Source organism: Urocampus carinirostris, chromosome 3 (genome assembly GCF_059441175.1).
Source record: "Urocampus carinirostris isolate Australia breed hairy pipefish chromosome 3, RoL_Ucar_1.0, whole genome shotgun sequence".
NCBI classification, from domain to species: domain Eukaryota; kingdom Metazoa; phylum Chordata; class Actinopteri; order Syngnathiformes; family Syngnathidae; genus Urocampus; species Urocampus carinirostris.
In genome coordinates, this window is record NC_142351.1 from 10,284,596 (window position 1) to 10,428,265 (window position 143,670).

The 143,670-nt window shown below is 40.2% G+C and overlaps 4 protein-coding genes, 1 long non-coding RNA gene and 1 pseudogene across 11 annotated transcripts in view; 2 read left to right on the forward strand and 4 right to left on the reverse strand.

Annotated features, from left to right (window-relative positions):
- Positions 1 to 18,364, reverse strand: part of dip2ba (DIP2 acetate--CoA ligase B (putative)a) — a 65,895-nt gene extending 47,531 nt beyond the window's left edge. Inside the window, exons 1-2 of the mRNA XM_088330606.1 lie at positions 18,090 to 18,364; positions 23 to 85 (exon numbers count right to left, since the gene is read on the reverse strand). Of these exons, the coding sequence (XP_088186732.1) occupies positions 23 to 85; positions 18,090 to 18,174 (148 nt within the window). The 5' untranslated portion in view covers positions 18,175 to 18,364. The remainder of the gene's footprint in view (positions 1 to 22; positions 86 to 18,089) is intronic.
- A 13,831-nt stretch (positions 18,365 to 32,195) lies between these two features.
- atf7a (activating transcription factor 7a) lies at positions 32,196 to 88,563 on the reverse strand. Of its 4 annotated transcripts, XM_088330608.1 has the most exons (13): positions 83,947 to 83,987; positions 83,364 to 83,419; positions 63,885 to 63,956; positions 51,318 to 51,411; positions 49,442 to 49,557; positions 46,406 to 46,570; positions 46,187 to 46,335; positions 44,877 to 44,970; positions 44,686 to 44,805; positions 43,540 to 43,689; positions 39,765 to 39,953; positions 37,788 to 37,893; positions 32,196 to 36,823 (listed from the first exon to the last, which is right to left on the reverse strand). In XM_088330608.1, exons 3-13 carry the CDS (start codon positions 63,930 to 63,932, stop codon positions 36,591 to 36,593), a joined length of 1,464 nt encoding a protein of 487 aa, XP_088186734.1. In that variant the 5' UTR covers positions 63,933 to 63,956; positions 83,364 to 83,419; positions 83,947 to 83,987; the 3' UTR covers positions 32,196 to 36,590. The 4 variants fall into 4 exon arrangements, with proteins under 4 accessions (XP_088186734.1, XP_088186736.1, XP_088186735.1 ...); XM_088330610.1 differs by lacking the exons at positions 83,364 to 83,419; positions 83,947 to 83,987 and adding an exon at positions 88,382 to 88,563; XM_088330609.1 differs by lacking the exon at positions 83,364 to 83,419 and having other exon boundaries at positions 83,947 to 83,993.
- Positions 52,105 to 52,781, forward strand: LOC148368627 (small ribosomal subunit protein eS6 pseudogene; annotated as a pseudogene).
- Positions 59,138 to 82,586, forward strand: LOC148368628 (uncharacterized). Of its 2 annotated transcripts, none has more exons than XR_015849946.1 (4): positions 59,138 to 59,379; positions 63,778 to 63,916; positions 63,999 to 64,066; positions 82,204 to 82,586. It is a non-coding gene; the product is annotated as an uncharacterized LOC148368628 (long non-coding RNA). The 2 variants fall into 2 exon arrangements; XR_015849947.1 differs by having other exon boundaries at positions 59,138 to 59,277.
- Positions 88,564 to 100,524: 11,961 nt separating the features above from the next.
- Positions 100,525 to 107,980, reverse strand: asb8 (ankyrin repeat and SOCS box containing 8). Of its 2 annotated transcripts, none has more exons than XM_088330612.1 (4): positions 107,874 to 107,980; positions 104,612 to 104,778; positions 103,301 to 103,405; positions 100,525 to 101,362 (listed from the first exon to the last, which is right to left on the reverse strand). In XM_088330612.1, the coding sequence occupies exons 2-4, from the start codon at positions 104,738 to 104,740 to the stop codon at positions 100,727 to 100,729; spliced, it is 870 nt and encodes a 289-aa protein (XP_088186738.1). In that variant the 5' UTR covers positions 104,741 to 104,778; positions 107,874 to 107,980; the 3' UTR covers positions 100,525 to 100,726. The 2 variants fall into 2 exon arrangements, with proteins under 2 accessions (XP_088186738.1, XP_088186739.1); XM_088330613.1 differs by lacking the exon at positions 107,874 to 107,980 and adding an exon at positions 104,913 to 105,032.
- A 3,623-nt stretch (positions 107,981 to 111,603) lies between these two features.
- On the reverse strand, positions 111,604 to 141,820 carry larp4aa (La ribonucleoprotein 4Aa). Of its 2 annotated transcripts, XM_088330616.1 has the most exons (17): positions 141,277 to 141,820; positions 138,023 to 138,140; positions 133,405 to 133,560; positions 131,775 to 131,856; positions 131,554 to 131,690; positions 131,371 to 131,474; positions 128,756 to 128,866; positions 127,000 to 127,053; positions 126,710 to 126,919; positions 125,081 to 125,181; positions 124,918 to 124,959; positions 119,976 to 120,200; positions 119,843 to 119,897; positions 119,601 to 119,759; positions 116,972 to 117,099; positions 116,691 to 116,904; positions 111,604 to 113,377 (listed from the first exon to the last, which is right to left on the reverse strand). In XM_088330616.1, the coding sequence occupies exons 1-17, from the start codon at positions 141,391 to 141,393 to the stop codon at positions 113,000 to 113,002; spliced, it is 2,391 nt and encodes a 796-aa protein (XP_088186742.1). In that variant the 5' UTR covers positions 141,394 to 141,820; the 3' UTR covers positions 111,604 to 112,999. The 2 variants fall into 2 exon arrangements, with proteins under 2 accessions (XP_088186742.1, XP_088186743.1); XM_088330617.1 differs by lacking the exon at positions 124,918 to 124,959.
- Between the last annotated feature and the right edge of the window lie 1,850 nt (positions 141,821 to 143,670).

Genomic DNA, 143,670 nt, shown 5'->3' on the forward strand with positions numbered 1-143,670 from the left:
AAGATTCGGGTGGAGACCTTACTGGGCAAATAGGAGGCCAGAAGCTTGGCTCTCTTCTTCTCAAACCCTTTCTGTGTGATGTCACCTGGAAGAAACACAGCAACAGCAAACTGTTATTTTTTTGCAAGATTCCCTGGAGTTGCTTGTATGCAGAACACACACAAAATAAGAAAACAAATTGGTAGAATCACAGATACAAAGATAAGATTACCAATTCAATTCTATTTTGAAAATTGATATTTGGGATTCATTCAAGCTGTGGAATAATTGTCCCTACACAAAAGATCAAGGTACCAAAGGCACAGACGCCCAAACTAATAATAACAGTTATAATCCTCTTTACACTAATTCTACTGAACAAACAAGCCGAGGGTTTTGAACAATCACTGTTTAACAGAGAAGATAATAATATTGTTGGTAAGAATAATAATGCAGGGAGCTTGCAGTAACCTCTTCCAATGATATATCCAGGGATCAGAATGGAGATTTTCATTTTTAGCTGAAATAGCCAGCGTCCAGGAATAAACCAGGGCTGAGTAAGGCCGGCCACCTACAAAACTCAATTCCAATGAAGTTGGGAAAGTGTGTTAATTGCAAATAAAAATTGATCCAAGTAAATTGCAAATTCTTTTCAACCCATATTTAAATGAATGCACAGCAAAGACAACATATTTATTGTCTTCACTCATAAACTTTATTGTTTTGGGAGAAAATCATCAACTCTGTAATTTGATGACAGCAACACGTGCCAAAATAGTTGGGACAGGTGTCAATAACTACTCAGAAAGTGGATGAATGGAAATCAACCAACTATTTGCAGGTGAACAGATGAATTAGCAACAGGTGAGAGTTGTTACTGGGTATAAAAAAGGGAGACCCGAACAAGCTAAGTCATTCACATGCAAGGATGGGGCGAGGTTCACCTCTTTGTGAACAACTGCGTGAGCAAATTGTTGAACAGTTTAAAAACAACATTCCTCAAAGTACAATTGCAAGGAATTTAGGGATATCATCATCTACAGTCCATAATATTGTGAAAAGGTTCAGGGAATCTGGAGAAATCACTGTGCGTAAACGGCATGGCCGTAAACCATTATTGAATGCCCGTGACCTCCGAGCCCTCAAGCGGTACTGCATTAAGAACCGACATCAATGTGTAAAGGACATCACCACATGGGCTCAGGAACACTTTGGAAAACCACTGTCAGTCAATACAGTTCGACGCTATATCCGTAAGTGTGGGTTAAAACTTTATGTTGCAAAGCGTAAGCCATTCATCAACAACATCCAGAAACGCCGCAGGGTTCTCTGGGCCCGAGCCCATCTAAAATGGACTGATACAAAGTGGAAAAGTGTTCTGTGGTCTGATGAGTCAGTTTTCCAAATTGTGTTTGGAAATTGTGGACGTCGTGTCCTCCGGTCCAAAGAAGAACAGAACCACCCAGACTGTTATGCACGCAAAGTGCAAAAGCCAGCATCTGTGATGGTATGGGGGTGCATGAGTGGCCAAGGAATGGGTAACCTGCACATCTGTGAAGGCACCATTAATGCAGAAAAGTACATTCAGGTTTTGGAACAAAGTATGTTGCCATCCAAACAGAATCTTTACCATGGGCGCCCTTGCTTCTTCCAGCAGGATAATGCCAAGCCACACACTGCACGTCTCACGACAGCGTGGCTTCGTAGTAAGAGGGTGCGGGTGCTTGACTGGCCTGCCTGCAGTCCTGACCTGTCTCCCATTGAAAATGTGTGGCGCATTATAAAGCGCAGAATAAGACAAAGGAGACCCCGGACTGTTGAACAGCTGAAGCTGTACATAAAGCAAGAATGGGAAAGGATTCCACTATCAACGATTCAACAACTAGTCTCCTCACTTCCTAAACGTTTATTGAGTGTTATTAAAAGGAAAGGTGATGTAACACAATGGTGAAGAAGCCCCTTTCCCAACTACTTTGGCACTTGTTGCAATTATAAAATTCTAAGTTTATCATTATTTGCTTATGGAAATAAAGTTTATGAGTTTGAACATGGATAATCTTGTCTTTGTGGTGTATTCATTTAAATATGGGTTAGAAAAGGTTTGCAAGTCATTCTATTCTAATTTTACTGACATTTTAAACTTTTTCCCAACTTCAATGGAATTGACTTTTGTAATTTCCTCAATTTATTGGTGCAAATCATTCAATTGGAAGATAGTTGAGAGTCATCTGCATAGCAATGGAAACTGATATTATACTTGCAAATAGTATCACCTAACAGAATTAAATAATTGCTGAAAAGAAGGGGACTAAGTGAAGAGCCATGCAGAACGCCAAAGGTAATACTAAAGCGCTCAAAAATTTTATCACTATCTGAGAGGGGATCTGAACCATGAGAGGACAGTTCTGAAGAGACCGAGCTCTTTTACCAGCCCATATGTAAGATATGATGGTGAAATGTAGATTTTAAATCCGGGGATGGTGTAGTAATAGTATGTAGTCCGAACAGCCCTTTGAGACTATAGGGCTATACAAAAAAACATGACTTGACACAGTCAGCCCCGAGTTTGGGTTAGAGTTCTCGCCCTGTTAGAGCCATTCATGACACTGAGTTTGTGCCAGGAGAGGGGGAGGTTGACGATCATTAGCAAACAGAGCAGGGCCTGTCGTGGAGACTCGCCCGCACGGACTAATGGTTTACAACTTTTGCCAAAACAAAAGGAAAACTTCATGTTTGAAGGGGAAGCATGTGGTTCTGGCACAACAACAGTACTGACACTGTAAGTATGTGTTGGTCGTCATCTTGGAAGTGCCATCGAGGTGCAGTGTGAACATCATTAATTGTTTTCCTTGAACTACAATAGGTGGAATTGCATGTGCTCACAAAGCCAGTGAGCAATGTGGGACACGCCCAAAAGTTTTACAAAGAGAAGAATCTTTGAATTATTATTATTATCCCTAAGTGAGAAAATTGCACCGCATCCCAGCCGAAATCAACTCCAAAGAAAGCCCCGAGTATAGAAACTGGTAACATTCTTGTTTCAAGAAAACAACCAAATGTACAAATTGGCAACCAAAACATGCACAAATGGTTCGCGTTTTTTAATGCGGCGTCATCGGCTCAGAAGGTAGAGTGCTCATCTTGGGATCAAGAGGTCGCAGGTTGGATTCCTGGTTCCTCCGTGTTATATGTCGAAGTGTCCTTGGACAAGACACTGAATCCCTAATGCCCCCTGATAGCAGGATGTTGCCTTGCATGGCTGAGTTAGTGTGTAAAAGGGAATAAGTGTAAAGCACATTGTAAAGCGCTTTGAGAGGTCTTCATTGAAGTCAGACCATTTTACATTGACTAGTGGAAACAAATCGGGGAAAAAAAATGATCTTGTCAACAAACGGGTTAGAGGCAGTTATGGACTGCAAAAAAAAAGCATACGTTTTGGCGCTGTCCCCTGGTGTTGAGTAAAAGAGGCTTCAAAGTACTGTATCCTATGCAAAAGATCCCCATCCCTTCTGCTATTACAATAATGGTAGTGTTTTTCTGGTATTTTTTTAGTGTCAAAAAAGGTAAAATGAGTTTATCTGTTCAGCATGTCCAAAGAATTTGAGTGGGTACCGCATCAATAATAACTTATCACATTATTAACTATTTACAACAATATGATGCGACTTCCAAACATTTGCATATGGCGTCATACTGTATGCACATATCAAAAGACTTGCCCTAAATGTCCAACCATCTGCCTCCATCTCAGGCCTTGACCCAATAATTACTACAGAAAAAACAGTTCCTTGGATTTTGACTGAGGAGAACCAGCAGCCACAGTTATAGAAAGAAAGCAAACTCACAGCAGACTGAAATAGAGATGATCTGATTAGTTCAGATAAAATGGTCTAAATGGGTTTAAAAAAACAAAATAAAGATCTGTATTACAAATAAAGACGGAATACTTTAAAACATGAGGTGGAACTTTGAACTATATGCTCTAACTCAAAAGTGAAGCTTTAATAATGTTTCATGTCATCCAAGGGCCCGGTCACACAGCCGTTTGCGGCAGAATCACGGCCAGAAATTTCTGCCTGTGAGGCGGACGCTATTGGACGTTTTGAGACCGCCATATAGACGAGATACAGCAGTGCTTTACTCGCGGTCGGAAATTCACACGCGTTAGCCGCGCGAAAAAGTTTTGAGCTGCTCAAAACTTTGAGCACGTGTTAACCGCGGGCGGCACACGAGGTAATGACGCGGAAATGACGCGGAACGACGTGCTCTGGCCGCGGCCAGGGCGTGGTTACACATGGGTAGGACGGGAAATTTCAGCGGGTAATCGTGGGTGGAGCACGGTAATAGCATGTTCTGCGCCTGTATCGCGGTGTTATTACGTGAAATTAGCGTGTTACGCGTGTGACGGTCAAACGCCTTTCTCCGCGTATATACAGCGCGAATTGCCGAGCACACGTCAGTTGTGCTCGAGACGTCAAGGGGGTGAACATGGATCCCCGTCACCGTAGTGACCTCGTCTTAATCCATTTTTATTTCTTGACATTTCTTTTCATTTCATAACAAGATAATAAAATAAAAATGAAAAACGATTACAATGATAACATATTGGCTTCTTCGGTGCCATAGCTTGAAATCTTGATCTTCACGGGACTGTGTCTTGAGCAGTTATGATTTCTACAGCCCGGTGTTATGCCGAGAAATGCATCCCTGCCGAGATTTGCATCCCCTCGCTACTACAACCACTTTTACCTCGTTTTATCTCACTTTTATATCACTTTTAGGGAATGTAATGCCGAACATATAACCAAAACCACTTCGTCTTGCATTTGTTGGGAATGTAATACAACTTAAACCATTCCGTCTGGGGCGGGGGGTATTTGCGTAGGAGTCGGATTTGGGCACAACACCGGCTCGGGAGCTTTTATACCCGTGGTCCACACGAGAAAATGACGTGGAAATGACGCGATGAGGTAGGGGAACAGTCGCCGGCGTCTGTTTTGCGGGCATACCACCGATGAACAGCGGGTTGGCCAATTTTGCGCATTTTCCATCGCGGGCAACCACGGGCAAAAAAAAACGCAAACGGCTGTGTGACCGGGCCCTTAGATAGGCATCTCATTGAAATATGACATCAAGATTTGTCCAAATTATGACAACTTTTATTAGTTTATTGTACATTAGAGCAGTGTTTTTCAACCACTGTGCCACGGCACACTAGTGGATTGTCGGGTGTTCCATGGGAAATTATCCTATTTGTGTGCCTGTCTGGTCTAGCGCCTGGCAGAGTAATCATGTAGTACTTTTCCATAAAATAAACACGAGCAGGTATCCAATTACAGTGGAACCTCGGTTTTCGAACGCCTCTCAGTTCGGACAAATCGGTGTTCGAACAAAAATTTCGAGAAATTCTTGCTTCGCTGTTCGGTCAAAAAAAACGGAGTTCGAACGCCGGTACGCTAGGGTGCGATGCTGAGCGGCGCACGGGTGTTTTAGCCCCTAATTATGCCTCCAAAGAAGGTCGATGCAAACAGGACAGGTGAAAAAAGACAAGTTGTTCGTCCAACTATTGCCTTTAAGAAAGACATAATAGCTAAATATGAAAGAGGTGTACGAATTTCCGATCTTGCTAGTGAATACAGCATGGCTAAATCTACTATCAGTACGATAGTAAAGAATAAGGAGGCTGTGAAATCGAGTGATGCGGCTAAGGAAGTTAGCGCTATAAGCAAACAACTGCCGCAAGTTTTGGAAGAGGTTGAAAAACTTTTGATGATTTTTCTCTCCTCACCGTCCACCACAAAGGTAAGAAATCCTATTCATAATCCTTTAATTTCTACACGTTCATGTTAGCGTAATCTTTCGTACGGAAGATTACGATAACGCGAACGTACAATTAGCCTGGTTTAGCTTCATGTTTACGTTCATGTTAAACATTCAGGGTGTTGTAACGGATTAAAACGATTTTACATTACTTTTAATGGCAAAAACGATTTTCGGTGATCGACCAAATCGGTTTTCGAACAGGGTTCTGGAACGGATTATGGTCGAGAACCGAGGTTCCACTCTACCTTGTTCTTAAAGACACGCAAATTAGTACTGAGAGCTGTGGAAGAAGAGCTTCGTGTGAGTCTTTCTTCAATTCCTGCAAGGATATCAGCTCTGCGTTCATCCAAACTGGCCAAGATTTCGCACTGAGTGAATATAAATGTGAAAGATTATAAAATACTAATTCTTTCTGTTTATTTGATTCCAATTTAAGACGTTATAATATAACGTCATTCTTCAATGTTAAAATATAAGCTTTTTTTCCACATTTCAGCTGGTGGTGTAGCAAAGGATTTTTCTCAATGAAAGAACTGCGCCTCAGCTCAAATAAGGTTGAAAAATACTGCATTAGAGGCATTTTGCAACTTTAATACTCATCGTGACTTGTTATTCTGCATTAGGAAGAGGTTATCTGCTCGTCTGAATGTTTCAGTGTGACATGCTTTGCTCCATGGATACGTTAAACTGAATTGAAAGTAAAAATAGTCGCTGAAGAAAGATCTCCTGACACTGCATATTACTGTGTTTTACACACTATAAGGCAGACCAGACTATAAGGTGCATCCCAAGAAAATATTCCATTTGTGATAGTTTTTTTTCATATATGGGGGGGAGGGGATTTTTAAGGGTTATTGTTCTATCTTCGTTATTCATTTTCCATCATCCATTATCGGTCAGTTCATAATACGCTACAAAGCCTAGGAGCCGGGACATTTACTCTCAGCCAAAAGGCCAAGCTAAGGTCCTAGCCCTAAAGCCTAAGGCACAGAGAATTAAAACTTCAGTAAGAGTCACTAGACCACAAGGCATACAGCATTAGGTTTTATCTCATCTTTACACTATTTTTAGTCATGATATCAATTTGTTGAAGTTTATTGGACCAGTCCGTGAGAATATCCTAATACATTAAACCAGTTGGTGGTAAAGAAAAGGTTGGGATCCCAATCAGCCTGGTGATTAGATTTTGCTGCTCTTACCATTGCTATCCCCAATGCCACCATTAATGAATTCACTATTGATATTTGTTACTAGATTAATATATAATTGTCGTTGGAATAGAACATGTTAGTGTCATCTGCAAATATGACTAACTATAATTGGAAACATTAAATACATCGTTAATAGATAAATTAAAAAGGTTTGGGCCCAGGACAGAACCCTGTGGTACTCCACATCAGATGTCCAAGTATCCAGATATCAACTCTATTTTCAAAACCCAGCAGCAGCTAAAAGAAGACACACAGAATCATCCTGAAAGACATGGCTCCTTTCCCTTGCGCACTACAGCTAGTACTCACTTCAATACACCTGTTCCCCTCACGATTGTATAAAATAAATATACCTCACCTTGTTTAATCAGGGTTCGTACACCTTTTTTATGGCCAAGCACTGTTTGAAAATGTTCAAAGCCTATGTTTCAACTTTTCTGGTACAATAAAAAGAAATCTGGTCTGAATAATGTATTTTGCAGATCAATTAATGTATCTGCAATTTAGTTAATCTTGTGTGTGCATTTATCAAGACGTAGGATTTTTAGATCCAAAGTAAATTGTGAATATATGTGTGGATCTGAAAAATATGTTTGAAAAATGATGTTAATGTGTAGCTGACATTTTCAATAGCAGGAAGTTCTTCCCGATACAATTTGCTACGAGGAAACGCTACCTTCATTTTTTCCACGGCCCAATAGATGTTCATGTTAATACACGTTTCATAGTCCCCTGTTCATGTGTACCATGCAACTGTCCTCTAGGGGGCGATGACGCTTCTTACGAGAATGCCATACAAACAAAAAGCAGCTGCCGTCAATCGCGAAAGAAGAAATGCAATGGCAAAGCGAAGCTGCCAGAGAGCAGTAACATTTCCAAGTAGACTTGTTGTGAAACATGACGACAATTTCAAGCATTTACAAGCACGTCACCCAAAATTCAAGCACTTTTTAAATCCTTAAAAACACAATATTAAAATTCGAGGATTTTAAACAATAAAAAGTTATTGAATGGAATCAAAGAAGTAGCAGTTCAACCGAAAAACAAAAGGCCTTCAGACCGATTGTCATCCACAAAGACAATAACAGTAACTTGAGTAGAGCTGCACAAGGAGGATGTTCAGTCAGTCGGACAGAAACATCAAAAGAGCTCCATGTACAGAATCCAACAAACGGAAGGGACTATGCTCAGCTCTGAGTGTCCGTTTTAATCACAAGTAGACTGAAACATTTCAGAGCATTTGTGCATTGTAGCTTTGATCATGAGAGGGAAGGACATACATTTGGCTTTAAAGGAATTAATGAGAGGGGCTATTGATTTGAAAATTCTTGTCCTAAGAGCTTAATAATATGTGACCTGTGTCATGTCGGATTAAAAATTAAAATTTTCTTGTATCTATTTTTTTTTAACTTACCTTTAAAATGATGGATTGGAGAAAAAAATGGAGATAGAGTCTAGGGCTGCACGATTTTGGATGAAAAACATGGTAATTGTCAAGACCAGAACGGAGACAGGACCTTCTTGCTTTGCATTTCTCACAAGTTTTATTGGAAGAAAGAGAAAGGGTTGCGCCCACCATCCGGTGATTGCTAAACGCAGGAAGCAGGTCGCTCTGATACTCATATTGCGCTCCGAACGCGGAAGTGGATCTTCCGTGGCGAGCGATGGCGGAGTCGGGGACGGAAAAAACGGGTCAGTAGGAGACTAAAAATGTGGTCGGGTCGGAAGTGAGTCATAAGCAGGAATAGAAGGGGAGACGTGGTCGGGGACAAAAAGAGGTCGAAAGCCGAGGAACAGACGGGAGCAAAAACGGGACAGGTAGGAGTCAGGGTCGAAAAAGGCTTGTCTAGTGTTAACTGAGGTTCGCAGACGGACTGACAAAAGGGGAGAGACAGGACTGGGTACAAGTACTGATCGGGAGGCAATCAGAGTCTGAGGCAGTTGGCGCCAAAGGAGCAGGAACAGCTGGGTCACATCAGTCATTATGACAGTAATGGCGATTTTTAGAACGTGTAGTGCAATTTTGATCTAAAAAATTTTTTTAGGACAACTAAATTATAGTGACATGCAAACGTACCTCCAGATGACGTCATTACCGACTGGGAGTATACAACTATATTTACAAAAACATTATTTGCATATGTTTTCTATCGTTATTGGAGGCCTTCTTTCAGAGTAAAGAAGCGATTTCACGCTTGCATCGCGTAACTGCGACTTCAGCAAGGTCTCCGCGATGATTAAAATACAAGGGTGACAAATGTCTCGGTTCCCCGCAAGTTGTTCCTCCAGGTCATGCGTTTCATGGGTATTGGATCTGGCTTGGTGAGATACAGCCTCTTAAGAGAGTCGTTAGCCTAGCCTTCTAGGCCATACCTGCAGCCTCGCTATTGCTTTCTTTCCCGATGCCACCTCAGTCACTTCCTAGACCCGATAACAATCCACAGAGCACCCGATGGTGATCAGCATTTCTTTGCGCTCTTCTAAGAGTCAGATTTAAATACTGAATTTTCTTTTCAGTGTCAAAAGACGCTAAAAGCTAACGGTCATTCCCCTGTTTGTTTGGCTTGCGTTGACATAAGCCTGCAAACCCGGCTGATTGACTGACAGCATATATGAGCCTATGACGATCGCGAACACACTGCATGAGAACTTTGCCTTGCCTTCATTGGCTAGTGTCGATAAACAATTTTCCTGATTGGCCGGAGCCGCTAAAACCCAAACTGTGACTATTCTGGTTTGCCAAACACTCCATCACTCACAAACATGGAACTATAAATCCTTGAAAAGTGTCTCATGATTACACCATTGCACAGTAATACGATTCTTCTAATCAGTCCATGTAAGGAATATAGAATGGTGGTCAGACATAAATCAGTGTTCTCATCTGCCCGCGTCCCTGCATCATTTTTGCTAGGGACGCATAGTGTCGAATCAACGTACGTCCCCGGGACGCAACTTTTTTGACACAAAATTGTCATTATTACCCGATTATTTTTTTAACAAAGATTTGCCGCACTCCAAACTTTTCGTCAGTCAGATCCCCCATTGTTGTTTTGGTCGCCGATTTCGGCCAACGAGATCTTGTTGCTTCGAGATTACGTCATTGTTGTGGTGCTTGTCGTCCAGTTAAGGTGAAAATCAACACAAAATTGGTAATTTCTTCAGTGTCAGTAATAAGTCAAAACATAATGCAGAAATTCCGGCACAAAAAACGGTGGAGAAATTCTTCAGAAGATCGCGAAAGCAAGGAAAACACGTGCGCTGAAGCGAACGATTCGACGAAAGAAAATAAAAGAATACTCCTAGCAAGAAAAGGACTTTTCTGCCAAAATGGACTAAATTATATTCCTGGTTACGCTATGAGGAGGATGGAGGCTACATGTTCTGTGATGCGTGTACCCAGCGAGACAAAAAAACTGGATCGCATAAATCATTTTGCAAAACAAACTTTCAGAAAAGCACATTGGATCGGCACAACGACAATGAAAACCACAAATTAGCTATGGAAATTCTGTTGCTGCAGGAAGAGAGAGGCAAGTATGAATGGATAAGACATCAAAAAGAAGACTTGGCCATGCTTTCAACTGCTAAAGATAGTTAAGTGGATGGCAGTATTTTCAGTATTTTGTATAGTGTGCAATATTGTGAACTGAAAAAATCTGATAACTGCTTTGTATTACCAATTAACTGTGATGATTAAAACTGAATGAAAATATAGATTTATATAATTATTTCCGCAATATTATTTTGTATAATTTACAATATTGTTGTGAACTGAAAAATCTTGAAGAGATAACTGATTTGTATTAACAATAAACTGTGATGATTAAAACTGAATGAATATATAGATTTTTATTATACATTTGTCACTGATTTACAATTTCAACCTCGATAAAACTAAATTTTGGGGACCCATAGATCTCTGCTGGGACCCATAGATTTTTGAGTATGCGGGACCCATCACTTTTCAGAGGTAAAATGAACATTGATAAATCATATGTGTATTTTTTAATCAACTTTCACCCTGCCCTTGTTTTGTCAAGAATAGCCGTTCTTCCTTCCACATTGGAAATAAGTCATTGAACAAAAGCAGCGTCAAGGTGAATTATATCAAAACACAAGAGCTTCTGGCCATACAGACTTCAAGCAGCTAAATGCTGGTCTTTGTTACTATGGTCACAGGAGGGCTCACAAGAGAAATGGTTTGCTTGCAAGAGGCAATTTGGCAGGCCTCCGTTTTTATCCAAGCAACAAAGGAAAAAACATTTCCCCTCAAAGGTCTCCACAGGTCTTATGAAGTTAACCCTTCTGTGACTAGGTTTGCAACTGGGTTGAGGATTTGGATTTTTGAGTACTGTATTTTCCGCACTATAAGGCGCACCTAAAAGCCTTTATTTTTTTCAAAAGCTGACCATGCGCCTTATAATACAGTGCGCCTTATATATGGATCAATATTAAGTTGCAAAGTCTTGCAACTAAGGCAAGCAGCCGCCGACTAGATTTTCCCCCGAAGGGGAAGTAGTCCGCGGTGTATGCTGGGATTTATATACCGGCGTTTCATTTCCTAACCAATGTGTCAATCATCATTTGAATCAGTCACTATTGGCCAAAGTTATTCGGAGGTCAAGGGGCGGATCCTTTTTATCATTTACAGGCTGGCATAGGCTTAAACGGCAAAACAAAGCCTGCAATTGGCCGAAAAATATGTGTCAATCATCATTTGAATCGATCACTATTGGCTAAAGTTATTCGGAGGTCAAGGGGCGGATCCTTTTTATCATTTACAGGCTGGCATAGGCTTAAACGGCAAAACAAAGCCTGCAATTGGCCGAAAAATATGTGTCAATCATCATTTGAATCGATCACTATTGGCTAATGTTATTCGGAGGTCAAGGGGCGGATCCTTTTTATCATTTACAGGCTGGCATAGGCTTAAACGGCAAAACAAAGCCTGCAATTGGCCGAAAAAGATGAATGTGTATAGCACGTGGTTGACGGCATACAGAAAGCATTTCTTTACTATTCTGTATTTGTAAATATTTTATTCTCCTGGATTTACTACACTCACACAACGACTTCGGTGTGCTACTCCGGCTATTTATTATCCCTGTTCCTTGTTTCAGACTGAACTCGATGTTTCTGTGATAAGCGGTGCAGATAATGGATGGAATGGAGTGTCTATTTTTAAATTAAACTCAATTCCAAGTGTTTATTGTCATATGCACTGTATAGTTGCGAGCGAAAAAGAAAATAGAAACTAAGGAATGGTTGGCATTTCTTGAATCCCAAGACTTTAACCTACCGAATGATGGAACGATGCATTTGAGTGACATCGTACGGACACCGCATCCGCACGTGATCTTGACACGTATTTGCGTCTTTGCAAGCTTTGGGAATGTTAAGGGGGTAATAAGTTTGACTGAACTATCTGACTGTTTTGTCGACGTTCCCATTGTAGCGCCTTATAATCCGGTGCGTCTTATGTATGTCAAAAATAGGACCCAAAACTATTTTTTCGGGGTGCGCCCTTTAACCCGGTGCGCCTTATAGTGCGGAAAATAGGGTAATTCGAATGAATCATTCACATGACGAGTGACAAACGAACGACCCCGATTACATGCCATTTAGAAATACAGTCAACTCTAGTTTTATGTCATGGTTGCGTTCCAGAAATGTTCACGAATATTCAAAACCTGTGCTGTAGAAACTATTGTTTATTTATTTATACAATGACACTAAAGAACAAACCCAATTGACAGTGTTTGTTTAACAAATACATGTACTGTACTTTCTGTACTGTCAAAATAGAATTTCAATAATTATCTTGAGGCTTTATTGAACAACTGTATTAACTTAAAAGTGGGGTGCGGGATTTGAAAACGGTTATTCTGTGGTGCCATCTCTTAGCTTAGGATTATTGTGTTGCCCCTATGGCAAGTGTTTTTTAAGTGACTGTGTTTAAAATATAATACAAGGCTAAAAACTGATGCAAGTGGATTAACCCCTTGACGTTCCAGTTAAATGTGCCTAAAATCCTAATCTAAAACGAAGTAAGATGAATGTCGTTTTTAAACCATTTGGAGAATATGGACAGTTTTGGTCTCTTTTGAAAGGTAACACTTTGAGGTTTTGTCCCCAACTGAAATAATCACTGCAAGTACTACTAATATTTAGTAAACGGAGTTGGAACACAAAGAAATAGAAGGTATTTCTTCTCGCCTGAATTTTGTTTTGCAATTAATGCCTGGAATTAGGTGTAGCATGGGCATCTAAGTTGGAAAACAGGTGAGACATTAGCTTGAAGCCTTAACTGGTCCTTGGTCAAATATGATCACAATCTGAAAAACTAAACATAGTATTTTACACGTTTTTCTAAGGGTTGGTTTAGGCGTTTTAAAAAGTGGCCATTTGGAGACGACCAGTTTACAACACCAAAACCTTTCCAAATGTGTTTTCTATCTATCTACCCTGGTCAGAAACCCACTCAGGCATAGACTTAATGAGTTGCGGAGGGCGCAGGCTAAAAGAGAAGGGCCCCACGCACTATCCACGCAGAGAAGCCGAGCCATAATAAAAATTGCTAAAAGAGCCAAGTATTGACCCCACGACAAGAGTCCAAGTACTTGCTCAGTATCAATAATCGCGATACTTGGATTGATCCACCCTCCCCTATTGTGTGTCCTTGTAAATTGTGCCCTACTGCTCATACTATACGTTCTTATCTCAATAGAAAACAGCAAACAATGACAAGCTCCATGATGAGAAAGAAACAACATGCACACCACAGCAAGCAGCAGTCATCACTGAGAGCATCCTCAACATGATCACATTTTTTGCATTGCTGTGCAAAGTTCTCAAGAAGGAAGAGTGAGCGAGCAAAGGTGATAATGATTCTTTTTTCCCACTTTTTAAAAAGAAAGTATACATTTGCAGGTGTATAGCATATATTTGTATGTATTTTGTGATTTGACAGATTTTTTTTTCAATTGTTTAGTATTGAAGAATGTTCTGTGCACTATTTTCTTCTTTGTCCACAAAATTTCAATATTTGAATGAATAAGCCAAAATTAACAATGTGGTTTTTTTAATCCGATTCATCAACAAAAAAAAAAACAATCGTCAGATTAAATCAATTCTTAAAATAATCGCAAGTTGCAGCCCTAAATAGGTTAACCCGCTTTTTGTTCTGTCATTGTACTCAAGGATCTGAACTTCGCTCTTTTTTTGGTCCCAACCACATATGATGGGGAGTTAAATAATCAAATTAAAATAAACAAAACTGAAAATATATACCTTGTGACTTTGTCAGTACCAGTACGGAAACAGGACCCAATTACGTAACGTTTGCCACAAGTTTTATTGAAAGAAAGAGGAAGGGCTGCGCCCAACATCCGGTGTTCGCTGGAGGAAAGTCGCTCTCACACTCGGACTGTGATCCGAACAAGCAAGTGGATCTTTCGTAGCGAGCAATGGCGGTGTCAGGGACTGGAAAACTGGCCGGTAGCCGGGACTGGGAGAGCAAGGCGTGGTCGGGGTCGGAAACGAGTCGTAAGCCAGAACGGGAGAGTAGACGTAGTCAGGAATAAAATTCGTTCATAAACCGGGAGGGGAGAGCAGACGTGGTCGGGATCAAAACAGATCGTAGCCGGAGACAAAGGGGAGCAAAAACAGGACAGGTGGGAGTCAGGGTCGAAAAAGGCTTGCCTTGTATACACAGAGGTTCGCAGACGGACTGACAACAGGGGACTGACAGGACTGGGTTTAACTAGGGGCAGGGAACCAATCAGAGCCCGCAGCGGTTGGCGCCAAATGAGCGGGCACAGGTGATTCACATCGGCAATCATGACGGACTTATTTTGTTTTTTTAATTGTTGCTGCTAAATGTCGTTCCACTATTGTTACAATGCACTCAACTGATTTAAAATAGCCATATACGAAAATAAATTAAAAATATTAACAAAGCGTGTACTAAGCATTGATGATTATTTATTGAAGTAGTTAATTAAGACTAATATAGGTGGCGCTCTGCAACACAATTTTACTTGAAAATATTTAAGGTAGAAATGTTTCAACTTATTAGATCATATTTAGGAATAATGTGAGCTAGAATATTAAAAAAAAACTGTCATGTTGATAATAACTGATTAACAGCAATAGTCAAGTCATGTTTATCTGTGGCGCCCTTAACCACAAAGAGTCTCAAAGGGCTGCACAGACCACAGATTATTGCAAACCACAGACTGTTATTACACCATATCCTGATCTAAAACCTACATGACGCAAGGAAAAACTCAAAAACATCAAGTCAAGTCAGATAGTGTTTATTTGTTTGGCCCTTAATCACAAGGCGTCTCAAAGGGCTGCACAGACTACAGACTGTTATTACACCATCCCCTGATCTAAAATCTACATGAGGTCAAGGAAAAACTCAAAAACCTCAAGACAAGCCATGTTTATTTGTGACGCCATTAATCACAAGGAGTCTCAAAGGGCTTCACAGACGACATATTATAGCAAACCACAGGCTCTTAATACACCATCCCCTGATCTAAAACCTACATGAGGGCAAGGAAAAACTCAAAAACCTCAACATGAGGAAAATGAAGAAACCTTGATAAGGGACCACATATGAGGAAATCCCCCTTCCAGGATGACTAGGCTGCAATGGACGTTGCAAAACAAAAACAAATAAACATGATTTCACTTCTTTTTGATTGCATTATCATTAGAACTTAGACGAGTTTTATAAGCATTATGGTTTTTTTGCCTGTTTATCTAACAGTCTTATTTTTCTCTTTAAAGTATTTATGCAGTGTTTACCCTGGAGCGCCCTGTCTAATCTCGTTGCATACAATCTTTTATAATGCAGGTTTGATTACCGGCTCCTCAGAGTTAAATATCGAAGTGTCCTTGGGCAGGACACTGAACCCCTATTGCCCTCGATATGCAGGTGCCTTGCATGGCTGATGTGAGTGTGTGTGAATGGGTAAGTGTGAAGCACATTGTAAAGCGCATTGGGAGGTTTTCACTTGCGTTTACATAGAATGTTGACCATTTAACAATGGCAATAAATACTATTCGATTCAATGACAGAAGATTCCAGCAAGTATAACTGTCATACACTGAGGGCATGACATCAAACCTCCTGTGTGGAGTTTGCATGTTCTCCCTGTGCTTGTGTGGGTTTCCTCCGGGCGTCCGGTTTCAGGTTTTCCAATAACATGTATGTCAGGTTTATTGGCCAAATTGTCCCTGGGTGTGAATGAGCCAGTGGTTGTGTGTCTGTCTCTGTGTGCCCTGCGACTGGCTGGCAACCGGTTCAGGGTGTCCCCTGCCCACTGCCCGAAGATAGCTGGGATGGGCTCCAGCACCCCCGCGACCCTACTGAGGATAAGCGGTGCAGATAATAGATGGATGTATACAGTATTTCTATAGCCCTTCACAAGGAGTCTCAAAGGGATGCACAGACCATTGGGGTGGCATTTGCATTAGCTCAGAAGGTAGGGCGCTCGTCTTGGGACCAAGAGGTCGCAGGTTCAATTCCCAGCTGCTACGTCTTATATGTCGAAGTGTCCTTGGGCAAGACACTGAATGCCCCCAATAAGCAGGTAGGCGCCTTGCATGGCTGACTCCCTATTGGTGCGCGAGTGTGTGTGAATGGGTAAGTGTGAAGCACATTGTAAAACGCTTTGAGATGTCTTCACTGACTTGAAAAGTGCTATATAAATGCAAACCATTTACCAGTGTAAAACTTATAACATAAAACAATACATGGCTATTTATATTCATGACCAAAGCATCATAAAAACATGCTTGGACAAAAAAACTTTACGGAATTGTTTTCCAATATACTGCTAGGTACAATAAGCGACACTAAATTCACTGCAGTTGGAGAAATAACTCATTTCATTACTCATAGAATTATTTGCGTTATTTATTTTGTAAATAAAACAAACGTAGTCCGTCTCGCTGAACGTAAATGGTACTCATGTCTATGTTTACTGCTCACCTTGCACAATGTTGACTAGATTTTTGCACTATGATGACTATTTTTTGCACCAAATGCATATGTTGACCATTTTTTGCACTATGTTGACTATTTTTGCACCATATGCATATTGCACAAACCCTTACGATACAAAACTGTATGTAACATCCTATATGCCGACATTTCTTGGGTACATTGTGTAAATTATAACTATAACCTTATCCTCCTTGTTTTATAACCTTATCTTCTTGGGTTTTTTGCCTCACTGTGAATGTGTGAAACTGGAGTGTCATGCCCAATTTCGTTGTCACAATATGTTAACCCATTTTGTAACAATGACAATAAAGGTGGCAGCACGGCGGCGCAGTGGTTAGCGCATGTGCGGCACAGTTCATGTCTTGGGAACCTCCTGCGTGGGTTCAAATCCAGCTCCAGACTTCCTGTGCGGAGTATGTATGTTCTCCCCGTGCTTGCGTGGGTTTCCTCCGGGCACTCCGGTTTACTCCCACGTTCCAAAAACATGCATTTCAGGTGAATTGGCCGGTCCAAATTGTCCCTAGGTGTGAATGAGCGAGTGAGTTGTCTGTCCCTGTGTGCCCTGTGATTGACTGGCAACCAGTTCAGGGTGTCCCCTGCCCACTGCCCGATGATTGCTGGGATGGGCTCCAGCACCCCCGCGACCCTACTGAGGATAAGCGGTGTAGCTGATAAAATGAGACAATAAAGGTATATTCTATTCTATTCTGTGAGTAAATATGTGCCGTGTTGTTTAGGTTTATTGTCGCTTAATAAAGGGAATTGCCATCAGTAAAAAGGGAAGCAAATTGTTGAGGTTGACAGGAAGAGTGAAAAGACCATGATAAAAAATATATATATTCATGTACTTTAGTAATTAATCCAGCAAAATAAATCGGATTGTAAAACTCATGGTGCACTGCAGTCGCGTCTCAAGACCTACCTAGCAAAATTCAGCTGACAATAAGCTAGGTGACGCTGCGCGACAGTAACTCCAGTTAAAACGTTTCCGGTTAAAACTTTTTCAAAACATGAATATGATTTAGAACTGCTTATTTTGGACCTCCATTTACCTTCGGAGAGCTCCAGGTCCAACTCCGCCAATTGGTCTCGAACCTCCCTCGGCAGGGCGGATAGATCCACGCCGCCGTCTGCCATGACCTCGCCGAAAAGCAGGCCAAATGATGGGATGCGGGCTTGATTCGGGAAAAGCCACTAGGAGAGAAACAAACAGTCCCAGCTCGTTTTTAATAAACAAAAGTAGCATCCGAGGAACGGTGGGCGTCCATTTGTGCCGCTGTCCACTCCGCCATGTTGGGGGGAACTCAGCCGCAGGGCAGCAGCAGCAGCAGACTCCAATGTCACGTGACTACCTTTACTTCCTCGCACCTCCTTTTCGATTTCCTCCATTTCCTCTTTTTCTTCTTCTTCGATCTTCTTCCTCTAAAATAATGTGTTAGCGCCATCTATCATTCGACTAGGCTTTTGTTTTGAAATGATCTGCATTTATATAGCGTTTTTCAAGTCAATGACTTCCCAAAGCGCTTTACAATGTGCTCCACATTTCCCAATAGCGGCCTTGTATTGCAGCCATGTAAGACGCTAACCTGCTTATTGGGGGTATTAGGGGTTCAGTGTCTTACCCCAGGACACTTCGACATGTAACACAGACGAGCCGGGATTCGAACTGGGATCCCTTGATCCCAAGACGAGCGCTCTACCTCCTGAGCTACTGCCGCCTTGGTTGGAGCATGGGCGTAACCAGCCCAAATTCAACCCAAGCACCCCCCAAATTATAGCATCTTAAGGTCAAGTCGTGTTTATTTGTTCGGCCCTTAATCAAAAAGAGTCTCAAAGGGCTGCACAGACCACAGATTATTGCAAACCACAGACTATTATGACACCATCCCCTGATCTAAAACCTACATGAGGGCAAAAAATAAGCATATTATCAACATAAAATATAGGTTATTCATATGCTAAAGAGTAGAAGTGTGTTTTAAGCTTAGATTTAAACATTTCCACTGAGGTTGCAGATCGAATCTCAGGGGGAGAAGCAATCCTCAGCACCGGGGCCCGGATTTCTTCTTGGCTCTTGGGATCACGAGTAAACCAGCATTTTTAGAGCAAGTGCTCCAGAACGGAACATAGGAAATTAAATCTGAAAGATATGAGGGAGCAAGTCCATGCATGAGTTTGTATACTACCAACAGAACCTTGAAATCACATCTTAAGCTATCAGGGAGCCAATGCAATTTAGCTAAAATCGGGGTAATTTGATCAAACTTTCTTGTCTTAGTTAAAAGCTTCGCTGAAGCATTTTGTACCAGCTGCAGGCTCTTGACTTTGGACTTCGGGAGACCGGAGAGTAGTGCACCACAGTAATCGAGACGGGAAGTAACAAACGTGTGAATTATAATCCCCGCATCTGACTGAGACAGCATAGGACGAATTTTAGCAATGTTGCAAAGATGGAAAAAAGCTGTTCTCGTAATATTCTCAACGTGTGTTTGAAGGGACAGATCAGGGTCAAATATGACACCTACATTTTTAACTGAGTCACTCTGTGTGAGTTGACATTTGTCAATGTTCACAGCAGTTTTTGAGAACAAGTCACGACATTAAGATGGACCAATAACTAGCATTTCTGTCTTTTCTGAGTTAAGGCGCAAGAAGTTGACCGACATCTATTCTTTTATCTCAGTGAGGCAGGCCTCCAAAATTTCCACAGTTTAGTGTGGCAGATTCCTCCATCGGAAGATATAGTTGAGTGTATTCCGCATAGTAATGGAAACTAATATTATATTTGCAAATAATATCACCTAATGGAAGCATGTAAATGATGAAAAGAAGGGGGCCAAGGACTGAACCCTGCGGAACACCTTCTCCTTAATAAAGGACAGGATTGGCTTATGCCACACAGATGTGAAGCAGTTATAAAAAAAACTGTGGTCATGCAACAAAAATATTAGGTATGCTAAATCCTACCTTTTTTGGGATATAGTTTAGAGTTTGTGCAATCAACAGCAGACACTGCTTTTTTCCCAGCACTCCCCTTTCAACTATATGCCCATAACATATGCCTTTGGAGCTTACCTATTATGAATGCTGGGTATTGTTTGTTTTCTGAGAAACTACCGGTGATTTGTTTGGCATCTAACAATAAAAAATATATTAAAACCTGAGAAATGATAGTTAGTCACATTGCACTGCTGTTATTTCAAACAGCACTGTATATTTCCACACCTATTTATTGTTGTTTTGACCAAAATATTAATTTGTAAAGGAGAAATTGCAAGTGTGTGCACTGAAATGTATAACTTTAAATTTGATTCCTTTTTCGAATGATTCATTTGTTTCTCCAGTTCTCTGTGAATATTCTTATGATAAGACCTAGAGATCCTCAACAATCACAGCAATTCACAAAATTAATCAGATTTAAGTTAGTTTATTTTCTTTTTTGTATGTGTTTGTCTTACTGTCGGTCACCCCTCTCGAGGGATATGACCAGGGTAGATAGATATATTGTCATGATTATTAACTCAGATCACCTGGGGCAATCATGTGGCGCCTGGGTGGGCGCCTTCTGATTGGCTGGCACTTCTCTCTTAAGCGCGCTGCGTCCAGAGAGCAGTGTCAGAGTGTACATTTGTAACTCTGTGTGTTTCTCCTGATATCCCGTTCATCTAAGACAGGGGTGTCAACCTCATTTGAACTCGGGGGCCACACGATAGAACAAACATTCTGTCGGGGGCCGGACTAGTAGATTAAAGAGAAAGAAAAAGAGATAAAGAAATAAGAGAAAGAGGGAGGGAAAAGGAGAGAGGGCGGGACAAAGAAAGAAAGAGAGAGGGAGAGAGCGTGAGAAACAAAAGATAAAAAGTCGTGAGCAAGGGGGAAAAGAAAGGGAGAGGAAGAAAGAAATCCAAAGACAAATAAAAAGACAGAAGGAGAGAAAAGAGAAAAGAAAGTGCGAAGGGTATGAAGAGAGAAAGAGGAAACAGAGAAAAGGAAAAAAGTAAGTTAAAAAAGCAAATGAATAGCAAAAAAAGTTAAAAATACACAGAGAGAAAGAGACAAAGAGGAACAAAAGAAGAGAAAAAGAGAGACACAGAGAGTGAAAGAGACAGAGAGTGGGAGAAAACGGGTGGAAAAGAGAGAGAGAGAGAAATAAATACAAGTACAGTGTCTTTGTGAGAGACACCTGGCTTTGGTTACATCAAGTTGACATATTTCAACCTGAAGCTTGTTTTTCTCTTGCGCTTCTCTGAGTGTTGTCTCGCGGGCCGGATTCAATCCCTTAGCGGGCCTGATCTGGCCCGCGGGCCGCCTGTTTGACACCTGTGATCTAAGAACTCTGCTTACCCGTTTCCGCCTGCCTCCGATCCGACCTGTTTCCGTCCCACGCTTCGATCTCCTCTCCAGCCCCGGTAAACACGACCTGCCTGACTTCCGCACTACGATTCCGGACTCGTTCCGAAGTTATCTCCCCGGCGCCGCTGCTGACGTCTGACGGCCATCACGTCTCCAGCAAGCCCTGAACACTGAAGACTTAAACGAATGCTCTGGGGTCCACTGGTCTGTTCTGGTTTCCTGATATATATATAGAAGTTAGCGCCAAACCTGTACATATGCTTCATCTTAAACCTGCTTTGAATCCATCTGCGAATACGGAATGTCGGAATGAAAATGAATAAAAAGAGATCAGAGATTAGCGTTGGCCAGATATTTGAGCCGAATGGCATTTCATACATCGATATGATTTGTTTAGAACTTTTTAAAATTGATAAAAATAATCAACCGCACAATAGACATACAGGGGCTTGCGAAACTATTTGGCCCCCTTGAACTTTGCGACCTTTTCCCACATGTCAGACTTCAAATATAAAGATATAAAAACACATGCTTGGACAAAAAAACTTCAATATTATTGCACAGTGCTCCTTGGGAAATCTTTGTATCCAAATCCAGCTTTAAACATCTCCACAACAGTATCTCTGACCTGCCTGGTGTGTTCCCCGTTCTTCATGCTCTTTAAACGGACCTCTGAGACGATCACAGTGCAGGTGCATTTATACGGAGACTTGATTACACACAGGTGGATTCCGTTTGTCATTGTTAGTCATTTAGATCAACATTGAATCATTCAGAGATCCTCACTGAACTGCTGGACAGAGTTTGCTGCACTGAAAGTAAAGGGGCTGAATCATTTCACACACTCACTTTTTGTTTTTTTATTTATTAAAAAAGTTTTAAATATCCAATAAAGTCTGTCCCACTTCATGATTTTGTCCCACTTATTGTTGATGCGTCACAAAAAATGACAGTTTTATATCTTTATGCTCGAAGTCTGAAATGTGGCAAAAAGTCACAAAGTTCAAGGGGGCCAAATTGTTTCGCAAGCCACTGTAGGTCTTTTTTGTATTAGGCATAGATAGATAGATAGATCGATAGATAGATACTTTATCCATCCCCGTAGGGAAATTCACACTTCCAGCAGTCTACCCTGTTGTTTATTAACAGATTAACATGATGCCCTAGGGGTGCTTGTAGCGGAGTGGATAACGTCACGCTAGTCCAAAAGTTCGACATCCCTGCGGCAGATGGAAAACTTTTCTTTGTGAAAATCCAGGGATACACCACCTCGTGTTAGCAAGTCCGCCTCCTCTCCGATTCCCCCCGGCTTTCGTGTCTCTGTTTAGCGGCGTTGAAGCCAGATTGCTCCGGGTGGCTACACGTTAGCGTCCGGAATGCTAAACGTGAGCCACGTTTCCGCAAAACACAGCAACTGCGCTCCCTGTGCGCTTCGATGTTTTCCACCAGCACTCGATCTTATTTGTTCGCATTTACCATGATTACGGATGGTACCGAAGACTTATAACGCCGCTAGCCGCTTCGCTAGCTCCGGCTCTTCTTCCACGATAGGCCCCTTCATAATAATAATAATAATAATAATTTCCTTGTATTGTCATTCTGTGTAACAATGTACACAGAACGAAATGTCGATTGCACCTGACCCGTTGTAGCGAGCCGATGCAGCCGCAGCCAACAGAGGGCGCCGCCGACCACTTTTTAAGTCTTAGGAATGACTCGGCCGGGGCGCGAACCACCGACCTCCCAGTCTCAAAGCGGGCGCCTTACCATCTATCACGCCGGCACGAGAATTCTTCAGGGCAAGGAGTTGAAATTCCTTGAATACACGCATTTTTTGTGCGCTAAAACCCATGTCCATAGGATAGAAGTAATCCATAGTGTAGTTGTCAAAACGGGGAGAAAAAACACCGAAAATAGGAGCAGACAATAAAACAACAGGGCAGCTGCTGGAAAAGGCAGCCGCTCGTGGCAGCGCCGCTTTGATGAAATACTTGCATGCATGCATCAAAACGAAAATTTTGGTCCGAAACTACTGCGTGGGTGAAAACCAAAAATGAAACAATGAACAAAGAATCAAATAGGTATTTACTAAAAACGGTAAGATATCAAATGGCAATTAAGTGATTGTCACATCACTAGACACGGATTTTAATGTTTCATTTTCATAAATCCAAAAAACGCCTTAAGTGCTTCTAAAATCTTGTCAGACAACAAACACAAGCGAGTTCATTGTACAATGCTGTGAAAAGTAATTGCCCCCTTCCTGATATCTTGTGTTTTTTGCATATTTATCACAAAGGTTCAAGATCATCAAACCAATTTTAATATTAACAACCCAAAGGAATACAAAATGCAGTTTTAAAACGTTGATCCCATTTTTTAAGGCATAAAAAACATCCAAACCTATCTTGCACTATAAGGAAAAGTACTGCAACCCAATAGCCAGTTGGGTTATCTTTGGAAGCGATAACAGAAATCCAACATTTACGATAATTGGTAGTCATTCACTACACTATGGGGGATTTTTGACCCACTCTTCTTTGCAAAATGGTTTTAAATCTGCCATATTGGGGGGTTTTATGGTATGAAACTGCCCATTGAAGGTCACACCACAGAATCTCAATTGGATTTGAATCTGGACATGGCCACTCCAGGACCTTCATTTTGTTTTTTGAGCCATTCGGAGGTGGACTTGCTCGTGTGTTCTGATTGTTCTGGCCGGACGTTCTCCATCAGGACCTTTTGGTAAACACCAGAATTTATTATTCCGTCAACCACAGCATGTTGTCCTGCTCCTGAGGCATGCGTGTGATCTCTTACTATGTTAAGCTTGCGCGAGGTATTGCAAGCACAATTTCCGATTTTCGCCCAAATAAAACTTCTGAATTCTAAAATAAAATCACATTACACTCAAAAGCAAAATACAAATACCGTAAAATTCGAAATATAAACCGCAACTTTTTTCCTAGGCTTTCTTTGTTGCTTATGCAACAACGCGGCTACGGCCGCCAGGGGGCACCCCAAGCAGTGAAGCTAAGAGTGAGACAGGTGGAATATATTTGTCGAGGAAGACGCAAGTTTATAATGTAACTTTGCGCTTTGTGCATGAACCAAACTAGCATGAACAGACCTTCATCATGGAAAAGGTGTCGATAATCGAAAGGGGAGGGCTAACTACCATATTAGGAGTCCATTTTCGACCTATATTAGAGATTACAAGAAGCAGCGTCCAACGAAGAAGACATACTTTTAGGCAGATTTCTTTTTATCTGTCAGCATTATGGTGTGTTTAGAAATAAATATTTTACACGGTTGGATTCTATGGATTGTCCTTGATGTAATGAAGCCATTTTTGCGGACATTCAAAGAAGTTGAAGACGGGCCAGGGGACCTACCGTAATACTAAGTGACACAGGCTTTACAGTTTTCGGGTATCTTGTTTCAGACAGATCGTGATGTTTCATGATGGTCTTCATATCTTGAATCCCAAGAGTTTAAGCTTTCCAAGGATGTGTGGCTTGACATATTTCAGTGACTGGTGACATCGTACAGACACGCATTTGTTTATCAAAAGTCGTTAAAGGACCGTATATTATTCTTTCAGTGTGCCGTCTTTCTATGTAAATATCTCATGTTGCAATGTTGGCACCTGCAGCTTATAGTCAGGTGCGGCTTATGTATGTATAAAACGTTCTTTCCTTTAAAAGTGTATCGGGTGCGGCTGTAATCACCTTATAGTCAGAATTTTACAGTAAATTATATTAGGGTAAGTGTGAAGAACAATGTAAAGTGCTTTGGGAAGTCTTCATTGACTTGAAAAGCGCTATATAAATGCAGACCATTTACCATTAATAAATAAATAAAAAGCTTTTGTTAATCGCCTTTTTCCAAGGGTGGCGTTACAGAATTGACACTGCTGGTGTCAGGATGACCGATTTGGATCACCTGTGCCCGCTGGTTTGACGCCAACCGCTGCGGGTTATCAGATTTGTTCCCTGTCCTTCTTAAGCCCAGTCCTTTAACTTGCCTGTTGTCAGTCCATCAGCGAACCTGTTTCTACAAGGCAAGCATTTTGACTGACTCCAGTCGGTCCCGCTTTTTGCACCTGTTTTTCCACCTGTCTGTTCCTGATTTCCCTGTTCGTCTCCGGCTACGACCTGTTTTTGACCCCGACCACGTTTGCTCTCCCGTCCCGGCTTACGACCCGTTTTTGATCCCGACCACGTTTTGGCTCTCCTGTCCCGGCTATCGACCTGTTTTTTCCGTCCTCGACACCGCCATCTCCCGCGTTCTCACGATCCAATTGTGTGAGCGGCTTGCTTCCCGCGTCCAGCGAACACCAGATCGTGGGCGCTGCCCTTCCTCTTTCTATCAATAAACTTGTGGTTAACGCTACGCATTTGGGTTCTGGTTCTGGTCGTGACAGTTGGTGGGCTGACCAAAGTATTAACCGTATATTTTCACGTATTTTGTTTTTCTTTTCAGGGATGTTGCAACAAAATCACATCAAAAAGAAAATAATATCCAATTCCTTACTTTAAATTCAAACAGATGTGAGGACCTTAAGTGTTGTTCGTAGTAAATCGACACTTCTTGTGATTTGTACACCAGGTAATCGTGATTAGGGGCGGCAGTAGCTCAGGAGGTAAAGCTCGTCTTGGGATCAAGGGATCCCAGTTCGAATCCCGGCTCGTCCGTGTTACACGTCGAAGTGTCCTTGGGCAAGACACTGAACCCCTAATACCCCCAATAAGCAGGTTAGCGCCTTACATGGTTGCTATTGGGAAATGTGGAGCACATTGTAAAGCGCTTTGGGAAGTCATTGACTTGAAAAGCGCTATAGAAATGCAGATCATTAATGAAAAAAAATAGATCATTGAATAGCTCTGCGATTGGCTGTCAACCAGTTCAGGGTGTCCCCTGCCCACTGCCCAAAGATGGCTGGAATGGGCTCCAGCACCCCCGCGACCCTAGTGAGGATAAGCGGTGCGGCTAATGAGATGAGATCATTGAATAAGTGAATAAAATGGCGTTGAAAATACCAAGACGACTTAGAAAACATGTTTATTTCTCAGTTTGTTGAAATTCAATTTAGGCACTACCTCACGATCATAAACGTACGGTTTTGTCATCAAAACCGTACGTTTATGATCACCTCAATTGTGCACTGTGTTGGTAGGATTCCATTTGTACATGCATGAAAATGTCAATATATTTGTATGACACACATATTTACAGTACAAAGACACATCATCCGATCATCCGTCTGCCATAGGAGTGTTAAAATAATCTGTATGATGTTGATCAAATAATAAACAAATTGTTCCTTTCACTACATTGAATACATTGAATATAGTGGAAGCTAAAGCTCTTGTTGCTGATAGGGAATGAGTGGAGAGGTGTTGTAAAGGGATAGTGGCATGTTTGGATGTGTTGGGCAAGAGATGGGCAGGGCACCTGTATGATGCAGGAGGGGTAAACCAGTGAAAGCTGTCGGGCCCTGCTGTTGAACAGAAGAGTGTGTTGTGTCACCCTGACCCAAGTGAAATGGCCGCTTTCTTGTGTCCTGTTTCATCTGCAGGGACAAAAACATGACCGACTTGGGTGCTTAACTTGTTTGGGTTTTTGGGGGATTGGGTTGGCCTTGGTCCCAAAAATTTTGTGTGTTTTTTTGCTACTTTTCCCCTTTTTTATTTTCTTAGTTATTGTATGTGTTTGTCCCCTCTCGAGGGATATGACCATGGTAGATAGATAGACTACATTAACTAAATGGTAAGTGCATAATCAAGGGTTTGCACATGTTTTTTTAATGGCTAAATTCAAGCACTTTTTAAGGGCTTTCAAAAACAATTTTCCAATTCCTGCAGGACAGTACCATTAAAAGAAAAACAAATCTTGTGTGAATCATGTATAATGCGGGGCTTAAAAAATGTCTGTGATTTTCATATGTACCATTTGTAATCTTGCATGTAAGACATGCGTTGAAAGACATGATTTTTAGATCTTGAATCACAAATGGGTTTTAAAAAAACGTCTCCCCCTTGAGATTTTGGGTAGAAATGACAGTAACATGTAGCTCAGATTTTCGGTTTTGCATGACCAGTGTCTGAAACTCGTGACAAAAAGTTACCGGATACCTGCCCAGCCACAAAATTGCCTGCCCCATTTTTCACATCTTGATTGAATAATTGCGAATAAACCAAATGTTGCAAAGAATTAAGGTTTGATAATCAGAATATATAACACTTTAAAATTAAGTTTATTATAAATCTACTTATATAACATTCATTGCATGTATATGACATTGCTGTTTTCCGTCTGCCATCAGTTTATCCCAATATTTCCTCATCTTCATTCATAAAATGTTTGCGTTGCATCGTCTGCTACAAGCCACGTGTACTCCTCTTTACGCGATGCTTTTAATGTACGTTTACGTTTTGTAGCGTCATCAATTTTGTTCTTCTTTTGAATCCCTTCTGGGGCTGAGGTTTTGGCTTGATTCCTGACTACTTTTCCATTTTTCTTGTGTTCTCTTTGCGTCTACTTTGGAAAATGATATACAAATGCACGATCTGATAACGCTCAGGAAAGTCCGGAAGCATGACATTATTCAATGGAGGCTTCCGATTGGCTGCCGAGTATGCAAATTGCCAAACTAACCGAAATTTCAAAATTTCAAAACCAAACGAATATTTCGAAATCAGAATAAAGCAAACGTTTCATTAAAAAAAAAAAAAAAAAAAATCGAAGCACCTCCCATATATTTATTTATTTTTTCTTGTCAGCCACCTGGGCGGAGACATTTTGTAAGTTGTACGTCCGACGTAAAAGATGCACGCCCTGGGCGTCCGGGCAGACGTTATTTCAGACACTGGCATGACCCATAATTGATTTGCACTAATACACATTTCATAGTGCCCTTTTCAAGGTTTTCTTGGGCACTACCTTTAGGGGGCGATGAAGCATCATTAAACAATGCCATACAAACGAATGTCAGCTGCCGTTAATCACAAGGGAAGAAATACCCTGGGAAAGGGAAGCCATCAGAGAGCACCGTCGGCCTCTTTCTTGTTGAGAAACATGGCGACAATTCCAAGCATTTACGAGCACAAGATGATTTTAAGCACCCGTACGAACCCTGGTATAAGCAAAAAGACTATCACTATTGGCAGTAATAATTTAGGGGGCGACAAATTATTTCAGCTGATTCTGAACTAAACTGTTTATTAAGCCATCAAGTGTGAACGTTATTTCCCCCTTGATGTTTACAGGTACAAGAAAAAGAATGATTTGTGTTTAAAATATTTTTATAACAAAATATTGTTGAGATAATAACAGGCGTGAAGAACGGCGACAAAAAGTTATAGTGCATATGAACATTTTTGTACAGTTCCAGAAAAATCTTTGGATGTGTGTGTAGAAAGCGCTATATAAAATCTTTATTTCTAAATCTATGAGCATCATGGGTAGAACAACAAATCTGCATATCCTGTAGCCCGATTTCAAAAGGAGGACAATAGCATTTTACTCCATCGATTTAGTTTGGATGAGAATATGAAAAGGCACTGATGAATTTAAAGGCCAACCGATTGGACATTAAGTGCATTTGAAGAAAGTGATTTGTCTTTCAATAATTGTAAAATTTGAGGTTACTGTCTGAAGTATTAAAACGGCTTCCTTTGTTTTTGTGTCAAACCTTGAATTTTTTTCTGTATTTATTATATAACATTATATATATATATATATATATATATATATATATATATATATATATATATATAAAATATACTGGATATATAATATATATATAATATATAAGGAGTTTAGATATGACCAACATCTTTCACAGGCAGTCAGGTAGGTTACCCTAGATGTGAAAAAGCTGACTCATGACTTTTGATTTTATTTTGACTCCATATATTTTCCCAGAAATACATTCTACTCTCCTTGGCCAGAACAACACTGAATATCAACACAATCTTTTACAGGCAGTCAGGTAGGTTACCCTAGATGTGAAAATGCCCTGAAAAAGCTGACTCATGACTTGGTTTTGTTGACTCCATATATTTTCCCAGAAAGACATTCTACTCTCCTAGGCCAGAAGAACATTGGATATCAACACAATCTTTTACAGGCAGTCAGGTAGGTTACCCTAGATGTGAAAATGCCCTGAAAAAGCTGACTCATGACTTGGTTTTGTTGACTCCATATATTTTACCAAAAAGACATTTTACTCTCCTAGGCCAAAACAACATTGAATATCAACATGATCTTTTACAGGCAGTTAGGTAGGTTACCCTAGATGTGAAAATGCCCTGAAAAAGCTGTCTCATGACTTGGTTTTGTTGACTCCATATCTTTTCCCAGAAAGACATTCTACTCTCCTAGGGCAGAAGAACATTGGATATCAACAACACAATCTTTTTCAGGCAGTCAGGTAGGTTATCCTAGATGTGAAAATGCCTTGAAAAAGCTGACTCATGACTTGGTTTTGTTGACTCCATATATTTTCCCAGAAAGACATTCTACTCTCCTAGGCCAGAAGAACATTGGATATCAACACAATCTTTTACAGGCAGTCAGGTAGGTTACCCTAGATGTGAAAATGCCCTGAAAAAGCTGACTCATGACTTGGTTTTGTTGACTCCATATATTTTACCAAAAAGACATTTTACTCTCCCAGGCCAGAACAACATTGAATATCAACACGATCTTTTACAGGCAGTCAGGTAGGTTGCCCTAGATGTGAAAATGCCCTGAAAATACTGACTCATGACTTGGTTTTGTTGACTCCATATATTTTCCCAGAAAGAGATTCTACTCTCCTAGGCCAGAAGAACATTGGATATCAACACAATCTTTTTCAGGCAGTCAGGTAGGTTATCCTAGATGTGAAAATGCCTTGAAAAAGCTGACTCATGGCTTGGTTTTGTTGACTCCATATATTTTCCCAGAAAGCCATTCTACTCTCCTAGGCCAAAACAAAATTGAATATCAACACAATCTTTTACAGGCAGTTAGGTAGGTTACCCTAAATGTGAAAATGCCCCTAAAAAGCTGACTCGGGACTTTTGCTTTTATTGACTCCATATATTTTCCTAGAAAGACATTCTACTCTCCTAGCCCAGTACAACATTGAATATCAACACCATATTTTACAGGCAGTCAGGTAGGTTACCAAAGATGTGAAAATGCAAAAAAGAAACTGACATTTTTGGTTTTGCTGACTCAGCAGCTTTTGGCCAAGGTTCAAAATCTGTCTCAACAAATCAGGTAGGTCACTCTAGAAATGAAAACGCCAAAACCATAACTGACTCAGCACTTCTGGTTTTCCTGACCAATGAGTTTTCCCAGAAAGACATTCCCCTCTTCCAGAACAGAACAGCATTCAATTTCAACACAATGTCTTGCAGACAGTTAGAAGGGTTGACCTATATGTGAAAAAATGCCAAACAAGGAAACTCAGAATTGTTTTTCCAGAAAGACATTCCACTGTCACAGACTAGAACAGCATTGAATATCAACACCATCTTTTACAGGAAGGTAGATTAGTTCAGACCACGTTTTTGCTCTCCTGTCCCGGCTACTGACCCACTTTTCCGTTCCCGACACAGCCATCGCTCGTCACGTAAGTCCCACTTCCGCGTTCAGAGCGACCTGCTTCCTGCGATCACCGGATCGTGGGTGCAACCTTATCTTTTTTTCCAATAAAACGAGAGAAACGTAACGCAAGAGGGTCCTGTCTCCGTTCTGGTCCTGACAATCTTTGTTTTAAAATAAATTAGTTTCATTAAATGGGTTTTGAAATCATCTCCGTTAAAGCAATACAATACATAATATTCCTGTTTTAAGCACTAAATATGATATTGAGTTTTGTAGTTTTACTGTAGTGGTATTTTTTTTAGTATTGTTGTAGATAGATGGATAGATACTTTATTCATCCCCGCAGGGAAATTCACAAATTGTTTTAGTATTTTGTAGTATTTCTCCAGTTTTATTTCAATGCTAGTATTATTTGTAGTGTTTAAGCAATTTTTTAGCATAACTGTAGTCGTTTTGTAAAATTACTGCAGTTGTATTCTTGGTAGTATTTTTGATGAGATGTTTCTGTAGTGGGGCAGCACGGCAGCGCAGTGGTTAGCGCTTGTGCGGCACAGTTCATGTCATGGGAACCTGTCATGGGTTCAAATCCAGCTCCAGACTTCCTGTGCGGAGTTTGTATGTTCTCCCTGTGCTTGCGTGGGTTTCCTCCGGGCACTCCGGTTTCCTCCCACATTCCAAAGACTTGCATTTCAGGGGAATTGGCCGGTCCAAATTGTCCCTAGGTGTGACTGAGCGAATGAGTTGTCTGTCCCTGTGTGCCCTGCGATTGGCTGGCAACCAGTTCAGGGTGTCCCCTGCCCACTGCCCGGAGATGGCTGGGATGGGCTCCAGCCCCCCCGCAACCCTAATGAGGATAAGCGGTACGGCTAATGAGATGTTTCTGTAGTAAGATTTTTGTGTTATTGTCGTGGTATTTTTGTAGTATTTCTGCAGAAGTATTGAAGTATTTTCATAGGAGTATTTTATAGAATTTTTACAGTTGTATTTTGTAGTATCTACATAGTAGTATTTGTGTAGTATTTCATAGGAGTATTTCTGTAGTATAATAATAATAATAATAATAATAATAATTTCCTTTGTATTGTCATTCTTTGTAACAATGTACACAGAACGAAATGTCGATACACCTGACCCGTTGTAGCGAGTCGATGCAGCCGCAGCCAACAGAGGGCGCCGCCATTATACCAATTAGGTATGTACTATTTCTGTTGCCGTATTATTACCGTGGTGGTATTTTTGTAGAACAGTATTGGTACTTTTTCTGCAGAAGTATTTAAGTATTTCCATAGGAGTATTTTATAGTATTTTTACAGTAGTATTTTGTAGTATCTCCATAGTGGTATTTGTGTAGTATTTCATAGGAGCATTTCTGTAGTACTATTTCTGTTGTCGTATTATTATTGTGGTGGTATTTTTGTAGAACAGTATTTGTATTTTTTCTGCAGAAGTATTTAAGTATTTTCATAGGAGTATTTTATAGTATTTTTACAGTCGTGTTTTGTAGTATCTCCATAGTAGTATTTGTGTACTATTTCATAGGAGTATTTCTGTAGTACTACTTCTGTTGTCGTGTTATTACTGTAGTGGAATTTTTGTAGAACAGTATTGGTACTTTTTCCTTTTAAAATAAAATAATATATTAGGTCCCTGTTTTTAAGAACTACATTTATGATTTAGTTTTGGAGTATTACTACTATTACTAGTATCACTACTTTGTAGTATTTGTGTAGTACATAGTATTGGGCGACAATGGGGACGATGTTGGTACAAAAACATTTTTTTATTAGTAGTACTTAATCTACGATTATATCATTTGTCGTCATTATATTTTGACCATTTTCGTTTGGTGGGCCGGGTGAAAAAGCCTCGGGGCCCGCATGTGGCCCTCAATGGCTTTAAGCCTTGTGAAAGAATTGTCACAAAGGCAACTAGATCAGGGGTTTCCAAAATGGGGCCTGTGGGCACCAAGTCGCCCCCTAAGGACAGCTGAGTAGCCCGCTGACCAATTCTGAAAGTACACCAGCACTACATCATTGTAATTTTTTTAAGTAGAATGAATTTTTTTTTTAGTGGTTGACTGAGTCTATTTAACCCCACATCCAATAATTAACCTGGTATTTACATTGTAACAACATAGTAATAACAACATAAGCTATTATTTTAGAAATGGGTATCAAACTGGTAACCCTTTGCGCTAATTGGTAACAAAAAGCTTCAAAAGGTTTAGAGGTCCCTGATCTAGAAGAAAGAAACACCCACTAAAAGTAATTTTGCTCAATGAAACAATGGGTGAGTTCAATTTTCCTCCCAACTTATTAAACATCGAGAGATGATACCATAAATAAAAAGCTGGACATTTTAAAAGAGGGGTGCGTCGTTTGAGGTGTCCTTAAGAAGTTTAAAATAAAATATTTTCTGTATTAAGTATGTTTTAACAATGCCCAACTGAGTTCAAAGAGCCTTTATCCTTTTTTCCCACGGCACCTATCTTCTTTTATCTTACTTTTTGCCCTTAGTGTTTCGGGGGGGGGGGGGGGGAGAGGGATTTCACGCGCATGCTTGTGGTTTTCTATAATTCTAGGATGAAAGTGGTGAAAGTAAGAAAAGGACTGTTTCATGTACAGTCAAAATGCCAACCTAAGCGAGCTTGACAGTGGCGGCGATGGAGATTTCAGCCAGAAGATGGCATCAACAAGTAGAATGTTTTGAAGCTATGGACACTATCTTTAACTTTTGTGTTTAATCCATCTTGGGATCCGAAACCGTAGATCTAACACTAAAGAAAAACAAAACTATTTTAATGTTTTTGTTGAGGACTATATCATATGTTGCTATTGTTTTTTAGGTGTATTTGATTTGTCTCTGCAGCAAAAATGTGCAACCATGCTGTGTTACAGTGCAACTTAAGTCCAACACATTGAAATAGAAGCCTTCTTAAAAAGAAAAAAAAAATGAAAACGTCTCCTATCTCATTATCTCAGAGCTCATGCAAATTTTGAAATAACAATAGCTGCACATAAGAGCAATAAAGCAACAAGAGAATTATCATATATGAGGAGTAAGCAAAGCGCAATGGTTTCTCAAGGGGTAAGCCTTTAAAGTTGGCATCAGTGGGTTAAGAAGAACTGCGATTAATATTTAGGAGTCATTTACAAAAGCCATTATGCATGTTTAGTATGTGCATTCCTAAGAGTTGAGGCACTCTTATTGGATGAAAACGTTAAAAAAACAGCTTCGCTTCCATCAAGTACCTAATGCTTTTTGGCACAATGGGAAAGAGAAGTAGAATGAAATTGAACATATTCAGTCAAAAAGGGCTTTTTGCACGTGTAAATTAAATAGCAGACGTGGATATTATGCAAAAATCAGATCCGGGTTTTCAAAAGCGGGGGCCAATTGCAGTGTCACTGTTAAGAAGTTATGCTGGACTAGTATTTTTGACCCATCGCTTAGTTTTAGCCTGTTTAATAAGTTAAAATTCCATTCAGCAATCCATTTTCTTGAGTGATTATTATCACTAAGGTCAAATTTTAAAAAAACAGCCGTTTTCTGCCATTTTCTTTTTACAAATTTGGACCCTAACTGGTCACTACTAAAGTGATGTACAGGGTGTTCCAAAAAATGTATACGGTACATATTTTAGCAGCGTGTAGCTCAGTTACCTGCACAGCCGAGGTCCAGGGTTTATTTCCAGATACCACCGCAGCCTCCCCAAGCAGAGTTTGCATATTCACCATGTGCCTGCGTGGGTTTCCTGACTTCCAGACTTGACTTTATGGAAAGGATTTTAATTCTAAAATGTTATTAGAAGTATGAAAACTCGGTAGAAATGCAAATATAATTTAGGAGGGAGTTTAACAAATAAGCACCTACACGAGTTACCGTCGATTGAATTGGAGACGAGTTTGAAGCTGATGGAACTGTTCAGGACGTCCATAAGAAGCGTTCCAGAAGACCACGTACTATATATTGACAAATCCCACAAAAATGATTACTGAAAACGTTTGAAAAAAGTCCAAGAAAGCCTATCCGTCCATCATCTGTCATGAAACGTCAATGGAGACGTCACAGTCCAAGATTAGTCCATGCTCTTCTGCGCTCCGGCCATTCCTACCCAGGATGGCCAGGGTGTCGAGCTTGCCAGGGATTGTTGCCCCCGCCTCCGGGCAACCGACTAAATCCTGGGTTTCGAGGGGAATATGGCTACTAAGCTAAACCTTAAAATGATTAAGGGGAGGCACCACCATAGGTAGGGCCAGAAGCCTCAGCCCTGAATTTCTAACAGGGAGGAGAGCAAGCTGGGGGCCGCTTGGATCTCAAGGATGGGTCCCCCTTACGCTACCACACTACCTGTTGACCACTTATACCACTTAGCATGTCTAACCAATAGGGATTCATTAACCCACAGGGTGTCGTGAGTCTTTGAAACACCCTTTAAGTGCTCTCACAAATTCGCTGCAAACCTTCTCACATATTTCTCCCTTAACAGGTCATGCCAGGTTTAGGGCCCCACGACCAAGGCTTATAAAACTCAATCTCAAACTTAGATAACATTAGGCAAGGGTCCGTCGTGATTCAGGATCCCAGTATCACAAACGCGACATCAGGCAGACTTTAGGCTCTGGCATTCCCTCCGACAAAAAGGCCAAGACTGGGATTTATTAGCAGTGAGAGCTCCCCGGTCTCCTCATCCTCAGGGTTGATTGTGCCCCTTGTGGGTCGCTCAACTTCAATATCCAACATCTAATAGCCAATCACGAGAGAACGAAACCTTGATAGTCGAGTCTGGCAAAAATCTCTTGGTTAAATAAGTTCAGTCCATAAAGAAAGGATTCATAATTGAGGTATCAGATGCTAAAATGTGTATCCATTGTTTGGGAACCCTGTATTGTGAAGAACAAAGAACATATAGAATTTTTCCAAGGATGTTAGCTGCACTTTTCAACAAATGGGGATACATTTTAATTAGTCTATACTAACCCTAAATTTTACGGTCAACGCTGTTTACTTCCGTGTCGTGGGTAACATTTTGCGGCTTGAACAGGTATTCAGCAAATGAAACGCAGATATATGGCTGAACCTGAACCTACAATTAATCCGATATGGACTACTCCAAACCTAATGCAGAGCTCTCAGTCTTCACATAGTACTTTTGATAAAAGATCAACAGACAAACTAAAACGGGTCATACCAGGGGCAAAAGGTCCAAATATAAAGTCCTTTGTTCAGTAAAAGTTCGGCCCCACGAGAGCGAGACTCCAATGCAGCCACAGCCAAATTGAGTTGACACATCGACGTTCTGTGTAAATCCAGCCCAACAGGCCTGAGTGTTATCCGCGATGTTAAGTGTGACAGGTGCATGTCAACCGTTGAGTGCAGGCGTGACTACACAAGGAGCTAGAGTTCAACCCCTGTTGTCTATGGCAAAGTGAACAGGAAGCCCTCTCAATGTTCCAGTCCGTTTCCAGAAGGCTGCCACTGAGTTCCAGGCCACAATGCTATGGCTTGACAGAAAAAGGGTTCGAAGGGGCCGGGAAGACGCAGATTTTCTTCCTCCGACAGATACGAGGGGGGAGTCCGTGTAGAGACATGGCTCATCATCTGGCGGCAGACTGCGACTGTGCAGCCATGATGATGTGGGAGGTTCCGCTCTCTAAGCTTTGCTGCTGACCCAATCCGGCCAGTACGGACATGGCCATCGCTTCGGCGGCCGCCCTGGAGCTGAGGCCGTTGTGGCCCGTGGAAGGGCTGGGGGCCAACGAGCTGTGCTGAATCACCGGCGCGGGGGATCCCGTCGGCTCTGGGTTATCTTTCATGCTCTCTTCCACAGCTGAAGAAACAAAATTGGAATTCAGTTATTGGAAAATCACTAAATCATGTAATGTGACGCTTCTGTTTTTAGTTGGGATGTCCTGTGAGTGTAAAGATCCCTAGCTACTTTGCGCTTCGGTTATTGCTGGTTCACCGCTTTGCGAATTTTGAATTGAATTATATTAATTCTCATTGATATCGACATATCATACATTGTGTTGTGCAGCAAATAGCACACAGCACATGCTATCACGGAGGAATGTTGTACGTGTAAAAAATTAAAAATACATTTTTTTCACAAAACAGCTATGATGTAGTTATTTTTTGTGTTCACAATGTCATAAAAACAGTATTCTAATCTCTGACACACAAGTCCTGGTAAGTGTATTCTGTGTATGATATTGGACACCTGTAAAGGAGATTGCATAGGATGCCAGTTTGATATCTAGATATAACATACCTCACTGTTGTACATTATTTTGACTATTTTGCATTATTTACAACATTGTCATAGTAGACCAATCAGTGTCTTTGATCTCTACACCCTTTAGCACGAATCTGCTTTTTGTAACCTAGAAGGCTTAATATAAAGGGCTCAGAGGATGGCCTTTAGAACGGGTGGGAATTTCTCATCTGAGGTTTAGGCTCAACTGTTATTCTTGCAGGTTCAAAATCCATAGATGTCTTTTGTGCTTATTATGAGTGTCTACAAAACTATTTACGTATTCGGTCAAAATACTTAAAATAGGTTGGCACTCAGAGGTTCTAATTCCTATTATTTCATTATTGTAACGATTCAGATTATTATCACTGCTTTCATTAGTTCGTCATTATTATCCTCATTACTTTCTGCAGTTTTTTTTTTAATCTCTATTGCCCAAAGACGCTCACAGCTACACAATCCTCTAAGAACTAGATGCTGTATTGTATATTTCCTTTTTCATGGCATGATCTTTTTGTTTTTGTTTTTCCACAAGGCTCACCCAAGTAGGTGGATTTCTTCTGCAAGGTAGTGATGGGACAGTCTTTGTGTGCCAGCAACAGCTGCTTCAAATGTGCCACTTCGTTTCGCAACAGAGACACTTCGTTCTGGAAAAGCACAATAATTTAGCACACAGTTGTGAAACAAATGACACGGAGAACCTGGCGAGAAGTTTTAAAACACAGGGGTGCCCAAAACGTCTATCGCGATCTACCAGTATATCACGACGACAGTGTGCGTAGATTGTAAGTCAATGTAGGACTCGCCGTTGGTTTGTTTGGAATGAGTGTTAACGAAGTGATCTCCGCCCAGTCAAAACATGATGCATCGCGCTCCTCCCGAGAACAATATGGCTGCCGCGTGACTACAGCTATGAAGAAATGCGAGAGCAGACTGGCAACAGCTCCGTCCACTTCCAGGGGAAACGTCTCACAGTACACGGAAGTGCACGCTAGGGCTAAGCAATTAACAGAGATACAATCGATATATGACGACAGTGCAATTGTGTAATCCCAAGACACTGCTATTCCCTGTTTGTTAGTGGTGGAGTGTTTGTCCAACCAGAATATTTACACTTCGGGTTTTAAAGACACCGGCCAATCAGAGGCAAGTTTCAACGGCACTAACTAATAAACGCGAGGCAAAGTTTGCAAGCAGTACGCTATGCCACACATCCACGTGTGAGCCTCCTGTAAGCAGACAGCAGTCAAAACAAAGCTCCCCATAAGAGGACGCTGTTTTCTTAAGGTTAGAGCATGTCAATATGATTAACCCTCGTGTTGTCTTTTATTTTACTTTTTTAAACATTAAATGAAAATGTGAATGAAAACAACATTTTAATTTTATACTGTGGGGACCAATGTAGGAAAAGTAATTAAAATTTAAATTAAAAAATTCATTCAAGGGGATTTTTCTGGGTCATTTTTATTCGAGGACCACAAGAGGTTTAGGTACACTCACAAAAAAAAAAAAAACTAGCACAGAAAATGCACTTATCTTTTAAAATCGACAGCCGCATCAAAATTGCAATACTAGTCTGGAAAATTGCAATTAGCTTTTTTCCAAAATCGTGCAGCCCCAGTGCACGCTCCTCTTGATTGACATTTAAGGGAGGCGGTTGGACATCTGACCATTTCTGACACATGGGTCACCATGCAGGCGCATACCGCGTTCATATTTTTCAAAAAAACTCAGACACCGATTTTCCTTTTGAAAAGCGAGCTGAGAAAGAGAAAAGTAAAGGAACTCAAATCACAGTTTTCGGGACAGCGGTCAGTTTTCTCACAGCTGACCACAAAAGCAAAGGCAGCTAACCATGAGTCAATTCGGAATGGAAGCACTGTTTTCAACAGAACTTTTCTGGAGTGGAGGATGAGATTTTTAGACTACAAGCTGACATTGAGCTAAAGTTTAGAGCTCATGGACAGTTCTGGGACTTACGGAGGAGAAGTACCCAAACATGAGAAAAAATATGTTACCTACTTGTCTGTATTATTTGGCTCCACTTGTTGATGTGGGTCAGCCTTTTCCCATATAAAAAATAGTAAGTCCATAGTGTTTCAGCATGACTAATGGTCATTTGCAAATGTGCTTGAGGCTGGCTATCATCAGCTACTGTTAACTCACCGCTCCCTGGCTTATTCTATTCAGTGCAACTCATCACAATAAAGTAATGGAAAAAAAAGTATATTATGGGCTCAAGCAGTAATGCAAGATACATCAACATATACGGTACAAATACCCAATAGGCTCTATTTATGAATAGTAGATTTTGCATTTTTACTTTAGGTACAGTAGATCATTTTGACGTGGCCATTATATTCTATAGGCAACTCACATGTGGAAAAAGTGTGGGCACCCCTGCAGTGGAGATTAACAATTAATAAAAAAATGGAATAATTGACACCAGAAGTTAGGGTACCAACTAAAGACGTCTCATGAGACAGCCAAGTATATATTACTTCCTGCTCAGACATACCGACAAAGAGACGTTCATGCTGCTGAGCTCTTCTGCCTTTCTTTCCAAAGAGTTGACCCACAGTTTCCGTTTCTGCCTGCAGCGAGAGGCCGCCGCCCGATTCCTTTCCAGGAAACGTTGCCTTCGCTCGTCCGGATCGTCTTCTGCTGTCCGTCGCCGACGCCCACCTGTGGGCTGTGCAGGCGATACCTTCAGACGAGTGGGCAGGAGGACAAAGGGTTGGCAAAGGAGACAGCAGGAGAGGGAAGCTTCATTGAAGGTTCTGTTATTTCAGTACATCAGCCCTGTGTCTCACTCAACAAAGACTTGTTAGATACAGTGCAGTGAAAAGTATTTGGCCGCTTCCTGAATTCTTTGGTTTTTGGATATATATCACTCACAAAGGTTTCAGATCAAAAAAACGACGCTAATATCACACAGAGACAACCCATGGAAATAGAAAATACAGTTTGGAAATTTTTATTTCATTCATTTAGAGATCTAGGCTCATGTTTAACTGTGACTACACACAGTTCTGGGAAAGCTGAATTCAATTCCACAGGTCACACCCAAAATTGATTGCCACATTCTTTGTTGAATCAATGAATCACTTAAATCTGAAAAAAGTGAAGTAGGCTAAAAAATCTTGAGAACACACTTGACATGCCACAATCCAAAGAAATTCCAGATGAAATTAGAAAAAAGTGATTAAAATGTATCAGTCCGGAAAAAGGCACAAAGTTCCAAGGCTGTAGGTCTCCAGTGAACCACTGTCGGATCCATTAACCAAAACTGGGAACAGTGGCAAACCCTCCCAGGACTGGTCCAACAACTATGATTACTCCAAGAGTGTAAAAACGGCTCATCCAGGAGGTTAGAAAAAAACCTTGAAGAACATCCAAGGAACTGCAGGTCTCGCTTGCCTCAGTTAAGCTCAGTCAAGACACTGGCTAAAAATGGCATCCGTGGGAGAGTTCCCAGGCAAAAAACACTGCTGTCACAAAAGAACACAAAGTTTCAACAATTGCCAAGAAGCATCTTGATTAGCCTCAAGACTTTTGGAGAAACATTTTGTGTACTGATGACTCAAAATTTGAACATTTTTGAAAGTGTGGGTAAAATGGCACAGCATTTGACAAAAAAGAACATGATGCAAACAGTAAAGCAGGGTAGATGGTCTAGGGGCTGATTTGCTGCATCAGGACCTCGACAATTAGCTGTGGGTGACAGAACAATGAATTCTAGTGTTAACAATAAGATTCTGAAAGAAAACGTCTGGCCATTAGTTTGTGCCCTCAAACTTAAGCACTCTTAGATCATGCAGCAGGACAATGATCCGAAACACACCAACAAGTCCACTTCTGAATAGCTCCCCAAAAAAAAAAAAAAAAAAAAAAAAAAAAAAAAAAAAAAGAAGGTCCTTGAGTGGCCAAGTCAAAGTCCGGATTTAAATCCAATTTAGATGCTTTGGTGTGACCTTAAATGGAGAGTTCATGCTAGAAAAACCTCCAATATTTGAGAGAATTTTGCAAAGAAGAGTGGGACAAAATTCCTCCACAGCTTATTACTAATTATCGTAAACGTTGGATTTCTGTTCTCGCTGCGAAAGGTGGTCCAACTCGCTATTAGTTTCAGGGGCAATGACTTTCGCATAGGGCCAGATAGCTTTGGATTTTTTTGTGCCTTAATAAATGGAATTAACTATTAAAAACTGCATTTTGTATTTCCTTGGGTTGTCTCTGTGTGCTATTAAAACTGGTTTGATGATCTGAAACCTTTGTGAGTGATAAATATGGAATAACACAGAAATCGGGGAGAGGGAAAATACTTTTGAAATGCAATGTGTAGCATGGTGAAATAAATTTAAAAAACACTGAAAATTTAAAGTATGTGGACTAAATTCCACTCACATCCTGTTTCCCTTCATGTGTTTTTCACACCATAAAAATAGTTTTCATGTGTACTGCGTCAATACTTGTTTTTTATTTCAGCATTTTTTTTTAATCAAGACATTTATCAAATGGTATGAAAAATAACACTTCTATTGCATTTTCAATTAGCATATTTTTAAGTTCTGTGCCTAAAAACATGGTATACTATATATCTATTTATCTATCTATCTATCTATCAACCCTGGTCATATCCCTCGAGAGGGTTGACCGACAGCAACACAAACACATACACAATAAAGCAGGGAAATAAAAAAGGGAAAAAGTAGCAAAAACACGCACACAAAAAATTGGGACCATGGCCAACCCAAATGCCCAAACACCCAAAAAAGTTAGGCACCTCAGCACCCAAGTTGGTCCTGCTTTCGTCCCTCCACATGAAATGGGACAAGAAAGCGGCCATGTCACTCAAGTCAGGGTGACACAACACACTCTTCCTTTCAACAGCAGGGCCCGACAGCTTTTACTGGTTTACCCCTGCTGCATCATACAGGTGCCCTGCCCATCTCTTGCCCAACACATCCTAACATCCCACTATCCTTTTACAACACCTCTTCACTCATTCTTATCACCAACAAGAGCTCTAGCTTCCGCTATATTTAGACCTCTTTCCTGCAGTCCGCTCATAACACCATGACATCCACATCAATGAATTTTGTATAAATGAAATGTTTGAAATTATAAAAGCTTAATTGCAAAAATAAAATAAATTCCATATAATGGAGATACGTCTTTTTGAAAATGTAATGACCATATGAAAAAAATGGATAGGCCTACTCAAATCAAACTTTTTTTCCCTTTGGCCTGGCCTTTCTACAAAATCTTTAAACCAAATACGGCCCTCGACACTAAAGGTTTGGGGGTGCTTTGACATGTAACCTAGCTAAGCTAAAGACACTCGCGGAGGTCTAAAGTACAACTTTGTACCGTATTTTCCCAAATATAAGGCGCTCCAGAGAAGTCGCGTCAGCCAAAAAATGCAAAATTAAGAAGAAAAAACATAACATATTGACTTTGGCTTAATCACGCCTTATCTTGTGAACATTCGTCTCCTGTTTTATATGTTGATAATTTTACAGGTTATTTCAGCGTAATAAGCTTAATAGTAGAGCAAATAACAGGTTTTTAATACACGTGATATTTGAAAGAATACTGTTTTCAATCACTGGGTAATCGCAATAAAAGCAACTGGTTTACGTGTCCATCGATTGGTCGGAAAACGTGATGTCATTTCGTGAACGTAAATATATTCAACTTGCTTAAAAGTGATTCCTATACAAGGTGCAAATGCTCTGTGCTTTACTGTTATCCATTCAGCCATTATCTTCACTGCTTATCCTCAGTAGGGTCACGGGGGTGCTGGAGCCCATCCCAGCTATCTTCGGGCAGTAGGCAGGGGACGCCCTGAACTGGTTGCCAGCCAGTCGCAGGGCACCCAGGAACACACAATTCGCTCTCATTTTTTGGCACAACACAGCAAGGTTGAAATTATCAACACAGGCCTGGAGCACCCTCTTGTGGTTTAGTGTGAAAATAACGATTGAAATTATAATCTATTAAAAAAAAAAGAAAACTCAATTATATAAAAGATGTTTTAATAATTTCACATACAAGTTGTGCCAAAGAATAAGTTGCACCCCGGTCCAAACTATGAAGAAACTGCAACCTGAAATTTGAAAAATACATTTTCATAAAAATCGGTTCAGCCGTTTCAGAGCCTGTATGTCACATCGATATTACCTCTAATTTTCGTCCATATGCTAACTTTATAAAAGGCTACTTTTGTCACCCATACTAAGCCTTACAATTCGCTTTATTATGACATTGGTACCAGGTGCCAATCGTACCTGAGGCTGTGCCGGTGACTGAGCATCTGGCTGCTGGACGAGCAGCTGGCTCTGTTCCATTCTTTGAGGAACCATCGGACTGTTGCCCACAGCTATCATGCCTATGCTGTGTCCGGATGGGCTCTGTTGGGACAGCGCCGCTTTCAGACGCTATGAGAGAACACATCATCAGGGCAGGGAAAAACAACTTATTCCAGCCTGGAAGGGAAGACAAGTTGACTACATCAACCCTTGCCAATATAATTGACCCTTGCGCACATCTGGCACCACCCGTGTAAACTTATTTTTTGGAGCTAGTCTGTGGGTTAAGTTTGACTGTTCTCCTTATCCGTTGACTCTGTTTATCTGCTTAACCTTATAACGCTCGGGAGAGTCCGGAAGCACAGTTATTCGATGCAGGCTTCTGATTGGCTGCCGAGTAGGCAAATTACCAAATGAACCGAAATTTCCAAACCGAACGAAGACTCTGAAATCGAAATAAAGCAACTTTTGATTTTTTTTTGGGGGGGGGGGGGGGGGTATGGGGGGGGGTGTTGGGTCAACCCTTAAAAAAAAAATGTTCCCTTGAAAAAGTTGTCGGCTTTGTAAGTTGTATTTATTTATGTTAAGTTGTTATTTCAGACATTGGTATTGGATAAATACTGTATATGATTTTTGTGTTATCAATGAAACAAGATACAACATACTTCAACATGCATTTTAAGAAAACACTATAAACAGCGGCATGTAACATTTCTGCCGATATTATTGTCAATTTCAACGAGTGCACGAAAATTTATGTCTGCAGCTGCTTTCAATAATATTTAATGGGTAAACCGTGCAAATAGTGGCAGATTTTGTGATAAAAGAAAATTCGATATGATGCTAGAAATGCATGCAGCTGTTGTTTTTCTGCATTTAATTTTTCTATGATATTCAAATCCATTGTCATTTTAGTCACTATAAACATTAATTTCCATGGCATTTCTTCTCTGTTATGCATAATCATTTGGAAACCAGCGTCTCAAGTGTTAATTGCAACAATACAAAGTCATATGACAAAGAAGCTAAGCCAAAAGCACACATGGAGGGCTGCAGGGTGAAGATGGAGACAAAAAAAGCAAATAGATAACAACGTTAAAAATAGAAGGATAATCAAGCGCTAACCATTTTGGCCTCGGAGTGGATGCTGTAGCCAGAGGGCGAGTTTGAACCGCTGCTGCTACTTCCCAGAGGAGGACCAGGGATCCCGGGAATGTTGGGTACCATGCACATGGGTCTGGCCAGCTTGAAAGCACAGCAAGTACACTACATGTTAAAAGATTTTAAATCATTGATAAAATAAACACATGTCTTACATTGATGACAGAGGGTATCTGAACAGGTCCTGGTAGGACAGGCATTGCCTGGCCCGAGGGGAACATCATCATGGGGTAGTGGCTTGTTGGTGAACTAGACACAAATTTGACATTTGTTAATGCGTAAAAAAGATCCAAATGTGCAGAAATATGTGGTAGTTCTTAAATGTATTCGAAAAGACCTTTTATTTTCAGTTCAACACCGAACATGTAGCGTTCCTCCCCACAATGCTGCAGATAAGTTGCAAAATATTCAACGCGCCGGAAGACTTGAGAAATTTAGTCGCAAAGTTGATCGATTTGGCTCATATCCTCAGACTGTGACGTCATTGAAGGAACACTTTTAAAATGGTAAATCCCGTTAACACAACAAATGAAGCAGTTTTGAAACGGACAGCGATTGTAGTACACATGGATAGCATACAGCTCATTTTAGCATCGAAGAATTGGAGCTTTGCCTACCATGTTGCTGGAAACCTTGTGACTGTCCTGTCCGTGTTGCGCGCTTCAACCTCCAAAAGCTGCATTGTGTAAATTTTGTTTGTGTTTTTTTGCCATGTGTTCTGTGTTTGTAATAATATTGACCCACTAGCACCCTGTTTGCGTTGGGGATGCCAAAGGTTTCCCGTTTTGTCTGTTAGCAGCCAGCTAGCTAGTTAGTCTGCTGTGTCCGTTAGTTTTTCGTTATTGGTTGCCTGGTTAGCCAGGCTGCTCACTGCGTGTTTTTGGCTGGCCAGCCTCCCATTTTCAGTCGAGGCTGCGGACGCCTTTTGTTGATTGTTCCAGTTAGCCCCCGTGAGCATCCGGCTAGCCTGCCGTGGTCTATTCCCTGCCGGGTTCGGGTTTGTCACTGTAGCCGCTTTTAATCATTGCTCGCCCTGTGTTGTAACGTTATTGCATCTACCTGCTACGCAACGCCTAGACATTCTCCACAAAAACTACCAAAACACTCGTAACCTGTTTGACAAATTAACATGTAGACCAATATGGGGACTGGCTTGCAATAGTGCTGGTGTTAGTCTGATGACGTCACAGCTCAGGAAATCAAAGACAAGATAGGCTGTCTTCAAAATGCATTATCTCTAAAAAATAATTGGAATTAACCAATGGAAATTACATAGATTACATGCAAAAAACATGTCCTATTTGCTCACTTTTTGCATGTTTTAGAAATTGAGTATAACTTTTAAGTTGACCAGCACAAAAATTGAGGAGGAGGATTGGCAGCCAAAAACCGACAAAAACGCTGTTTGTTGTCTTAGATCACGTTTCTGTCCCAAAATGATGGATCGGAAAACTATCGGACTCACCCCAAAGTGCGATTAGAAGGAGGTGCCTGTGTGATAACGGAAGTGGGTGAAGGCATGGTTGGCTGAAGGGCGTCAAAGCCCAAGTGCAATGGAAGTGAACCTGGACGCACAATGGTCGGCGTCGGGGCTGAGCTCCTGGGAGGCATGTCCTGTGACAATATCAGTGTGATGTCATTGACATGTTTGCTGGAGTTTGCAAAGAGACAACTCGTTTCATACCTTGACCTTCGCCAAGGGTTCTTTTCTGTTGTCTGGTGTAGCAGGGATAGAGTATGGACTGTCTGGGGGTGAGGAATCCACCTCCACTGGTGACTCCTCTTTCACCTTCACTTCTGATGGCGTCTGCAGGCTCATGTCCAAAGCTGCTGAAGGGGGAGCGGGATGCTAAGAAGACAGGAAGGAAGATATACAGTATATTACGCCGTGGCTTGTAATCAAAAGATTTGTAATTTTTAATCATGCCGTCTTCCAAAAAAAGTCTTAATACGACCAAAAATTACGGAAAACAGGACAGACTTATTACTTGTCACTCTTTTACTACCTATATTTCATGTTGTTGTCTGTGTACAGTTTGTCCATTCTCCTCATTCTGAGATTTTTGAATTGTTCCTTGCTTTTATGTAGGTTTTAGATCAGGGGATGGTGAAATAGTAGTATGGAGTCTGTTCACCCCTTTAAGACTTCCTGTGATTAAGGGCTATTCAATTAAACATGCCTTGATTAAAAACTGCAAGCTAAAATTTAAGAACAAAACTCAATATATTTTCTTTATACGAGCAGGCTTAAATGGCAATAAAAAATTACTAATTCACATGAATTTCTTTCATTTTAAGCCCTGCACACACATGCCTTTGGTGTCGACGCCCTTGGCTGCAGAACGCCCACGGCGCCGTGCCTTTGCACACCAGAAGCTGTTTTCTGCTGCATCGTTTTTAGTTCTGCTCTGAGTTGTTTTCGTCGAATATTTTCAGATCATGTGACCATTCAAGATGGCAATTACAGAGAGTAGCACATATTTACTACTGCGCCAGAAGACAACATGAATCAAGGCTGCGCCGCTTAAAATGTGAGCTCTATATTTCGGGACTACAGTGCCAGGACAACTATATTTTCGAGAATAGTGCCAGATTGCAACACAGATGTGTCTTTTTGTGTTGTTGCCATTGATGTTTGCCGCGATAATGGACAAAAAAAGTGAAACAACATTCTCTCTAATCATGTAACATATTTAGCATAGTGATGAAAAATAGTGTGATGATGAGAGAAGACCTGATGCGTTTTCAGGTGAAGTTTGTATCCCTACCGGATTGAATTCGGCGCTTCTCTTCACCGCGCTTTGGGTTTGATTGCACTGCATTTAAGGCAATGCAATTGTGGACAATTATCCATATCTGTAGCAGCCTGGTGGTTAAGAATCAATGCTCTTACCATTGATTCTTAAAAAGTTGAACGTTACATTGGGTTTGAGCCCCGTCGCTACCATTGTAATATAATTCATACATCCGACAGCGCTTGTTTTCAGCCAATCAGATTGTGAGGCAGACGACAGCCTGTGGCTGCCAATTAAGGTCGGCCATCTGTGTATTACAAATAATGCGCATGTGATCCACACGCTTGTACAGTGTTTTGTATCAAAATGGTTTGACGATGTGTCTGGGGCACTTGTAATGTAGATCTCTTATGACTTAAATTCCCTGCCAAAGGAAGAGCTTGAACCCACGTCTCGCATCGCCTATGATTGACAGGCTGTTGCCTTTTTTATAGTCTTAGAATTAACTCATTACTGTTATTATCAACCATCAAGATGAATATCTATTCAGAGTAACATGCTGGAAAAATAAGTTAGTTACAATTTCAACCAAGTCCTTATAACAGCACCTTATCAGCCTCACAGCATGACGTGTAGCTCCTCCCTGTAACATTAATTTGGTATATTACCATGAAATAGAAACCTGGAAATGCTTTAAACATTTCCGGAATGGTTTCGGTTTTTCATAAGTTATGAAATTATAAAGTTATCTGCAAAGACAGCCTAAAGAAAGATACATGTCTGTTGGAAGGGAAAACAATAAAATGTGCATACTCTGCTTTACATTTGCAGCAAATGTACTTCAGAGCCTAGAAGTCTGAATCTGTAGTTGGTATGGGGATTCTGACTTCTGCATAGATCGCCAACATTCTGCATCCACCCTTACAAGGTTAGCGTCTTTGGACATCTTGATGTCATGAATAGAACTCTGCATATAATAATTGAGACCCTTTACGGCTGTGCTATCAGGAATATCAGCTAAATAGTCACTCGCTGTTGTTGATTTTGCTGCAATATTTGCTCCGCTCGTGATACATGGATACCCTAACTATGGTGGGCGTGGCTTATGTATCAGATGTATGAATTGGGGCCAGTAATTAAATTCAGCGACTGATCAATGATTGTACATATAAGGTAACGCATTTCCAATTTTAACCGCATATACTGTTAGGCGGACCAGATTATAAGGCGCACGTTAAAATTTCTAGCCAATTTGGTGATTTTGGGTGTGCCTTACAGTCTGTAAAATATGGTATATTGAGAACTAGTTTGTGGGTGAAAAGGTTGAAGTATTGTGAGTATATTGTAAGTAATGAATAAATGACCGTCAAACCAACTGTTTTGCTCCTGTTATGTATTATATGAATAATTTTGTGAAATAAACAAGGACTAATATCTCTCAAATGTCGTCATAAATGTTTACAGAAATCACTTATAGCGCTGAAGAGCAGCTTGCTGTTTTCCTCTATGCCTCTAGGGAAAAAAAAAAGAATAAGTGGCACCCGATTTAAACCTGAAGTGTTTTAAATATGGCAAAAAAGTAGTGTCTTATAATCCGGAATTTACGGTAATTTAAATCATGTTGTAATTTAAATAAACAAAAGGTAGACAAATATGCCAAGCTAATCGCTGTTACTGTCCAGAAAGTTGCCTTTCTGCAAAGTTTATGTATATTTGTACGAAGTAACTGCCACTTTGAGTAAAAAGCTTAATTTTTCAATTCCGATAAAAGGACCTGGATGCTCCTCCTTCAGTGTCAAGGAAACTGTCAACTATAATGGCTACATAAATAAATAATTACTTACTGTGAACACCATCTTGTGGTTTAAATTACATTCTGACCTCATGGGATTCATGGGGCTACCGAATGAAGAGAATAATCCTTTTTTTGTTTTACGTCTTCCTCCTCATCATAATTATCAAGACACCAAATAAACATTTCTTACAGAGTTCTTTGCTCGCTTGTTGTCATCGTCGTCTTGTTCAAAGGAGTTATCCAGATCGTTGAAAAGACCAACTTCCTCGCAGTTTTTTAGAAAGCGAGTAGGAGTGGGCGTCTGGTCTGGGGGAAAAAAATAGACAAATAACTAAAGTGACACACTTAGATGTGTTCCATACGGTTGTATAAAATGTTTAGGCAGCACTGATCATTCTCGAGATTTTCCTTCATAAATAATTGGTTGTTTGGATCAGCAATTTCAGTAAATGTATAATAGACAGTGATATTTGAGAAGTGATACATAGTTCATAGAATATACAGAAAGTGTGTGATAATTACTTGAACAAAGGTATTTATGAGGGCTGCAATGATTATTCAATGTCGACGACAAAAATTTGTAATGGCAATTGTCGATAATGAATTTCATTGTCGGCTATTGTTGCCAGAAACGTTTTCCAAAAGATTGAGGCTAGAATCTCTCCTCATGCGCAATAGCATCTCTGTCTCAAAGGGGAACATACAAAAATGTCAGCATCAACAACAAGTACACGTAACAAGGTTCAATTCCCGGCTCCTCCGTGTTATGTCGAAATGTCCTTGGGCAAGACACTGAATCCCTAATGCCCCCGATAAGCAGGTAGGCGCCTTGCATGGCTGACTCCTTGTTGGTGTGTGAGTGTGTGTGTGAAAGGGTAACTGTGAAGCACATTATAAAGCCCTTTGGGAGGTCTTCATTGATTTGAAAAGCGCAATATAAATGCAGACCATTTTAACAAAACTTCTAAAAGTTTGCAATCATTTTATCCTGGATATGGCTATCAAAAAGACTACTTGCATAGTTTGCAAAGCAGGCTTTACGTATCATGGCAGTAACTTGTGATGCACGTACATATAGAGAATGGCAAAGGACAGTTGAATAAAACACAATCTAATTTGTCTTTGTAAAATTGAAGTCAAGTACATGCCAACACTATTTTGATGACATGCATCTGTACATTTGTATACACGTATATTTCGCTATAAAAGAGAACATGTGTAGAAGGAATAAAATGTATGCAGTTTTAAAATCAAAAGTCAGTTGTTAAAAATGTTAAAAACAATAAACCTCAGTGTTAAAACAGTTTGACTTCAAATCGTTGTGAATTATTAAGTTTTATTGTTACAGACTTTGCATTTGACCACTAAATATACTTTAAAAAATGGACATAATTTGTTTATTCGCTTCTGCTAATGAGCCTGTTCTTGCTTTAAAGTGTTAAAAATGCTGATTTTGTTGAATTTATTAGCTTGCCCCTAAAACATGGACAGAGGGTTAGCTATAGATTTATGTTTCTCCTGACCAAGCACTTTGCCAAGTTGGCTTTAAAAGGGGTATTCATTTTAATTTTAGTAAAAATCTGTCGTATGTTCAATCAAATATGTATTTGTTTAATTTATCATCATTTGCCACATAATCAACTTCATGCAAATTTAGGAGAATTTTTTTTTATGATTAATAATAATAATAATAATAATAATTTCCTTGTATTGTCATTCTGTGTAACAATGTACACAGAACGAAATGTCGATTGCGGTTATAATAGTCGACTATTGAAGTAGTCGATAGTTGAGCTTTTTTGTGTTTTTGTTTTTATGTTGTGGTGTTTATTGGTAATATGATGAGGGAAAGAATATCAGTTTGATACTGAAAATAAATGTTTTTATGACGTCCAAAACCTCCTGATTATTTCAGTGCATACAATCTTTAAGGCAAAAAAATGAAACACACGGTCCAGAAAGTTTGACTACCATGTATTAGCTCTGGACAAATGAGTAACATTTTCTATCCAGAGGTTTTACATTTGTAATTGATGAGCCCTGGTATAGATTAGCATAATTATTACCTGCGATGATCACAGAGTCTGTCCTCGGTGCAAACTTTAGTGTCATCTCATGCTTGTGTTTGTGTACAGCCAAGTGGTCCTCGTTGGTAAACCTCTGATGAAATAATGGAGAGACAAAAAAAGGGAAAACAATTAGCATTCTGTAAGCTCAGTGCGAACATAGTTTCTAAAAATGTCACTCAACAAATGTACAGTGTATGCAGCGCTCTGCTGCTCTAACAAAACAAATGCTAGCCAACTACTCACTAATAGTGAACTAATAATATCTTGTGTAAATTGCAACATAACAACTTAGCAACCAACTGCTTTGTTTTTTTCACTGACTTGCTAAAAAAAGGTATGATATAAATGAGAAATAACTAATGTAACTTCCAACTTAATTGACAAATATGCTATATGCACAACATACAGCACAGATGAAATTACTTCCTCTTACCCATGTCCAAACATGCAATAATAAGGCACAATCCAAATAACAAATAGCAGCAAGAGCAATTAGGAGCAAGTTTTCTTTTGTCTTTTAGGGTTAGAAAATAAATTGCATATAAAAAGATAAAAGTATGCAAATAAAAATATATAGGTTTCAAATAAAATATAGCAAAGTGTAGCCGGAATCTAAATAGAACAGTTTTGTATTCCAATGGCAGAATGCAGGAGCAAGGGAGGCGGTAGGGCAGGAAGAGAGTTCAGAGTCCTGTTTTGGCTCTAAGAGACTGCAGTCTTTTTCCTGACGTCAGCAGGTTGAAGAGGGTGTGAGATGTGGGTTCACCTGCTATCCTAACCCAACATGCTCCGTCTAAAGGGTTATGTTGTGCGCATCAGCGAGGCAATGACAAGCAGGGTTTCCCCATGAAGCAAGGCGTCCTGACACACGGCCGCGTCCGCTTACTTCTCAGCAAGGGTCACTCCTGCTACAGTCCCCGCAGGACCGGCGAACACAAGCAAAAGTCTGTTCGCGGCTGCATCGTTGACGCCAACCTCAGCGTTCTCAGCTTGGTCATTGTCAAGAAAGGCAAGAAAGACATACCAGGACTGACCGACAGTACTGCCCCCGCCACCTTGGCCCCAAGAGGGCCAGCAAGATCCGCAAACTCTTCAACCTGGCCAAGGGTATCATGTCAGACAATATGTTGAGAGGAGGCCTGTGACTAAGGAGGGCTAGAAGCCAAAATCAAAGGCTCCGAAGATTCAAAGACTGGTCATACCTCGCGTGCTGCAGCACAAACGTCGCCGTATATCCCTCGAGAAGAGGCAAATTCAGAAGAACAAGGAGGAGGCATCAGAGTTATGCCAAGCTGCTGGCTAAGAGGATGAAGGAAGGCAAAGAGAAGATCGCCAAAAGGCGCCGCCTTTCTTCTCTCAGGGCTTCAAGATTCAAGTCTGATCCAGTCAAAAGTGAATTAAAAAAAGTAAAAATAAAAATGTTTTATCCTGGTGGCTTTGTGGGTGAGGCAGGAGTTGTAGATGTCCAGGGTGTGTGTGAGGGGGGCATCAATTATCTTTTCTGCTTAACTCACAATGCGCTGCAGGGTCTTTGGGTAGGACACGGTGGAGGCGCCATACCACACGATGATGCATTTGGTCAGGATATTCTCGATGGTGCCTCTGTGGAATGAGAGCATGATGGGGATGGGGCTCTTGCTCTCATGAGTTTGCGGAGAAAGTACAGGTGTTGATGGGCTTTTTTGGGCCAGGGATAGGATGTCATGGCTCAAGGTCAGGTCCTCGCTGATATGCACACCTATGAACTTGATACTGCGCAGCCTCTCCACCGCAGCACCGTCGATCGTGAGTGGGGCAGGCTCGGTGTGCGCCGTCCTGAATCGACAACAATTTCCTTGGTCTTCTCCACATTAAGGAGATCTTTATCCCTACACTACTGGGCCAGCCTGCTCAATTCACTCCTGTAGGATATATCTTTGCAGTTTTTGAGACCCACCACAGTTGTGTCGTCCGTAAAGTTAATGAAGTTGATGGAGCTGGATGTTGGTGTGCAGTCAAAGGTCAGCCAAGTGAAGAGCAGAGGACGCAGCACGCAACCCCGTGGTGCCCATGTGACAGTAATATAACTAGATACTGATTTTGAGTAGTTCTTTTATTAAATTCTCACAAAAAAAAACAAAAAAGATACTTAAGTTTATGGTTTTACGTAAAACGCTCTACCTGAAGCGTAATCTTCGCCAAGAACACAATGCCAATTTCAGGGCTTAGACCACAGGTGTCAAACAGGCGGCCCGCGGGCCAGATCAGGCCCGCTAAGGGATTGAATCCGGCCCACGAGACAACACTCAGAGAAGCGCAAGAGAAAAACAAGCTGCAGGTTGAAATATGTCAACTTGATGTTGCCAAAGCCAGGTGCCTCAAACAAAGACACTGTACTTGTATTTTTTTATTTCTCTCTCTTTCTCTCTCTCTCTCTCTCTCTTTTCCACCCCTTTTCCCCGACTCTGTCTCCGTCTCTTTCACTCTCCGTGTCTCTCTTTTTCTCTTCCTTTGTTGCTCTTTGTCTCTTTCTCTCTGTGTCTTTTTAACTTCTTTTGCTCTAACTTCCTTTTTTCCTTTTCTCTTTCTGTCTTCATACCCTTTGCATTTTCTTTTCTCTTTTCTCTCCTTTTGTCTTTCTATTTCTCTTTGGATTTCTTTCTTCCTCTCCCTTTCTTTCCCCCTCTCTCATGACTTTTTATCTTTTGTTTCTCATGCTCTCTCCCTCTCTCTCTCTTTTTCTTTCTTTGTCCCACCCTCTCTCCTTTTCCCTCCCTCTTTCTCTTATTTCTTTATCTCTCTGTTTCGTTCTCTTTAATCTACGGGTCCGGCCCCCGACAGAATGTTTGTTCTATCGTGTGGCCCCTGAGTTAAAATGTGTTTGACACCCCTGGCTTAGACTATCATGTATTCTTATGAAACTAGGCACATTTGTTGGCAGTGGGAACATTTACAATCTTCTAGTATAGGGGTTTTCAACTGGTCTAATTGCAGTAGCCACTTTTCTAACCTAATGACAAGCTCCAACCCACATCAAGAAAAATGCACACTTCTTAAATGCATCGAATGAAAGGATTGTGCAGTTTAAAGCATGTATACTAGAATATATTAAAGATTTTTTTAAATGACCAGCAAGTACCAATTACTCACATATAAGTGACCCCCTAAAACTTTAAGAAAGATTAACATTCTGGAAAAAAGCTAAATATACAACATTTTAACTGTACCTTCCATCAGTGCATTAATGGCAGACACTTGTACACCATTTTTGTATTTCACAAGTTTCCTTCTTCCATCCGATCTTTGTTATCACTTTTTCCACTTTACCTTACCCTTATCACTAACTTTCTTGGTACCATTTATTATTGGTAAAAAAGGAAATAAAACGAAAAAAAATCACAATAAAATGAGATGTGGTCCCTCTCAAACACGATCGGGATGGCGGTGATTGACTAAACAGTAAAAAGAGATCATGCAGGGCATTATCGCATAAAGATGGGGTGTGTTATTTTAAAACTTAAGGATGCTATCATCACTTGAAGCCAGTAGATAGCAGCAGAGTAACACCTAATGTCCATGCATTGTTTAGACACGCTCAAATAAACTCTTTTTTTTTCATCTTTTGGGGGTTTGTTCTGCTCGGAAAATGATGGTCTACTCGTTACTCCAAGAGCCAAGAAGAAATCTGCAGGCTTGAGAGCATTTTCCATCCGGGCTTTGGTGCGGTGAAATGCTCTGCCCTCTGAGATAAGATCTTCAACCTTAATGTACCGTATTTTCCGCACTATAAGGCGCACCAAAAAGCCTTAATTTTTTTCAAAAGCTGACCATGCGCCTTATAATACAGTGATATATGGATCAATATGAAGTCGCAAAGTCTTACAAATAAGGCAAGCAGCCGCCGACTCGATTTTCCCCCGAAGGCGAAGTAGTCCACGGTGTATGCTGGGATTCATAAACCGGCGTTTCATTTCCTGACCAATGTGTCAATCATCATTTGAATCAGTCACTATTGGCTAAAGTTGTTCGGAGGTAAAGGTGGCGGATCCTTTTTATCATTTACAGGCTCGCATAGGCTAAAGGGGCGAAAGCCTGCAACTGGCCGAAAAAGATGAATGTGAATCACACGTTGGGTTGCACTACGGCATAGAGAAAACATTTTTTACTATTCTGTATTTGTAAATATTTTACTCTCCTGGATTTACTACACTCACGGTTGTAAGAAGACCATGGTTACGTATATTATTGAACGTGATGGCTGCAAGAGAACTTAGGTGAGCTATGCGGCTTTATATTTTGCCGGTATCCTGTTTTAGAACGATCTTGATGTTTCTGTGATGAGTCTATTTTTATACTAAATTCAATTCAAAGTGTTTATTGTCATATGCACAGTAAAGAACCCCATTTCCCTGCACAATAAAATTCTTACTTTTTCTGTCCACACAGTTGCCAGCAAAAAATAAAATAGAAACTAAGAAATAGTTGGCATTTCTTGAATCCCAAGACTTTAACCTTCCGAATGATATTTGGACGATGCATTTGAGTGACATCGTAGAGACACCGTTTCCGTACATGTCTGAGACACGTATTTGCTTCTTTGCAAGCTTTGGGAATGTTAAGGGGGTAATAAGTTGGACTGAACTATCTGACTGTTTTGTCGACGTTCCCATTGTAGCGCCTTATAATCCGGTGCGCCTCTTCTATGGAAAATATAGGACCAAAAACTATTTTTGGGGGGTGCGCCCTATAACCCGGTGCGCCTTATAGTGCGGAAAATACGGTAAGTGTTAAAATCCTTTCCGGCTGCCCGACTGGTGGCAAAATGAAGCAAGAGGGACGATCGGGATGAGTCAGGGAACCAGCAACTGGACCGGAAGCATGTCATCATCTGCATCAACCAGTCGGCTAAGAAGGGAAGCTGCGTCATTACAGTCTTGCACTTCTTGAACTTTTTAAACAATTTTACATATTACCTATGTTTATTGTTGCTGTTGACTACATTTTGTGTATTGTTACCCAATGCAACGTCTATTGCAGCCTGGTAATCCTGGAAGGGGGGTTACCACTTGTGTGCCCTTTTCTGAAGGTCTCTTATTTCCCTCATAGTGAGGTTTGAGGTTTTTCCTTGCCCGCATGCCAGTTTAAGATCAGGGGATGGTGTAATTGTGATTAATGGCTATACCGGGTGTCTGTCTGTTGTTGCCCATGCCCAGGATGGTGGCGTTGATTTAGTATCAAAGAGAGAGAGAGAGAGAGAGAGAGAGAGAGAGAGAGAGAGAGAGAGAGAGAGAGAGAGAGAGAGAGAGAGAGAGAATGGATGCCGCTGCATTTTACCCATGCATTGACATGTTTGACGTTTGCACAGAAATAAAACTTAAATTGTATTAATTTGATTTTATTTAGACTTCCAAAAGGATGCAGTTTTATTTTCATGAATACATGTTGCTTTTTATTGTATTTCTTATGTTTTTATAGTTTCTTTTGAATCCTCAAAAAAAAAAATGAAATCAAAAATTTGATTTTTTTTTTATTACATTCCTTTAATTTTATTAAAGCAATCACACAGTTTTCTTCGTTCCACTCCCTTTCAGGCTTACAGTTATGATTTAGGTTATATGTACATGAGTAAACAAAGAATATAACTGGGGCTAATATGAATGAATGAACATACGGTAATTCATTAACATTGTACTGGAAGTTAAACTTGGGTGTAATCCTACACCTACAACAGAGTTTTCAAGTGTGCCTTCTTTCCTTACAGGATGAGTCATTTTGACAGAAGTCTATTATAGATAGTATATAAACATACAGGGGCAGCACGGCGCAGCAGTGGTTAGCGCGTGTGCAGCACAGTTCTGAGGTCATGAGATTGAACCTTCCTGTGTGGAGTATGCATTTTCTCCCCGTGTTTGTGTGGGTTTATTTCGGGCACCCCTGTTTCCTCCCACATTCCAAAAACATGCATGTCAGGTTAAATTGGTCCAAATTGTCCCTGGTTGTGAATGAGCGAGTGAGTTGTCCGTCTCTATGTGACCTGTGACTGGGTGGCAACCAGTTCAGGTTGTCCCCTGCCCACTGCCCGAAGATAGCTGGAATGGGCTCCAGCACCCCCGCGACCCTACTGAGGATAGGCGGTGCAAATAATGGATGGATGGATATACATACAGGATGCGTTGCATTCATTTTAAAGCTTTTACTTTTGTGCGTTGGCAATTGTCAAATGTGACTTGACAATTGCCAACGTCAAGACTCAAGAAGACATCCGGGATGCTCCGCTTGTACTGTAGAGTAATGGTTGTGAGACTCAGGCAGTGGTGTAGGAGGAATAATCCTGGCTAGGGTGGAGAGCTCATTCCTTTTGGCTGTGTCCAATTTCAAGGGCACCGCTTTTAAATGCTGTCCTGAGTGAGTCAGGTGGAAACACAGTAAAGGTTCGGCGAGGTGCATATTTTTAGCCCTGCTGGGCCGTATAACCAATAAGACTATGTCTCAATCACCGTGCTGGAGATATTGGCAATGAGGATTACCAAAACTCACAGTAGAAATACTAAACATTGTAAAATGGGAGGGAGTTTTTGTTGCTGCAGCCAGTTGTCTGAAGCCATTTAAGTAGCAGGCAATAGGACACACAAAGTTAGAACGCCAACAGTCACACCTAGTAAAAATGAAGGCTGTCCCGATTACACTTTTTTGGCACCCAAGTCCAAGTTTTTGATTAAGAGTATCTTTTGACTTCAATCCCCTACTCATACATCTCACGGGGATAAAAATAGACACATCTATATAGAAATGTACAATACAGAAATTTATGTGTATACAATACATGGTATGTTGAAATAACCAAAAAGACTACAAAGATGTGTATTGTATCACTTTTTGTAAGCACTAAATTTGCACATGGAGCAGCCTAAAAATATTTTACCCAACGCGGAATTGTTTCTTTGCACTTCATTTGTTGTATGTAAGGGAACACTGTATTTTCGATAATTACAATGAACACAAATTTACAACCACAGAAAATACTTCCATATTTAAACTAATAATGACTTTGAACTCAGTACACAATAATGTGCAGCTAAATTATTTTCTAAAAATGCAATTTAATGCGAGTGACTCAAAACCTGAGGGGAATAATCGACAAAAAAAAAAAACACGACTGAAACAAATGTAGTGGGTGTGCGGAACTCTGAGTTTCTCCTTACGAAGATATTCTCCCTACCCTATATACTTGCATCTAAGCTGAATTTAAAATTATAAAATAAAATACTGAAATCAGGGGGTCGGCCTATATTCACATATTTGGTTTTGTGTCACTGGTAGTGAATGGTCGGCATATATGGTGTGTCTGTCTCCAAAATAAATAAATAAATAAATGTTTAAAAAGTTTAATGAATTTGGTCTAACGTGCTGCATTTGTCAAGATGTTTGGGCTGGAATCTGTCAATTGAACGTATAACATTCCGATACAACCTATATTTTATGTTGCTGATGACTGTGTATTGTCTGTAATGCCATTGTTGAGGTTTTTGAGTTTTTCCTTGCCCTCAAGTACGTTTCAGATCAAGGGATGCTGTATTGGTGGCCTCTGCAGCCCTTTGGGACTTTTTGTGATTCAGGGGAAAACAAATAAATATGACTCTATTTGACATACTGTTTATAATCAAAATGTGTCATGTTCAGCTGAACATAGTATTGTGAATTAAATAGTACAATAATAGTTTGCGCAGCCATTGACAGCAGAAAATGACACGTGGCATGACATATGACATGATGTGACAAAGCCTTTTTCTTTGTCACTTTATGGGTGGGTTCAAAATATTGATGCATTAATATTTATCAATAGCTAGAGTCGAGGAGCCAGCTTGTATCATCATACGCGTGCCAGATGGTTTTGGGGGCAAAGTGCCCTGCAAAATCTAGATCATCTCTGAAGAGCGGGAGGACGCTTTACACAGACAACGGCGACTAGATGATGAAGGTGCTGTATCCGAGTCAGATCAGGAGGCTTCTCCTGCTATGGGCACTGCCAGGCTGTACTTGCCCGAGACACACCACAGGATGTGGTTCCCCAACGGCCCAGGTGGTTAAGGGATCCGTGAACCATGAACTTATGACAAATCGAAATCAATTAGTACCCCCCTGCTACGTTAGCCATTAGCTGCCATTGTACTAGTGATTTGCATCAAAATGAAACACGAAGACACTATCATTTTTGTCTGTGTCAGACTTTTAAAAAATACAATTTACATTGGTACCTCTACATATAAGCTTAATTCATTCCAGGACCGTGCTTGTAACTTGATTTGGTCGTGTAACGAGCAAATGTTCCTGATGTAAAATACGCGTAAAACTAATTAGCCTGTTCCCAACTTACCAAAGTGATCAAGTGAAACCTTAATAGCTCTGAAACACCTGTCAGGTCATGTCACGTTTATTTGTATACCCCTTAAAGGAATTATATAGACCATTTTTTTTTTCAATTAGGCACAGAAAGTGTAGTGTTCCTCTCTACAATCATGCAGATATGTTCCAAAATATTCTACACGCAATAGATCTCCAGAAATGAATTTTCAAAGTAGACAGTTTGATCTCATATCCCCCAGAGCTGGGACGTCACCGGAGACAACGAGGCCCAAAACAAATGGCGAGTTCTGTTGACAAACAGATAGCTATTGTAGTAATCAGCAAGTGCATAGCGCTCATTCCTGTTTGCAGTAATCGGAACTTGGCTTGCCGTGTCACTAGGGGACTTCAGACTGTATACTGAGAGTAGCATGCTTTGATCATTAGAGGGTAGGTTTGCCTGCCGCTGTGTAAAGCTAAGTTCCTTTTTTGCCTTTGCCCCCTTTTAAGTATGTGATTGTTACTTTTCCTTTCGTGTCTTTCGCCGCTTGTCGAGCAATTAATACAATATTGTCCAGATAGCCCCCCGTTACTGTGTGAGCGCCCGAATGCATCCAGTATTGGTCAAGGTTAGCCCCGATAGCAGCCAGCTAGCTGGTCAACCTGCGGTGCTCATTGTTTTTTTCTCCCGGCTGGGTTTGTTATTGTTGGTGTGGTAGTTTATTATTGTTGGCTTGCAGTTTTATTGGCTGCTTGCTGCATGTTTTTTGCTTAGCCAGCTTCCTGTTTTTTTTGCTAGTCCCGATTTGTCCTCAATAGCATATGCCTAGCCTTCCCTGACGACTTGGTATATTACAGCTTGATTCGTGTTTGTTGACGTGTTAGTTTTTTTGTTGTTGGCTCCCTGTTATCCTTACTGCCTACTGCATGCTTTTAGTCGGCCAGCCCCCCATTTTCCTTCCAATCTGTCCCGGTTAGCCTATTTTAGCAGCCGGCTAGCCTGCCATGTCCCGGCTGGTTTAGCCTGTTACTTCTATGTGTTTGATTTTTGCCAATTTGCCCCATTTTAGCTGCTCGCCATTTGCTGTAACATTGCTGCACCCACGTGCGACAAAACGCCTAGAAATTCTCCACAAAAACTACCAAAACTTTGCTCAAAACCTTTTTAACTAATTAACCCATAAACCAATATGGTGACTGGCTAGCTAGGGTGGTGGTGTTTTTCACATGACATCAGAGCTCAGGAAGTCAAAGACGAGACGGACTGTCTTTAAAATGCATTATCTCGGAAAATAATTGAAATATACCAATGACATATACATATACATATACATTTATATACATACATACATATATATATATATATATACATATATATACATATACATACATATACATATATATATACATATATATATACATATATATATATATACATACATACATATATATATATATACATATATATACATATACATACATATACATATATATACATATATATATACATATATATATACATATATATATATACATACATAGATAGATAGATATAGATATATAGATATTGTGCAAAAAAACATGTACTATAACATTTTGTATGTTTTAGAATGTTGGTATCCCTTTCATAAAAAGAAGTCCTAAAAGGCTGCTCAGACCACCATAACCTATCTTCCTGATCACTAAAAACACATTTAAATAACAATTAACCGTAAAAGACTACAGTGATAATTCAAAGAGATAATGTTGACAAAATCAAATGAGAGTTTATTATGAGTTGCCGTAACAAAGCAGTGCGCATTCTGCAGAGTTGCTGGAGCCGCATGACTTTTAATGATACCTAAGCACTTATTGTACACCTTGTAACATTAAATAACACACCAAAATCGTACTGCACTTTTTTCTGCCCGTTTAAGAGTTCATTCATCACTTTCTTTTTACCATCTAGCTGGACTCACAACACTATTACTTTCAAATGGTCTTTGGCGAAAAAAACATCATTCTCCTTTTTTTCTCAGACACCTTACAAAAAGTCACAAAAAGGAAGCTTTAAAATGCCTTTAGAGAAATGCAATTGAAACAAACGTACAGCTGAATGCAAAAGCAAGCGAGGATTGACCAAAAATTCTAATAAAACTTTAACAGCTCTCTGAAACCATTCACAGTAAATACATTAGAATTACAACACAATTAACATGACTTATCTTTGACTTAAACCAAAAAATAACAGTGCAGGAAATAAAATTAGGGTGAGCAGTAAGTAAGTAAAAACTTAATCAGCTCCCTAAAACTTTTTACAATAAATAGCTAAATAAATAAAAAGGTCAATACAACCAACATGGCTGAAATTAACTTGATACAAAAACTAAACAGAGCTCACTAATTGAAAAAATGTGGGCACTCCAGTTTTTTAGCCAGAATGCCATACTAATGTTATGGTAACAGCTAATCACTCACCGTCTACTTAAGCGTGCTTTTTATGCTTTGTCTTAATCACAAACACACACACTTGGTTAACAAACTAATATTTCTATATATCAGTCCCCAACTGAGCGTGCTTCCCTAAAGTGAGTTAACTACACTTTTTACATGATCTTTTATTCACACATACTTCTCTACTACTGATTTTTATGATCACAATATTATCAGCTGTTTTGATTCACAAGCATGTCGGGACTCAGGAGTTAACAGAGCTGCCGCGCTAACGTCCTCCTCCTGTTTCAGTGGCTCCGCCCCCGGTTGCTTATCCAATCAAATTGCGCGGGAAGGAGAAAGAGGCTCGGCTTCATCTGAGCCCAAATAATCAGCCCGACGAATAGATGAAAATTACAATTCAGATATCTGTCAAATTCCCAAATAACGGTGCCTATAATCGCCCCACCCGATAATCAGTCGACCTCTAGTAAAAACGACAGTAACATGTAGCTTACATTTTCAGTTGCAAGTTTTTCCTATTAGACATTACCACGGGGAAACGCTACCTTATTTTTTTGCATGCCCCAAAATAAACGTCCACAATTGATAAGTAATTTCATAAATCCCTGTTTAGGTGTAGTATGCACCTGTCCTCTTGTGCACGACAAGTAGCGGGGCGATGATTCTTTATAGGACAAAGCCATACAAACGAATGCCAGCTGCCATTAATCACAAGAGAAGAAATGCATTGGCAAAGCGAAGCCGCTAGAAAGCAGTGTTGGCGTCATTTTTAAGCAAACTTGTTGAGAAACATAAATTGTTGAATTTACAGGATTTACAAGCACTTTACCTCTACAGTAAGCACTAATCAAGCGTTGTAAAATTCAAGCATTTCAAATGATTTCAAGCACCCGTACAAACCCTGTTCTAAATGTTTTCCGTGGCCTGAACAGCTTTTCTAAAAGTAAGATAAAAGAAGACTAGACATGGCGGGGAAAGATTAAATAGGGCCCCTTAAACTTAGTTGGACAATATGAGAAAAAGAAATCTACGTTTAGCTTTTTAAAGGAGGTGCCCATAATTTCAAAATATTCTACTTGCTCATACCATCTTCTGGCTGAAATCATCATTGCAGCCTTTGTTAAGCTGCTTCTGAGGAGTGTGCATGCTCCTATAAATTCTTCTCTAATCTTATTGAGGTTTGGGTTGGCATTTGGGCTGTGTTTGAAACAGTCCTTATCTTACTTTCACCATTTTCATCCTAGACTAAAACAAAACTGCAATCAAATGCGTGAAATCTACCTCTTCCCCCTTAATACCCCGCGCCCCCAAACACGCAAACACACACACCTCCTTTCCCTCAGTGTAAGGTGCTCCATGGGAGGAACACTATTGATAAAAGATAAAAACAGATGGGCAGGAAAAAAAATATATATAAAGCCTATTTGATCTCAGTTGAGAATTCTTAACACAGAGAATATTAACTATTACTATAACTTTATACGGACCCTTTAAACAACGCACCCCATCTTTAAGGTTGTCATCTGAATCACAAATGTTTTTAAGACATCAACACATTCATCCTCTAGCTTCGAAAGCAGCACTACCAACAGTATATTTTGGTATTCCTTGAAGTTTTAGCCTTTGGAGATACAGAGAGATCAGAAGCTACTTGTGTCCGCTCAGCAGGTTGCAACAATCCAGCTCTGATTACTTACAGAAGCCTGCAGACTGTCTCACTGCTGGAGGAAATAGCAACTTCTCTTAGGACAATAGTGTCCTTGAATACACACAAAAAACACAAAGCACAGGACATAAAAAACGTACCTGTCCACATCCCGGAGCGTGGCACACAAAAGGTCGGTCATCACCCATTTTTAGAAAGAGCTTGCAATCCAACTGTGGGAGAGAAGAAGTGAACATGACTAGGTGTCTTTGCAGGTGGTTCTTTCAAAACAACACCCGACGGACGAAAGCACACACAGAGGCAGCATGAGCAAGTTTCCCAGGTGATATTTCCTCCACACAAGGGGGCTTCTTCTTAGCCAATTACAAACAACATCACATGCTTTCTCATCGTCTGTCCAATGGACTTTGTTGATCCCGCCTTCGCTCTCTATTTGTTTTTCTTCAACTCAAGCTTGTCTGGTAACTCACTGGCAGTACATGCGGTTTAACCTAACTCCGTGTCAAAAATTAAGAAAAAAAAAACAGAAAGCAAAATATTTAGATTTTTATTTTTGAGAGAGAGAGCCATACCATATATTTTAAGACAAAATTCAACAAAAAGGCCAAACCCTCTCTCCAGACAAAAGGTAATTCTTTAGCACATGTTATTTCACTGAGTGACATTTGAAGATTTGATCAAATTTATGAAATATAATAATAATCCCAGTGGTTGTGTCCCAAATATACCACTTCAAATGTATATCCCTCCCGCAGTTAATTCTAGAGTTTTGAGGCTCATTTTTCTTTGTAAAAATTTCACAAAATACTGCTAACTACAAAGGTGCCAACATATTTGCCTTCAGCGCAGACGGCGTGCAGAGCTCCGCCGACTCAATCAAATTGCTCTGTGCGCTTCGCTGGCATTTTCTATGTATACAGTTTGTTCTGTGGGTTGCATAAAGTATCTAATCAAGTCAAGTCAAGTCAAATCAAGTCATGTTATTTGTAAAGCCCTCAATAACAAAGAGTCTCGAAGGGCTCCACAGACCACAGATTATTGCAAACCAGGCTATTATGACACCATCCCCTGATCTTAAACCTACATTAGGGCAAATAATACACGGATATTGTCAACATAAACATACATTGTTTATCGAGCTTCCATATGAAGGACTCTTCAGCAAAGTAGAATAGAATAGAATATACCTTTATTGTCATTGTTACAACATGGGATATATTGAGACAACGAAATTGGACGTGGCACTCCAGGTCCACATTTTACAGTGAGGATATAAGGAAAACAAAGAGATAATATAACAAAGAAGATGTTTGTACTGTCCTTGTTGTATAGGCTTTGTTTTCCTCCAGAGGGGGGGTGTATGAGGGGGTGAGGGACAGACAGAAATGGGCGGATCCAACTAGATGTTTGATCTTACTGTACACTGTACAGCCAAAAGAGCGTCCGTTGATGTCACACCTGACTGTAAACTGTAGTTGAGACTATACCCTATTTATACAGGACCGAAACACTTTCAATACCGCTGACGCTTTGGCTTCACATGTACCAAATTTGGCTTCGCACAAATCTAAATGAGAACAACACAGAAAAGAATAACAAAAGCATTTTTTTTTCTCTCAGCCCAATGTTCTCATGAAAAGAGACATAGGTTCCTTGCCCTGGGCTATTTAATAAAGTGCATATGTGTGAGGAAGAGGACTTTGGAACCAGTCATTGTTTACGTTCCACTGCAGACAAAATACAATATCGCAAATTGTTGGTGCTTAGAAAAATGTTTATCTGTTCTGGACCCAGTAGGTGTCCTTAAAAGGGACATTGGTTATTATTTAACACCTCCTAGTGGCAAAAAACAAACTTGATACATATATTAAAAAAAAAAAAAAAAAAAAAGATATTGATTTAAAAAAAATAAGCAAAAACACATAAAGTATCATATGAATGTGCATTTTTAAAAATAATCCTAGGTTGAGAAATAGGCCTTCATTTTACATATCATGAACCTCAGCGACCTGACATAATTGTTGGGCACCCAAAACCTAAAAAATAAGTTGAGCAGAGTAGTAAAAAGTTATGTTTTGGCAGTGTCTGAAATAACGTCTGCCCGGACGCCCGTGGCATACAGCTTTTACGCCGGGGGTACAACTTACAAAGCGTCTCCTCCCGGCTGGCCGACAACTTTGGCCCCAAAATCAAACGTTTGCTTTATTCCGTTTTTGAAACTCTTCGTCCAGTTTGGAAATTTCGGAATTTCGGTTCGTTTGGCAATTTGCATAGTCGGCACCCAATAAGAAGCCTGCATTGAATAACTTCGTGCTTTCCCGAGCGTTATATGGTCTTGTATTTGCATATCATTTTCCAAAGTAGACACACAGAGAACACAAGAAAAACGGATAAGTGGTTAGGAATCAAGCCAAAACCTCAGCCCCAGAAGAAATAATCAAAAGAAGCTAACAAAATGAATGACGCTACAAAAAAAAAAGGGTCGTCTTTGTGCTAACTTCTGTCCTACACAGATGGCTTGACCAAATGTTAGCAGTGTCTGAAATAACAAATAACGGACACCCGGGGCATTCATCCTTTTTCAAAATGTCGCCGCCCGACTGGCCGCCAACTTTCAAGAAAAAAAATTAATATAAAAAAATAAAAATAAAATAAAGAATCAAATTCTTTATTCCGATTTCGAAATATTTTTTTTCTGTTTGGAAATTTTGAAATTTCGCTTCGTTTGGCAATTTGCATACTCAGCAGCCAATCAGAAGCCTGCATCGAATAACTTCGTGCTTCCGGACTTTCCCGAGCGTTATAAAGTCCTGCATTTGCATATCATTTTCCAAAGTAGACGCAAAGAGAACACAAGATAAATGGAGAAATGGTTATGAATCAAGCCAAAACCTCAGCCCCAGAAGAAAGATTCAAAAGGAGCTCACAAAATTTATGACGCTACAAAACGTAAACGTACATTAAAAGCATTGTGAAAAGAGGAGTTCACGTGGCTTGTAGCAGACGACGCAACACAAACATTGCATGAATGAAGATGAGTAAATACAGGTACATACTGATGGCAGATGGAAAACTGCGATGCCATATACATGCAATGAATGTTATAAGTAGATTTATAATAAACTTAATTTTAAAGTGTTGTTCAGTTATATATTCTGATTATCAATCCTTAATATTTTGCAACAATGGTTTTTTTTTTTTACGATTAGTCGTCTTATTGTGTTTCAAGTTGGGAAAAATGGGGCAGGCAACTTTATGGCTGGGCAGGCAACTTTTCAGAGTTGTCTGCCCCGGTGTCCGCTAACTTTTTGTCATGAGTTTTAGACACTGGTTTAGGTAACTTTTGTTCGCATTCTGCCTTATGGTTTCTTGAGCACCTTTTTCTGGTTGCACTACACGATACAGTAACATCTAGCTGTGAAATATACATGCTGTCTCTTTAAAAAAGGTACAATTTTTTAGCGTTTTTTTTCTTGTCCTTGTGTAGGTTTAAGATCTGGCGTTGTTGTAATGGTGGTCTGTGCAGCCCTTTGAGACGTTTTGTGATTATGGACTATGGAAATAGATATGATTTCACTTGCTGTAATGACAATATTGCAATAGTAAAATTGTGCCCTTGGCATGTCCAGAAAATAAAAGCACATTTCTGGTAAAAGAATAAAAAATAGAAATAAAATTATGATAATTCAGGGCGACTCCAACTAAGCATTCATGCTCGCTCAGTTTTATCAATACATGTGTTAATAAACAAGGGGCAGCTGCCAGCAACTCAGCAAATTAAGGTAGTGGATAAGAAAAGCAACTAGAGAGGAGCGAAGGGGGGAAAAAACATGAGAGAAGCAGTGGATTTAATATTTCTAAAAACATTTTTAAAAGCAGTGCTGCAGCGAGGGAGAGAAGCCATGCCTGAAGCCTGAACTCATGATTGACATCAAGTTTAAGATCTTGCCTCTAATCTTGATATCGTTTTTGTGTGACATGAACACATTACCTTGAGCAACGTAATCTAGTAATTCTTAACTACGTATCACAATCATTCGTGTGTGTGAGAGAGTGGGATACATGTAGTGAAATTAACTCTGTTCTTCATTTTAGATATGATATACACTCTGTATGCATTAAGGTAAATTTAAAAAGTACATCGCTGCTGGAAAAAAATACATCAATAAGACTTCATCTTATTTCTATCACCTTTTATGAAGAAATTGTTTATTTATTTTCTTGATATTGATCAAAATTGTGTCACCATCTCGAGCCTTGAAATCTATCATCGTATTGACAATGCTTTACAAATAGATAAGGACACAAAACATTGAAGTCAATACTACTAGCAGTGTCTAAAATAACGTCTTCCCGGACGCCCGGGGCGTGCATCTTTTACATCGGGAGTACAACTTACAAAACGTTTCCGCCCGGGTGACCGACAACTTTTTCAAGGGGAAAAAAAAAATCTTTCGGGTTTTTCTTTTGTATCTGATCAACTGTTCTTGTGCTCAATCAATGTAATTTCCACGGTGAGTCTGTCGGAAGGTAATTGTACAAAGATTTAACAAACCTAAGCCAATAACATGCGAAAACCAAAATATTTAAAAGCTATATAGAAACACTATGAAATGAATCACGATTGACGTTTTTGCTCTTTTAGAATTAGAAATTAGAATTTACTTTTATTGTCATTCTTGTGCTCATGCACACAGAACGAAATGTCGATACATCTGACCTGCACAATTAAACTGTAGCGAGCCGAAGCAGCCACAGCCGAACAGGGCGCCGCCATTTTAGACCCAACTGCTGTGTTGGGAGTCATTCGGTGACCAAACCCCCCAATTCCAACCCTTAATGCCGAGCGCCAAGCAGGAAGGCAATGAGTACCAATGTTGTAAGTCTTAGGTATGACTCAGCCGAGGCTTGAACCAGCGACCTCCCAGTCTCGGAGCGGGCGCCCTACCCACAAGGGCAACCAAAACATAAATTTCTGTAAAAATTTGACAATGTTGTTAACTTAGTGTTTTAATTTGGAGATCAGTGAAAACCAAATAGTTCAATATGATGGCAATGATGGAATTCAAGACATGCTGACCATCACCGAAACATCACTATCAGCCTGAAACAAGATACCCGGGAAACTATATTCTCAGTAAACATGGACTTGTTGCATCCAGGACTGTTCAGTGAATCAGACCATGTAAAACACTCCAAACTACACAATAATGCCGGCAGATAAAAAAAAAATCGCCTAAAAGCATATCTGCATTGTTGGACTTTGCATTATTTCTTACATAGTGTGAATAAAACTCATATCATCTCATCTCATCTCATTAGCTGCACCGCTTATCCTCAGTAGGGTCGCGGGGGTGCTGGAGCCCATCCCAGCAATCATCGGGCAGTGGGCAGGGGAACTGGTTGCCAGCCAATCGCAGGGCACACAGGGACAGACAATTCGCTCGCTCATTCACACCTAGGGACAATTTGGACCGGCCAATCCACCTGAAAAGTATGTCTTTGGAATGCCGGAGTGCCCGGAGGAAACCCACGCAAGCACAGGGAGAACATACAAACTCCGCACAGTAAGTCCGGTAGCTGGAATTGAACCCACACAGGCGGTTCCCAATACCTTAGAACTGTGCCGCACACGCGCTAACCAGTGCGCCGCCATGCTGCCCGTGACTAAAACTACCTTCAAATAATTCATGGGGCTTCACATAGCTAATATTTTTTTGGGTCATATCTAAATATTTCAAAGAGCATCCAGTACTGAGGTGCCCAGTACAGCAAAGAGCATCCAGTACTGAGGTCCCCAGTACAGAAGCTGTGCCTGAGCCAACAGCCACAGGTTGAAAATTGGTCGATGTTTGTCGCCAATCTACATGCGCAACACTCATGTCTTGATTCACAGACACATTGGTGCCAGAGCCAACACAAAGTACTATCAAACAGCTGAACTAATTTGAGCAAAGAGTGGTGTGCACACGGAATTCTGCCGAGCTCGTTAGAGTGAAAGTGTGGCGTTTATGGGGGAGAAACAACAATTTCAGGGCGCACTCACACAAAGGCCATCATGCCGTGCCAAAGCACACTTGGAGCGTTAGTCTGGATTTTAAAACAGTGGTTCTTAACCAGGGTTCGACTGAACCCAAGGGGTTTCGGTGAATGTGTCTCAGTGGGTCGGTAGAGCCACGGTGGTCAAGACTCATCATGTCTACATGCAATGACATGCCCCGCTTAGCCATCACTGGCTGCAGATGACAATGCTTGGCCAATCAGTGCTGCGTGGAATTAAACACACTCATCAGCGATCCAACTTGTGAATGTAATCGTAGTACGTCATGTAAATACTTTCTTGATGTTTCTATCCTTATTTTGTCCATAAAAATTAGGGGGGGTCTCAGACGAATATGTATGATATGGATTTTCATGTAAGACGGAATGGGAAGGGAGTCCACGTCCTCTCGTCACTATTTGCAATGCCAAGTTCGTCAATTCGGGCACCGCACTAGGAAAACTAAAGAAACACTGGTCTGAGATAGGGAATATAAGAATGCAATGTTTGTAGAACTCTAGGTGAAAAGAGACAGATTCGATGATAAGGCCAAGCTGACTGCTCTTGGATTTGCCTCACAGCATCAAGTGAAGTTGCATACATGATCGCAAAACACTGTGGGCAACTCAACAGTGGTGAAACACTTGTGAAGCCAGCTTAAAGATGGTGAATCCAATACTCGGAACAGCGGCCGAAGGTAAATTAACACAAACTCCTCTTTCAAATTACTCAATTGGCCGCAGAATAGAGGGCATGAGTAAAGACATTTTGGCTCAAGTGGTCGCAGATTTTTTTTTTTAATATATTTTAGAGTAAAGTAAGGTTAGGTAAATACACATATCAAACTGGTGAGAAACTGGTGGGCTGTGGCAGCTATAACAGGGTTGAGAAGCACTGTTTCAGAGGTAGTGCGAGTGCTGCAGATCTCCAGTTTGTCTCTATTGGGCCAAACCACAAGTGCACCGCCGAAGGAGTAGACACTGGGTAAAACAGAACCATGATGTATATAGCGAGGCACCAGAACTGAAGAAGGAGAAGAAAAAAAAAATGCTTTTGCTACCATTTGCCTTAAAAATATATGTCATAACTTTTTGCTATAGTTCGGTAGTGTAATGTGAGCGCAGGCTCAAGGGGGACAGTGGAACAAGGAAAGTCAGGCACAGCATAGGACTTGGTTACACTTCTTTCATCCATCCATCCATTATCTGCACCGCTTATCCTCAGTAGGGTTGCGGGGGTGCTGGAGCCCATCCCAGCTGTCTTCGGGCAGTGGGCAGGGGACACCCTGAACCGGTTGCCAGCCAGTCACAGGGCACACAGGGACAGACAATCGCTCACTCATTCACACCTAGGGACAATTTGGACAGGCCCCTTAACCTGACATGCATGTTTTTGGAATGTGGGAGGAAACCGGAGTGCCCGGAGGAAACCCACGCAAGCACGGGGAGAACATGCAAACTCTGCACTGGAGGTTAGATCTTATGACCTCAGAACTGTGCCGCACACGCACTAACAACTGCGCCGCCGTGCTGCCTTAGTAGTTTCATTCTTCATTTATTTATTTTGTGGTAATACAAGCGCAACGCTTTCATAAAGTTTTATTTCATACAGGGTTTTTGTTCACCTTTTTCATGGCCAAATTCAAGCACTTTTTTAAAAAATTCAAAGGCAATTTTAAAATGTCTCCAGTATCATTAAAAGAAGAAATTTGGTGTCAATCATTTTGCAGAACCACAAATATATCTGCGATTTACATAGGCCATTTTTAATTTTGCACGTGCATTTATTAAGACAGATGATTTTTAGATCTTGAGTGTAAATTTGTTTTTGAAAAGTCTCTCCCCATAGAGTTGTTGGGTAAAAATGACATTAAAATGCAGCTTACATTTTCAGTTGCAGGAAGTTATTTCCATTACAATTACCACTGAGAAAGGATATATTTTTTCTTTTGCATGGCCCATAATAGATATTTGACACGTAACGCTTTCACTTGTATATTTTAAAGTGCCCTCTATGGTCAACCCGTAGGAAGGCATTGACACCTCAGAGAACAATGCAGTAAAAACTAATGCCAGCTGCTGTTAATCCCAAAGTAAGAAAAAATCCAATGACAAAGCGAAACCACCAGAGAGCAGTGCCCGCGTCATTTTAAGCAGACTAGTTGAGGAACATTGCAACAAGATCAAGTATTTACAACCACTTTCCCTAAAATTCAAGCACTTTTCATCCCTCAAAACACAACATTAAATTAAAGCGGTTTCAAGAATTTCAAGCACCTGTACAAACCCCGTGTGTATTTCCAACCTTTTAATCCAAGGTGACATGTAAACCATCAAAGTGTCCAGATTTGCTTTGATTTTCCAATCAAGTTTCTGACAAACTCACTTCATTTAAATTGGGTTTCTCAGGCTAGGTTTACACTGCATAGCTTGATGCTCAATTTCGATTTTTTGGTGGAATACAGTTTTTGGGAGATTGTTCATATTTGTAACTAAGTGCCACCTGTATGTAAGCTCTTGTTTGAACGCCACAAGAAGAGGACATGTGATGTTACGCGCAATGTGCTTATGTTTGCGGAAGTACTCATGGATATTAACGGCGGAGCATTGTCCCCCTAAATATTAATTAAATCCAAAACCTCGCTTTCCCCCTATTGAATATTCTCCATTTGGTGAATACTCTCCATGTGGTGTGATTTGAATGTAAGTATTATTAACGATCACAAGAGGATACTAAAGCTTTGACAATGAGCGCCATAGCTTGTTTACAGCAGCATGTAGTAAATCCAGTTGGATGCGATGAAATGTTGGCTGTTCCGTAATGTACAACATAAACAAATGTTCATCTTCCGTTAATGTGTGAATTCATGACACTCCGTGTTTTCATCCGCCACGGTTTAGATTTCTCGCCTTCCTCCCTCCCGGTTGAACACAGAATAGTGACGTCTGTGGCCTATCCATGACGCGCAGGCCGCATGAATAGGTCTCAAGCGTTCACACAGCAGTCGCATTCCAAAAGATCAAATATGTATCGGATTTAGAACCACATATAAAAACGGGTCTGGTGTGAAATATTTTTATATGTTCCGTTCGGACGGACGTCAACTACGGGTGGGCCTCCCCCCAAAAAAAAAGACAAAATAAAAATCGATTCATGCATATAGTGTTTTTTTTCCGGGCGATTTTTAAAATGGACATTTTCCCCCGGAATCGATTTTTGTGACATATCCGGTACATAAAAAATCGGGGAAGCAAATGGAAGTGGAAGAAGGCAAGTAATGAGAAATAAGACAGGCACCCATACATTTTAAATCTTAAGTATTTGGGTTTTCATAAAGTTGCCAGAAAGACTGAGCTAGACATTATCAAAACTGTCTGCAAACTCTGTCACAGACTCGTATCCCATTGCAGTAACAAGAAGAATGTGAATGCACATCTTTTGCGCCATCACCCCAGTAATATAGTCTTGGTACCTTTGACCATCATTCATGGTTTATTGTCTCAGAAGTGTATGATTAAATTATTGTTTTTTAGGAAAGAAAATGAAATCGCAATGATCAATTATAAAGAATCGTAATACTTCAGCTGGTACAAAATGCTGCAGCGAGGCTTTTCACTAAGACAAGAAAGTTTGATCACATGACCCAGATTTTAGCTAACCTGCATTGGTTCCCTGTTAGCTTAAGATGTGATTTTAAGGTTCTGTTGGTAATATACAAAATCATGCATGGACTTGCTCCCTCATATCGTTCAGATTTAATTTCCCCCTATGTTCCGGTCCGGGGCCTTCGCTCTGAAAATGCTGGTCTACTAGTGATCCCAAGAGCCAAGAATCCGCAGGACAGAGAGCGTTCTGTATGCAGGCCCCGGTACTGTGGAACGCTCTTCGCCCTGAGATTCGATCTGCAACTTCAGGGGAAATGTTTAAATCTAAGCCTAAAACACACTTCTATTCTATAGCATATGAATAACCTAGTTTTTATGTTGACAATATCTGTGTATTATTTGCCCTTATGTAGGTTTTAGATCAGGGGATGGTGTCATAATCGTCTGTAGTTTGCAGTAGTGTGTGGTTTGTGCCGCCCTTTGAGACTCTTTGTGATTAAAGGCGCCACAAAAAAAAATGGGACTTGACTTGAGGTTTTTGAGTTTTTCCTTGCCCTCATGTAGGTTTTAGATCAGGGGATGGTGGAATAATAGTCTGCGGTTTGCAATAATCTGTGATTTCTGCAGCCCTTTGGGACTCTTTGTGATTAAGGGCTATACAAATAAACATGACTTGACAATACTTGAAGAATCGCAATTATCGTGACTTGATATAAATGGAATCGGCACGTTAGTATCGTGATACAATCAAATCGTGACCAAAGCATATCATCCCACCCCTAACTCCAACGGTTTGGATACGGGTACAAAAAAAAAAAAATCCGATTTCCCTTCAGTGTGGACCCAGCCTCAGACCCAGCAGGTGTACGTGAACAACAAGTCTCAGCTAAAAGCAGCCGCAGCCACGCCGTGTTTGATGTAGCTTGCTAGGAAACTGACTAAACAAACTGTATTAATAGCTCTCGCTGCAAGCCGTGATGTTGGAATCAGAGGCTTCAATTGCCAGAGGGTAGGGGGAGACCCCCAACCCCTGTAAACGGAAAACAATAAGAATGCAAGGGGTAAAGGAATGACATTCAGCTATTGATGCAGTTAAAAGGGGGTGGTGACCTTCTAAGATGGGTGTGTATTTATGTAAGAAAGCAAACCTGAAATATGGATTACGGAACAAATGAAATCCAATACCTACCACTGGTCTAAAAGCTACATTCATGCCATGCCACTACACCATACAGGACACTACAGAAAGGACAGTGGGTACTTTTCCAAGAAAGAATTTACAAAATAAATCTCAAAAGGAACATCAAATTTCCTTGACATAATAAATCTATATAAGATGACTTTATTAATTACAAGAATTCCACCAAAGTATGGGTATAATAGAACACTTAAAAAAAGGATTAGAATTAGAGCTAATGATGAGAATAACGATGAACCAGCTCCACATTTTAATTATGGAATATTCTTGACAGTATTTCTAAAATGTGTTTATTAAAGTTTTATACCAAGCTTTGCCTCTTCTGGCGACATATTTAAATGGCGTTCCAAAAAAATTACTGTTTATCAAAGGTATCTATAGTGCACCCAAAGCGGCATTCAGTTTCCCACAAAAATGATAACAAATTCTAGAAAGCTTTGCACTTCCATAATAACACTAAAATGAAAAAGCAAAGCATATAATTAATTTCATGCAAAAAAAGCATGACTGACTAATTGTTTTTTGAGGAAAATGCTAAACACTTTTACGGTTTTAATTACTCTTATTTTTTTTTTCAATCTTCAATGAATAGTTATTGATACCTCTTGAGTAACAATTGCTAATTGGCAAATTATTAACTATTTTTCTGTTATAGTGGCCTTACTGTTTACAGATTTCTCATGCAATGATGGCCTTACCAATATCTGATGAATTTGTAGAGAAACATAAATGAAAAAAAAAACAGATTGGATTTCAAAATGATACGTATGCGATAATGTCCTTACAGTACATCAGTACGGTCATTATCGCATACTAGTTATGTACGTAAGAGCATTAAGTTGTATTATGGAGTTTAGAATAGTAATTCGCCTCTGTGGTGTTGTAAAAGGATAGTGGGTTATTGATCTATCTTCTTTATTCATTATCCATTATCGATCAGTTCATAATACGCTACAAAGCTTAGGAGCCGGGACTCTTACTCTCAGCCAAAAGGCCAAGCTAAGGGTCCTGGCATTAAAGCCTTGCTGCGACCATTGCGAATGCACCGAAAGATTTATTCGAAATGAAGAGAAACTACGCTGACGGGGATCCATGTTCACCCCCTTGACGTCACGAGCACAACTGACGTGTGCTCGGCATTCGCGCTGTTTATACGTGGAGAAAGGCGTTTGACTGTCACACGCGTAACACGCTAATTTCACGTAATAACACCGCGATACAGGCGCAGAACATGCTATTACCATGCTCCACCCACGATTACCCGCTGAAATTTCCCGTCCTACCCATGTGTAACCACGCCCTGGCCGCGGCCAGAGCACGTCGTTCCGCGTCATTTCCGCGTCATTTCCTCGTGTTGACCACGTGTGCGGCACGCGGTTTAACACGTGCTCAAACTTTTGAGCTGCTCAAAAGTTTTGAGCGCGGCCAACCACGTGAAAATTTCCGACCGCGAGTAAAGCACTGCTCTATCTCGTTTATATGGCGGTCTCAAAACGTCCAACAGCGCCCAACAGCATCTGCTTCACGGCCAGAAATTTCTGGCCGTGGTTCAGCCTCAATACACTCGTGAAAGGCTGTGTACCCGTGCTCTGAAGAATTGAGCAGCGCAAACCTTTTTCGCGCTGCCACCCGCGCGCGTATTTCCGACCTCGTGTTATGCACCGCTGTATCTCGTCTTAATGGCGAACTCAATGCGTCCAATAGCGTCCGCCTCAAAGGCAGAAATTTCTGGCCGTGATTCAGCCGCAAATGTCTGTGTGACCGGCCCCTTAGATGCGGCAGGGGTAAACCAGTGAAAGCTGTCGGGCCCTGCTGTTGAACAGAAGAGTGTGTTGTGTCACCCTGACCCGAGTGACATGGCCACTTTCTTGTGTCCCGCTTCATGTGGAGGGACGAAAGCATGACCAACTTGGGTGCCCAGGTGCTTAACTTGTTTGGGTGTTTCGGCATTTGGGTTGGACATGGTCCAAAAAATTTTGTGTGTGTTTTTTGCTATTTTTCCCTTTTTTATTTTCTTTGTTATTGTATGTGTTTGTCTTGCTGTCAGTCACCCCACTAGAGGGATATGACCAAGGTACATAGATAGATAAATAGTTCAAATTTCGACAATTTAATAAAAAATATGAATAACTGAGGTGGTCTTCATGCACAAGACAAAAATAAAATGAAATAAATGTATCTGTGGTGCCATTTACGCATAAGGATAGCGATTAGCGTCAGTGTGCTCTGGTCATATTTAAATGACTCAGCATTGTCTAATTATTGTCCAAAATAGGGACAGAAAGCTAATTATGCCTGCATCCAAAGATAATTTAAAGGGACAGTGTGTGTTATTTACTATCTCCTAGTGGTATAATTGTATTAATTTATTTGAGAAACACATTGATTTAAATATTTAGCAAAAAACATGAACTATCATATAAATGAGCATTTTTAAAAATACCCGTAGGTCGAAAAACTAGTACAGAACATAAGCCTCACCGAAAGAGAGCTTACAAAACTGTCCGCCATGTCACTGCTACAGTACTCAAAAAGTTCAAAAAGGCAGGGAAAAAAAGGAAAAGTAACATTTGAGACTCCGTAGTTTGCATCCTTCCTTGTGTTTTTTAGCTTGGTCATATCCCTCAAGAGGGGTGACCGACATCAAGATAAACACATACAATAACAAAGAAAATAAAAAGGGGAAAAAATAGCAAAAAGTTTTTGGGACCATGGCCATCCCAAATACCCAAACACCCAAACAAGTTAAGCACCGCGACACCCAAGTTGGTCATGCTTTCGTCCCTCAAGATGAAATGGGACACAAGAAAGCGGCCATGTCACTCGGGTCAGGGTGTCACAACACACTCTTTTGTTCAACAGCAGGGCCCGACAGCTTTCACTGGTTTACCCCTGCCGCATCATACAGGTGCCCTGCCCATCCTTTCGAACACATCTAAACATCCCACTATCCTTTTACAACACCTCTCCACTCATTCCTATCACCAACAAGAGCTCTAGCTTCCACTAGATTTAGACCTCTTTCCTTTATATAAGCCTTTATTTAAGGCTTTGTATAAGCCTTATAAGGACGACAACACATACTGAACATACATACTGCATATATCTGTATTTAATGGAATATATTAAAGGGACAGTGTTTAATATTTAGTGCCTCTTAGTGGTACAAATAACTTTTATTCGGTACAAAAAAATATTTGAATACTAGGCAAATATAAATGAACTAGATCGAGAAATTTGTGTTTCTTTTACATAGTGGAATTCCTACTTAAGTCCCTGCCATGTTTGTCTACCATTTTGTCGCATGCCGTGGCACAGGTTTTCGTCCACATTAGAGCGCAATGCCATCTAGTGGTGAAATATTACACACTCAAGCTTTAAGAATGTTTAAAGTTTGTCCTGAGATTTGTTTGGTACTTTTTTTGTTTGCGTTTGACCACTGAATGTACTGCAATTAAGTCATCATATTTGTTTTATTTACTGTCCTACTGCCACTGATGAGGGTTATCAGGGTTCGTACACCTTTTGCAAGGCCAGATTCAAGCACTTTTCAAGGAGTTTTAAAGATATTTTTCCAATGTTTCCAGTACCATTAATAGAAAAAAAAAATCCTCAGTGAATCATGCGTCTTGCAGAGCCACAAATACCTAATTTTTTTTGCAAGGCCCATAATAGACATGTAATCATTGCACTAGTACACATTTCATAGTGCCCTTTTTAAGAGTAGCATGCACCTATCCTCTTGGGGGGAGAGGCTTCATAGAACAAACTAATGCCAGCTGCAGTTAATCACAAGGGAAGAAGAAATGCAATGACAAAGCACATCCACCAGAGAGCAGTATCAGCATAATTTTTTAGCAGACTTCGTGAGAAACATGGCAAAAAATTCAAGCATTTACAAGCACTTTACCCGAAATTCAAACACTTTTCAAACCTTGAAAACAAAGCATTAAAATTGCAGCACTTTCAAGAATTTCAAGCACCCGTATAAAGCCTGTTTTATGTATAAATCCTTCTTTTAATTGGTTATTATTATTATATTATTATTGATCATATAATTCATATTTGATTGGTTGATTGGATCCCTTAGCAACTTGGGGTGTAGGCACACCATTTCCTGTGGTGTGTCTTGGGCAATTACTGCCTGATGGCGCCCATCCCTCCCCAGGCCAATATAACAATTTGGACCGGCCAGTTAACCTGACATGCATGTTTTTGGAATGTGGGAGGAAACCGGAGTGCCCGGAGGAAACCCACGCAAGCACGGGGAGAACATGCAAACTCCATACGGGAGGTTCGACCTCATGATCTCAGAACTGTGCCACACACGCGCTAACCACTGCATCACCGTTCTGCCTGCTTGGTGACTATTAGACTATTAAAATAGTCATTAGTTACAGCCCTAGCAACAACTACTTCTTCCCCATGATGGAGAGTTTTTTGTATTTTATTTTTATCCAATTTCATTGCTGTCTTGCGATACTGTAAAGAAGCCATTAAATATCAAAAAGACAATTCCCAACCTGGCCACCACCTCTCTGAAGCTTCAGGTCCCTAAAAATAAGGACAAACAGGCTCAGAAACAGCTTCTTCCCCGAGGTCGGTAGAGTTGCGGGGCGCCGGAGCCCACCCCAGCTATCTTTTGAAGTGGGCAGGGGACACTCTGAACTGGTTGCTAACCAGTCGCAGAACACACAGACAGACAACACACTTGATCACTCATACCTAAGGACATTTAAGCTGGCAAATTAACCTGCTATGCATGTTTTTGGATTGTGGGAGGAAACCGGAAGTGCCCGAAGGAAACCCACGCAAACATGGGGAGAACATGCAATCCCTGTACAGGAAGGCTGGAAGCTGTATTTTAACCCATGAGCTCAGAACTGTGCCACGGACGGGCTAACCACTCAGCTGCCGTGCTCACCCTAACCCAGTGCTTTCTAATTACTGTATTTTCTGTCATGCCCCTCCTAGGAAGAAGAAAACCTCTCATGCCCACCCAAGCAAGCAACCCCCAGCGCTCCCCAAATTAAAAATAGTACAATTTAGAAAATTGTTTGAAGTTCCCCTCTGCATAACATTATCTTTATTATTGTATAAGGAAATAAAAACAAAATATGAAGCAACTTACAACATAGAGTAATTCTATTAACCAACATAAAAATGTATACCCTTATCGATACAATTTGCCAAAAATCCCAATCCAAGACGTACCAAAAGTAAATTGAATGCTGTTCTTGAACAGTTTGGAGAATTCGGACGCTTTTGGTCTCTTTTGCAAGGCAAGATTTTGAAGATTTGTCCCAAACTGAAGTAATCACTGCAAGTGCTACTAACATTGAGTAATCTGAGTTGGAACACACAAAAGTAAAAAGTTTATATTCTCGCCTTAATTTTTTTTGTTTTGTTTTTTAATTAAATGCCTGCAATTGAGTGTATCATGGGAATCTTAGCTGGGAAACAGGTGAGGCAATAGCTTGAAGCCTTACCTGGTACCTTGTCAAATTTGATCACAATCTGAAAAACTAAACATTGTATTTTACACGTTTTTCTAAAGGTAGGTTTAGGGGTTTCCAAAAGTGGCCATTTGGAGACGCCCAGTTTACAACACTAAAACCTTTTCAAATGAGTATTTTACTTTGAACATTTTTTAGATGTTGTGAAAGAGTTGTAAATGTTTGACTTCTCTTTCCAGAAGTCAAATCAAAGATTGTGCACACTTGTTGGAAATAATGGTGTGAAAAATTGAATCACGGATTGACTTGTGAACGTTTTTATTGGCTAACCAATGTGTCAATCATCATTTGATTTAGTTATTACTGGCTGAAGATATTCAAAACTACAGGATGCGATCTTCCTTTTATCAAACAGGCCTGAATAGGCTTATGCGAGCTGTGTGTGGACCATAAAAAAAAGCTTGCTTTTGTCCGAGAAAGGTGTCAATCGAAAAGTCATAGGAGATACTGTTGTGGAGAAGTTCAAAGCTAGATTTGGATACAAAAAGATTTCCCAAGCTTTAAACATCCCAAGGAGCACTGTGCAAGCAATAATATTGAAACGGAAGGAGTATCACACCACTGCAAATCTACCAAGATCGGGCCATCCCCCTAAACTTTCAGCTCATACAAGGAGAAAACTGATCGGAGATGCAGCCAACAGGCCCATGATCACTCTGGATGAAGTGCAGAGGTCTACAGCTGAGGTGGGAGAATCTGTCCATCGGACAACAATCAGTCGTATACTGCACAAATCTGGCCTTTATGGAAGAGTGGCAAGAAGGAAGCCATTTCTTAAAGATATCCATTTAAAGGTTTTGTTTAAAGTTTGCCACAAGCCACCTGGGAGACACACCAACCATGTGGAAGAAGGTGCTCTGGTCAGATAAGACCAAAAGCAAACTCTTTGGCAACAATGCAAGACATTATGTTTGGCGTGAAAGCAGCACAGCTCATCCCCCTCAACACTTCATCCCCACAGTCAAACATGGTGGTTGTGGCAGCATCATGGTTTGGGCCTGCTTTTCTTCAGCAGGGACAGGGAAGATGGTTAAAATTGATGGGAAGATGGATGGAGCCAAATACAGAACCATTCTTGAAGAAAACCTGATGGAGTCCGCAAAAGACCTGAGACTGGGACGGAGATTTGTCTTCCAACAAGATAATGATCCACAACATAAAGCAAAAGCTACAATAGAATGGTTCACGAAAAAACATATCAAGGTGTTAGAATGGCCATTTAGATCAACATTGAATTATTCAGAGATCCTCACTGAACTTCTGGACAGAATACTAAAATTAAACAAAAAAAAGAAATACTTTTTCACAAAACTGAAAATATGTAACTTATAAATGACATTTTATGTCATTGTTGCCGCTAAATGTTATTGCACTTATTTTGTTACAGTTCTTTTTCTTCGCATTATCATTATAACTCAGGCCAGTTTTCTAGCATTTCTTTGTGTTTTTTTTGCCTAGTTATTATGCAAGTCTTTTATCCTTTTTCTCTTCAAAGTCTTTATGACATGTATCACCCTGGCACGCCATGTCTAATCTCGTTGCATACAATGTTTCACAATGTTGATCTCAATGACAATAAAGACAATCAAATTCAAATCAAGTTTGTTTTTTGCCTTAGTTTTATATCCCATATATTCCAGGCATTGTTGCTTCTTAATGTTATTGCACTTATTTTAAACGCACTATTGTGGCAATGCACTATTCTATGTTATGTCATTGCATTATTATTATATTTTTTATACAGTTTTCTTAGCATTACTTTGTAATTGTTTTTTTACCTATTTATCATGATAGTCCTTTATCCTTTTTCTCTTTATTACACGTTTTACCCTGCAGCGCCATCTCTGATCTCGTTGCATACTGTTTCGCAACCTTGATATCAATGACAACAAAGACAATTCAATTCATTTCAAGTTTGTTTTTAATACTTTTATCGCCCATATATTTCAGGCATTGTTGCAACTAAATATTATTGCACTTCTTTTCTTTGCACTATTGATGCATTATTATTATTACTTAAGCCAGTTTTCTAAACACTACCTTGTTATTAATTTTGGCCTATTTATCATGATACTTTTTTTATCCCTTTTCTCTCCCAAGAGCCAAGAAGAAATCCACAGGTTTGAAAGTGTTCACCATTCGGCCCCCGGTGCTGTGGAATGCTTTTCCCCCTGAGATTCGATCTGCAACCTCAGTGGAACTGTTTAAATCTAGGCTTAAAACACACTTCTATTCTGTTGCATATGAATAATCTATATTTTAAGTTGACAATATCTGTGTATTATTTGTTATTGCAACATCCATTGCAGCCTGGTCATCCTGGAAGGGGGATTACCTCATGTGCGGTTCCCTTCTCAAGGTTTCTTCATTTTGCCTATATATCATGAAATTCCTTTATCCTTTTTTTCTTCAAAGTCTTTATTACATGTTTTACCCCGCAGCGACATCTCTGATCTCGTTGCATACACTGTTTCACAACGTTAATATCAATAACAATAAAGACAATTCAAATTAAGTTTGTTTTTACTAGTTTTATCCCCCAGGCATTGTTGCTAAATGTTATTGCATTCGTATTACAATGCACTCTTCTTTTTAATTGCATTGTCATTAGAACTTAGGCCGGTTTTCCAAGCATTACTTTGTGGTTAATTTTCTGCCTATTTATCCTGGTAGTCATTATCCTTTTTCTCTTCAAAATCTCGATCACATGTTTAACCCTGGCGTGCCATGTCTAATCTCGTTGCATACAATGTTGATATCAATGACAATAAGAACAATTCAATTCAAGTTTGTTTTATCCCCTATATATTTCAAGCATTGTTGCTGCTAAATGTTATTGCACTACTGTTACAAATTAACTATTCTAGTTCATTGCGTTATTATTATAACTTGGGCCAGTTTTATTAGCATCATTTTGTAATTATTTTTTGCCTATTTATCATGATAGCCCTTTATCCTTCTTTAAGTCTTTCTTACATATTTTACCCTGGAGTGTCATGTCTAATTGTTCAGTTCATTGTCAAAAAACAACGAAACTTCGTTTGGAGCATCCAGTCATCCATTTACAGTTAAAAGAAAATACAAAGATCCATAAATATTCAGAGTAAATACTGTATAGATAGAAACCCAATACCCATAGATAACTCAATAAATACCGTTTCACAAGCTTGATATTAATTACAAATACAGATTATTTAAATCAATTACATTTTGGTTTTGCCATCAATTTATCCCCCCATTTATTTCACCCCGTTTGTTACCGTTAACGCAGGCGTTTCTCGGCTTCGATTGGCTCCCGCGCACGTCAATCAATCATCTGTAAAGCAATCAAAGCCAACAAGACTGTCACTTCGGTCACTTCGATGACGCTGATTGGCTAAAAAGCCCCCAAATGTACTTTTTTTTTTTTTTAATTCACAAGACAAGAAAAAGGGGAGAAAAAAACCAAGAGACATAACCCATGGCTAACTGATGTGCTAGCGTTACCAACAGGCCAAAAAAGCACACTCGGTGTAGCTACCAAAACTCTCCATGACACTTTCCAACATGACAGCAATGAAAAGTCGACTTTAAAGCGCACGAAGCTCACTCAAACACTAAGAAAACGCGACGCGCTTTACATCGAGAAAAAGTTGGAGGACTGACTTTTTAGCAAACTGACACTTGAGTTGAAAGCGAGTCCAAGTAATGGGTTGGAGAAACCCCCCAAAAGTAGGCGTGAAGTTTTAAAAACCGGCAACGCAGCTCTAGAAACATACGTGCGAAAGGTGACCATAGCAGAGAGTAACATGAGCGACTCATTAAGAAACAATTAAAATGATAATAAAGTGTTTACAAACTCACTCTTGCGTCTCTCTCCCTCTCTGGCTCTCTAGTCCTCTCCCTTGGAATTTGACACTCCCCTCGCCATCAAGCTATCGCGAGAACTGGAGTGCTTGAAATGAGTGCTTAGGCGCCGCCCCTATGCTCTAAAGAAGTTTCCTTCAACTTCTGCCCAAAATACAAAAACAATGCAAATACATGTTGTTTTTATTGACTTTTCACCTTACTCTCCTGATATCTTCGGGTGAAAATGACCCACCATTGTGTTGTGAAAAACCCAGAAAAAGATACACTTGACTCATTTTAGCCCGGGGGCTGCTTAGTTGAAAAACACTCTCAAGGGGCCGTACTCCATCCATCCATCCAAGAAAGAAAGCGAGAGTGGGGAAGAGAGAGAGAGAGACAGAGAGAGAGAGATGAAAGGCAGAGAGAGAGATAGAGAGATAGAGAGGAAACAAGAAGGATAGAGAGAGGGAGAGAGAGAAGGAGAAAAAAGAAAGAAAGATAGAGAGACACAGAGAGAGAGGGGCAGAAAGAGAGAGAGAGAGAAAGAGGGACAGAAAGAGAAAGAGAGACAGAGAGAGACAAAGAGAGAGAGAATGATAAAAAAGAGGGACAGAGGGAGAGAGAATGGGAAAAAAGAGAGAGAAAGATAGAGAGACAGAGACAAAGAGGCAGAGAGAGAGAGAGAGAGAGAGAGAAATGGAGACAAAAAGAGAAAGAGATAAAGAGAGAGACGGGAATGTGGACAGAGAGAGAAACAGAGAGAGACAGAAAATATGGAACGAGAGAGACAGAAAATATGGACAGAGAGAGAAACAGAGAGAGACAGAAAATATGGACGGAGAGAGAAACAGAGAGAGACAGAAAATAGGGGAAAGAAAAAGAAAGGGAGAAGGGGAGAAAGCAAGAAGAAAGAAAGAAAGAAAGAAAGAAAGAAAAGAAACAAATATAGAAAGACACAAAGAAAGGCAATGATCTCTCAAAAAGATAGCAAAAGGAAGAGAGAGGAGATAGAGAGAGAAAATATTTGAAGTACAGTAGCATATGTCTGCTTAAGCAGCTGTCTGACTAGAGATTGTGATTCATTCTAAAGAGTGCAACTCACTTCATATTGTTTTACAGTTGACTTGTTGTGGACGAAATACTTAAAGTACAGTAGGCTATGTCTACTTGACAGGTTGGCCCAGGTTGTGAGAGTTAGATTCAATTTATGAAACTTATTTTATATTGTCTACTGCTGATTGTCATTTTATGATATCGTTGACTTTTTTGGGGTGCAGCTCAGGTGTCGGGTTTATCTGTTGCTGGTGAAGTGCAATAAATTACATGGTTCAATAAAACAACAACCTATCTATTCTTCTCTATTCAACCGATACTAATACTGTGCAGAGAATTTCCAATTCTTTGACATACCACTTTTTTTAAAGTAACAGAAATAGTTACTTCATCTGGTAACTAGTTACTTTTACAATAAAGTAATTCAGTAACTAACTCAGTTACTTTTTGGAAGAAGTAGTGAGTAACTATAACTAACTACTGACCAACACTGATCCTAATAGTCCAGTGTTCTCGTTTGCCCGCGTCCCTGCGTCCTAGACGCATCATTTTTGCTGGGGACGCATAGTCTCTAATCAACGTGGCTTCCCGGGACGCAACTTTTTTGACACAAAATTTTTATTATTACCCGATTACTTTTTTTTTAACAAAGATTTACCGCACTCCAAACTTTTGGTCAGGCAGATCCGCCATCCGCCATTGTGGTTTTGGTCTCGCGGTTCGAGTTTTCGCCGATCCCGTCACACGAGATCTCGTTTCAAGATTACGTCATTGTTGTGGTGCTTGTCGTCGTCGACTTACAGAGAAGTATGCCTTCGAAAAAACAGTTAGTATTAGGCGCAAATCAACACAAAATTGGTAATTTCTTCAGTGTCAGTAATAAGTCGAAACATAATGCAGAGAGTGATAACAACCAAATTCTTCAGAAGATCGCGGAGGCAAGGAAAACACGCGTGTTGAAGCTAACGATTCGACGAAAGAAAATAGACAAAAGAATACTCCTAGCAAGAAAAGGCCTTTCTGCCAAAATGGACTAAATTATACTCCTGGTTACGCTATGAGGAGGATGATAATGGATTGGACCTTGAGAAGGCATTACAACTGTGGCGGGACAGCAAACCAAACTGAAAAATCTAAAGTGATAACTCCTTTTGTTTTACCAATTAACTGTGATGATTAAAACTGCATGAATATATAGACTAATATTTCAGTAATATTATTTTGTATAATGTACAATATTTTTGTAAACTGAAAAATCTGAAATGATAACTGCTTCGTATTACCAATCAACTGTGATGATTAAAACTGAATGAAAATATAGATTTATATTATATATTTGTCGCCGATTTACAATTTCAACCTCGATAACACTACATTTTGGGGACCCATAGATATCTGTTGGGACCCATAGATTTTTGAGCATGCGAGTCCCCGGGACCCATGACTTTTCAGAGGTAAAATGAACACTGTAGTATTTTGTCTTTTTTCTCATCAAAGTCTTTAATAGGCTTTATATGTTATATGTTTTTTTAACCCCTTAACGTTCCGCCGGACTTTTGATACACAAATAAGTGTCTGTACGATGTCACCGGTCACTGAAATACGTCATGCCACAAATCATAGGAAAGCTTTAACCCTTAGGACTCAGGATATGATGACCAGTACAAAATATATTCATCAGAGAAACATCACGATCAGTCCAAAACAAGATACACGAAAACTATAAAGCCGGTGCAAGTCCCCAAGGAGGTCAGCTGATGAGTTTAAATTCAGCAAGAATGGGAGTCATTCCATCCAGTCTCATCCATAGAATCCAACCGTGTAAAATATTTACTCCAAAACGCACGACACAGCCAAAAGATTTTAACAAAAAAAATCGCCTAAATGCATATCGGCTTCATGGGGCGTTCCTTGTAGCAATCAGTTCAGTTCACTATAAAACTCTCATTTGAAAATAAACAGACTCATAAAATTATTCCAAATATGGTAGTCTGACATATATATATATATATATATATAATCTTGATGTGTATCTGCAGAAAAAAATGCTACAAAAATACTACAAAATTACTACAAAACAAAATATTAAATTTAGTGTCTTAAAACAGGGACCTAATATATATTGTTATCTTCATTCCAATAATAAAAATACGATAGAAATACTACAAAAATACGACTACTGTAATACTATGATACAAAAATACTTTCCCAGAAATATTACAAAACATATGATAAAAATACTACTATGGAAATCATTCAAAATACGTCAACAGAAATACTACAAAATACCACTACAGTAACACTATAATACAAAAATAATGCTACAAAGATACTACAACAGAAATACTACACAATTACTTCTACAGAAACACTACGGATATAATACAAAAATTATGCAATGTAAATACTATAAAAATATGACACAATAAAAGTAGTGTGATACTATAAAATTACTACAAAAATCTGACTGCAGAAATAATACAAAAAAAACACAAAAATACAACTCAAGTAATACTCCAAAAATGCTATTATAATACTACAAAGATTCCACTATGTAAATACTAAAATACATACCACTGCAGTAACACTATAATACAAAAACAATGCAACAAAGATACTACGACAGAAATACTACACAAGTACTTCTACAGAAACACTACAGATATAATAAAAATGTAATACTATGTAAATACTATAAATATAAACCACAATAAAAGTAGAGAGATACTGTAAAAAATATTACAGAAATACTACAGAATCTGACTGCAGAAATAATACAAAATACAACAAAAATACTACAATAATAGTACTAAGATTCCACAATGGAATTACTACAAAAATACAACTGCAGAAATACTACCAAAAAAACACTACACAGCAAAACTACTGTAATACTAGATATATACTACAAAAATTATACCGTAAAAATACAACAACAATACTACTGCAGAAATACTACGATGCAGTGCTGGGAATCAAATGGACGGAACCATTTTAAGGCAGTCGAGTATTTCCGACGTTGCGCTGTTCACATTTTGGTTTTGTTTTACTTTTTCCATTTTTTTCTATCCGGTGTATTTAAGCCTTTTCTGTCCTTTATCAAGGAAAAGAAAGTTTTAAAAATGCTGTCATTTTTGAGGGTGCTCGGGTTGATTTTAGGGATGTTGGAGCGCCCCCCAAAACGAGTTGGTTACGCCCATACCGGCAACCATTTAAAAAAATCTAAAATAATTACAAGGTATCGGCTTTATTTTCACATGTTCCTGCTATAGTATATATATATATTCGCGGTTTTGTTTAGAAAAACAAGTCGAAAGATGTGTTGTTTTCATATTTTCACATTTTAAAGACTTTTAAAGCTTCGAATTTCGGTGGAATTGGATTGGCGCCTTCTTACCTGTGGAGCAAGTGAGTGTGTGATGCAATTGGATTCGTCGACTTGTGGCGTGAAAATGGACGTTCGTCTTCCGAGTTTGGCTCCAACATTTGTCTTTCGTGTTTGTGTGACGCCAAAACTTAGAAGACTTGGAAGAGGTTGCGGTGCGGCTGCCGCGGAGCGATTGTGACGTTTGCGGCTCTTCGGTCCTTTCAACTGGTCCGGGGGTGTCAAACGCATTTGAGCTCTCGGGGGGCCCATAGGAGAAAAATTGCCCTCACGGGGGCCGGACTTGTATGAAAGAGAAAGACTGAGTGATGGAGAACGAAGAGAGAGAAATAGACAGAGAGTGATGGAGTTGGAAATAGAAAATCAGAGAGTTATAGAGGGTCAGACAAAAAAAAGGGAAAGAGAGAGTCAGAGAGAGAGAAAGGGGAAAAAAGGAGAAGGGGAGAAAGAAAGGAAGGAAGAAAAAGAAGGAAAGAGAGAAAGAGAAAGAAGGAAAGAGAGAAAGAGAAAGAAGGAAATACATGAGGAAAGGAATAAAGAAAGAAAGTCAGAGATAGAGAGTCAGAGGGAGATATAGGGTCAGCCAGAAAAATGGAAAGAGAGAAAAAAAGGGGAAAGGGGAAAAAAGGGAGAAGTGGAGAAAGAAATGAAGAAAGAAAAAGAATGAAAGAGAGAGAGAGAGAAAGAAGGAAAGAGAGAAAGAAGGAAAGAAATGAGGAAAGGAATAAAGAGAGAGAGAGAAAGAAAGTCAGAGATAGAGAGTCAGAGGGAGATATAGGGTCAGACAGAAAAATGGAAAGAGAGAGAAAAAGGGAGAAGGGGAGAAAGAAAGGAAGAAAGAAAAAGAAGGAAAGAGAGAGAGAGAAAGAAAGAAAGAAAGTCAGAGATGGAGAGTCAGAGGGTGATATAAGGTCAGACAGAAAAATGGAAAGAGAGAGAGAAAGGGCAAAAAAGAAAGGGAGAAGGAGAGAAAGAAAGAAAGAAAAAGAAGAGAACAGACGAAGAAAGAAAGAGAACGAAAGAAATGAAGAAAGGAATCAAGAGATAGGGAGAGAGAAAGAAAGAAAGGGACAGAAGACAAAAAAACAGAGAGAGAGAGAGAAAACAGAAGAAGAAAGACAGAGAAAAACGAAAAACAAAGGGAGAAAAACCGCTCTCACGGGGGCCGACCTTGTAGATGAAAGAGAAAGAGTGAGTGATGGAGAACGAAGAGAGAGAAAAAGACAGAGAATGAGTGTGTCGGAAATAGAGAGTCAGAGATGGAGAGTCAAAGAGATATATAGAGTGACAGAAAAAGGGTAAGAGAGAGAGAGAGAGATAAAGGAAAAAGGTAGAAGGGGAGAAAGAAACGAAGAAAGAGATAGGAGAAGAGAAAGTAAGGGGGAAGAGAAAAAGAAAGAGAAGAGAAGAAACAAAGGGAGAAAAAAACAGTGGAAGAAAGAAAGAAGGACAGAGAAAAAAGACAAACAAAAGGAGAAAAAAAGCAGAAGAGAGAAAGAAAAGGAAAAAAGAAAGTGAGAGAGAAAAAGAAAGAAAGATGGAAAGAATGAGAGAACATATTTGAAACTCCAGCTTATTTTTCTCTCGTGCTTCTCTCAGCGTGTCTCGAGGGCCACAATAATACTTTGACTTGATCGGGCCCGTGGGCCATATCACCCACGCATTACAGTCATTAGGAAATAAGTAGGAGGGAAAAAAACATACAAAGGGAGGAACGAGGCCAGCGAACCTAGCTATAGTCCGGTTTTGTATTCAGGCACCTAAGGCAGCTACGGGGAGACCCGAGAGTGAGCGCACCCGCACAAATGCAAAAAAAACCCCAATGCAAACAAGTAAAATAATAAGAGTTAAAACAAATACACACCGGACTTTGATGTGTCAAGTGTGCAACATAACATATACCATTGTAATCTGGCAAAGTAATCCTTATTTTAACATACCCTACTTGTTGTGGTTGCCATGGCACCCAAGTGGCCCCGCCTGTGTGGCGCCAGTTGCAGCTTGGTGACAGATTGGCTTCCCTACTATTCAAACCCTGTCCTGTCAATCCCCTGTTGTCAGTCCGTCTGCGAACCTCTGTTTTTACACGGCAAGCCTTTTTTCGATCCTGACTCCCGCCGGTCCCGTTTTTGCTCCCGTTAGTCTCCGGCTCCGACCTGTTTTGATTCCGACCGCGTCTGCTCTCCTGTCCCGACTTACGACCCGTTTTTGATCCCGACCACGTCTGCTCTCTCGTTCTGGCTTACGACTCGTTTTCGACCCCGACCACGTCTTACTCTCCCAGTCCCGGCTACCAACCAGTTTCCGCCCCTGACTCCACTTCCGTGTTCGGATCACAAGCCGAGTACGAGAGCAAACACCGGATCGTGGGCGCATCCCTTTCTCGTTCCTTCAATAAAACTTGTGGTAAACGTCAGGCTAGTGGGTCCTGTTTCCGTTCTGGTCCTGACACTACTTGTAATTCGATTACTTTGTTTTCACATATTCTTTGGTATCCTAATGACATATTATTATTCTTTTACTCCCTAAGCCTCACACAATATTAAGTTGTGACTTAAGTCATTCTGTTGCGTATGTCCTGATGCACTGTATAAAATAACTACATAATCATGATTCATAAACAAAAAATCATGACTTTATTTTTGTTACTCGCAAAAAGCAGCATTTACGTAAACAAGATGCAAATTGAACCACGTTATACATTTACAACACCACATCACACAAACAATTCACAAGATACCTTAGCACCAATGTTCCCTCTAAGCTGCGCGCGTGCGCAATCGCGCACTGCCCGCACATTCTCAGCGCACAAGAAAATCTAGCCAGCGCAATGTTCCCTCTAAGCTGCGTGTGTGCGCAATTGCGCACTACCCAGAGCTTTTCCGCGCACAAGAAAATATAGCCAGCTCACAAAAATCAGGGCTCGAAATTGCTCATTAAGAAGCGAATTAAGTCAAAGTTACAGTGCATGAAGGTCAAAATACACGGGTTCCCCTGATGCTGTGTTCTAAATGCGGTATTTGGAAGTCAAGGTCGAAGTAGAACAAAGTTGAGTAAAGTCAGTAGAGTTTTTCGAGAACCGGCTTCTTCGGCTCGGCTCACTAAAAGGGTCCTAAACGGCTCTTCGGGTTGTTTTTGCTTCTTTCATCCCTATATGACCAAATGTTAAGTAAAATTATGCACAAAATGACTTAAAGGAAGGGGGAATCGAACAAAAGAGAAAAAAATACCAAAATAAAAAAGTAGTGAAAGGCTGAGAAAAAAAACAAAAGGAAGAGAAAAAAGAAGGAAAAATTTACATAAAAGCCAGGAAAAAGAAAAGAAAGAAACTAAGGAAAAAAAGTAAATAGAGAACTAAAAGAAAAAAGTAACTGTCGTGTCCAGCATGGTCGCCGTGGCAACCGGCTGGCCCCGCCCCCTGGGCAACAGCTGAAGCAGATCGCCTAATTTGCGCGTTTGCTTCTTAAGGGGGGTTTTGGGTTTTGCGGGTGCTGGCTCATTGCATTTTCTGTCTGCATTTTCCGTTCTGTTTTGCTCTGTCCTGTTTTGTTTGATTCGGAGGAAACCTGTGTTTTCAAGTTTTGAGTAAAAGCCTGTTTTTGTTCCTGCCTCCGTTCTGGTCCGGTCCCCCGTGACAGTAACAGCTAGGAAAAAATGAACACAATGAGATTTTTTTAAAGGAAAAAAGAGAAAAAAACAGGGAAAAAGAAGAAAAAGTTTGTGTTGCATTCAAATAATTTCCAATTATACCAAGTCAACTTGTTGCCAAAATTGTACTTCCACTAAAAAATGTGATTAAATACAGTTGTGTATCGTGCAACCGACTCAATAAGCCCCCCAAAAATGTTGATATTATGTGACAAAAGATACCAGGGAAAAAAAAGAAATGGATATCTTGTGAAAGAATTGTAAGAACAAACGACGTTTGTAGGCCGTACAACTTTGCAATAGTACATGAGTCAATTCATTCAAAAGAGAAAAATAATTTTGCAATGCCGGAAACTCGGCAAAATGTAACATGATGTTAAGTTTTGGACATGTTTGATAATGACTTAGTTGCCATACTTGGGATTGCCGTTACTCACTATTGTTTCAAGCGTTGCTCACCGACTTTGTGTGAACGCTCAGACTCGTGGAAAATTAGAGGGAACATTGCTTAGCACACAAGCATATTAATATTTCATTTAAAGACAAACGTAAATAACGTATCCACACGTGCATCGATAAAACGAATCGTTGGAAAACAATGTACTCCGATATGGCAACTTTGAATCGCACACAAAACAGCAGGCATGTTAACAGGCTAAACTCGCAAAAAAGGAAAAAAAAAAAAAAACTGTTCTCAAAGACAGTGAGATACCATGACATAATCCTGGACATAGAGCGCCTAGGAAAAGTTAAATTAAAAGATAAACATTTTAAGAACATGAGAGACACTTTGAGAAAGTGGAACTGAATTCTTTCAACATTTTTAGCAATAAAATAACTAAAAAATAAAGGTTAAAACTATCCCCCCTATTCTCTCAGCTCAGCCAATTGACTCCAAAAGTTCCCTGATGTCTTGTGAATGATCAAATGTCCACCTAAATGACTAACAGGTTTGGGTAGGGTTACTTTAACTGGATTACTTTCAATTACTTTTGGATTACTCCAATACCAAATATGCTAATAAAAGACAAAAGAAACTAAATATGAATAAAATTACTAAACTTTGTGCAGGTTTGGGGAGTAACGGAATACATGGAACGGCAAAAATGATGTTGGCAAGCTGTTTGGAATTATTTTCATTTTGTTTCTGTCGCATTTTATGTTCGTTTTGCCGGAGATCAAAGCCAGGAGAGAAAGCTTACCGCGTGTTGTGAGTCATAATTTTATTAAATTGGTATTGGAGTAATCCAAAAGTAATTGAAAGTAATCACGTTAAAGTAACCCTACCCAACCCTGATGACTAACAATGGCAAATAGAGTGTACCTGCTTGTGTGTAAGTGTTTAAATGCATTCAAGCTCTGTGAAAGACGCCAGGCAAGTCCAGGATTGAATTGTGAAAAAGTTCAAAGCAAGAATCGGTTACAAGATTGCACAACATTTACACATCTCCCGGAGAACAGTGCTGGCAAAATGGAGAGCACAAAACCACAACAAACCTACCAAGACCTCGCCGTCCCTCTAAACTTTTGGCCTAACAAGAAAAAACTAATCAGAGAAGCAACCAAGAGGCCAATGATTAGATTGGATGATCTGCAGGCCTGAAACACTATTGGTCACATTGTATGACTTGCAGGCATAGGCAGATGAGGTGGGGACAATCTGTGCATAAGACAACTATTAGTCGAACTCTGCATACATCTGCCATTTACAGAAGAGTGGTAAGAAGAAAGCCCTTTCTGAAAGAATACCGCAAAAAGGCCCATTTGACGCTTGCAAGAAGTTACAAATAACAGGTGAAGCAGTGTACTCTGGTCTGATGAGAACAAAGCTTAACTTTTTGGGCTGAATGCGTAAGAGTAACATTTCACATCACAATGAAAACACCCCCCGCACTGTCAAACATGGTGGTGGCAGCATCGAGCTCTGGGGTTCCTTTTCTCCAGCAGGGACTGGAAAGATCGTTAGAGTTGATGGGAATATGGGAGGAGCCAAAACAGGACAAAATCTGTTGGAGGCTGTACGAGACCTGAGAATTGGGTGCAGGTTCACCTTACAACAGTACAACCACCCTAAACAATGAGCAATAATATCATAATGGAGAGAGCAGAAAACGACTGCATATCTACACTAAGAACAAAGAGAAAACTAATCAGAGAAGCAACCAGGAAGTCCATGATCACATTGGGTGAGCCGCAGGCATACACAGCTGAGGTGGGACAATATGTGCATAAGACAATATACCCTTCAGTATAAATCCGCTCTTTATGGAAGAGTGTCAAGAAAAAAAGCCCTTTCTGAAAGAATACCATAAAATGGGCCATTTGACATTTGCAGGAAGCCACATAGGAGACACAAATAGCATGTAAAACAAGGTACTCTAGTCAGATGAGAGAAAAATTGAACTATTTGGGCTGAATGCATGAGTTACAAATGGAATAAGAGAAACACTGCACAACAGGCTGTAAACACCATCGCCACTGTCAAACATGGTGGTGGCTGTATCATGCTCTGGGGTTGCTTTTCTTCAGCAGGATCTGTGAAGATTGTTAGAGTTGATGGGAAGAAGGATAGAGCCAAATACAGAAAATTGGTTGAAGTCTGCAACAGACCTCAGAATGGGGCGCAGGTTCACTTCCCAACTGGACGACGACTCTAAACATAAAACAAAACCTACAATGGTATTGTTTAACACGAATAGTATAAAGTTGTTAGAAAGGCCAAGCCAAAGTCCAGACCTCAGTCCTATAGTGCATTTGTGGAAAGATTTGAACGAAGAATCACTATCAAACCTTTAAGGAAGGTGTTGCAAGGAAGAATGGGCAAATAGGAGGTTGCAGAAAGTATTAACCCAAAGGGGGCCGATATTTTTGCAACACCTACTTTTCAATTTTTGTATTCGTTAGCACAATACAGAATGTTGAGAAAATATGGTTTCTTCTCACAATTGTGTCTCACATGCTGTTGATTCTCAAAAAATATTAGTTTTTTTTCTATCTATAACTTCAAAACTTGAAATATAACAATATGTCAAAAAGTTATGGGGGGGGCAATACTTTCGCTAGGCACATTAAAAGGAAGCAAGACCCAAAGCTACATTCTGTGCATTGAAGACACCCATGACCTCATTTTCAAGTGGTCGGAGTTGTGATGAATTGTGATAATATGAATGCAATAGTAAAGTGGAGAACACACCTCATATAGAAAGATAGTTAAATGTGTCAAGAGTTAAACAAAACCTAAGTATGTTATTCACCTTTACTGATCTTCGCAATAGATGTGTGATAGTGTTGGTAATAAAGTATAAAGTATTAGTGATACATTGAAAATGTGGGAGAAATACTGCCCTTTTTCTTGAAAATGTGCAATTTTATTCTGGTTCAATTACAATAGAGTGGTACCTCTACTTATGAAGGTTTCAGGTTACAAAGTCAAAAATATAGTAGCCATTCGCTGCTCCCAGAGTATCCCAAAAGTAAACAAACTGGCTATCGCTTCAAATCTGCCTGGCAACCCAGTGCGCATGCAGGCTCGCAGTATGCTCTTCGTGTCACCGTCACAGCTCAGAGACGATAGAATGGGTTCTGGCAAGCTGGCGGGGAGGGGGACGCAGCAATCATCCAATTAGCCCAAATAAAGAACATTTTAGCAAAATTCCATGAAGTATTGGTATTTGTGGAAAGGAATGGTGACAAGCCTAGTGGATTTCCGACGGATTGTCAAAAGCCAGAGAAAACAGACGTCGTTGGATCAGTTTTTCAAGAAACGCGAGGCAAAAAGGTGTGTTAACAACAAGTTTATTGAGACAAAGAGGAAAGGGAGTGCCCGCGATCCGGTGCTCGCTGGGCGCGGGAAGCGAACCGCCCAAGATTCGGAACGTGTTCCGAATGCGAAAGTGGATCTTCCGGAGCGGGAGATCATAGTGTCGAGGACGGGAAAAACAGATAGCCGGGACAGGAGAGCAAAACGTGGTCGGGATCAAAAACGGGTTGAGGCCCGGACGGGAGAGCAAAACGTGGTCGGGGTCAAAAAACGTGTCGTAGCCGGAGAAAAACGGGGAAATCAGGAACGGACAGGTGGAAAACGGATGCAAAAAGCGGGACCGACGGGAGTCAGAGTCAAAGTGCTTGCCTTGTGAAAACAGAGGTTTGCTGATGGACTGACAACAGGCGAGTGAAAGGACTGAGCTTATAAAGGACGGGGAACCAATCAGGGAGCCCACAGCGGGCACAGGTGAAGTTAATCAGTCGTCATAACAAAAAGTAAACGAATATTCTTATTATTTCATTTATTCTTTGTTTTTTTACATTATGTGCCTCTGATTTTCTAATTATTGTGCGGTAATCTAAATTTAACAAATATTTGTTTCATGTTCTGATGCTCTTTTAATTATTTATCAAAAAAAATATCACACTGAATTTTTACGGGGCTTGGAACGGATTAGCGCATTTACATTAAAAAAATGTCTCTACTTATGAAGTTTTCACGGTACGAAGCTAATCCAAGAACAGATTATATTCGTAAGTAGAGGTACCACTGTATACAACTTTTTGTGTTTTGTTCTCGCGCCATCCAATCTAGATGCCAAAAAATTTCCCATCGTACTTTACCTGTTCAATATCATTCAATTTGTGTGTTTACTTTTCTCTTTCCTAGAAAATTCAAGTGGTAGTCACTGTAGAACCACCACAGGTTCAATCCCACCCACCAGGTGAAGCCCCGCCCACCAGGTGCAGCCCCGCCCACCAGGTGCAGCCCCGCCCACCCGTATATTCTATAGATGCTCTTTTCTTAATTTAACGAGTTGGCATAGTGGATATCAATGTTGATATGAAAACAGGTGTCTAGCGTTCAATTCTCTATTCCGGTTTTGTAAGTTTCATTTTGCAATAAACAATACAAATAGTGTAAAAGATAAAGACATTGTTTTTAAAGGCAAAAGACCTTTAAAAAGATTCGACCATCCAAAAAGAATGATCGAAAGGGACTGTAAGTAATATTTGACCACTAGATGGCACCGTGTTTTCTGGTAGTAGCGAGGGCCAGTAATATACGACACAGCGTGGCAGACAAACATGGCGCCAACTTGGGTGGGGATTTCACGGTGTAGAAGAAGTACAAATTTCAACATCTATGGAGTTTGCATGTTCTCCCCGTCCTTGCACTCCGGTTTTCTCCCACATTCCAAAAACATATATTTCAGGTTAATTGTCCAAATGGGCAGCACGGCGGAGCAGTGGTTAGCGCGTGTGCGGCACAGTTCTAAGGTCTTGGGAACCTCCTGTGTGGGTTCAAATCCAGCTACCGGACTTCCTGTGCGGAGTTTGTAAGTTCTCCCCGTGCTTGCGTGGGTTTTTCGCTGAGCACTTTGGTTTCCTCCCACATTCCAAAAACATGCATGTCAGGTGAATTGGCTGGTCCAAATTTTCCCTAGGTGTGAATGAGCGAGCGAATTGTCTGTCCCTGTGTGCCCTGTGATTGGCTGGCAACCAGTTCAGGGTGTCCCCTGCCCGATGATTGTTGGGATGAGCTCTGCCCGAAGATAGCTCCAGCACCCCAGCTACCCTACTGAGGATAAGCGGTGCAGATAATGGATGGATGATTGAAAGTTTTTTGGACCATTAGGAGGGAATGAATATAACATACTGTCCCTTTAAATTAGTCAACACTGTCCAAGTTAAAAAAAAAACAATGTTGACTGATCTAAAGGGACAGTTTGTAATATTTAGTGCCTCCGAGTGGTACAAAAGTGTTCAACCAGTAAAACATAATAATGATTTGGATACCAGGCGAAAATACATTAACTATAATACCAATGTTCATTTTCATTAAAAAAAAAACCCAAATCAATTCTGGTTGGTGGGATTCATTCTGTGGGCGGGGCTGCACCGTTAAGTTACTTTTTCTTCCAAGATGCAGATAACAACATTCTCATAAGTGAAGCGTGAGTAGAGTTACCGTGAATTCCGGACTACGAAGAGCACCTGATTAAATGCAATGCAGGGCTGCAACAACTAATCAATAAAAGTGATTATTAAAAGTGTTGGCAACTAATTACATCATCGATTTGTTTTAATACGTGATTTATGAGCCATTCAGTACGTTAAATTAATGCAAATAAGAGAGCACACAGTTCTGTTGTGACACTGAAAGTTGTACTACCATTTTGGGCTGGTAGAGGGCGCCAAGACTATTTTTTTTTTTTAAATGCATTTTTTATTGAACATTGGATCATTACAACCTATTCATGTTTGGCTGTCAAAGTAAACACTTTTCAAGGGAACAGAAAGTGCTGCAGGAATTCAGAAAAAAAAACAAATCTGAGAATAAGTACATAAAATAAATAAAGCAGTAAGAAAAAAGAAAAAAAACTATAAGTGGATTGAACATTCCTGTAATATTCACCTAAAATCACAATCTAAGACGTTCCTAAGTAAATTAAATGCTTTTCTTGAACCATTTGGAGAATATGGACGTTTTTTGTCAAATTGTCAAATTTGATCACAAGCTTAAAAACTAAACATTATATTTTACACATTTTTCGATTGGTATGTGTCTCGGGATTTGCAAAATTGGCCATCCATTTGAAGACGACCAGACTACAGCAATAAAAGGTTTTGCAACTGTGTATCTAACTTTGCCCAATTTTTTAGACATTTAGAAAGAGTTGTAAATGTTTGACTTCTCTTCCCAGCGGTCAATCAATGATTGTGCACATTTGCGCCTAATAGTAGTGCGGAAAAATGAATTACAAGATTTCATTGGCTAACCATTGTGTCAATCATGTGATTCAGTTACTACTGGCTAAAGATATTTGAAGCAAAATGAGGCGATATCAGTTTTATCAATACAGGCCCTTATAACCAAATAGACTGTGGACCGTAAAAAGAAAGCCAGCAATTGGCTGAGAGTGGTGTCCATTAAAAAGTCAGAGACTAACAGCCATATTGGAAATCATCAAATCATTTTAAAAGGGAATTATAGAGCGAAAGGAAGTGATTACAACATCCATCCATCCATCATCTGCACCGCTTATCCTCAGTAGGGTCGCGGGGCTGCTGGAGCCAATCCCAACTATCTTCGGGCAGAGGGCAGGCGACACCCACACAGAGACAGACAATTCGCTCGCTCATTCACACCGAGGGACAATTTGAACCGGCCAATTAACCTGACATGCATGTTTTTGGAATGGAAGGAAACCCACGCAAGCATGGGGAGAAGATGTAAACTCCACACAGGAAGGTTTGATCTCACGACCTCAGAACTGTGCCGCACACGCGCTAACCACTGCGCTGCCCTAGTTTGGAATTAGCAAATAAAAATTAGCTACTAAAAGCTCCAAGAAGTTGATAAACTGCGCCGTCGTTGTGGAAAGATTTGAATGAAAAATCACTATCAAACCTTTAAGGAAGGTGTTGCAAGGAAGAATGGGCAAATAGGAGGTTGCAGAAAGTATTAACCCAAAGGGGGCCGATATTTTTGCAACACCTACTTTTCAATTTTTGTATTTGTTAGCACAATACAGAATGTTGAGAAAATATGGTTTCTTCTCACAATTGTGTCTCACATGCTGTTGATTCTCAAAAAATATTAGTTTTTTTCTATCTATAACTTCTTGTGATTACAACAAGGATCGTCAAATGATGCAGGAATGCTTTTAGGCGGATTTTTTTTTTATCCGTCTGCATTATTGTGCGGGGGTATTCACTGGATTTTCGTGAATATAACTAGATCATGTTTGTAAATCATCGTTTCACGAGTGGAATATTACAGGACTTTTGGGTAAGTTATAGAGGCTTTGTAGTTTTTAGGTACCTCGTTTCAGACTGGCGGTGATGTTTCTGTAATGAGACAAGGGACATCATATTTTTAGTTAAAGCATTTCAATAATATGTGGCAGGACAGCACGGCGGCTCAGCGGTTAGTGTGTGTGCGGCACAGTTCAAAGGTCTTGGGAACCTCCTGTGTGGGTTGAAATCCAGCTACCGGACTTACTGTGCGGAGTTTGTATGCTCTCTGGCCGTGCTTGCATGTGTTTTCTCCGGGCACTACGGTTTACTCCCACATTCCAAAGACATGCATTTCAGGTGGATTGGCTGTCCCTAGGTGTGAATGAGCAAGCGAGTTGTCTGTCCCTGTGTGCCCTGTGATTGGCTGGCAACCAGTTCAAGGTGTCCCCTGCCCACTGCCCGATGATTGCTTAAAGCTTGCTGCTTAAGGGGCGGCAGTAGCTCAGGAGGTATAGCGCTCGTCTTGGGATCAAGGGATCCCAGTTCGAATCCCGGCTCGTCCGTGTTACATGTCAAAGTGTCCTTGGGTAAGACACTGAACCCCTAACACCCCCAATAAGCAGGTTAGCAGCCTTACATGGCTGCAAGGCCGCTATTGGGAAATGTGGAGCACATTGTAAAGCGCTTTGGGAAGTCATTGACTTGCAGATCATTTCATTTTTTCATTTCATTTGCTGGGTTGGGCTCCAGCACCCTCGCGACCCTAATGAGGATAAGCGGTGCAGCTAATGAGATGAGATGAGACAATATGTGGCATGACAAAATTCAGCGACTGGTTAATCAACAGTCTGACGGTACTCTAAGGCGGTAGCGTCGGCGTGTATGCTCGTGGTCTGGAATTCACGGTACTTTGGCAAACATAGTATTTGTACTGCGCGGAAGAAAAGGGGCAGCCCGTGATTCTGTTCTAAGGTGACCGTCTCAGTCCCTCAGGAGGAGATATTCCTTAATAGACTCCGGCAGAGGGAGTTCTTTGACTGCCGTGGGCAGGAAGCGCACGCCCAGGGAGTGCCTGACGGCACACCTCGCCAGGGAGCGCAGTGTGGGAGCCTTCTCCACCATGCCACTGAGCCTGGCCAGCAGCTGGGGATCTTTACTCAGCTCCTTGGGAAGCGTTCCGTCGGCCCGACGGATCTCGAAGCGGCCGGCCGCCCGGCACAGCAGATCCAGGCACTCCTCCTCTTGCTCGTTGCCCAGGCCTCTGGCCAAAAGGGCCACCAGTCGCGAGATGGGCGTCTGGCCCTTCATGTTGGTGACGTGCACCCGGGCCCCGTAGTCCAGCAGCACTTTGACGCTTTCCAGGTTGCCCTTCATGGCCGCCCAACTCAGCGGCGTGTCGCTGTTGTAGTCGCGGGCGTTGGGGCAAGCCCCGCTGTCGAGGAGCGCTCGCGCGCACTCGGGGTTGTCTTTGAAGGCGGCCCAGTGGAGCGGCGTGTCTTTGTTGCCGTCCAAGGCGTTGGGCTGGGCCCCGTATTCCAGCAGCAGTTCCACGCAGCTCTCGTCCTTCTCCGCCGCGTAGTGCAGTGCCGTCCGGTTATAGCCGTCCAAAGCATTCACCTGACACAGGTATTGCATTCGTCCGTCAGATTTCGGGGTTTCGTGAAAAAGTACTTCCCCCCTTCCCGATTTAGATGTTTTTTGCATATTTATCACTCACAAAGGTTGCAGATCATCAAACAAGTCAAGTCACATTTATTTATATAGCCCTTAATTTATTTATATAGCCCTTAATCACAAAAATGTCTCAAAGGTCTGCACATTTTTTTAAACAAAGATTTACCACACTCCAAACTTTTTGTCAGGCAGATCCGGCAGATGTTGTTTTGGTCTCGCGGTTCGAGTTTTCGTCTGCACGCCGATCTCGAGTTGTGTGGTGAAAAGTCCGTCTCTTTTTAGAGAACCGGCTTTTTCGGCTCAACACATTCAAGAGAGCCGGCTCTCAAACGGCTCACTTGCTTCGATGCATCATATTACGAATTATTATGTTGTATAAAGAAGTTAAGAAAAAAATGAAGTATAAAAGGAGAAAATGAAAAAAAAGACTGTTTGTGGTTATCCCTTTAATCGCTATATTACCAACAATAACTTGATGCAGAAAATGAATTATTAATTTGATGATTAGAACTGAATGAATATATAGATTTGTATTATATATTTGTCACCGATTGACAATATCAACCTCGATAACACTACATTTTGGGGACCCATAGATCTCTGTTGGGACCCATAGATTTTTGAGCATGCGAGTCCCCGGGTCCCATCACTTTTCAGAGATAAAATGAACACTGAGGATTACAATGACCCAATTACCTGATCTTAAACCAACATGCGGGCAAGGAACAACTCAAAACCACAGGCAAACTAATTTGAATGGCACACAACCAAGGAAACCAGAAATTTAGATTCAAAATGACTATTCCAGTTATTAAGGCACTAAAAAAAAATCAAAATGATTTGGATTTAAATCAGATGTTTTAATTGAATTAGGAAGTGGTGGCGTGACTCTCGAAAACCTTCCAAGATGTCAGACTTGAAACAATTTTGCAAAGGAGAGTGGGCCAAAATTCCAGACTTCCAAGACTCATTACCAGATACCTTAAACACTTGATTTCCGTTCTCGCTGCCAAAGGTGGCCCAACTCGCTATAATATTCAGGGGTCAATAACTCTTGAAGGTTGTGATTTTTTTAAGGTGACTTAATGCACTACTCTCCGGTCTCACGAAGTCTAAAGTCAAGAGCCTGAAGCTGGTACAAAATGCTGCAGCCAGGCTTTTAACGAAGACAAAGTTTGATCACATGACCCCGATTTTAGCTAACCTGCATTGGCTCCCTGTTAGCTTAAGATTGGATTTTAAGGTTCTGGTGGTAGTATACAAAATCATGCATGGACTTGCTCCCTCATATCTTTCAGATTTAATTTCCCCCTATGTTCCGGTCCGGAGCCTTTGCTCTGAAAATGCTGGTCTACGAGTGATCCCAAGAGCCAGGCCTGCCTTTTTTTCTATATATTTCATCATGTAAAGTTAAGTCAAATGCCTAATTGTGACGCCATTAATCACAAGGAGTCTCAAAGGGCTGCTCAGACTACGGACTATTACAAACAACAGACTATTGTGACACCATCTCCTAATCTAAAACCTACATGAGGGCAAGGAAAAACTCAAGTCAAGTCGTGTTTATTTGTGACACCGTTAATCACAAGGAGTCTCAAAGGGCTGCACTATTGCAAACTACAGACTATTATGACACCATCCCCTGATCTAAAACCTACATGAGGGCAAGGGAAAACTCGAAAAACTCAGCATGAGGAAGGGACTGCAATGAGGTAATCCCCCTCCCATGATGACCAGGCCAAAACAGATATTGCATCAACAAGAAATAGAATTCAAAACAAAATATAGAATAATTCAAGTAATTATTTCATATTCAAATGACACAATCCTTTTATATAACACATAGAAGACGGCTGTCTGTTGCAATAAAGCGGCCCTTACCTCCGCCCCTTTCTCCAAAAGCAACTCCACGCAGTCGGCATCGGCAACCATGCAGGCGCAGTGCAGGGGCTTCAGTGTGCCGTGCATGCGGTTCACATCGGCACCCTTAATGTGACATGTAGCAAAGGAATATTTAAAAGGTCCGAAAAGAAAAATGGTTGCATACGGCAGTGTCTGAAACACATGACAAAAAGTTACCGGACACCAGGGCCATAAAGTTGCCTGCCCCATTTTTCTCAACTTGAAACACGATAAGACGACGAATCGCAAAAGAAAAAAAAAAAAAAAACGTTGTTGCACAGTATTAATAATAATAATAATAATAATTTCCTTGTATTGTCATTCTGTGTAACAATGTACACAGAACGAAATGTCGATTGCATCTGACCCGATGCAGCCGCAGCCAAGAGAGGGCGCCGCCGACCACTTTTTAAGTCTTAGGAATGACTCGGCCGGGGCGCGAACCCGAACCTCCCAGTCTCAAGGGTTGATGATAAGAATATATTACAGAACAACGCTTTAAAATTAAGTTCATTATAAATCTACTTAAAACATTCATGCAATGTTTGCGTTGCATTGTCTGCTACAAGCCACGTGAACTTCTCTTTCCACGATGCTTTTTATGTCTGTTTACCTTTTATGGCGTCATAATTATTTTTCGCTTCTTTTGAATATTTCTTCTTGGGCTGAGGTTTTGGCTCGATTCCTAACCACTTATCCATTTTTCTTGTGTTCTCTGTGCGTCTACTTTGGAAAACGATATGCAAATACAAGACCTTATAACGCTCGGGAAAGTTTTTCGATGCAGGCTTCTGGGGCGGCAGTGGCTCAGGAGGTAGAGCGCTCGTCTTGGGATCAAGAGATCGCAGTTTGAATCCAGGCTCCTCCGTGTTACATCTTGAAGTGTCCCTGGGTAAGACACTGAACCCTTAATGCCCCCAATAAGCAGGTTAGCGCCTTACATGGCTGCACGGCCGCTATTGGGAAACGTTAAGCACACTGTAAAGAGCATTGGGAAGTCTTGACTTGAAAAGCGCTATATAAATGCAGATCATTTCATTGTCTGCCGAGTATGCAAAATGCCAAACGAACCGAAATTCCGAAATTTCCAAACCGAATAAATGAAACGTTTTATTTAAAAAAAAAAGAGAGAGAAAAGTTTTGGGTTTTTTTTTCTTGAAAAAGTTGTCGGCCACCCGGGCGGAGACATTTTGTAAATTGTACGCCCGACGTAAAAGATGCATGTCCCGGGCGTCCGGGCAGTCGTTATTTCAGACACTGCATACGGTCCCGCACAATTGAATAGATCACCTTGCGAATGAGGTCCTCCACGTTGTCATGCGGGAAGGAGCGGATGGCGGCGATGGTGCGGATGAGCCGCTCCGAGAGGGAATATTTACCTTGAATCCTTTGCATGATGTACCACTTCGTAGAACTCATGTGTTACTGACGACCATGGCACCCACACAAGGGTGACACTGTGGAACATACGTTTAGAATCAGTGGATTGGGAAACACAGAAGAGATAATGATAAACAAGACTTCGGCGATTTAAAGCTAGCCAGCATCTGATTTTTAGAACAAGGTCAGCTCACGCGATGTAAACTCATACCTGTCCACCTCAGCCAATCCGTAGATCCGACAGTGCTTGTTTTCAGCCAATCGGAACGCGAGGCAGACGACAGCCCGGCCCCTTTTGTATCACAGGCAATGCAGGGCATGCTAGCGGTTACACGATAAACTGTGCATATGACCTATGGGAATTTATTTGTCCTCCAGTAAGTGTTTTATTTGGATTATTCTGCTGAGTACAGATGCTGCCCTACTTACGAACGAGACGATCGTTCGGAAGTTGAATTTGTTCGTAAGTTGCTTCAGTGCTATATTTTGTATGTTTAAAGTTTGTCTTTAAGGCTTGTATAAGTAACCTGTATTGTTTTGTACTAAAAAATAAACATTTCATTAAATAATATGCTCTATAAAGATAAATAAAGTTAAGTTAAACTTACTTTCGGAAGATGAGCTTCAACAGTTAGGCGACTTCCTCCTCCCAGGTAGAAAGTGGCCGAAAAAAAGCGATCCAACCATTTTCTCAATCGCATCAAGCTTTCTTATTCCACTTTCGTTTCAAAAGAAAATTCTCGCCTGTTCTTTACACTTTACACCGACCATATCGAATGAATGCACGAGATATTGTTGTGGAATGTGGAGAATAACTACCGTATTTTCCGCACTATAAGGCGCACCATGTTATAAGGCGCACCTTCAATGAATGATATATTTTAAAACGTATGCCATACATAAGACGCACCCCATTATAAGGCGCTATAAGTGCATGCTGGTTTAAGATCAGGTAATTGTGCAATTTTGTAATTGTAATTCTGTGCAGTCCTTCGAGACATTTTTGTGATAAAGGGCTATTTACGGTAAATAAACGTGACTTGACTTGACTACAGTAGAGGATGTAGTTACGTTATGCAACCTCTAGATGGTGCCGCGCTAAAGGGAATGTCAACAAAACAGTCAGATAGGTCAGTCAAACTTTATTGATAACAAACAAGCTTTCCACAACTCCATTCACTCCCAAAATAAATAAACAGCTGTTTTATTATTTTCTCTGAGGTAAAGCATTTTCGTGACACATCTTTAACATATTTGAACAACATCAAGGCATGACAGTTTACTTTTCCTCCATTTAGTCAACACGCAAAAAAAACGTCTGATACTGTTATGGTAAATTAAAACGTTAGTTCAATCATAATATAGTGACACTCGTAATGTGCAAAAATAACAAGTGCAAAACAATAACAGTAAAGCAATAACATAATAACTGTAAAATGTAAAACGTTGTAGTGGGTTTTACATAATTCACCCATGGAACCATTGTTCAGTTAGCAAGTTCCTAGGGGGACTCTTAATTCTGCCGGCTCGAGCCACTCTCGTGTTCGATTCATTAATGTTAAACTCCCTCGCTGCTGCTCTATTCCCGTGTCCTACTGCGTGACTGATCGCCTTGAGTTTAAACTGCGTTGTAAGCGTGTCTCTTAATAGGAGCCATTTCAGGGTCTTTATACAAACGCACAAATAAAAGAGAATCGTTTAATATTTCCCAGTATGCACGGCGCACTTCTTCTACGCGAAAAATGGAGTCGGTGGCAGCTTCTCTTAGTTGCGAGACCTTGTAATTCAATATTGATCCATATATAAGGCGCACCGGGTTATAAGGCGCATAGTCAGCTTTTAAAAAAAAAAAACGATTTTATGTGCGCCTTATAGTGCGGAAAATACGGTAATAAGTATGTAGGCATCTGGTGAAGGTCGTGGGATGACGTTGTTGCAAGAGGTCACAAGCTGATATGTTGCCAGGGCGGACGGCCTTGACGAGATATCTTAACTTTATTTGAGAACACTATAAAAGCCAATGTTGAATGTCTGGAACTTTGAACGTGTCCCGAATGCAATAAAGCACGTTCCCTTTTCGCCATATCTCCTCTCTGCGTATTTTTGGGGGGCGACGCCCAACGACGGTCGACGATAAAAATGTCAAAGTTCTGAGCGCGCTGGAGACACAGTAAAGAATGTTTACACACGAACTAGGAAGAGGACGCGGATTTCTTCTTCAGGGTGGATGCTGGGTGAGCTTTCACAGCGCCACAAAAAAGCACTACAGTAATGTCCTGTACTCGGAAAGATGCACACAATATATATAGTCGACATCCCGAAAAAATGTTCGTATATACTGTTTTGCGTAAGTCGAATGGTCGTAAGTAGGGGAGCGTCTGTAATCCTTAACAATAGTACCATTAATGAGGATTCTATTTATGCTCTTTCATGTGTGTCGCAGCTGTATCTGCAGTAAATGTATTCGGGTTATTGAGTATTTGTAAACAAGTTACTACGCCTGACCAAATACCTGTAAATCCGTTATCACTATGACAACAGGGCCAAAAGGGCTTCTTCGTTACATTGCTGATTTTATGGTTTAATTCTCTTGACTTTTGCTCTGTTATAGTTGTTATAGTAGAAGTATTGTATAAATAATAACAACAAATCGGTTTTCGAACAGAGTTCTGGAACGGATTATGGTCGAGAACCGAGGTTCGACTGTACGTTTGTCTGGTTTTGGTTCGCATTAGACAATACAGTGCCATCTAGCGGTCAAATATTACACACGGGTGCCTTTGGGGCTTTAACGCCAACATAAAATAATTTATTTTGTTTACTAAATAGCAACTTTTGATCATTTATTTTCATGAAATACAGTACCTAGATCGGATATCATTTAATATCCCCGTTACGTGATATTAGGGATATAAATACAAGCTCGTAAATGTTAGCATGACACGCATTCTAACACGAAACGAAAAATTGAAGGAATTTAATAAAGAAGTGGCACCCAAAAGGTGACGTTTAATAACCACTTCACACGGCGACGACTGTTTCATTGAGTCAACGTTCTCGGCTATTTTTGCAACACTTCAACTTGCTAGCATGCTAGCATGCTAACGCAATTTGACTCGTATCTCGGAGGCACATACAAAACAATTCAATCATTAAACGGTAGTAGACTTACCGTTTAAAGTACACGAAGCTGAGCGTTTTCTGTGCTGCCGGTTCGTTCGATAGGAGCGTTTATTTGCGCTCTTGCTCTGACTGACACGAAAACAACGACGTCATCAGAACGTATGTCCACGCCCCATGTTTACTGCGTTATTTTTGTGCAAAATGCGAATTTGTCTATTCTAAACATAAATACTTGCTATGAACAATGCACTATTATCAATATCTCTCGTATTTGTCGTTTATAATTAGCAATAAACAGGAATAAATCTTTCAGTGTAGAGAATAAAAAGCCATACTGGCCCCATCTTGTGGATGAGTTTCCCACATTCACAGTGAGGTAAAGAAACCAAGAAGATAAGGAACAGAGAAGATAAGGTTATAAAACCTGGAGGATAAGGTTATAGTTATAATTTACACAAAGAAATGACGGCATGTAGGATGTTACATACAGTTGGTATCGTAAAATTTTATGCAATATACATAGCGCCTCCAAAAGCGCTTTACAATGTGCTGCACACAAGTGCTGCCCTTGACACTGTGGATCATAATATCTTACTGGAACGGTTGGAAAAATGGATTGGTCTCTCAGGAACCGTCCTCTTATGATACAGATCCTACCTCTCAGATAGGACACACTGTGTTAAATATGGTGAAATGACATCTGAGCCCTTTAGTGTTACCTGTGGTGTTCCACAGGGTTCAGTACTTGGCCCCCCTTCTTTTCAGCATTTACATGCTTCCATTAGGTGATGTTATTCGCAAGTATAATATCAGTTTTCATTGATCCCAAGAGCCAAGAAGAGATCCCCAGGTATAAGAGCGTTCTCCATTCGGGCCCCGGTGCTGTGGAATGCCCTTCCCCCTGAGATTCGATCTGCAACCTCAGTGGAAATGTTTAAATCTAAACTTAAAACACACTTCTGCTCTATAGCATATGAATAACCTATATTTGTGTATTATTTTCCCTCATGTAAGTTTTAGATGAGGGGATGGTGTCATAATAGTCTGTAGTTTACAATAGTCTTTGATCTGTGCAGCCCTTTGAGACTCTTTGTGATTAAGGGTGTCACAAATAATCATGACTTGACTTGTCCCATGTGCAGAAAAACACCCCCTCATGCTTCACAGTAAGGATGGTGTTCTTCGTATTGTGCTCTTCATTCTTCTTCCTTCAAACACACTTAGTGAAATTATGACCACAAAACATTCTCCCATGACTCCTAGCAGGGTGTTCAAATACTTATTTTCTTCACTGTATATTCCACGTGTCTCACTCTTACCTTTACTGCTCGGGAGCCCCTGGCGGCCGTTAGAAAAAATGCATTAATTAGCTGCATCGTTGCATAAGCCGCAGGGAGGGAATCTTGGGGAAAAAAAGTCACGGCTTATAGTGTGAATTGTAAGATACCATCTTCTGTTTACTATAATTTGTGGCTTTATTAAGGAAACGCAACCAAAAAAGTCATTAATCAACAAATGTGGATGGAAAAAATATAATCAACATCTCACGATTCAGATATTTTTTTCAGGCCAGCAGAGAAGACCTTGCAGGCCCTCGCGGCCCGCCACTGCATTATTGAGCGTTTAGGGGTTTAGTAATTCATATCAGAACTCAAAGAACTCGTAGTCCTAACGTAATTTAATTTTTTATCAGTGTAAGAAAATATTTATGGTGGCGCACAAGCAACACCTACAGGCAAATTTGTTTACAGATTGCAATGATTTTCAAAAATAAAGCTAGAAAAATCCCAACAGGGAGTTCGTTTTTTTTTTTGCTTTGTAATGTGAGGTCTGAATTCTGAGTGTCTGTGATGCTGCATATACAACTTTATCACTATAAGAGAGGAGCTGAAACATTCTTGCAGTTTTCTCGGGGAGAACGCGTCTTATCAATTGGTCCTTGATGTTGTCTTTATTTTGAGACATTGTAACAAATGTTCTTAACCGCATTGCTTCTCTCCAGCTCTATTTTGCCCTTCACTTGAATCTTTTATTCTTTTTCATTTCTCATCTCATTAGCCGTACCGCTTATCCTCATTAGGGTTGCGGGGGGGCTGGAGCCCATCCCAGCCATCTCCGGGCAGTGGACACCCTGAACTGGTTGCCAGCCAATCGCAGGGCACACGGGGACAGACAACTCACTCGCTCATTCACACCTAGGGACAATTTGGACCGGCCAATTCACCTGAAATGTATGTTTTTTGGAATGTGGGAGGAAACCGGAGTGCCCGGAGGAAACCCACGCAAGCACGGGGAGAACATACAAACTCCGCACAGGAAGTCTGGAGCTGGATTTGAACCCACGCAGGAGGTTCCCAAGACATGAACTGTGCTGCACAAGCGCTAACCACTGCGCCGCCGTGCTGCTCTTTTTCAATTATTAGACTTAAAATTGTATATATTTTAACCGGAGTGCAAAAGTAATGTTGTTGTAGCAATTTGCATAAAAATAGGACTTATATTCATGTGAAACCTTCTTTCTCTTCCTGCTTATACCTCACTGCTGTATTGTGGCTTAAAGGGACAGTGAGTAATACTTCGTGCCTCCTAGTAGTACAAACTTTTCAGTTAAAAAAAACAAACATTGAATACAGGGCAAAAACACATGTACCAGTGTTCCCTCTAAGCTGCGCGCGTGCGCAATTGCACACTGCTCAGACATTCTCAGCACACAAGAAAATCGAGCCAGCGCACAAAAATGAGGGCTCAAAATTACTAATTAAGAAGCGACTTAAGTCAAAGTTACAGTGCATGAAGGTAAAAATACAAGAGTTCCCCTGACGTTGTGTCCTAAATGCGGTATTTTGAAGTCGAACGAAGTTGAGTAAAGTTAGGAGAGTATGTTGAGAACTGGCTACTTCGGCTCGGCTCACTAAAAAGGGTCCTAAACGGCTCTTCAGGTTGATTTTGCTTCTTTAATCCCAACATGACCAAATATTAAGTAAAATTATGCACAAATTGACTTAAAGGAAGGGGGGAATAGAACAAAAAAGAAAAAAGTACCAAAATGAAAAAGTAGTGAAAAGCTGAGAAAAAAAAGAAACAAAAGGAAGAGAAAAAAGAAGGAAACATTTAGAAAAAAGACAGAAAAAAAGTAAATAGAGAACAAAAAGAAAAAAGTAACAGCTCAGAAAAAATAAACACAATGAGATTTTTTTAAAAGGAATTAAAAAAAAATAAGTAGAAAAAAACACAGAAAAAAGAATAAAGTTTGTGTTGCATTCAAATAATTTCCAATTATGTCAAGTCAATCTTTTTGCCAACATTGTACTCCCACTAAAAAATGTGATTAAGTACAGTTCTGTTAACCGACTAAATAAGCCCCCCAAAATGTTAATATTATGCGACAAAATATTTCAGGAAATAAAAAGAAATGGATATCTTGTGAAAGAATTGTAAGAACAAACGACGTTTGTAGGCCGTACAACCTTTGCAATAGTACACAAGTAAATTCATTCAAAAGAGAAAAATAATTTTGCATTGCCGGAAACTCAGCAAAATGTAACTTGAAGTCAAGTTTTGGACATGTTTGATCATGAATTATCTTGCCACACTTGGGATTATGGTGGCTCACTGTTGTTTCAAGCGTTGCTCACCGACTTTGTGTGAACGCTCAGACCCCTGCAAAATTACAGGGAACATTGACATGTACTATCATACCAATGATCAGTTTTGTAAACATCATAGGTTAAGAACAACAATAAAAAATAGGATGGGTGGAAAAAAAAGGACACAGGAAAGCCAAATCAAAATAATTTATTCTTTTGGTGTCAATTCATACAGTTCTAGGATTGTGTCTCAAACACTTGATCTATATTTATTTCTACAATCCCAACCCCAAAACCTCAAAATGAACGAAATAGGCCGACATAAAAAGAACAGGGTAGCGGTAGTCATGTCTGCCTGTCAAGCACAACCCCTCACAAAAAAAAAAAAAGCTTCACATTTTTCCACGAGCAGATGTATTCGGCCGTTAGTGCATTTTTATTTGTCGCCGATTGACCTCATATGTGAAAACCAAATGGCAACTCCAGTGATTGCTTTCATTTTTACCGTGCCTCTACATCTAAAGCATTGAATCTCTCTCTCGTTTCCGGCATCTTGAATGGTTAGTCACAGCGCAGCGCAACTCCGTTTGGTGTTGTCGATGTGATTTCACACAACTTTGGGGAAACCAGCCTTCCAAGATTGGGAGAAAATCTTTGCGGAGCGTAATTATAATAAATATTTAAAAGCAAAACAGAAAGAGATCTACAATCTCGACATTCTAAAGCTAGACAGTTCCGTTTTCGGAAGATACAAAAAATTAAAAAGCAAACACCGCACTAAAAACAACCATCGGGTGGATCCCTGGTGTTGGAAGGCCCCATACTAGCGACTCAAATCTCCCCAACGTCGAAGGAAGATGATTAAAGCTAAGGATGTAGCCGACTCGACCGCGAGGAACTCGAAACCATCTGCCGAGCGGCGGCAACATTCGGCCGACTGTATGCAAAAGCGTTGCCGTCTCGACATTTCTCACCGAACAAAGACGAACCTTCCCGTGACGGAACGCAAAGAACGATGAGACTGCGCCACAGTTTGAACATAATCCACACATTTGGTGACTGATGAAGATGTAAACAGAGATACTCGCCGATCGCCGGTATTCCGAATCAAACGCGTTTTGAGATAGAAAGCAACATGAGGCGCAAACAAAGAGAAATCAGACACGTTTCCAGTAGGACATTAATTCTGCTCGCGCATACTTGCTAAATCAAACCAAAGCACGGCTAATCGTGTGTTAGTGATAACCTTTTATGTACATGGCATGTGCATATTCTCCTCTTTAGTGCATATTGTTCTTGGAATTGGTGGTAGGGGGGCCACATACAGGCCACCGGCATCCTACCGTTCCCAGCGAGCACAATTGAGGGCACCTGCACCAAAAGTCAACTCTTTCGGGTACAATCACCGAAAAGCCTCGACCGATCGCTCCTCCGTAAAAAAAAAGGTAGCGCCGAGTGGAAAAGTTCCCGGGGGGAAGGGGGGCTACCGTAATCTCGCTTTTTATGTTTATCGTTTGTATATAATTACATATATATCCGGGTAGGATTTCATACATCTTATTTTCTATCGGTAGAGTTTTCCTTTCCTTTACTTTGGCGATACCGGCGGGATATTTTGCTCTTTGCCTAAATGCCTGTAAGCCCCCTGCGGAGAGTGACGTCGGTTGAAAGGCAAGCGCTTCGGATCTCGGAACTTGAAGCCGTTGCCGGCGCTCCGGGGCCCGTTGCTGCGGAAGGGGCCCTTGGATTCCCGTTCGCGGGCGGGGCGGCCGTCTTTGCATTCCCGCGCCGGATCTTTGTCCGGGCTCCGTTCGGTTTTGGCCCCGCCGCCGGAGCCGGGATCTTCCGACTTGTTGACGCGCAACTCGCGCAGTGGCTGGCTTGCCGCCGAGCCGCAGGGAGTCGGAGGCGGGGGGTCCTTGGGTGGCCGTTGGCACACCTCGGCGTAGCTGAGCTTGCGGGGTTCCTAAACGAGATGCGGGGGACGTGACTGAGAGGCTCAAAAATACACAAGGGAAAAACAGTCGCCTTCTGTGTTATGCACCCAGAACTATTACAGGGTTCATACACCTTTTATCAAGAACACGTTCAGGCGCTTTTTGAATGTCGATTGGTATACCGGCGTTTCATTTCCTAACCAATGTGTCAATCATCATTTGAATCAGTCACTATTGGCTAAAGTTATTCGGAGGTAAAGGGGGCGGATCCTTTTTATCATTTACAGGCTCGCATAGGCTAAAGGGGTGAAACAAAGCCTGCAATTGGCCGAAAAAGATGAATGTGAATCACACGTTGGGTTGCACTACGGCATAGAGAAAACGTTTTTTTACTATTCTGTATTTGGAAATATTTTACTCTCCTGGATTTACTCCACTCACGGTTGTAAGACCATGGTTATGTATCATTATTAAACGTGATGGCTGCAAGAGAACTTAGGTGAGCTATGCGGCTTTATATTTTCCCGGTATCTTGTTTTAGAACGATCTTGATGTTTCTGTGATGAGTCTATTTTTAAACTAAATTCAATTCAATGTGTTTATTGTCATATGCACAGTAAAGAACCCCGTTTCCCTGCACAATAAAATTCTTACTTTGCTGTCCACACAGTTGCCAGCAAAAAATAAAATGGAATCTAAGAAATGTTTGGCATTTCTTGAATCCCAAGACTTTAACCTTCCGAATGATATTTGGAACGATGCATTTGAGTGATTGGTGACATCGTGCAGACACTGTTTCCGTACGTGTCTGAGACACGTATTTGCTTCTTTGCAAGCTTTTGGAATGTTAAGGGGGGTAATAAGTTAGACTGAACTATCTGACTGTTTTGTCCACGTTCCCATTGTAGCGCCTCCGGTGCACCTTATCTATGGAAAATATAGGACCAAAAAATATTTTTGGGGGGTGCGCCCTATAACCCGGTGCGCCTTATAGTGCAGAAAATACGGTACCTGTATTTAACCAATTTTATTTTGTGCATTTACTTGAGAAAATATAATGTAGTATATTTGACATTAATTTTGTATTTCATTGTGAAGAAGTATTGAAGACTGTAACCAAATACAAGGAACGCTTACTAATATACTGATGTCCTTATTATCGGTCAAGAGGTTTACCAATTGGTATCAACAGAGCATTTTCAGCCCTATGAGGTGTCACTCCCCCCAAAATTTGTCTTTTTTCATACATAAGGTGCACCGGACTATAAGGCGCATTAAATTGAGACTAAACTAAGATCTACTGTGTGCATTCTACACGAACGGTATATATTCTGCAATGTTCGATCAGTCGGTAAGTGTCGCTGACCGAATTCGCCCAAAATTGTGTTCAATGGGAGCGCCGACACTTTACCACCAGTGGGATGGATGGCATATGAAAAGGTATTAGACCTTGTTACTTACGATGCCAACAACCCTGATTTGCATAGTGCATTCTGATGGGGGAGTCTCTACTTCTTCACCTGTGCATCAACAACCTCTCTGTTTAATATGCATACATACATAAAACAGCTTGTATAGTATTCCGTTGAAAGACTTTGTTTTCTTTATTCTCTGAAGAAGTGAAGAGACTGTTTTACCCATCACTATGCAAATCAGTGTTCCTGGCACCTTGAGGAAAGAGTGTCATGATGAAATACGGTCGAGTGCCTTGTCTTATGTTATCTTTACCACTGGTGGTCGAGTTGTGTTCGCACTCTCCCCGCCACTGGTTGTGTTCGATTCCCGTAGCCTTTTCAATTTATGTCAGCGATGATAATCGATACGATCAATATGTCTACAACCATTGCTCAAACGCAGTAATATCCAGTAAAATCTTGTATGCAAAACTTTGTATGGCAACGTAAAACTGGATTTTCAATCTTATCCATTACATTGAGTAAAATATAAAGCACACCAGGTTATAAGATACACGTTCGAATTTCTGTCCAAATTGTTTTTTTTAGGTGCGTTGGAAAGCCCCGGAAAATACCGCATTTGATACAAAATTAATTAAAGAGCACATAACAAAACACACTTTAGGAAGCTGTAGTGGATTAAATACAACCATAAACTGATATCAGTCATCTCAGACCCTCAGATCTCATAATCTTCATGCTCATTGGGCTGGCTGGAGTGTTGAGCCTGACTTTGTCAAGAAAGAATAGAGAGAGTATGAGAATGACAGGAAGAGAGAGAGCAAAAAACAGAAACAAAGACAAGGACTTTACACCGCCGAGTCCCTCTATGCGTCATGATTTCATCACTGGGTTGACTGAATGAAACCAGTGCGATTTTGTGTTGCCATTAATAAAACGGTAACACAATTTTAAAGTGTGTAATGTTAGGCTGTGTTACGCTATCGCTGCAGCAGCATTTAATTCTTTGCACAAACTATATGGCCACGTGATGACCTTGTTATTCCGATGTGCAAGATTTAAATTTTGAAACCATGAGTACAACTTAAAATGGATTCTTACAAGTCCTTGCCTTTTGATCGGATGTTCGGCCTGTTTACTTGAAGTGCAGAAGCCAATGTGCGACGTTGAGTTTTGGAATCAGTCATTGCAAAGTGACGGAAAACAAAGTTAGTATTGCCTGCTCAAGTGGTGTTTTTAAACAATCTGGGGAAAAAATCAAACTCAGCAGCAGATGGAGGGAGCCGCGCTGAACCATTTGTGTAACCGACTTTCTCTCGTGCTGTAGTTCCCTTTCTCTCTTAATCGCAAGGAAATCAAGTAAATCCATCATTGCGGTGCTGCTCAACCGCTGGGACCAAAACACAGTAAACCCTCCTTTTCCGCAGGGGATACATTCCAAAAACGTCCCGCGATAGTCAAAACCACCAAGTAGAAAACTATCAATTACTATATTATACATTGAAACCAAAGAACAAAACCTATTTACAGGATCAAGCATTTGTTTCACAAATATACAGTGCCGTAAAAAATATCGGTTAATTCCTGAATTCGGTGTTTATTGCATATTCATCACTCATTATGGTTTCAGATCATCAAACCAATTTTAATATTACACAGCGGCAACCCAAGGAAATACAAAATGCAGTTCTAGGCATTTATTGCCTTATGTGAAAAGTTCAGGGGCACAGTTTTTTCTGTGCCTTAATAAAAGGAATCAACATTTCAAAACTACATCTTGTATTTCCTTGGGTTGTATCGCGTGATATCAAAATTGGTTTGATGACCTGAAACCTTTCTGAGTGGTAAATATGCAAAAAACAGTCAGTAAGGGGGGCAATTACCTTTTCACAGTACCCTAGCTGCAGTAAAAACCATCACGACTCACCTGTGCAGGTGCGGGATCCGCAGCAGTGAGCGGTGGGGGCGTGATGGGCATCACTGGACTGGAGGCTGAGGGCGGTGCTGGATGCCTCCAGCTATGGACAGCTTGAGTGGACGAAGCAGTGCTGACAGGCATCTCAGCAGGCACGCTGGCGATTGGTTTGGATACCGGCGGCTCCGGATGCTCTAGTCTCTTCTCCCAACTTCTGGTGTCATGCCTGCATCATAGTGTTTTAAACCCTCTAGCCATGCTGGCTGTGGACCTTCTGTGCAACTGTTGCTTACCTCTGGGCCAGTGGTGCTGTAGGTTGTGTGTCAGGCTTTCCAGCAGCCTGGGTCAAACTTGTGCAAGCTAAACCATCCTCTGTGACCAAGGCGGGGGTTGCACTGCTTTCTTTATTTACTGCTTCAACCTTGAAATCATAAAGATGCACGTTAACGCTCTCATCATCATGTAGCCATTTCAAGTGGCACCTTCAAGCTTGAACAAGTTAGACCAAAAGTTGGAGAAAATCCCCACACCCTTCCATAAGTTGGGTCGAAAATTAGTCCGGACGAAAGTAAAGATACTGATGGCGTCATGTCATAAGAATGATGAGAAATACCAGTTATTTGTTTTAGGTTTGTTTCGATAATTTTTATTTGGTATGATACTTTAAAAAGCAATTGCCCTTTTTGGAAACAAAGAAAAATGTTGCACTAGGAGGAAGTAACATTTTTTTACTGTTGCAACCAGATTGGCAACACTTTAATGCATGTGTTTCATCCACCATTTTTGGAAGACACACAGAAACAGAGCTGTATTTGGCTGTGGTTTCCATTTTTTGACAATGGGAAGTGTAGTCATTTTAGTTGTGACTTGTTTTTTTTCCATCTGAAACATCAAGGTCGTTGACAAGCTTGGAGTTTTTCAATTTGTAAAACCAATTTCTGTTTATCGAATGTCATTTTTTTTTACTCTAGTACCAATAAATTTGAAAATTTGGATATAAAAGAAAAAAGGACGAAATAACTTTAAATGTCCGCCACAAGACAGTAATGAAACATTTTAATACTAGGCTCAAATACAGTTAAAACGCGTTTTAACCTATATTTTATGTTGATAGTAAGTGCATTATTTGTCCTCATGTAGGTTTTAGATGAGGGGATGGTGTCATAAGTCTGTAGTTTGCAATAGTCTTTGATCTGTGCAGCCTTTTGAGACTCCTTGTGATTTAGGGCGCCACAAATAAACATGACTTGACTTAAAATAATTCACACAACACTTTAACTTGTTCATAAGTCTTAAGAAAATGCAAAGTCAAAGCAATAAAGGTCCACTCCTAAAAATTTGGTATCACTGGAAAGAACTGATTATCTTCTATAGATCCCAAAGGGAGTTAATGAAATTGAATGAAATGGGTGGATATATAATATAATGGGTGGAGCTATTTAGGTTTAGAAATGTCCTCAACAGAGGACAATTCTGAACTACTGGGAGTCAGGAGGTGATGCGTCCAAGGGTTAATACTAGTGACACGCTTTAAACTTTAAAAAGCGCCCTCTTCTGGGGAGGTTTGTTGCTAAATTTTTTAATATTCGAAAAAATTTCATACATTCGCAATTACTGTATTTCTCTCTCTCCACCTTTGTAAGTACCCTTGACCAAATGTCGAGGAAATATCGTCAATGTGCAGTGACGCACACATTGAAGTAGACAACACCGGTGAACCCCAACTCGGGTTTTTCCTCTGCTTCTTAGCACTGTGCTTCCAATTGAACAAGTGTTGCTATCGTAGTCTGTATAATGTGTTTATTAAAAAATATTGACTAATGCGATTAAAACAAAAAAGCCATCGTTGTCTCTATAATAAGTCTATTAAGACATATACATGCGGACATCAACCAACACTGGAAGCGACCCAATGTAGCTTAACACTATAATATTAATGAACACGACTAGTTGTACACACATAGGCTTTATATAGTGTGCTATAGTAGACTTATTGTAAAGCATGTTGTTCACAGATCCCTGTAACCATTGTGAATGAGGCCGTAGTCTAGTTGGATTACCCAGTGTAAACAAATGTTTAGTTTAAATTCAAAATTTACTGTTAGCAAAGTAAGACACACTTCGAACTTATTGTGTTGTGTGGTTTTGGGGGACTACAGAAGAATACCACACCTAATAGTCATGTGCAAGTGAAAGATTAGTCATGTTAGTCATGTTTAAGGTCTAATTCATTCACTGTAAAAGGTTTCAGAGCGCTATTAAAGCTTTACTCGAATTCATGACAAATAGTTTGTGTCTTGTGACTATGTATATTCATATGTATTTGTGGAATGCTCTTCCCCCTAAGATTCGATCTGCAACCTCAGTGAAACTGTTTAAATCTAGGCTTAAAACACACATCTGTCTGTGTATCACCTGTTATTGCAACATCCATTGCAGCCTGGTCATTTTGGAACGGGGATTACTTCATGTGCGGTCCCTTCTCAAGGTTTCTTCACGTTGAGGTTTTTGAGTTTTTCCTTGCCCTCATGTATGTTATAGATCACGGGATGGTGTAATTAAAGTCTGTGGTTTGCAATAATCTTCTGGTCTGTGCAGCCCTTTGAGACTCTTTGTGATTAAGGGCTATACAAATAAACATGACTTGACTTGTGGATTTTGACTATCGTGTTTCCTTTTTGGAACTCAACCCTCTTGAAAATTGAGGGATTACTGTACTTTTAGAGACATTAACCCTTGTAGTATATGATTTTAGAACATTTAAAAATGAAAAGCACTTAACACTCAAGCATAAGCTACTTAAAATGAGTCCTCACTCGTTTGACAGATAAAGTGACTATGTGGAACACTGGAATTTATTACTCAAACAATAAATCATCTCAAGTTCAGACTTGGAGGTTACCCTATAACTACATTTCCTACCTTGTCTTTATACAAGCCACGAACAACATCCGACATTCGATTCTCAAGCACGGGCTCTTCCTGAGTACTGATCACGCAGCCAGGAAGAGGAGGAAAGTTGGTAGCAGCCAGGTCAAATTTGGGAGGAGGAACCTTAACGTCAACTAGCGGCACAGGCCTCTGCAAAGTACATATGCATAAAATACATATAATTAGAAAAAGAATGGTGTTTATGTAACTGTCCAATACTGAAGTGAATGTACCATCATCCGTTCATCTTCTCGCCTTCTACGCGTCCCTCTGTAAATTGTGCTCCGTCTGAAACACACACAGGCATCGTAGATAACTTCACAGCCTCATACGAGGAACCGCTCCAGAAAGAAAAGGTGGGATTACCGTCCGTGTCCGGCAATGCTATTGTCATCGTTTGGGTCCAAGGATGAAGACGACGAAGACAGATGTGAGAACATTGCGCTCAGGTCTGAAGCCGCCTGCGTCGAGTTGGAGGGTACATGTGGGTGTGGACCGCGCAGCCCCGTCAGACTCTCCAGAGAGACGGGGACAGGCGCTATGGATGCTGGGGTAACCTCGTTGGTCCTCATTGGGGGCTTTGCGTGGTTTCTACAACCCAAGAGTACGTCTTAAGTACACATGCCATTCCTGTAGACGTGGTTAGCCTCGGATGCGTTTCATTTTTTTACCAAACAGAGGTAACTCAAAAGTTTCAAGTCATTTTGGCGCAAATAATAGGGAATGGGATAACATTCAACATGACAAATTCAAGACTGAAATAACTGCAAGACAATGACGAAGGCAAACAAGCACATTCAACCCTCCTGTTGTCCTTTGGTCAAGATGACCTGCCGCTGTGTTGAAAATCCCCCATAAGTCACGTAAATTAGTTTTTTTAACTTCGAATTTCAGGACTTTTCTTAAAGTGGGCCTAATAAAAGAAAAAACGAAATGTATTTAAACACATTTCCATGTAAGCTCAGTGTCTGAAACTCATGACAAAAAGTTACAGGACACGAGGGCAGACAACTCTGAAAAGTTGCCTGCCCGGCCATAAAGTTACCTTCCCCATTTTTGACAACTTGAAACAGAATAAGACGACTAATCGCAAAAAAAAATTTTTTTAAATTGTTGCAAAATATTAAGGATTGATAATCAGAATATATAACAGAACATTTTCAAATTAAGTTTATTATAAATCTACTTATAACATTCATTGCATGTATGTGACACCGCTATTTTCCATCTGCCATCACTATGTACCTGTATTTACTCATCTTCATCCATACAATGTTTGCGTTGCATTGTCTGCTACAAGCCACGTAAACTCTTTCAATGATGCTTTCAATGTACGTTTATGTTTTGTAGCGTCATACATTTTGTTAGCTTCTTTTGAATCTTTCTTCTGGGGCTGAGGTTTTGGCTTGATTACTAACCACTTCTCTATTTTTCTTGTGTTCTCTGTGCGTCTACTTTGGAAAATGATATGCAAATCCACGACCTTATAACGCTCGGGAAAGTCCGGAAGCACATAATTATTCGATGCAGGCTTCCGATTGGCTCCTGAGTATGCAAATTGCCAAACGAACCAAAATTCAAAAATTGCCTAACCGAACGAAGATTTTGAAATTGGAATAAAGCAAAATGTTCAATTTAAAAAAAAAAAAAAAAAAACTTCGCTTTTTTTTCTTGAAAAAGTTGTCGGCCACCTGAGTGGAGACGTTTTCTAAGTTGTACGCCCGACGTAAAAAATGCACACCCCGGGCGTCCGGGCAGACGTTATTTCAGACACTGGTAAGCTGTACAAAAAGTTACAACAATGGTCTTTCGGTCAAAATGACCCATGAGGCAAATAGAGTTGAAGTCCAGGTCAGAAAGATATGTTAGTCCTGTCCTCAAAAGTCAGACTAACACACATATTGTTGCAGGTGTAAGAAATATATCTGCTAAGGCTTTGCACTTTTATACGGTGTTGCATGTGCCAATTAGTTGAAAGGATTGTTATTCATCTTTTAGTAATTTATTGCGCAGCTCTGTATTGTCTTAATATGGTTCAGTGCAGGGGGAAAACTGGTCATAGGAATGGAAAAAGCATCCCAAACTTATTTTCACACATTTTAAAAAAAAAAAAAAAAAGGTTCTTACTATTGAAATACAAGCTTAGTGGGATAACTATCACACATTCTGGTAAATTGCTTAAATCGGGGGTTTTGTGACAATGCGGTCATTTTGAGCCGTGGGGCACAGAGTATATAAAGAAAATGAGGACAACAGGAAGGTTAATAAACCAAAGCTTTATCCAAAACAAAATTGGTTTGGAAGTGATGAGGGGTACCCTATAAAAAAAAACTTGACTCAGACGGATGGGAAATGATTTGGCAATTCAGGCTTGCAAGAATTCTTATTTACTTCTTATTTACGAAGAACATGACAATACTGAAATTGTATAACATATGTTAAAGATTGTGTTCTCAAGAAGTTAAGCAAGGCAGATGACTTCGTAATCACCACAGACATGTGTGTTAAGCGCAAATACGACCCCCAAACATAAGCATCTTTATTACAATATATTTGTCAATTGTGATTATTTGTGTGACAATCAATCGTCTCCAGAAATTCCTAATTGTGACAGCTCTAATAATGGCTGTCAGAGGAGAAGCTCATGTCAAGTCGATTGCTAAGCTTGCCCAATTGCAGTAACATCCGTCCAAGTTTCAAGTTCCATGCAACCTAAGTTGAAATACATTACAATAGGGCCATCTTCTGCAGAGACAAGTCACTGAATGTAGTGGTATGTAGTAATGTAGTGAGTGTTGTGTTAAGAGTCAAATGCTGAGATGACGGTTGTCTGCCGATATTGTCATCCAAAAAGTGATTATTTACTGGCGGAGGTCGTGGGTATGGTGGACTTAAGTCGGATGTTAATTATATTGAATGTTCTCCACTTGAGCCAGGCTTTAGCTAGATCAGACAACATTGAAAAGAAAATTGTAGGGCAAATTGTTAATTGTCTTGACTGCATGATAATCAGAGTGTGATCAAATATTTATAAATTGGAGGAGTAAAAAAAAAAAAAAAATGGTTGCGAAACTCCTACCATTTGCAGTACCCAGGTTAAAATACATATGAAAAAAATCATTTTCGTTTTGTTTATTCAGTCAATTGGCCTGCATATGTACACTAAAACAATTGTATTGGTACACTTAACATAATTATATTTCATCAAAGTGTTTACAAAAATAAGACTGAATGGCAACCAGTTCAGGGGGTCCCCTGCCCAAAGATGCCTGGGATGGGCTCCAGCCCCAACTGTGAAGGTTTGCAAAACATATTCAATAGTTATTGATATTATCTACCTAAAATTATGTAGCTATAGTAATTTTATTATTTTTCATTTATTTATGCATTTTCTTCAGAGCTAAAATTGGGTAAATTTGATATCCATTTTGTTTTTAATGTAAAAAGGTAATGAAGACATGTACTCCTGATTGAGAGGTTTACCCATCACAATCAACAGAGTATTTAATAGAATTTGTATAATAGAGAACAATAAATAAACCATAAACTGATCTCAGTCGTCTGACCCTCAGATCTCATAATCTTAATGCTCATTGGGCTGGCTGGAGTGTTGATCCTCACTTTGTCAAGAAAGGATAGAGAGAGTATGAGAATTGACAGGAAGAGAGAGAGCAAAGGACAGAAACAAAGACAAGGACTTTACACCGCCGAGTCCCTCTATGCGTCATGATTTCATCATTGGGTTGACTGAATGAAACCAGAAGGATTATTATTACCATCCTGGTATGCTTGTATGTTGTGTTGCCACTGATAAACCTAAAAAGGTATTGTATAACAATCTACCATGTTTAAGTGTGTATTGTTATACCGTGTTATGATATTGCTGCATTAGCATTTAATTCCCTGCACAAACTATAAGGCCAGGTTGTGACTTTTTTCCCCAAAATATGTAAAAAAAAAAATATATATATATAATATATATATATATATATATATATATTCAGTCGTGCACAACTGAGGGCCGTGCAATATGGCGAAAAAGAAGGTCTTGATTCATTTTTGTTGCAACACATTAAACAGCTAAATCTAGAGGACAAATATAAAACACTGTCCTTTTAAGAACATTGGAGTATTTGTGCTACAACTGAGCCGAGTCGGGGAAGTACAAACCACTGTATATCATAGCAAGTGTCAAAAAAATTGTTGATCAACAAAGCAGCGAAAGCAAATAGTCATACAAAATGAATGGTTAATAACGAATGGGAAACTTCTAAATCCTTTAATGAGGTAAAAACTGAAAGAAGTTACAGTGATGAAATGAAGTACAGACGCTCCCCTACTTACGACCATTCGACTTACGCAAAGTATTAGATACGAACATTAATTTCGGGATGTCGAAAAATATCCGGACTTTGCTGTAAGTTAGATTTTGTATTGTGTGCACCTTTTTCCTGAGTACAGGACATTACTGAAGTGCTTCTTTCCGCCGCGTGGCGCAGTGAGAGGTCACTCAGCATCCACCAGAAGAAGAAATCCGGATTTTACTTCCTGGTTCGTGTGTAATCATAACGTTATGCGCGCTAGGACTTTAACGTTTTGATTGTTTAAAATTTCTTGCATCCATTCAAAATAGTTGGTGTAAAGTGTAAAGAAGAGGCGAGCCGGTTCATTTGAAATGAAAGTGGAATAAGAAAGCTTGATGCGGTTGAGAAAATGGTTGGATCGCTCTTTTTCGGCCACTCCTTAACAAGGAGGAGGACCTCTTGAAGCTCATCTTTCAAAAGTAAGTTACACTTAACTTTATTTATCTTTCTAGAGCATATTATTTTATAAAATGTTTATTTTTTTTAGTACAAAACAATACAGGTTACTTATACAAGGCTGAAACATACAAAATATAGCTCTGAGGCAACTTACAAACAAATTAAACTTACTATCGTCCAGAACCTCGTTCGTAGGTCGGGCAGCGTCAGTATTGGAACACGCAGTAATTTTGAAAGTGTTCCCACGAGAAATGTATAATGGCACCATTAGAAAATGGATGTGATAAACCAAACTCAGACTTTCTCTCGGAATGACTTGAACCCAAGATAAAAAAATTCAAACCCTTTAACCATTTCAAAGTGTTTCAATTCGCAAAATTGCAGTGTTGAATTGCTATTGTAATTACAAAATTTAGTCACTTGACCGCACAGTTTGGTTAGAATTCATCACACCTATTCATACAAAAACGAGTTGATTGGGGAAAAAAAATGAAGAGTAGAAATGAAGCTTAAATGAAGCTTGTTGCGAAATAAAATTTTTGTACCTGAAGGCATTTATAACATTCTTTCTTGAATAGAGCGGAACACTGTTGGGATAGCAAGAAGACGGAGTAAGGAACAAACTACTGGAGCCAATGTATTTCAAGTCACATCATTTGATAACTTTGACAACAAACACAATCAGAAATGGTGAAAATAAAACCTTACCGATTTCTGTTGAAAGGGCGTGAAGTCGTAAGAGAACCGGATCCAGTTTTATAGTGTCCAGAGCCATACCCATTAACAAAGCTAGTGTTAGGGAAAGGTGCCTATAGAGACAAGTCAAATTGTTATTAAAGTACTGTAATCAGAGGTAAGATCTTCGGTCCGAGCCCCGACGAGCACGTCCCCTACTTCGTCCTCACAACTATAATACGCAAATTCACGTTTTTCCAGGCTCGGCACTTTAAATAAAACTCATTTGTCGGGCTCAGGCTGGGCCACGCCTCAATACCCCCGGGTCCGGCTGGATTTTTTTTTTAGGCCTGATCTTACCCCTACCTAGGGTGAAGGATAAAAATGTATTCATGAATATATATTGGGATTTTATTTTTGGCGTTTTTTAAAATCAACTGTTCTCCCTGGAATCCATTTTTGTAACGTCATATCCGGTGCACAAAAATGAGGAGAGCAATTAGGCTATTGCAAATATGACATATTCGTCTAATCGTTAATATTTTTTATATTCGTGAGTATTTTTCACATTTTTGATGACCGTCTTTTGAAAAAACACGAAGGGGAAATACTTATGCCGGATAGCATTGAAAATAAATTAGTAGACAATTCTTTATGACTTTTAAGACAGTGTTGATATTCACCTAACCCCTACTCAAGCGTTTTTGACCCTCAGATCTCATAATCTTATGGTTCATTGGTATCGGAATGAAGCATTCAACTTTGAAAGATATAGTAAAATAGACAGATGGATAGTTAAGTAGACAGATAGAGAGAGAACTAAAGACCAAAGCCAATTGCTTCACACCAGACTCCCTCCATGCGTCATGATTTCATCACAGGGTCTGATTTAAAATCGCGTACCATGTTTATTCTTTCTGCAATCTCACATTTTTCCGTCTTGGCAACGTGGTTTTGAAAAAGCGGGATTTTAATTAATTATGAATAGGATTTCTACCAGACATCCTAAAAGTTGAAACCAGTGGTGTCTAACAAATTCAAATGTTCAGTAGTTGAATAAAATATAGAACAGTGAGCTGTGTACGCTGACATTTTTGATGTATTCATCCATCATAATTGAAAATATATCAAACATTCTAAATCCCACAATACCTTGCCCTACCCAGATCTGTGTTTTATCCAGAAATAACTTAAATACACGAAAATGTAACCCTTACTGTTGCAGTAAAACAAAAAGCAAGATATTTTGAATGAAATGCATTGGCCAGATTATAAAATGGTGTGATTATTTACTTCCTCTTTCCCTTTGTTCTGAATTACATGATACGTTGAAGCCAAGATTCATGCTCATGCACTTAATGTAATGAAAAAGCTTTCCAAGGTGTAAGCATTCTTGTAAAATGCTTATCAGATGCTACAGATTTTGATATGATTTTAAGAAGATTAGTTGTAATATTCATTCTCAGAATGGATTCTACTTTTCCCCTATGATCATTACAAAGGAACTGCAGTACTTTTTGTGATTTGTAAAAGCAGACGCCATACTTAAAGAATCGTTGTGTGACATTGATTTCTGATGTGACTGTTTCATAAAATATCAATGTTCGGGAGGAGTTTTTGCATATTTTACCCAAAGGTCCAATTCTAATCAGTGTGTCTTACCAAAGGAGTTTCGAAGTATGGTGCAGGCGATGGGGTCCAGGTGGGGGGCACGATTCCGTAGACAGGGTACTGTTGCTGGGGATAGACATGCTGCATGTAGAAAGGGGAGCTGTACTGGGAATGGCTCTGCGGCTGCTGAGAGAAAAGGCTACTGTCCATGCTACGGTAGCCATTCTTTGCAAAGAACGTGTTGATGGCTTTTATCCTAGCCTGTCATAATGTAACGGAGTGGAAAAAAAACTGTAAATCCAAGTATTATGGACATGACCAAAAAATAAACTTTGGCTTACCATTATGGGTTTTCCCTGAAATGTTTTTACTTCCTCACGCAAGTACTCATAGGCCTGTAAATAAAGTAACATTCAAATCAACGTCTTGTTTAAGTAGTGCTGTATAACATTTCCTGTACTGTTTCACATTAAAAGTATCAAAGATGAGATGTAACATTTAATAATACTCCCATAATCTTTAATAGGGATGGTACGGTTTTAATTCTCTTTCTAATGTTTGTGGCAATAATTATTATTTAATCCAGAGATACTAAACCCTCACTGACACCCAAATATTGCACATGATCACGCAGTGGATTTATACTGATTATTGTTCTTATTAAAATCTATCTATCTACCTTTGTTATATCCCTCAAGAGGGGTGACCGACAGCAAGACACACACATACAATAACAAGGAACCATGAAAATATTGTCTGATATAAAAGTGTATGGTACAGAAAAGGTATGGGACCTTTGCTCTACACAAAGTTTTCACTACAACTAAAATGCTATATGCACAACATACAGCTCAGATGGAAATACTTCCTCTCACCCCACGAGTCTAATACTTGCATATTTAAGGTTGGTGAACATTTCATGGAATGCAAAACAAAATTTTGGCACAGTTTTTAAGTGAATCTGAGTGAGGCAGTACCACCTAAGACTTAGGTCCTAAGTGCACCCCAACTTCGTGCATACCCCAACAAGTACTGATTTGCAAGACTTAATTACAACGAACTATCCATTTTCTACTCCTTATCAGAGGTTCGGTTGCGCGGGCAGCAGCTTCAATCAGTAAGCCTAGACTTCCCTCTCTCAGCTTAAGTTTTGAACTCACGGGCCACCCAAAAGAAAGTCTCTAAGGGAGAGGCCAGGCACAGAGCAAAAGACACTTATTTTACATGCTTACATTCAAGGTATTTAGTTTTTTTAGGGTCATTAGAAACAGCGCCAGTGGCTTGACTGCGTCACAAGCTGTGCAACCGTTTCTGAAGAAGATTGCATGCGATCGGCATCTTTTTGTTGGGTAGGATGGATTAGCCAAGTTAGAGGAAACAACATGTATCATTTGAAAACTGGCAACGAGTGGAATAAACACGCATTGGACTATTTAGAAATGTTCTCGTGGGATTGTTTTTAAATGAACCGCCTCAAAAAAAATAAAAGAGCACACATCAAATTCATAATAGCCAATTTCATCCTGATCGAGCACTATAAGCGACCCGGACTGGGTATTTACCCTGGAGCATGACAAACAATGGTTCTTGTAAAGTAGCTTGTTGGATAAGTCCCTGCGGTTTACACAGGCACTTACTACGCATATCCCTGTGCTAAAAACAGCTCTTTCCAAAGAAGGAAAAAAGGAGTGGGTAGGCTAATCTGTATATGGCGTTTAGGCACAAACAATAACCATTTGTCTACCAGTGTGAACCCTAACGTATTAGTTTTCAAACCCAGAGGCAAAAAGTACTCTTACAACTGCTCCAACAATATACGTTAGTGTTTATTATTAGGTTCTTTTCTAAATATAGCACGTGGTCCAAAAGTAAAGGTTAAATGTCCCCACAAGTATGCAATGCCCAAGATGAGTTTTATTGAATGACAGAGCACAGTGCACAGAGAAATCACGTGAGCAAAACTGTTTAAAAGAGGCTCCTCCACACTGCCACAGTAGATCCCCCAGGACCAGAAGAGGGAGAGATACTGTATATACATAGACAGAAATGGACAGACTGGGACAGACAGACGGACAGACACCGAGCGAGAGAATTCACCTGCTGAGCATCAGTGTCTGACTGGAATGTGATGTACCAGTTGTTGTTGTGTGCAAACTCAACGCTCATCACCTTTGGACAGTTCCCACTGTTGAACAGCGACTCCACTTCCTTTAAAAACACAAAGACAAACATTAAAAACTTGGATAAAATGATGGTATAATTTCATACGATCTCGGTTCCTATTTTTGATTGGAGACATCCTAAACCAGTTGCTCACAGCTTAGGGTCAAATATAGTGTAGAAGGATTTTGAATCGTACCAAATATATGGCTGCATGGTTTAATTTCAGCCTTAAAAAAATCATGTGCATTTGCCCTATTTGATTTCTCCATTATATTTATCATCATGGATATTTTGCTGACATTGCAAACCCACCCTTGTGTCCATGTAGGATATTTCTGTCAAACAGTGATAACCAGGTCCGATATGTAGCTGTGAGTGAAGACATGAAGAACACGAGTGATGCAAAGGAGAAAGTTTTCTTCATCAGGGAAGTAAAAGTTTCAGAAATGCAATTGACAATTGCTTCAAACTCTTGGGGGTGCACTTCTCTGACAACCCTTTGTTCTGTCAACACTAGGGGTGTGGTGGGGACGGCCGAGCAGCGACTCCACCTTCTGAGGGTGCTCGGGAAGAACAACTTGGAGCAGGAGCGGCTGGATTCCTTTTACAAATCCACAGAGAGCATTCATACAGCGCTAAGGCGTGTCATGCTAGAAGTGCGCCAGCAAAACCATATAGTTATCAACACAGCCCAGAAAATCATTGCCTGCTCTCTGCCCGGCCTAGAGTACATTGACGGCTTGAGATATTGCAACAGAGCCAACAATATTATAAAAGACTTCACTACCCCTGCCAAGACATCTATGACCTGTTGCCCACTGGTAGGCGCTACAGGTCTCACTGACACAAAGCCTTAATAAAAACTGAGCTTATTATACAAGAATCGTTGATCACTAAAGCTACAAACACGCCAAACTTTGTAACACTCCACACATAGATGGGTTTTAGCAAACAGGAGAGAATTTTTTGCAATTCTCTCCATCGAGCACATCTCGCAGAAGCCTTTTCCAGTAAAATAAAGCTTTCTAAAAGCTCAGCAGCAGAAGCATAGTAAGACAATGTGACATTTATGTCTGAAAATGAAATCCAGCGCCACAGAATGTATGAGCACCTTCATACACAACTCATACTTAATGTATGTCTCAACATGTCGAAAAGAAGCACAATATTTTTTTACATTGCGTGCCGTTCAAACTCCTTGATTGGCTCCCCTGAGGAGACCCTTCGCTAAAACATTTCTAGACATATTTTTGTTCGCAACGTAAAAGACTGCGATTGTGTGTTTTTCCACATAATATTCATAAATGAACAACCCATTTCTATTCTTTGGTCGACCGGTCGATCAACGGCATCATGGCCAAGTGAAATTCGCTATGTACAGAACAACTTCAAAGCATTCCTGGGAAAGATAAACTGGGTTCGTACACCGTTTCAAGGCCCAATTCAAGCACTTTTTAAGAACTTTCAGAGACAGTTTTCTAATTTCTTCAGGAACATTCAAAGAGAGAAATAAAATACGTTCTTAAATTGTTTATACTATAATTATTTAGCCCAGACAAGTGCAGGCCAAGGAAAGTCATTATTTTTTACCCAATGCAACATCTTTTGCAGCCTTGTCATCCTGTTGAGGTTTTGAGTTTTTCCCTTGCCTACATGTCAGTTTCAGATCAGGGTTTGGTGTAATTGTGGCCTGTGTAGTCCTTAGAAACATTTTGTGATAAAAAGTTATACAAATGAAGATGACTTGACTTAAGTTTAACTTATGTTGTAAATATGAACTGGCCATTTGAACCACTATTTTTGTACATTTTACTTGCATTTACCTTAATATATTGTCTATCAAGTCAGAACGCAGAAAAACATTGCAAAACCTTCAAAAACACCCCAAATTACAGCAACTTTCAAAACACATTAAAATCCAAACAGCACCTATATGAACTCTGTTTTTTATGGTTTATGGTGTTACCGCAGATTCTAATGAATTTGGAACAAATCTGGATGTAGAAATATTTAGCCCTAAGTCTTCCTTTTCATTAGAGCCCAGGATCATATCTGTACATTGAAGCATTCTGAATAGCAGACTTTATCCCAGAGCTACCACCGGTTTAAAGGGTCACCCATACGGCACACCCAAATGGCATTCTTTTTCTTCGCCTGGACTTCTCCGTGAGAAAACGTGTGAGATGTTCATTTTTTCGGTACTGTCAAATTTGAAGAGGAGCTGGGGAAGCTTTTGGGCTGTTATCTTGTTGTGTTATTCAGTCTCATCAACGCGCTATTTATTTTCGGAGAGAAAAAGTAGATTAGTCTGTTTTTGTGTGTATTTGAACTTCCATATGGTGCCAATAGTACTCAGATTTTCAGTGTTGAATAGAAGACTTTTAAGTGTCATCTTCAAAAAGAGACACAACAAAAAATAGCATGTTGAACATTTTAAAAATGTTTATGTTTTACGCTAGGAACTTAGTTCATGTGCGCAGGAGCAAAGAAACCATCAGGGAGACACAGAAGCAACGGTTTGGACGTTGTGCCTGCTCAAATTACTTTACCTCAACGGGTGTGGTCTCAGGGACCTCCCGCAGGATGATAATGCACCGTTTGTGGTTGGGGCGCACTTTTTCACCTTTCTCATCTACTTGTACCACGGGCGATGCTGAAAGGATATTTTTTTTTCAATTGAAATGCTCATGCACATACATTTCAGCAATGAACCTTTGCAATATGTCACCTACATCTTAACACATCCACAATGAGGTCCATATCACTGGTGAGAACCTTGATGCCATCCATGTTGGCAATGGTCCAAATAGGAACAAACTGGTCGCTGTCCATTTGGGACATCAGGTACAGATCTTTCGAGAGGTTTTCTCTACATGTTAGGGTATAAATTTACATTGAACAAAATTTTCAAGAACAGCGCCTTCTTTAAAAGTTGAGGGATCTCAACGCTTACCTTGAGAAGTAAAACTCAAGCTCTTTTTTCAGAGACTCACGTAGATTCTCGGTTGAGAGTGGCTGGTCCCCTGATTTGGCATCTACAACACAAGAAAAATTGCCGCATTGTTGAATGAGATGCACTTATACTTATCAAGTACACATAAGTATAAAGGGGTGCTCATAAACACACTAGTTTGTATTGACATAAAGCATGAGACAATGACCTGTTTCAAAATATAGTTTTGTTTAAAAGCTTAAGTTAAATGACCACTCAGTCTGCCGCCAATAATGAATAATCAATTTTTTTCCATAAGGGGAAAATGAAAAACAGAATGACTATATCTTTTGCAGAGTAGCACTGAGACAATTCCCTCTAATTCACTCATATATGCTTCTGAACGTGTGTGCAGAAAAGGAGTGGGGTATGGCGTGTCGAGAGCGAATAAGACACACGTGCCACTTAAGAGATTTAAATATCCCTAAAAAAGTGTACTTGTATGCTTCCTTTTGTTGTTTATTTCACTCAAATACCCGTAAACAGCAAAAAACAATTTTTTTTCTTATTTTGTTATGCTTTTTCTCCATTTACATTTTGGTCTTAATATGTCGAAATATTAATATACATGACTAAAAAGAAATAATTACAAATAAAGTTACTTGAAAATTAATCTAATCCTTAAATATCCCCTGTCACAGGCAATATCTGTTTTTAAATAGTTATCACTGTGACACAATGACACCGTGATGATTAACTTCAGAATCTCATATCGGCCCATTCCTAATTGGCACAAGAGCAAGAATGGTCGTTGGCTGAACATACTAGCTATTTTCTATATAATTATTTTATATTCATATTACGAATGTGCCTGTTGTGAACATATATGAATATTGAATGCAGTAGGACATTAGTTGTAAGGTGTGGATCAATGACTGAAAATCCTGAGTCTGCTGCCATCCCTATCAGTGTGGATAAGCCACCCTCAGTTCCTTTTCCTCACAAGTTTAGACTTTGTCTCGCCAATTTTTCCCCCCTTAATATTTATTTTGTTTTGATTTAACGATTGATTAAACCATTGATTATTGCCGGCTCTGTCCAGCACGTTTAAGATGATTGTGCAAATAGGTGACTTGCTGACAAACTCGAGCCCGATTGAAAATTAAGACAAAACTGGGACATTGGAAAAGGGATGTGAGAGCACAAAAATGACAGCATGACGAGGAGAGTGAATTGCTCAACTCTACGTGCATTGATCTGGTTAAATAGCAAAAGGCTACCTGGGGTACTTGATAATTTTGTTACTAAATCACTTTTTTCGCTTGGCACTACTGGTGCGAGCACCTTAAGTAATAATGCACTTACTAATTACTTGAACCAGGTCTCTTCTTACTTTCAGCATTTTCTATGATCAACGAAAGTTGATCCTATATTTCTCTATGCAGTAAAATATGCTACACAAGCAAATAGAAACGATAACAAAAAACGCAGTAAGGAGCATGAGGTCACTCGGAATTTGCCACTTGGTGCAAAAATACAAAAAATTAAAAGTAAAAAGGGAGATGCTTTTTTTTAAACAGCAGTGACAACATGGGAAAAATAAAGGAAGCATTTAGATTGAGAGTTTTAATTGTGGTGCGGAATGACAAACCCGCGGCCGTGAGCTCCGAAGGGGGGAAATCCAATTCTGGAGGGTCCAATCCATTGACTGTTATCTCAGATGTTCCTGTGCTGCTGGTGCTTCTTTCATCCTGGCTTGGGAATCCAACAGCGTACTGTTTGCATCCAGGCAGCGGCTCAGCGTAACCTTAGAAAAAGTCGAGATTTCGGTAATGATTACAGTATATAAAAGAAAAACAAATGGATCCCTATTATTTATTGTACTACAATCACTGGCTTAACCCATCTCTAAGAATGCACAGAAATAAAATTTTGGGGCCAAAACTGACATTTGGCTGAAATAAATTTCAAAAAAAGAAGAGTTTCAAACATTTATTTGACCTGCTGAAGGCGTGATATGATAAATACCTGACTGGCCTTTTACTCGCTGCTGATTATAAAATGGTGCTATTACATTTCCAAAAGACACAAAAAAGCCTTTAAGTGCTTTAAAAATAAATTTGGACAACAAAGTGCAACAAATACTGCTGAAATATATTGAATGCAAATGATATAAGCAAGCCAATTCTACTTTAGTAGTGTACTTTAAATAAATAGCTTGTAGCTGCTGCACTGAACAGTTTATCTTGCTTATTTATAGGTACATATTTTGGGGTCGTTTTAGCTTTTAATGGACATGACAGTGAATAGTGACAGTGACGATGGTGATGCCACAAATTAGTCAAACTCACATATAAAAAACAATAATTCCCCAAAAAACAAAATAGTGATAATAGTGTTATGTTTAGAGTTTAGTAGATAGATGGATACTTTATTCATCCCCGTAGGGAAATTCACACTTCCAGCAGTATCCTTGTGTTGAAAAATAAAACAATAAAATAAAGATATGGAATACAAAAATACCCAATATAACGTTTTGCTAAAGAGTATTTAAATAGTGCTACGGAAAATACACACTAACAAAAATAGGATAATATGCAAATGTGGGGGTGGGGTTTAATGTGGGCTTTTACTCCCCCGGGTGAAGTTAAAGAGCCTCATGGCATGAGGAAGAAATGATAAGAAGACAATGGATTTTGAACTGGCAAACACAACAGGGGAGGCCAAACTTCCAATAAGAAATCCAACCTGTTCAAGGCCCTATCCAGAGCACTTTCATTTTAATAAACTTTGAGGATACAAAAACAGATCCACCCTAAAGGGTGTGGAAATCAACAAACAGAAACATGATAGACCGAAAGTGAAATTAAAGTAAAAGGTTCATAATCGTGAAAACAATGAATAAAAGTGTGCAATAATAGTCGAAACAGTGAAAGGGCATTCTATATAACATGCTGAGCATGTGACAGAATACATTTATCAAGTGATCAATAATAATGCTATTGTGCAAATTTGTTATGAATATAACTCATGTTTGTAAAAAGCCATTTATTTGTAAGAATCAATATTTTGACTTGATTTTTTTTAATGTTGGGAGTTTTAATAGAGAATACGGGTTGCGTGATTTGCCGTAGACTAGCAAAGAAAACTGAGGAAGATTCTTGGTATTAGGTAGCTCTGTAATAGTAAATCCAATTTCTCTTTGCAGTCATCTTAGTGACAGCACATGAACAGATTGAACTGAATTTAATGTTATATTCAACGTGCGTGTTAACAAATTGAGACGGCTGAATTGTAGATGGTTACATCTTTAGTAAAATTAGCTGAAGTCTAGCAAGCAGCCATCAAAAACGTGAAAGCAAGCAGACAAACTTGACGAAATATCTCATAAGGAATGGCTCCTGTTTTGAAAGGGCACTCCATTTCGCCCTACGTTCCGGTTCTTTGCTCTGAAAATGCTGGTCTACTAGTGATCCCAAGAGCCAAGAAGAGATCCGCAGGTTCGAGAGCGTTCTCCATTCGGGCCCCGGTGCTGTGGAATGCTCTTCCCCGTGAGATTTGATCTGCAACCTCAGTGGAACTGTTTAAATCTAAGCTTAAAACACACTTCCATTCCATAACATATGAATAACCTATATTCTATGTTCAGAATTTTTGTGTATTATTTGTTATTGCAACATGTGCGGCCCCCTTCAAGGTTTCTTCATTTTCCTTATGTTGAGGTTTTTGAGTTTTTCCTTGCCCTCATGTAGGTTTTAGATCAGGGGATGATGTAGTCTGCAGTTTGCAATAATCTGATCTGCGCAGCCCTTTAAGACTTTTTGTGATTAAGGGCTATACAAATAAACACGACTTGACTTGACACAAGCTCCTTGCTCCTTGAGTGCACATTGAAGAATAAGCAGGCGCATCGTGCCCAATGAGTTTCTAGTCATCATTGAATTGCCACTGAAGTTATTCTAAAAAGCTGTAAAATGGAACAATTTTTACAGGAGCATGTATCATTTTTAGCCAAGGCTACAGGGCGCAGAAAATATTGTAATGCCACAATAAAGTATAAGATGGTACAATCCAACTGGCCATAGTTAACAAATGTACCTGAATCAAAATGTTATGTCTTCACATCTCAACAGGAAAACCACCATTTCCTAAAAGGATGGCAGTTCTCACAAAATCAAGAACCAAGCTTTGCCTTAAAATAACAGGTACAACACAGTCACATTATTTAAACAAAGTCATTTGTGCTGACCATTTGCCTTCAAACGAACAATTTCATAGAATCTTATCCACCGCGAAACAAACAAACTTGTCTAACGACCGTTTAAATCAAGCCCCCCCTCGTAAAAGTTGAGCACAAACTTGCTGTTTGAGACGGTTTTCTTCACCAAAAATGAAACACGTTGAGCTGTGCGTACATCAGCATTTGTTACCTGCCAAGTCCGCTACACTGGGTTCGTACACTTTTTTCATGGCCAAATTCAAGCACTTTTAAGGACCTTCAAAGCCATTTTTCCAATTTCTCCGATACCATTAAAAGAAAAAAAAAATCCAGTGTGATTCGTGTATTTTAGTGAGCCACAGATACATCTGTAATTTATATGTGAGGTTTTTAAATATTGCTTATACTTTTATCGACTCATCATTTTATAAAATATATCTTGAGTGAATTGGAAATATATTAATTTCTGAGGCAAATCTCTCCCTATCTATGTGTTCTGTCAAAACGACAGTAAAATGTAGCTTACATTTTCAGTTGCATTACGTTCTTCTTATTACAATTTACAGCTGGGGAAGCTACCTAATATTTTGCATGACCTGTAAAAAAAAGATCCATGATTGATCCGTAATCCTTGCACTAATAAACATTTCATAACGGCCTGTTTAAGTGTAGAATAGACCCGTCCTCTTTGGCGCAACCCGCATGGGGCGTTGCGCCTTCATAGCAAAATCCCGGACAAACTTATGCTAGCTGCAGTTAATCACGAAGGAAGAAGAAAAGCAATGGCAAACCGAAGCCACCAGAGAGCAGTGTCGGCGTCATTTTTAAGCAAACTTGTAAAACTTCAAGCACTTACAAGCACGACACCCAAAATTCAAGCACTTTACAATCCTTGAAAACACAAATTAACGATCGCGAATTTAAGGATATCAAGCTCCCGTACGAAAATTGGCTGATTTTATAACACCAGCAGATCTGAAAATATTGGTGCCCTTATGGCTTTTGCACACAGCCTTTGTGTTTTTTTTAAATGTCCAACATTCTAGTTCTTGTTGCGCCCCCCCCCAAAAGTGGCTCGTGGTTTCCTTTTGATGCATCTCGCCACTATGGCAGTGCCTTATAGCTAGTGTAATGTTATCTAACAGCTAGCATGGGGGAAACCAGTATTTCTGCAGGTAGACTATTAATGCAATAGCGTTATGGTTAAGTAATATATCACATGACAAAATGTTTGCTTATAAACAACTCGTGTTTATTTGTGACGCCCTTAATCACAAAGAGTCTCAAAGGGCTGCACAGACCACAGATTATTGCAAACCACAGACTATTATTACACAATCCCCTGATCTAAAACCTACATGAGGGCAAGGAAAAACTCAAAAACCTCAACATGAGGAAAATGAAGAAACCTTGAGAAGGGGCCGCACATAAGGTAATCCCCCTTCCAGGATGACCAGGCTGCATTGGATGTTGCAAAATCAAATAAAGGACTTAACGTGAACTTTTCCTCGAGCATCACAGGTGTAGATTCAAGGAAACTGTGCGGGTCAGATGTATCGACATTTCGTTCTGTATACACGTGTACTAGAATGACAATAAAGTAGATCTGAATCTGAATAGATACTTTCAATACTTAATCGCACAGCACAGGACTTGGTCCCCCTTTTATGGGGTTGTTACAGCACAGCCATATTGTACAGTTTTTTTTTGTACTGATAAGATAATTTATAATTTGGTCGGTTGGATCCCTTAGCCACACGGGTATCTCGCGGGATGTTTTCAATGGAAAAAGATTGAAAAACACTGGTTTAATATACTTTCTGAAGGGATAGTCTTTTCTCAGAAAACGGCAAGACAGTAAAAAGACTAAATTCATAGAAAAAGCCCAAATTTCATTCCAAAATCATTGGGCATCCATGCAAAGAAGACTGCATTGAAGGCTAGTTTGAAAAGCTACGTTATTGGTAAGAAAAAAAAACATACAATATGTAACACATAGTGGGAAAACGTAAAATCCAGAAACAAAGACTAAATTTTTTTATTATTTTACCATCTTCAAGGTCTGAAGAGTGCCAGAGGGGGGTGTTGGTCACTGCTTCAATGGGGGTCTCAGGCATCTCCTGCCACACCTTGGCATTTGGGTTTAAACTGGTGCCTTTCGATGTGACCTTCAGAAGGAGAAAAAACATGCAGTATGTGTATTTAAGGTTCAAACAGAAGTCAATAATCTACAAAATTGGTTCGCTCAGTTGGTAGACAAAGTACAAAATACTGAGACACGTGTTCAGGAGTTTTAATGTTACGAAGCTACTCCCAGAGCAAATTAAAACCGAAGGTAGAGGTACCACTGTACTAACTTTCAGAATAATGGGCTACTTTTGGGTGTAAGTAATCTGGGGGTGTAACACACTTAACTTTTTTATCACGTTAACTACTAACTAACTTGCTCTGCTACAGTATTGCAAGTTGGAACTGTCCTCTTGACTCAGCAGAGAGTAGCTGATGATCTTTTGGGCTGTGTTGACTACATCCGACAATGCCCTTCTCCTTATTCAGTTCAGAATCCATTGCGCTTTGTAAAATCTTTGCAAGTTGACTGTACCTATGAGGACTATAAGGCACACATAAAAGTCAGATTTTTTTTCAAATTATGCTGCACACCCTAACATGCAGTGCGCCACCATGTGTGTGCTGTAAAGCAGGTCACGGGTTAGAGCTTTGGCTGAGTCTTACCTAAAATACTCGTTACTGCTGTTATTAATAAATCAGAAATCCCACTATCCCTTCAATGAATGCTTTCTGTGATTTTGTCTGCTATGGTGTGTTGCTTTTTACGCTACGTGGAAGATCATGGAAACCGAGCAGCCGCAAGAGATGTGGTGCTTAATTGGACTCCCCCGCAAAATCTGACTCCCGTTGGCAGGTATGCGCACTATGCTTCCGATACAATGCGTTTGGCAATCGTAGTCTTTATAATGTGTTTAAGGAATATTAATCGGCTTGATTAAAATAAAAAAGTAACCGTGGTCTAAACTAATGAGTTCATTAAGACATATGCAAATGTCACCAACACAGCAGCGCTAAAAAGCATAGTTTGCGCAAAGGGAAAATGGATTTAGGCACAACATCAGTGGCTGCGACAACGGGAACCCCCGCCGTATCGTGCAGTGCGCCCTGTGTATGTATTAAATACAGAAATAGAAGCAGCTAAGGAGACTGTGCCTTTTGACACGGTGAACCCTATGGCCCTGGAAATATGGTAATGTGATGATAATGCCTTTTCAAGTGTTGTATGCAGTGTTCCCTCTAAGCTGCGCGCGTGCGCAATTGCGCACTGCTCGCACATTCTCGGCGCACAAGAAAATCTAGCCAGCGCACAAAAATGAGGGCTCAAAATTACTTATTAAGAAGCGACTTAAGTCAAAGTTACAGTGCATAAAGGTACAAATACACGGGTTCCCCTGACGTTGTGTCCTAAATGCGGTATTTTGAAGTCGAACGAAGTTGAGTAAAGTTAGTAGTGCATGTCGAGAACCGGCTCTTCGGCTCAGCTCACTAAAAAGGGTCCTAAACGGCTCTTCAGGTTGTTTTTGCTTCTTTAATCCCAACATGACCAAATATTAAGTAAAATTATGCACAAAATGACTTAAAGGAAGGGGGGAATAGAATTAAAAAAAAAAATACCAAAATGAAAAAGTAGTGAAAAGCTGAGAAAAAAATGAACAAAAGGAAGAGGAAAACAAAAGAAAAAAATTTTTCAGAAAAAAAAAAAAATGAAAAAAAAAAAAAGAAAAATGTAGGAAAAAAGTAAATAGAGAACAAAAAGAAAAAAGTAACAGCTCGGAAAAAATAAGAGATTTTTTTTAAAGGAATTAAAAAAAAAAAAAAAAAAAAACACCGAAAAAAAGGAGAAAAAGTTTGTGTTGCATTCAAATAATTTCCCATTATATCAAGTGAATCTTGTTGCCAACATTGTACTTCCACTAAAAAATGTGATCAAGTACAGTTCTGTATCTTACAACAGACTAAATAAGCCCCCCAAAATGTTAATATTATGCGACAAAATATATCAGGAAATAAAAAGAAATGGATACCTTGTGAAAGAATTGTAAGAACAAACGACGTATGTAGGCCGTACAACCTTTGCAATAGTAGATGAGTCAATTCATTCAAAAGAGAAAAATCATTTTGCATTGCCGGAAACTTAGCAAAATGTAACTTGATGTCAAGTTTTGGACATGTTTGGTAATTAATTATCTTGCCACACTTGGGATTATGGTGGCTCACTGTTGTTTCAAGCGTTGCTCACTGACTTTGTGTGAACGCTCAGACTCGTGGAAAATTAGAGGGAACATTGGTTGTATGTATTTCAAAGGGTCTATTGGACAGGATCTGCTGGATCAATTAATGAGCACACTTGGCATTTTTAATTTTAGTGCAACCTTAGCCGTCTTTGTAGTTTTAATTCAATGTGACTTATACATTGCTGCTTCTTACATAAAAAGACAATTTTGGGGGTGCACATTATAATCCGGTGTACATTCTAGTGCAGAAATTACGGTACTCGTAGTCGTCAGCAGCCACCTGCAATCTGAAGTGCCTGCCACCCCTATAGTAACAACAACCTTGCACACCTGACAAGAGCAGCTGTCGATCAAACCGAAATCGCTTCTCACTCGTCGACATATAACGACATTATCGTTTGAGTCGTCGCCAGACTCGCCTCCGAGCTCCAATGTATGCATCTTGTCACAGTCAGCAAAGTGCAATGGAGTCAGCTGACTGGGCTGCACAGGCCGGGTCCTTGCAGCGCATGTCACAGCGAGCTATCTCGATTAGCATTAGCCACGCAACCAAAAGCAACGATCTGACTGACGTTTAACGCACTTTCGATCACGTCATAGATTTAGGCGTGCAGAGTGCGAACTCTCGATTGGGTGGATCCAAAATTTTGGAAAGAAATGCGCAATTGTTATCTGTGCACGGCAGGTTAATAACTTATTGGCTAGTGATTAGTCAGCAAAGGACTTAAGGAGCTTCCCGACCAGCAGCTAACATCGAGCAAGTTAGGTTACAAGTGACAATTGAATGTGTATGCGTGCCAAACTGCTTGTTCACTACAATTCATATCACTGTCAGTGAGAGACTAAGTTAACGATCACAAAAAAACAATATACAAGCGATATTGTTATGAATCCGAATTACTTATCGGGTTACACCTGGTTTGCTAAAAATATGGCTCATTATGCAAAGGTCGCAGTGGGTCGCCGTGTCGAAACGAGTTAGCCAGCGGGCCTGACTCACCATGCCGCATGACCCTCCCTCGTTCCTCGGCGGAGCCCCGTCCTCCCCGCCAGTCTTCGGTCCGGGATCAGCCTCCTCCTGCAGCAGCGGCGGCTCTCCGCTCTGGTCGGAACTCATCAGCCGCTCCTGACACACTTCCACCCCGTCGTGTTCTTCCGACCCCGCCGGCAAGGCTCTTCTGTCGGTCTTGTTGAACAATCTCTTACCTCGGCTGGATCGGCGTTCGGGAACTAGCTTACCTTGCAAAGATAGCTAGCTAGCTAGCCGGCTAGCTAGCGGGTACAATCAGGACCTAGCACGCTTGGAATCAATGAGGCAAGCTAGTCGGCTAGCTCAATGAGTCAAACTTGAAATGTGCGTGGAAATGCTAGTAAAGCCCACGAACTACAACCGGTACTGCTAGCGGAACGCAGCGCCCTTGGTGACGTTGTCACGCCGCTCAAGCGCGCTTTTCTGACCGTGAAACCGGAGCGGACACTGGGGACACGCACCTTCCCTCGGCGCAGGCACTCTGTCCGCCGACGTCCCAGAAACCACCGCGAGTTCGGATTGACCTCTAACGAGAGCCATTTCCGGTTCCGATTTGATTTTTGTGTTTATTTTTATTTTTTTTTAACTGAATATTGCATCACCACAAACTAAATATCCAAGGAAACAGAGAAAGGAAAAATAAATAAATTATATATTTTTAAATGCTATGCTTAACGCAATACAAGATTCTTAATATTATCAGGTTTAGGTAGGGTTACCGTACTTTAACTGGATTACTTTCAATGACTTTTGGATTACTCCAATACCAAATATGCTAATAAAAGACAAAAGAAACTAAATATGAATAAAATGACTCAATTTTGTGCAGGCTTGGGGAGTAACGGAATACATGGAACGGCAAAAATGATGTTGGCAAGCTGTTTGGATTTATTTTCATTTTGTTTCTGTCGCATTTGATCTAAGTTTTGCCGGAGATCAAAGAGATCAAAGACAGGAGAGAAAGCTTACAACGTGTTGTGAGTCATCATTTGATTCATATTTAGTTTCTTTTGTCTTGTATTTGCATATTTGGTATCGGAGTAATCCAAAAGTAATTGAAAGTAATCCAGTTAAAGTAACCCTGCCCAACCCTGAATATTATACATCCCTTGGACATGGGAGCGTTTATCAAACTCAAAGATTCAACAACAACAAAAATTCAGGAACAAAACTTCGAAAAACAGGTTTACACTTTAGATCAGGGGTGTCAGACTCATTTTAACTCGGGGGCCACACAATAGAACAAACATTCTGTCCGGGGCCGGACTAGTAGATTAAAGAGAAAGAAAAAGAGATATAAAGAAATAAGAGAAAGAGGGAGGGAAAAGGACAGAGGGTGGGATAAAGAAAGAAAAAGAGAGAGAGGGAGAGAGCGTGAGAAACAAAAGATAAAAAGTCGTGATAGAGGGGGAAAAGAAAGGGAGAGGAAGAAAGAAATCCAAAGAGAAATGGAAAGACAGAAGGAGAGAAAAGAGAAAAGAAAGCGCGAAGGGTATGAAGAGAGAAAGAGAAAAGAGAGAAAAGGAAAAAAGGAAGTTAGAGCAAAAGAGGTTAAAAGACACAGAGAGAGAAAGAGACAAAGAGCAACAAAGGAAGAGAAAAAGAGACACAGAGAGTGAAAGAGACAGAGAGTGGGAGAAAAGAGGTGGAAAAGAGAGAGAGAGAGAAAGAAAAAGAAATACAAGTACAGTGTCTTTGTTCGAGGCACCTGGCTTTGGCAACATCAAGTTGACATATTTCAACCTGCAGCCTGTTTTTCTCTTGCGCTTCTATGAGTGTTGTCTCGCGGGCCAGACCAGGCCCGCGGGCCGCCTTTTTGACGCCTGTGCTTTAGATATCTTTTTTTGTGAACGAAAAAATGTTGCTGAACAAAAAAGGAGAAATATTGTATTTTCCTCATTCTTGTTGTGTATAAGTCTTTCAAACGTTATATGAGATAAGTTAGATAAGTTGTTGGTAAAAGCAATCCAGAGATACATATCTGACCAGAACTCTGGACAGTGTGACACGAGAAGAAACTATGGTCAGTGGTTTCAGATATATTTTTTTTATTTTAAAACCTGACCTGACTTGACTATTTGTTGATATATCCGAATTTCAGCAGTTAAAGAGATGAATCGCCTTGGAAAGGCGTTCACAAATTTGTTATAAGTAGATTTGGATGGATTGAAGTTCTATCTGACTTTAAAATTTGAATTGCAGGTACGTTTCAAAATTTCTGACACAGAGTCAGCTTCACTCTGTCAAATGGACAGGGTTGGGTAGGGTTACTTTAACTGGATTACTTTCAATGACTTTTGGATTACTCCAATACCAAATATGCTTATAAAAGACAAAATAAACTAAATATGAATAAAACTATGA

Excerpts from the sequence above, each read along its gene's own strand:
- atf7a (XM_088330607.1), bottom strand. The coding sequence starts at position 63,980 with ATGTTCACTTCTTCTCTCCCACAGTTGGATTGCAAGCTCTTTCTAAAA. Across the intron at positions 43,690-44,685 it reads TCCACTCCGAGGCCAAAATG|CGTCTGAAAGCGGCGCTGTC; the intron begins GTTAGCGCTTGA and ends GTTCTCTCATAG. Across the intron at positions 39,954-43,539 it reads AGTCACCGGCACAGCCTCAG|GTATCGCCTGCACAGCCCAC; the intron begins GTACGATTGGCA and ends ACTCGTCTGAAG.
- larp4aa (XM_088330616.1), bottom strand. The coding sequence starts at position 141,393 with ATGAGTTCCGACCAGAGCGGAGAGCCGCCGCTGCTGCAGGAGGAGGCT. Across the intron at positions 131,857-133,404 it reads TTCGGAGCTCACGGCCGCGG|ATGCCAAATCAGGGGACCAG; the intron begins GTTTGTCATTCC and ends CTTGTGTTGTAG. Across the intron at positions 127,054-128,755 it reads CAGACACTGATGCTCAGCAG|GCCTATGAGTACTTGCGTGA; the intron begins GTGAATTCTCTC and ends CTTTATTTACAG.
- asb8 (XM_088330612.1), bottom strand. The coding sequence starts at position 104,740 with ATGAGTTCTACGAAGTGGTACATCATGCAAAGGATTCAAGGTAAATAT. Across the intron at positions 103,406-104,611 it reads TGGAGGACCTCATTCGCAAG|GGTGCCGATGTGAACCGCAT; the intron begins GTGATCTATTCA and ends TGTCACATTAAG. Across the intron at positions 101,363-103,300 it reads TTTTGGAGAAAGGGGCGGAG|GTGAATGCTTTGGACGGCTA; the intron begins GTAAGGGCCGCT and ends TACCTGTGTCAG.